At 37.2% G+C, this 144,179-nt stretch overlaps 1 protein-coding gene across 1 annotated transcript; it reads left to right on the top strand.

Moving 5' to 3' along the window:
* The first annotated feature begins 57,164 nt into the window (after nucleotides 1-57,164).
* HNMT (histamine N-methyltransferase) lies at nucleotides 57,165-108,358 on the top strand. Its single transcript, XM_025985559.2, has 6 exons — nucleotides 57,165-57,672; nucleotides 69,529-69,581; nucleotides 89,936-90,043; nucleotides 91,078-91,208; nucleotides 93,611-93,704; nucleotides 102,215-108,358. Exons 1-6 carry the CDS (start codon nucleotides 57,536-57,538, stop codon nucleotides 102,568-102,570), a joined length of 879 nt encoding a protein of 292 aa, XP_025841344.1. The 5' UTR covers nucleotides 57,165-57,535; the 3' UTR covers nucleotides 102,571-108,358.
* Nucleotides 108,359-144,179: the final 35,821 nt, after the last annotated feature.

Consider the following 144,179-nt stretch of genomic DNA (forward strand, 5'->3'; position numbering starts at 1 on the left):
AAATGGCTCCCAGGTGGTTTCAACTAGTGGAGGGGAGAGGCACTAGAATCAAAGGGTGAAAGGAAAGGAGAAGTCAGGATATATATATATATATATATATATATATATATATATATATATATATATTTTTTTTTTTTTTTTAATCTGTGTTGAGGCAGTAGCTCCATTGTAGTCACATCTCCTCTCTGGTTTTAGCTCTTGTAGTGCTGTCTCTGCTGTGCTTCCAATCTGGCAGACTCAACATTTTCTGGGTGGCTCCTTCTCCATGATTCTAAGTACTGCTGGAAATCTGGTAGTGCCAAAGCCTTCCTTTGGGCCCCAATTTGGGCGGGATAGAGACTTCCTGATAATGCCAACCCATGGATGTTTTACACCTCCTTGTTTGCCTTTTCAACTCTTCCAACATAGGAAATTAAAGATGTATGTAACTGGAATGTTAAAAAATGAAGCTATCTCCAGATATAATGAGAACCAGAACCTCAAGCAAAGTCATCGTGGATGCATCTCTTTCTCTTCATCTCCAGACTCTTCTGTATTCTCTCTGCATTGTTTTCATTGTCAGGCCGATCCATATTATAACTAAATAATATAATATAATTAATATAATATAAATAATATAAATATAATACAATATAAATATAATAGACTCTATAGTCAGAAAGATAATTGTTGATTGGCATAAGTCTATATCCTTGAGGTTTATAATGCAGATGAAAAAGAGACTCTCTGTTTCAGAAACTGTATTAAAGCCCCAGGTTTAGACTGATTGATTTACTAGAGTTCAAGAGAATGAAATTCTCTGATTGGTCCTGGTCATGTGGGGTAGGGAATTATTATTCCATCCTAATTGTTGAGTGAACCTCAACAATTTATTGAGTGCAGAGTAGTGCTTCCTCAAAAGAACGGATACTGGACAAACAAGCTTCTAATATCAGGAGAGGCTGAAAACTCTCCATTTGCCCCTCCACATCCACTCTTCATCACTTTTTTTTCTTCCCTTCATCATCTTGTGACCAGAGTTTGTGTCAAGGAACCTGATCTCTTTGACCTCTACTCCTTGTCTTTTTCTGTCTTCTGACTTTTTGTTGAATGCAGCTAAGGGAGCATACTGACAGGTGATTGATCAGAGGCAGAAGGAAAAAGCCTTAGGGGCATAGAATCCACCCCCACCATGCAGTGATTTGGCAGTGGAAGCATCCCTCACTAATGGCTCTTTACTGGGCAGTCTCCTATTTACAAGTTCTCCAATGTTCTGATGAGAGCTGTCACCTCCCCTGCCTTCACAGGCCTGAGGAGTAATAGCTTTACCGCTGCAAATGCCTGGGTGCCTCACTACTCCTGGTGGGTTCCTTTAACTCTGTCTACACCCTAAATGAACTCTTCTTTAAATTCTCTTCAATTGTTCTTAAAAAAAAAAAAAAGCTTTAATTTTTTTTGGAGCATGTTTAGATTTTTAGCAAAATAAAAAGGATGGTACAGAGATTTCCCATAATACCCCCTGCTCCCACACATGCATAGCCTTCCTCATCAACATCCCCTCGATTGGTACATTTGTTTTAAGTGATGAACCTACACTGACATAGTATCATTACCTAAAATATACAGTTTACATTAGGGTTCATTCTTCGTGTTATATAGTCTATGGGTTTCAAGAAATGTATAATGACATGTATCCATCATTATGGTATTATACAGAGTTTTTTTCACTGCCCCCAAATCCTATGTGCCTTACCTATTCATCCCTCACTCACCCTGGCCACTGCTGATTTTTTTTTTACTGTCTTTACAGTTTAGCCTTTACCAGAATGTCATATAGTTGCAATCAAACAATATGTAGCCAATTTACACTGGCCTTTTCCACTTAGTAATATGCATTCAAGTTTCCTCCATGTCTTTTCACAGCTTGATAGCTCATTTCTTTTTAACACTGAATAATATTCCATTGTCTGTGCCACAGTTTATCCATTTGCCCAGTGAAGGACATCTAATCATTTCCAAGTTTTAGCAATTATGAATAAGCTGCTGTGAATATCTATGTGCAGGTTTTTGGGTAGACACGCATTTTCAACTTTTTTCAGTAAATCCCAGGGAATGTGGCTGCTGGCCTATATGGTGAGAAGATGTTTACTTTTGTATGAAACCGCCAAACTGCCTTCCAAAGTGGCTGTACCATTTTGCATTTCCACTAGCAATGAATGAGTTTCTTTGCTCCACATCCACACTGGCGTTGTCAGTGTTTCAGGTTTTGGCCATTCTAATAGGCGTGTAGTGGTATCTCATTGTTTTAATTTCAATTTCCCTGATGACATGTGGTGTAGAACATCTTTTCATATGTTTATTTACTATCTATTTATCTTCTCTGGCAAAGTATCTATTAAGCCCATTTTTAAATCAGGCTGTTTGTTTTCTTACTGCTTTTTTTTAAGTAGTTACTCTTTTTAGCATGCTAACTATCCCCAGTAGGGGACAGTTTCACTTGCTGATGAAATGATTATTCCTACTTTGTAGCTTACCAAGCCAAAGCTCCAGTATTTTCAGAAACTTCTTGAAAATCATATAGGTATAGGGGGCTGGGATTGAATTTAAAGCTTTCATCTGCCTTCAAAGTCTGGATTCTGAAGTGACAATTTCTCTCCTTCTGACAGATACATAAACACTAGAGGACATATTCCATTGTCATTGGCCTTGTCTGGTGTCCATACTCTACCAAATGTGGTAGACCAGGAGATAAAGCTTTTGGCTCCTATAGTCAAAATGGCTTTATGTTACAAAGCAAACAGGAATAAAACTGAGAATTCAATCCCATCCAATTCTCAAATTGGTGGGTCAATCCAGTTTTTTGTTAATAGTATATATACTCAATTTCTCATAGTTGTGAGGAAATGGGCCCTTGATAAGTCCACCCAAAAAGTAATTTTACAGTTGTAATCTTCACCCCTTTCCTTATACCATTCTTAGAGTGAATAGCATTAATACATGAGAGAGTAAATTCCTGGTCTTATTTTTTTGGAAATATGTATTTTTTGTGTGGAAGAAAATAGTGGTCTAATGGAAACTTGAATAAATTTTAATCTTCTGAGAAGGTCAGTAACAGGGTCAGGATATATGAGAGGAAACCTCAATGATCCTCAGTTATAACTGTAAACAGGTTTTCTTAAGTGGCCTAATTACTGTTACCTTACCATACTGTTCCTTACCATAGACCTTGCTTTAGTATCAGGTTCATGAAAATGTAATTCATCAATGTAAGTAAATAATAGCTTATTGTTCAGGGCTCATGAGTACAAAAATATAAAGTTTGAAAGGCACAAAAACAAATGTGTAATGGTAAACAAACTAGGCCTGATCCAGAGTGCTAAAGTTCATTTGCTTCTCACTTCATTTCCATGATATCTCCTTACCCAAATGATGTCCAAAAATACATTATGAAACTAAGAATCCTAAGAAGTTAAATGGAAAGTAATAGCTGGAATATACACAATTAAAGTCATAGGCAGGAAAGACAAATCCTCTGATGCATCTGAGATTTGACACATTGAAATCCAATTCAACAAAACAAGAAGAAAAATTAGACCAGGCAAGTCCTGCTAAGAGAGAAGGCTCTCTTTACTGCAGTGTCTTTTTATGTGGAGTTTCATAGAAGGTTCAATATGCAAGAGAAATGAGCACTGTGGTTTGTAGGAAGAATCCAACAAAAGGAACCATTTGCCTGCAGACGAAGCACTGTTTTGAAGGCCAAGGAAAACAGAAGCTTTATTTAATGATAAGATAACAAAAATGAAAGATACATACAAAATTATAAAAACCTTGTTTCTTACACTTGACATGGCCCCAAATTGGGGAGACTTCTCTCCAAAAGCACAGATTCACAAAGGGTGAAATTTATTGTGAGGGAAGTTTAGAGCAGAGGATAGACAAAGACTCTTTGTGCTCAGAGTCTGCTCTGAGAGGGGACCCTTGTTTCCTGTGGTTCTGGGCAGACATGATGACACACCAGTGTGACAGCAATGACCTCTTGCATTTTCTTCTACAAAATTCCAATTACCCCAGAGCCTTCACAATTGGTGAAGATAAAAGAGCTCTGCAGAGTGAAACATTCCCATAGCTTATTTTTATTTGTTTTACTGCAAGGTTGTAGGCTCCTTTGTAGCCTATGAGTGCCTTAAGAGCAGAAACAGTCTTTGCTCATTATTCTTATTTGTTAGCTCCATGCCTGGACAAATAATAGGTATTTACTAAAGTCAGTTTTGTTGACCTAACCTTTAAATTTTGATATTTTTTTTCTCCCTAGGAAAAAATGTATGCACACACACACACATACAAACCAGTGGGTGCAAAAATAATAATGGTAAGGCAAAGGCAAAAAACCCCATTAACTTGCACTAAAAGTAAAAATGAAGATATGAAAAAAGCTCAAAATGAAAGATCAAAATATAAAGAAGCTACAGGAAAACATAGACACACAAGGCATATTACATGTCTTCTTTTTTTTCTAACATGGGGAGTGAAATAGGACTTCTATTGGTCTGTGCTTTCTGTTAGCTGCTGGTGGCCATATTTCCTTTTCCAATAAGAAACTTAGCAGTAAGTTATAGCTGCTCTTGTTCCTAAATAGACCTGAGGCATCATTGATCAAATAGAAATTAGTTAAAAGGGAAGGAAGTGTAGTGCGTTGAATAGCATCCCCCCCCCAAAAAAAAACCACACCAAAATTCATGTGCACCCTGAACATCAAAATGTGACTTTATTTGAAAATGGAATCTTTATGGATATAATTAAGATGTAAAAGAGAATCTTGAGGTAAAATCATCCTGGATTTAGAGTGGGCCCTAAATCCAATGACTGATGCTCTCATAAGAAGAGAGAAGGGCACTGAATAAAACAAGAGAAGGCCTTGTGCAAACAGAGGCAGAGATTGGAGTTATGCTGTCATGAGCCCAGGAACCCAAAGAAGCACAAGAGACTAGAAAAGACAAGGGAGGATTCTCTCAGACAGCCTCCCAGGGCAGGGTGGCCCTGCCAGCTCCTTTCTGTTGTTCTGACTATGACTTCTGGCCACAACTGTGAGAGAAGAAAATTCTGTTGTTTTATGCCACCTAAATTCTGCAGTACTTCATTAGAGTACCCCGAAGAAACTAATAAGGGGGCTTTATACTTGGCATTGATTGGAGTAGGAAGGCAGATTCCAAAGAGAGACAGTTAGGTAAACTGCTCATATTAACACCGTATTGAATATAAATTCTACGAGTGAAATCAGCACTCCCAACAAAAGCAAATATCACATTCCAACTGTATTTTTGGTAGTTGAGTCAGGGCCCCTTATTCTAAAAGCTTATTCTTAAAACTACCATGGCTATAGACTATGGATAACTCCTTGCCTCTTTGATTCAGATTTTATATAAACCATATAAATGTTAATTTAATAATTAATACAAACTATATTGAAGCAATTTCTAAAAATATATATAACTAATCACTTCCTTTAAGTCCTTAATAAAATAATACTATGTATTAAAGAGTTTCCACGAAAGACAAAAACTAAAGGAAATTTTGAACACCACACCACCCCTGCAGGAAATATTAAAGGGGATCCTTTGAGCAAAAAGAGAGCCCCAAAGTAACAAAGACCAGAAAGGAACAGAAAAAAATCTACCGAAACAGTGATCTTACAGGTAATACAATGGCACTAAATTAATATCTTTCAATAATTATTCTAAATGTAAATGGACTAAATGCTCCAATCAAAAGACATCAGGTATCAGAATGGATTTAAAAAAGAAAAAAAAAGGAAAAAAAGAAAAACAAAATCCACGAATATGCTATTTACAAGAGACTCATTTTTGATCCAAGGACACCTCCAGATTGAAAGTGAGGACACTTCCAGATTGAAAGTGAGGGGGTGGAGAACAATTTGTCATGCTAATGGACATCAAATGAAAGCTAGAGCAGCAATGCTTATGTCAGGCAAACTAGAATTTAAACCAAAAAGACTGAAGAAGGGCACTATATTGTAGTAAAAGGGTCTGTCCAACGAGATCTAACAACTGTAAATATTTATGCCTCTAAATTGGGAGCAGGTAAATATATAAATAAATTAATAACAAAATTAAAGAAATCCATTGATAATAATACAGTAATAGTAGGGGACTTTAACACCCCACTCGCAGCAATGGACAAATCATCAAAGCAGAAGATCTACAAGTAAACAAAGGCTTTAAATGACACACTAAATGAGATGGACTTAACAGATATATTCAGGGCTTTTCATCCTAAAGCAGCAGAATGCACATTCTTCTTGAGAGCACATGGAACATTCTCCAGAATAGATCACATATAAGGTCTCAAATCAGGTCTCAAAAGGTCCAAAAATATTGAGATGATATCATGCATAATTTCAGACCACAGTGTTTTAAAACTTGAAATCAGGGATCCCTGGGTGGCGCAGCGGTTTGGCGCCTGCCTTTGGCCCAGGGTGCAATCCTGGGGACCCGGGATCAAGTCCCACGTCGGGCTCCTGGTGCATGGAGCCTGCTTCTCCCTCTGCTTGTGTCTCTGCCTCTGTGTGTGTGTGTGTGACTATCATTAAAAAAAAAAAAAAAACTTGAAATCAACCACAAGAAAAATTTGGAAGGAACACAAATACATGGAGGATAAAGAGCATCCTGCTAAAGGAATGAATGGGTCAGCCAGGAAATTAAAGAAGAATTTAAAAAAAATACATGGAAACAAATGAAAATGAAAACACAATAGTTCAGAATCTTTGGGATACAGCAAAGGCAGTCCTAAGAGGGAAATATATAGCAATACAGAACTTTCTCAAAATCAAGAAAAGTCTGAAATATGTAACCTAAACCTATCCTTACATCTAAAGAAGCTGGAAAAAGAATAGCCAATAAAGCCTAAATCCAGAAGGAGAAGAGAAATAGTAAAGATTAGAGCAGAAATCAATGAAAAGGAAATTAAACAAAAAAAACACAGTAGAATAGATCAATGAAATTAGAAGCTGGTTCTTTGAAAGAATTAATAAAATTGAGGGACACATGGGTGCCACATTCAGTTAAGTGTCTGACTCTTGTTTTTGGCTCAGGTCGTGATCACAGGGTTGTGAGATGGAGCCCTGCATTGGATTTCACACACTCAGTGTGGGTCTGTTGGAGATTCTCTCTTCTTCTGCTCTTCCCACTGATCCTCTCTCTCTCTCTCCCAAATAAATAAATTAATTAAAAAAAAGAATGAATAAGATTAATAAACCCCTGGCCAGACTTATCAAAAGAAAAAAAGAAAAGATACAAACAAATAAAATCATGAATAAAAGAGGAGAGATTACAACAAACACCAAAGAAATAAAAATAATTATGAGCAATTATATGCCAATAAATTAGGCAATCTAGAAGAAATGGATACATCCCTAGAAACATATAAACTACCAAAACTTAAACAGAAAGAAATAGAAAGCCTGAACAGACCCATAACCAGCAAAGAAATTGAATCAATAATCAAAAATCTACCTACAAACAAGAGTCCAGGGCTACATGGCCTCCCAGCAGAATTCTAACAAACATTTAAAGAAAAATTAAGACCTATTCCTCTGAAATTATTTCAAAAAATAGAAATGAAAGGAAAACTTCCAAACTCAGTCTAAGAGGCCAGCATTACCTTGATCCCCAAATCAGGCAGGACTCACTAAAAAGGAAAATTACAGACCAATATCCTTAATGAACATGGGTGCAAAAATTCTCACCATGATACTAGCTAATAGGATCCAATAGTACATCAAAAGGATTATTCATCATGATGTGGGATTTATTCCTGAGTTGCAAGGGTGGTTTGACATCTGCAAATCAATCAGTGTGATACACTACATTAACAATAATTTTTAAAAAGGACAATAACCATATGATCCTCTTAATAGATGCAGAAAAAGCATTTGACAAAATATAGCTTTCTTTCTTGACAAAAACTCTCCACTATAGGGATAGAGGGAACATACCTCAATATCATAAAAGCCATATATGAAAAACCCATAGAAAATATCATTCTCAACAGTTTTTTTCTCAGTTTTCTCAGGAAAACTGAGAGCTTTTCCTCTAAGGTCAGGAACACAACAGGGATGTCCACTCCCACCACTGCTGTTCAACATAGTACTGGAAGGAGGATACAAAATCAGTGAACAGAAGTCAATTGCATTTCTATACACTAACAATGAGGCAGAAGAAAGAGAAATCAAGGAGTCAATCCCATTTAAAATTGCACCAAAAAACATAAGATACCTATGAATAAACCTAACCAAAGTGATAAAAGATCTGTAATCTGAAAACTAAAGAACAATTATGAATGAAATTGAGGAAGACACAAAGAAATGGAAAAACATTCCAGGCTCATAGATTGAAAAAACAAATATTGTTAAAATGTCTACATTTCCCAAAGCAATCTACACATTCGATGCAATCCACATCGAAATACCATCAACATTTTTCACAGAGCTGGAACAAATAATTCTAAAATTTGTATGAAATCAGAAAAGACCTTTGATAGCCAAAAGAATGTTAAAAAAGAAAACCAAAGCTGGAGGCATCACAATTTCGAACTTCAAGCTGTATTACGAAGCTGTAATCATCTAGAGAGTATGGTACTGACACAAAACAGACACAGAGATCTATAGAACAAAATAGAGAATCTACAAATGGACCATTAACTCTATTGCCAACTACTTTTAAGCAAAGCAGAAAAGAATATCCAAAGGAAAAAAAATTAGGTAGTCACACAGAGAAGAATGAAACTGGACCACTTTCTTTCACCTTACACAAAAATAAACTCAAAATGGATGAAGGACCTAAATGTGAGACAGAAATCCACCTAAATCCTAGAGAACACAAGCAGCAACTTTTTGACCTTGGCCACAGCAACTTCTTACTAGACACATCTCCAAATGCAAGAGAAATAAAGTAAAAATGAACTATTGGGACTGCATCAGGATAAAAACCTTTTGCACAGCAAACAGTAAACAAAACTATAAGACAACCTATGGAATGAGAGAAGATATTTGCAATGTCTTATCAGATAAAGGGCTAGTATCCAAAATCTATAAGAATTTATCAAACTCAACACTCAAAAGACCAAAAAATGCAGTCAAGAAATGGGAAGAAGATATAACATGAAAAAATGCTCAATATCACTCAGCATCATGGAAATACAAATCTGAATCATAAGAGATACCACCTCACACTGATCAGAATAGCTAAAATTAACAACTCAGGAAACAACAGATGTTGGCAAGGATGTAGGGAAAGACAAACCCTCTTATCCTGTTAGTAGGAATTCAAACTGATGTAGCCCCTCTGGAAAACAGAATGGAAATTCCTCAAAAAGTTAAAAATAGAGCTACCATAGGACTCAGCAATTACAATAGCAGGTATTTATCCAAAGGACACAAACATAGTGATTTGAAGGGGCACATACACTCCAATTTTTATAGCAGCAATATCCATAATAGCCAAAATATGGAAAGAGCCCAGATGTCCATTGACATATGGATAAAGAAAATGTGATATATATATATATATATATATATATATATATATATATATATATATAAAATATATACACAGTAGGATATTAGCCATCAAATTAATGAAATCTTGTCATTTGCAATGACATGGATAGAAGTAGAGGGTACTATGCTAAGCAAAATAAGTCAGAGAAAGACAAATACTGTATCATTTCACTCATATGTGGAATTTGAGAAACAAAATAGATGAACATAGGGAAAGGGAAGGAAAAATGAAATAAGATGAAAATTGAGAGGGAGGCAAACCATAAGAGATGCTGAACTCTAGGAAACAAACTGAGGGTTGCTAGAGAGGAGAGGAGTGCGGGGGAAGGGGTAATTGGGTGGTGGGCATTAAGGAGAGCACTTGATGTAATTAGCAGTGGGTATTATATGCAACTGATGAGTCACTAAAATTCTACCTCTGAAAACTAATTTTAAAAATGCACATAAAATTTGCGATCTTAACCACCTCTAAATGTACCATTCAGTAGTATTAAGTATGTTCACATGATTATACAACCCATCTCCAGAACTTTTTAAAAAGATTTATTTATTTATTTGAGAAAGAAAGCATGTGCAAGTGCGGGGAGTGGCAAAGGGAGAGAATCTTCAAGCAGACTCCGTGCTGAGCCCATGACCCATGAGATCACAACCTGAGCTGTAATCAGGAGTCAGGCATTCAACCTACTGAGCCACCCATGAGCCCCTGTTTCCAGAAGTTTTTAACTTTCAAATATGAAACTTTATATCCATTAAACTCTTCCCCTTTTCCTGCTCTCCTTAGCCCTTGGAAACCACCATTCTTCTTTCTGTTTCTATGAATCTGACTACTTTAAGATACCTCACATGAGTAGAATTATGCACTCCTTCCCTTTTTCGGACTAGTCTATTTCATTTAGTATAATGATGACTTCAAGTTTCATCCATGTTGTAGCATGTATCATTTCATTCCTTTTAGTGGCTGAATAATATTCCATTTTACATAAATACCACATTTTCTGGGATCCCTGGGTGGCGCAGCGGTTTGGCGCCTGCCTTTGGCCCAGGGCACGATCCTGGAGACCCGGGATCGAATCCCACATCGGGCTCCTGGTGCATGGAGCCTGCTTCTCCCTCTGCCTGTGTCTCTGCCTCTCTCTCTCTCTCTTTGACTATCATAAATAAATAAAAAAGTTAAAAAAAAAATAAATACCACATTTTCTTTATTCATTCATGGATGGACACTTGGGTTGCTTCTACTTCTTGACTGCACTGCTATGAACATGAATGTACACTCTTGACTACCATTTTTCATCACAATTTAAGCCCTTCTATTTTTTTAAGTTTTAAATTAATAGAATATGTTGTTTTCTTAACACAACAACAACAACAAAAAACTATTTCTTCTTTACAATTCAGAAAGTTCAATTGCATGATTTATCCCTATGTAAAAATGTTTCCTGCCCAAGGAATTCTCCATCACCCTCCCCAACTACCACCAATATCTTTTCTTTATTTCTTCAGATTGTTCAACCCTTTAGAAGTGTTGCATAAAATTTCAGAGTATATTACTACTTTTGCTGGAGTTGTGAACTGGGCAGCATCAGTTTCCCAGGAAGGGAATGAAGAGCTGGTGTAGTATGAACACTTCCAAATTTCTATCACCCAGAGATTAATGCTCTGGATTTTTCTGACATGCATCTTGATGTTAAATGTGCCTCATAGGGTCATTTCCATTTCTAAATTAACCCACCTCATTATGTTTCAGGGATTGAAATTTCTAAGTAAGTCTTGTTTGCTATTGTTGAATTATGACAACGTTAGATTGTGTGCCCCTCCTCAGGATGACTTAATGATCTAATTCCCATTGTGGTGTGGGAGGCTTTAGTTTTGGAGTACTACGTATCTATGTTGTGTTTTACCCTTCTAGAAGATAAAATCAATGTTCAGAAAATGTGGCCTTTCCAGGGATAGGACTGTCAGATATAGTTAATTGTACTAACTGACTCATCTTTTTTTTTTCTTTTTATTGAAAAGCAAATATAAAAAGTGTTTCCAGTGTTTTTGACACAAAAGATCTATGCTTTGGAAACTGGAGACAATATTGAATTAAGACCAGAATTACCTGGTAAGATGAACTAATTGTCATGAAAATAAAATGTTTCACTTTTTTAAAAAAATTATAATTGTTCCACAACTAAGAAAACTTGATTTTTGTAAAGGTAAATTCACATTTCTCATAAACCACACATATGTACATATCTTATGCATAAACTATTTCAATACATATATATTTTCATTTTACAGCTAAGCAAACCCAGGCCCAGGCAGGTTATGGGACTTACACAAGGCCACATAGTCTATTAATGTCAGTGGAGGAATACCTTAAGTTCTTGTTTCTTAGGCTGTTTGACTCAACCCTCCCCCCTTTTTATAAAGATTTTATTTATTTACTTATGAGAGGCAGAGAGAGAGAGAGAGAGAGAGGCAGAGACACAGGCAGAGGGAGAAGCAGGCTCCATGCAGGGAGCCTGATGTGGGACTGGATCCCGGGTCTCCGGGATCACACCCTGGACTGAAGGTGGCAGTAAACCGCTGAGCCACCCGGGCTGCCCAAACTCTCTTTTAATAAAGTTTTTGTGAAGTTGCAAGGAGTTTCTGAGAGATAACCTCCCCATAGGTTCCCCAAAATTCAGCCCCTTTAAAAGCACTGGGATGCCTAAAAGACGGTTTATTTTCTATATGCTTCTACACACTGATTAGGTTGAGTGTTTATTTTCCTGTGGTCAAATAATTTTTTTTTTCAAATTCATATATTCTCCCATGAGCCTTCTTCCATTACCCTCCAAACACTGGTTGAAAACCATATCATTTTAATTAGAGTGCTCTTTGGCTACATTTAAAACATGATTTTTATTTATAAATATTGAGCTGATGGCCCCAACTTGTACAGACCATCTCTGAAGAATGTAACAAATGTATGAACTTTATAAATATCCCAGTTGCACTTTTTATCTCTTCATTTATATTTATCCCTAAGTCAGCCTTGTGCTGAAAGTCTCTTCAGATTAAGAAAAGTTAACATTAGGTTTTATGTCTATTGTTCAGGAGCCTGTTCTTTAATTTCCACCTATTTTTTAATTTCCCAATTTTCTTTGTAGTTTTATACCGTTATGGTGAGAAAAGACATTTAATATGATTTCAATCTTCTTAAATTGGGTAAGACTTGTTTTGTGGCTCATAATATGATCTAATACTGGAAAATGTTCTGTGTGACTTGAGAAGAAGGCATACTCTGTTGTTATTGAATAGAATGTTCTATACATGTCTGTAAGGTCCATTTGGTCTATAGTGTTATTCAAGAACACTATTTCCTTATTGATTTTCTGTCTGAATGATCTATTCATTGTTGAAACCGTGGTATTGAAGTCCTTTACTATTATTGTACTGCTGTCTATGTCCCCCTTCCATTCTGCTAGCATTTGCTTTACATATTTAGATGTTCCAATGTTGGGTGCATATATATTTATTACTGTTATATTCTCTTGATGAACTGACTCCTTCATCATTATATAGTGATCTTCTTTGTCTCTTGATTTCCTGATTTCAAATTATACTATGAAACTATAATAATCAAAACATTATGATACTGCATTAAAATATACATATACACCAATGGAAAGATTAGAGAGCCCAGAAATAAACCCTCATATAATAATATTTGACAAGGGCATCAAGAATATACAATGAAGGGCAGCCCGGTGGCTCAGCAGTTTAGCGCCACCTTCAGCCCAGGGCATGATCCTGGGGTCCCAGGATCGAGTCCCACGTTGGGCTCCCTGCATGGAGCCTGCTTCTCCCTCTGCCTGTGTCTCTGCCTCTCTCTCTCTCTCTCTCTCTCTCTCTCTGTGTCTCTCATGAAAAAAATAAATAAAATCTTAAAAAAAAAGAATACACAACGAGGAAAAGAAAGTCTTCAATAAATTGTATTGGGGCAACTGGATATCTACATGCAAAAATAATGAAATTGGATCGTTACACTATACACAATATTTAACTCAAAATGGAATAAACACAAGACCTAAAACTGTAAAACCCGTAGAATAAAATACAGGAAAAGCTCCTTGACATTGGTCTTGGCAATAATTTTTTGGATATGACACCAATAGTACATGCAAGAAAAGCAAAAATAAACATGTGGGACTACATTAACCCAAAAAGCTTCCGTACAACACAGAAAATAATCAACAAGATGAAAAGTCAGCTTATGGAATGGCAGAAAATACATGTAAACCATCTACTTGATAAAGTGTTAATATTTTGTCTTTCTAAAGAAGGCATACAAATAGCCTTCTTTGTAAGAAAGTCTATTTCTTTGTAAGAAGTACCCTTTGTGTAAGAAAATGTGCTCAAAAAAAAAAAAAGAAAAGAAAATGTGCTCAACATCACTAATCATCAGAGAAATAAAAGTCAAACCACAATGAGATATTACCTCACACCTATTTGGTTGGCTACTGTCAAAAAGAGAAGAGATAAAAAGTGTTGGCAAAGGTGAGGAGAAAAGAGAACCTTTGTACACTACTGCTGTGAATGTAAATTGGTACAGCCATTATAGAAAACAGGATGGAGGTTGCTCAAAAAAATTAACATAAAACTACCATAGGATCCCCAAATCCTACCTCTGGTTATATATCCAAAGGAAGTAAAATCAGTGTCTCAAAGTGACATTTGTCCTCCCATGTCTACTGCAACACTATTCACAGTAGGCAAGATAGAGAAACAACCTGAGTATCTGTCAACAACTGAATGGATAAAGAAAATGTACGTGTACACACATACATACATACATATACATACATATGATGGAATGTTATTCAGCCTTTAAAAAAAAGAAGGAAATCCAGCTATTTATGCCAATCTGTATGAACCTGGAGGACATTATACTAAGTAAAATAAGCCAGACGTGGAAATATAAATTCTGTATGAGTTCATTTCTATGTGGAATCTAAAAAAGTCAAATTCATAGAACCATAGGGTAGGATGGTCATGGTTAGGGGGTGAAGAATGGGAGATGTTGACCAAAAGAAACAAACTCTCGGTTATAAAATGAAATCTTCTGGGGTTCTAATGTACAGCATGGTGGCTATAGTTAATAATACTGTGTTGTATACTTGAAATTTGCTAAGACAGTAGATCTTAAGTGTTCTCACCAGCCCCCCCCCAAAAAAAATAGTAACTATGAGGTAATATATGTGTTAATTGCAGTAATCATTTCACAATTTGTATATATTAAATCATCATGTTGTACACTGCAAACAAAACAAAAATAAAGAGGTGTTATACTTGTTTTTCTTTCTTCTTTCTTTCTTTCTTTCTTTCTTTCTTTCTTTCTTTCTTTCTTCTTTCTTTCTTTCTTTCTTTCTTTCTTCTTCCTTCCTTCCTTCCTTTCTTTCTTTCTTTCTTTCTTTCTTTCTTTCCTTTCTTTCTTTCTTCTTTCTTATTTCTTCTTTCTATCTTAGTAATCTGTGGAGCTGACCCCAAGGAACTTTTTGCACTGAGGTAAAGTTTACATAAATTCCAGCCTTTGCACTTTGAAAAATGGAATATCAGAAACTTGATTAGCTCTGGTTGGTTTTTGCATCAGGAAGTAAACACTAGCTGTTGTTGAGAGATAAAGCTGAAATCTCAGTGCCTTAACTTACTGGTTTCATTATGTAAAACCAATTGGTTTTACAGTAGGGACAGAGATGAGAGTGGGATCTATGTTTGTATTTGTCAGCTTGACTTACCATAACAAACACCACAGATTGGGTGGCATAAACAACAGAAATTGATTTGCTTAAAGTTCTGGAGGCTGGAAGTCCACAATGAAGGTGCCAGCAGATTGGTTTCTGGTGTGGCCTCTCTCTTTGTTTTGTAAAAGGTGGACTTCTTGCTGAATCCTCATATGACCTTTTCTCTATGCATGCTCAAAGAGAGAGAGAACAAGCAAGCTCTGGTGTCTTTTCCTATTCTTATAAGGACACCAATTCTATCAACTTCATTTAACCCTAATTATCTCCTTAAAGGCCCTATTTCCAAATACAGTCACATTGGGCAAAATATGTGAAAATATGAATTTTCAGAGAAGGACACAATTTAGTCCACAACAATGGCATACACAGTCTTTCAGAGATCTAGGCTGAAAGAAGATCCTCCTCCCACCCCAGGTCTCCCTGAGTGTCAACATTCATCAGCAACAAGGGAAGAGAAAGAGTACTGTGCACAGAAGAGTAAGGGGCCAAGGAGAGTCATCACTTCTGCAGAGGTCCCATTGGTGATGCACTCATATGCCACCTAATCACAAGGGAGATTGGGAAATGTTGTCTAGAGTGTGCCCACTGTAAAAGAGATGGGTTTGGTGAATATCTCTCCAATCTGTACTGTAGTCCTGTGTGCTCCTAGACATGATTTTTTAAAAAGTGCACCTTTTCTTATGTTCTCCAGAATGCTGTCTAGCTCATGTTAATTTCAAATTCTTCCCAAAATTTTCCTACTTGCTTTCACCTATGGAGCTATGTAACTCAAGAAGTGTATGGACAGTGTGTTCATACAAAGAAGAGGAGAGGGGGGAAAAAAAGGAAGAGGGGGTGTGAGACCACATTCATTTTACGTTTTAAATCTAGAGAATGAAGGAGGAGCCAGTGCATGTTATTTTGAGGATGTACATGCAGTGAATGGTGAAGAGCTTCAACCACTTTAAATCTGAGAAGTCTTGAAGCCCTCACATTGCACATGCAATACACATCAGATTTGTGTACAGTATCTCTGTGTATACAAGAAAAGAGAAGTCCTGTGCGTGTTTCATGTTTCCTGTCATGGTAAGAATGCATGGCAAGAGGGATGTCTGGGTGGCTCAGTCGGTTAAGCATCTGTCTTCAGCTCAGGTCATGATTCTGCATCGGACTCCCTACTCAACAGGGAATCTGCATCTCCCTCTCCCTCCACTCCTTCTCACTGCTCGTGCTTTCTCTCTTGTTTTTCTCTGTCTCTAGTTTTCTCCCTCTTAAACAAATCAAGTCTTAAAAAAAAAATAGCAAGAAATCTAGAATTGTACCCTAGATAAAGAGGCAGTGCAAAGCACAGATATCTTCCTTTCACTCTCTCCACTATCTTTCCAAGAAATCCCAAGTAAGCACACTTCAGAACCATGGTTTAGATAGGTTTATCTCCCAAGCACCAAAGCCCCATGCCACTGGGATCCTCTCAGGGCACCATTCTCAAGATAGGCTACTGTGTGGATCAAGTATATAGGGGACCCCCCAGGGCCACTCTCATGAGGAGACAATCCTGGTCTCCTATACAAGAAAGCAGGCTAGTCCAGTGTGGAGGCAGGGTGGATAGGGTGTGCCATTCATTCCTTGGTGAGAAATTCCTAAGAACACACTCCTTCCCCTCCCAGTTAACTATCCTAGTAGAATTCAACTCAGTATTTTTTTTCCTCTTCCCTAAAGGGTACAAATTATTTTTTAAGCAATCTGGGTTTAATAGACTAAAAACTACTTTTATTTCCTGAAAACAGTAAAATTCCACTGCCATTCTTTTTTTCCCCCCATATACTCCTCTTTCCTGTACTTTCAAAGTAAGCCTTTTTCATAACCCTGAAGTGCTTTTGTCTTTAGGTTGTCAGTTAAAACAAGTTGGTCTCTTTGACTCGGTCCATTGAGATATGCATGCACTGAAATGTGTCCAATGGGCCATTGCCAAAGTTGCTGTTTTTCAATTTATGTCTGAGTCAGAGAAGTCCGAGGAGAATTCTACTTGTATAGGTTGCATAAGAGCTGGCAAACAAAGCTGAACTGGATAAGAGTTTAAAGAAAATAAGAGAAGCATAATATGCGATCGAGGCCACAGATACTGTAGTATACAGAGTGAGATCGTGACAAGGTGAAAAGAGGCTGCAAATTTATTAAGTGACTCAATCCTTCCTGAGAGCTCCCTGCCATATCTCCTTCGCACAGGTGCAGATTTTGCCTTTAGTTTTACAAAGATTAGAGCAAGAAAGAAGATGCTTTGAAAATAGGGCGGGGGAGTGAGTTTCAGTGCACAGGCTTGTAGCATAGTCTATTGTACTCTGTTACGTCTATGTGTCCTCTTGTTCTTACCTCATGCCACGTATATAGCAGAAGCTTAATAAATGTCTATGTCATGGAATTGTTAAGCTCTGTTCTCTCCTCTTTTAAGTAACCAAAACCACATGCTACTTGCTACCTCTTGAGTAATCAGTATTTTTGTGATTTTTTTCATTTCTCCAACAAATAACTCCACCAAAATAGCCCCACCTTTAACTCATTCGTGGGAACACTGCCTGCACTCATCTCCTGGTTATGCCATGGTAACCTTCAGACCTACTAGAAGGCAATTCCTCTTCCTTTATCCCTGGAGATAAAAGGAACATGGCATCTCCACCATTTTTTTTTTTTTTTTTTTTTGCATTTACTTTCCTTCAAGTACAAAGCATCAGATGTTTCTACAGTCATAAAAGGAAAAAGAAAACCATGAGTCATCATGAGAAGACCATGGATTTTTAATTCAGGCTGATCCATATTCTAATCCACACTGCACTTGCAGCTGTGAAACCAGGGTGACGTGGCGTGATCTTTCCCGGCCTGTTTCATCACCTGCACAATAGTGATGCCTACTTACAGGATAATCCAGGAATTCAGTGAGAAAACACACATGCAGTAGGGTTGAAAATGTATTCAGAGCCAAATTCAGGTAAAGAAATTGCAGTTTCTTGGTATTCTGTAGCTGCCCTAGTCTTTATGAGTTCACACTCTAGTTGGTAGTGGAGGCAATTGTGTGACCTTTGTGTGATCCAGGAACTGAAAGTCATTTAGGTAATGCAATCTGTTCTAGATGCTGCTCAGACTTTTAGATTCCCTCCCCTTTCCCTGATCTTCCCTCAGAAGTCACCAGGTATATGAGGGGGTTACTCTGTCCTTTGGGTAGAGGGGAGGGAAGGCTCAGATCATACAGGGTCGCCTACACTCTTTATTGCTTACTGTGGACACAGTGGTCTACGTCCTCCAATATTGGTAATTGCTGAGCTGTGACTATTCGCCTTCTTCTTTCTGGAATGAAGCGTTGACACCCATCATAGGAGTCCATGGCTCCAGGCATTCACGTGTGCTCCCCAATTCTATTCTCACCTTCTCCTGTTTGCTTTGACCCCAAGCCTTTGAAAAGTTGCCCCACTCCTTTCTTAACACTTCCTCCTCCCCTCTAGTGCACACGGGGACTTCTGGATTCCTATCATAACAAATGCAGACAAAGAGGAGTCAGGCCTATACTATATCTCAGGCCCATGCATCTTAGCTCTTACCCTGGGGGATTGCTTTGGTGCCATATTGGATTTGACTTCAGCTGAAGTACAAGCCATTTTAGGGGCCTGCAACCTCCCGTACAATCTATTCTAGAAAATAAACTATTCCCTTGATATTTATATGTTGCCTCATACTCATTTCTATGTTCCTAAAGGACCTCTGCAATTTGATGTATGATTCTTAGGTGGGGAAGTAGAAATAAGAATGTTTTTGCTCTAATGCTATCTTTTATTTTTTTCTATGATCCTTTAAGGCAAGAAGAGATATGCTTTTTCCTCCCCCCCCCCTTTTTTTTCTTTTCCTTTCCTTTCTGTCTGAAAGGAACTTGTCCCATATCACTTGCTCCTTGTTCCTAACTTCCTTTAAGACTCCAGTGTCATGGTTGAGTCCAAATGGTGAGAGGTGGGTATAAGAAATCGATCTGCCCATAAAAGAACCTCAGTAAGAAAGGATCTCCAAAGCCCTATAATTGTTACAGATGAAAATCATTTGGAGCAAAGCCTAGACTCTTCTTTGGATTTACAATAGGTTAATAACCCATACTGTATTGTCGCTTCTGTGCACAATTCAAGAATTATGCCTTGAATTGGTGAATCGAAAACATTTTATAAGACAAACAGCAGACTTGATGTGCACACTCCACCATCTCTAAGCAAAATTCTGCCAAATTTATTGTGATTAAGAACATTTGTAAAGGTCTTTACAGTGGTTACACCACCAAGCTGAGTAAGTAAACCCAGGATTAACCAGGAGTTACTCTTAGGAAAGTTCTCCAAATTAATTGGACTCCAAATTAACTAATGCAAAAGACAAAGTGTGTGCTTCTCTCTTCCTGTTTATTTGTGGATAGTGGATTTATTTTCGGTGATTAGGAAGAGAACCAAACTGTAAATGCAGCTTGTCAACCACAACAATGTGGCTTTTCAACTTTTGGCTAATCAAGACATGAAAAGGTAACAATTCGACTACTTTTTATATAAATATAAATGCATATTTTCACAGCTTTGCTTCAAGACTTTAGCTCCTCCAGCTGATTATTAATTGCCAGGAAATGTCTGCCCAGTCTATCACAAAGTCTTAATTAAGCAAATGCATAGAAATAATAAGGGGGCAGAGGCCCACAGCATTCACCAGGTGTAATGAATTCTAAAGAAGCAGTAGTTATAGATTTCCTGGAGTGTGCTAATAATACACACAAGCTAGAGGACAATAGAATTAAGAATTATTTTTTCTCCTTTCTACCAACCTCCTCCCTTTTTAAAAGATACTAACTATTCAGTCTTTACCTCTCAATTTACGTGCCTCTTCTTTCCAGAGAATTTTTTGGTCTCCCTTTACCATACTCCATTAGACTGCATTAAGTGACCCTCCTCCACACTCCATCTGGTAAACAGCATTACTATTGCTCTAACCACACTCTGCTTTAATTATCTGTACATGTTTGTCTCCCCCGAAATGTCTATGGCCTTGCCTGCTTCATGCCTTATTCATCAAAATATCACCAGAATAATATAAAATGTCCAGTCCACAGTTATTTGTGAAAAAAATTTGTTTGGTTAAATAAAATGCACAAAACCACCATTTTGAGCTATCCAGAGCACTTTGAAAACCATGAGAGCAGAAGGAATTATTTATTTTTACATTTTAAATATTATGCTTATGAACAGAGCACACAGTGAGCAAACCTTTAGTTAATTTACTACTCATTTTTGCCAAGCTGGGAACTAAAACATTTTTGGATCATATTCCCTGCGAGCTGCTGCGCTTTCCATAATTCATTCCTCAGAGGGCTTTACCAGGGGGCTGGGGCAGGGAGGGCCTCACTGGTAAACAGCAGATGCCCAGCAGGCCTAAGGCATGTCTGACACATGGATGATGGAGGGGATGAGAGAAAGGGAGCAGCAGCTCCTGGGATGACATATTTAAGAGCCTGAGGAGGTGTATTGCTTTAAAATTACTGATCATAAGAAATAGTTCCTGCAAATGGTGTATGGTATGTGCCCTTCTGTCCACACTAATTCAGTTGGTAAGCACAGAGAAACAGAATTCTTCTTGTTGAAGCCCATAGAAATGTCAGGAGTGAAAAGGATGGTGCAGTTAGGAATCCTCTGCAACCTGAAGCTCTCGCTTGAAGATGAGACAGGGGGAAGGAGCTAAGAGTGAACAAACTGGGGCAGCAAGAGGGAATAATATGTGATTCAATACTTGCCCACAGTAAGGCAGATGAAATATTCACCACCTCAGAGAAAGTCAAGTGCTCACTTTTCTGAGGTCATAGCCTTCCAAGAAGAGATATTTCAGGGCAGTAGATGACCACTTTCTCCAAGAAGCTGAGGTTTCCTGCAAAAGAAGAAAAATTAAAATCAGCTACTGATGTCTAAGGAGAGAGAGAGACATCCAAAGTCACCACATCCCTGAAGGCAGAGTTGGTCATTACAATGAGGTATGTGAGATTTACACCCTAAAGAGAGGCACTGACCCTATCCAAGGAGGATCCATTCAGATAGTAATTATAGAATTTCCATTTGCTTTGGAATTAAAACAGCAAAGTCTATTAATCATGCATTATAAGGAAGGTAATAAGGGAGGACGAGAAGCAAGAGACATTCTCTGTCTCAGATGACCTTAAAGGCTTGTTGTGAGAATTGCAGAAATACACAAAAGTGACCAAACAATGGCATATATGCTTGGCATAGAGTGGGCAACAGGTTCATGCTAACATGGATTCCTGCTTAGTGATGAAGTTTGTGGTCTATGCAGTAGATATTACTAGGTTTTAAGTACACAGTATCACCTGAGCTATGCTCATCCTAGACACATAGTGAGGCCTGACCTTGGCACTGCCCCCTCCTTAGCCTGCACACTCGTCCTTGTGTTTGCTGTCCTCAGGGACTGCTGCCCTTTGGTCTCACAAGGCCTCTTTCAGGCCTGATCCCCTCCCCTTCTCTGCTAGCCTGTGTGATTATGAAAGTACATACTAATACACTAGGTGGATCAATGTAATGATTTTTGTATTTAGATAAGAGGTGAATTGGCCCTTACACAAAAGATACTGTATTTGGCGTCAGAAGTACAAAATATGACCTGAGTCTGTCATAAGCCTTCGGGTAACTTCCTGACATACATAGCCCAAATGTCTTCACCTTCCCAGAAAAGGGATCCCAACTGTAGAGGAGGCCAAGGTGTGGGCCTAACAGGAGTGGACCACACTGAGTCCATTTTGCATGAATGATGGTTTATGCCATGGAATAAATACACATATACATGTGTTCCTGGAAGTTCTTCATTGGTGAGTATAGGCAAAAGTAAGTAAAACATAGATTATAGCCATTTTTTTAACCTCACTGTGTTTCTCATGAAAGCTTGGGAAATGCAGGTTACCCATAATTGGAAAGTACATAATTTTCCTCATAAGGTTATTATGAGAGTTAACCACCAACCATAGTATCCAATAGAGCCTAATTGCATTATCCAAACATTTCTTAAGTCTTCTATTTTGCAACTGAAATTATTTAGGAAATAAAAACGTTGATAGTTAAAATAGAAGGCTTAGGTTAAAAGCATGTAATGGGGGTTTGTATTCTTAATGTAAGGTGGTGGTCACATATTGTACATTTCCTCTGGGGGTTGACCCAGCTGCCAGTTTTCAGTACCTTGAGGCATTGACTGTATCTCATTTATCTCCATGTCCTCCACAACAGCTAATAAAGCAGCTTATTGCACTAGAAGTTCAGTATAGATGTGCCAAATGAAAAATGAATAAAATTATAATTAGAAGTCCATAACAGCAAGGACCAGCAATGCTAATGCAGGTGATACTATGTTTACTGAGGAATTGTTTAGGAGCCCACAGTCTGGAAATGCTATGCTCATGGGGTACACTGTTAATTAATGAACAGCCAAGTGCTGAGTTCAGGAACAAGAGAAGACAATTATAGCTCCGCTGCTGGTGAGGCAGCTCTTTCATTGACATGTAAGCTTTGCATAAAGCCTTGGAAATTTCCATTTTAATAAAAACAACCTTGGAGAATCAGAGGAGACAGGAGAATCTGTTCTTTATCCCTGACAGTTTGGTTGTCTCCTAAAATGAGGTTTTGCCAGCTTGATGCAAAATCCCAGTTGCAAATTTTGTTTACATTTGCAGGCCACCTCTTAGTGCTCTGTAAAAGAGATCAGAGAGAGATTGTGGATATTAAACTCCCACCAGGCCTCCTCTCATGCTGAGTATAATTAGATTTTAGTCTTAGGTCAGAGGGAAATGGGTAATTGGGGCAAATTGCTATCAAGGCAAGCACTTTCTCATATGACTTAGACTTTGAACTCAAATGAACTTGACCTCTCTTGCGGAGTCCTGCCTCTGCAGGGTCTCTCCTGCCACTCCTGGAGTTTCCCTCATTACTAACAGCCCTTTGCCCTCCCAACAGTCCTCTTTGGGATCTTTCAGTCATTATTTATGTTCTTGATAGACCCTCTTACCCTTTCCCCCTTGTATCTCTGGCTACAGATCCCTGTTTTCAGCAGTCCTCAATACTTTGCAATTCTAAGAGAAGCACCCTTACTTAATAATTATTTGTGGATTGGCAAAACTTGGATTCCAGCTGGATAGTTTTTCTGGCTGATATCAAGGACTCAGTCAGAGATGAGGTAGGTAATTGAAAGCATTTTTGTTTAAAAACTGTGTATGGAGAGTTCAATCAAGATAACTATAATTCATCCATGTGCTGAAAACAGTCATATAAGTGTATTTGAGACCTGAAGGAGGAAAAGAAGGCACAGTGCACAACCCTCTTTGTCCATATGATGATGTCAAAGATTCTTAGGAGGTTTGGTGTCCTTCTAGGGGCCAAAGGTTAGTGTGAAGGAGGACAGAGCCAGAGCCAACTCAGTGACATTCTGCAGTCCTGGGACTCAAAGCTAATAAGTAGTCAGGACTGGTCCACATGCAGTGAGTAGAGGTGACTGGGGTTCTAGCAAAGCAGAGAACATATCCTGTGAGAAGGGTAGACTGCTGGGAATCAGGGATTAGGGACAAGGGCAGTAAGACCTAAGTAAATGTCCTAAACTAAAACAACCAAGTAGGGGAATAATAATAAATGCAAGGTAGTCTTTTCTTAGTTTTCTATTACTGCTATAACACATTACTACAGTCTCAGGAGCTTAAAACAACATGGATTTATTATCTTATAGTTCTGGATGCCAGATGTACAAAACACATTTTGCAGGGGTAAAATAAAAATGTTGTCAGGGTTGCTTTCCTTCCTGGAGGGTCTAGGGGATAATCTATGTTCCTGCCTTTTCCAGCTTCTAAAAGCTGTCCACATTCTTTGACTCATGGCCCCCTTCAATCAAACCTTTCTCATGATGTCATGATGTCTCTGGTTCTACCTCTTTTGCTTTCTTTTCCCACTGTTTTCCATATTCTGTACATCTTCTCTTGCCTTCTTTCCAGAACACTCTCTCTGGCAGTCAGGAGCTATACCCTTTAGCAAGGTGAAGTCCTCTCTAGAAAAATGGAAGATTCACAGAAGCTATGTCTACATACTGTCAGTAATGGAAATCTCAATGAAAAAGCCAAACTTTTGGTCACTCTCTGTGATAAAACTCTCTTGTTGGCAAACTCTACCTCTGTCCCCTGAGTGAGACCCTAAGATACCATTTGGAAGCTCGGAATCCCTGGATGTGACAAGCATGCAGACGTTTATATAAACTCTTCTCTTTGTTCTGTAACCCTCAAAGAACCTGGTGTCTAGATCTATTGCACTCTTATTCAGTTTCTCCCAGAGTTATCCTTTTGGGACGTGAGAGAGAGGCATTATGTATTCTAGCAACTGTCAACCAAAAAGATATCTGGAATACAGAATTGAAAGACGAAGTGTCTGATCTTTGTCTGAGAAGACCAAAGTATGGTAAAAATCATATGAGTTTAAACACATAGTATGATGCACATTGTTTTGATAGGAGTATAATGAGGAGTTGATGAGAACATAGTTATGATGAACACAGAACACAATGAGTAGTGGCATGGAGGAGAGAAATGTCTCTTGGGAGAGTTTTAGAAGGCTTTCCAGAATGAGGAAATTTGGAATAAGGAGTTTCTGAAAGAAACGTGTAGATAGCTGGTGGAATTTCCAAATAGCAAGAGGCATTAACAAAGATATCAGGAAATCTTAAAATGGCCTGTTCTTGGGAAATGTAAAGAAGTTATGACTGATGGACTGTTGACCCTGAAAAGAAATATTTACTCACTCTCAGAATCAAGATACTCAGCAGCTATGTGCCCATACCATGATGTCACTTCAGAAAAATACAAATATTTACTTACTCCTTGAAATGTTCTGAGCTGCCTATTTTCGTCTTTTTCACTGTCAGTCTGTCTGCCCACCTATCATTTCCTCTTTCCTTAACTTCCATGGATTCTATGTCTTCCATTATTCAGTAATTCAGGAGAGCTATGAGGCTTACTCAATCAAAAGGGGACAGAAAGGAGTAATTTAAACATAACATGATGGGAACTGCAGTTTTAATCCATATCTGCTATCAGAAGTCTTGCTGGATTTCGACTTTGTGAGTTTCGTAAGAAATCATTAAAGTACAGATATTTATAGTTAGACAAGCTTCACAGACTAGACATGTTATAATATTTCAGGAGGTCACATGGCCTTTAACCCCTGTGCTCCACAAACTTAGATCTCTGGTATAGCAAGTCAGTGTTCTTTCAATTCTGCTTCAGCCCTGCTTCTGTCGGCCCCATCAAAAATCAACAGGGTTTCTCCCTTCAATGGAAAAAGGGTCATAAGCCACCAGGTGGCAGTGGTTGTTAAAGTGGATGTAAGTCAAGAATATTCTGTACTCATGGTTCCTCTTTTCACCCTGGCCATATTTGAAGAACTTTCACATGTTCTAAAGGTTTATCTAAAACACTCGGCCAGAACTTTCTTTTCTATAGGCAATGCCATTCTCTCAATTTCCCAAGTTAGGAATTTTAAATTATATTTCACCTTTCTAATTACTTAATTATTATTATCCAAGTAATCTTTATTTCTCGATAACTATTATCATAAATCCTCTCAAATACTCCCAATGGCTTCCTAACTACTAAACAGAATCTAAACATTTCAGGCTAATAATCAGGACTCTAACAATTCATGCCCGTTCAACTTTATATAGCCATGGAATCACATGGTGTTGTGCTTAGAAGATGCTTAATAAAATTTGTTCTTTGACTAATATTTGTATATAATTATAAATATACAAATGTATACAGATGAAAATATAAGGGATATTGTCCTTCATCCATTTTTACTGCAGTCAGATCTCTCTGCAAATAAAACGCCCAAAGTAGGTCTTTCAAAGCCTACAAGTTGCTGAAGTATAAAAGATTATTTGAGATTTCAGTATCACCTCAGAATTTAACCACAGACCTGTGGCAGAAGACTATACAACCCCCTGTGACAATAACTAGCTTTTTCAAAAAAAAAAAAAATAATAACTAGCTTTTTCTTCTATCAGATAAACTAGTTTAGTTCATTCATATCCAGGAAGCAAACTCACCAACTGATTTAAGATTTCATGCTGACAGTATGGTAATAAGAATTTCATCTTGCATGCATTGGATGATTTATAAGTGCATAACATAATTTTACTTATTATACCACTTGAATCTATTATATTATTTGAGCCTTACAGGTGTCACATGTGGTTGACAGAAAAGTATTAGTTGTTCTATTTTATAGAAAAAAGAATTCAGTTTTAGTGGAAATAACGTATTTGCCCATGGTGACAAGGACAAGAAGTGGCAGAAATAATGACTTATACTGTGTTTCCAGACCCCTGGAATGAACTTAGAAATATGAACTGGACAAACTTATAATGGAGAAGAAGCAGGCAGGCACTTTGGCTCACTTTATTACTAGAATTTACCCATGTCTAGCTCTGTCTTGGTATCTAGGGGAAGTCCAGACAAAATTAATGGAATTTGATAGACTAAAGAACTTCTCTACCATGCAAATGTAATTTCTAAACTTTTTTTTTTCTAGAAACGCTTTTTTTTAATAAAAAAAATATTAAATTGAGCTTCTCTGGTTGAAGGGGACAGAGAACCCAGAAAACTGTAAGCTTGGCTTATTCTGTTTTCTCTGTGTTGCTCCTAAGGTACCTGTAGAACCAGAAGATTCCACGAAACACAGAAAAAAAAAAAAAAAAAAAGCCTTTGCAATATTGAGGCTCTTTCTTGACAAGCAATAGAAACTAGGCCTAGTTGATCTAGGGGAAAAAAAGACCTATCTTTAACCCTTTTAAGGACATTGCTTCTCTTTCAGGGGGGCCTGGAGAAGTGCTGCTGCCCAGGTGCTCACCAGAACCAAACCTGGGGTAATGCCCTGGGATTGATGTGCAGAGGGTGTCACTGCTGCCATGGAAGCATACTGCAGTGGATCTGATTCCCCTGCTGCCCAAAAAGTCATCCTTGGGGTGATGGCCAGTGTCAGCTAAGAGAAGTCTCTGTGACTCTTGCATCCTGGAGAGTCTCCAGTTCTCATTCAAAGTCCAGGAGTGTGTGTGATGGAAGGCCCTGGTATCCTTGCTCTAGCTGCCAGAGAAGCTGGTGAACCCAAGGGAAAGTGTGGTCCTCTGGGTACCTCTTGGGCTGGGGACATCCCTGAACTCAGAGCCCAGGGTTCACATGTGGGGTCGAAACAGGTGACCTTTGGTTTATATTTGTTGTTCTTAAATTTAGCCACCCAGACAAATCACCTGGAAGCTTCAAGGATAAATTAAGAATACCAGAGACTGATTGGACCCAATCCTTAGACATAGAGCCCAGGTATCTAAACATTTCTATCAGTCTCTACTGGGGATTCTCACACACATTGAATGTTGAAAACCACTGGCAGTGGTTTCTAAAATAGTTCTAGCTCTGTTTTTAGGTTTTCATTACAACAAGCCCAGTGCTCTTTCCACAATGTTTTGCACATTTTACTGCTTAGAAAACTGAATTCCTCACATCAAAATGGAGCAAACCTCAGGAATAATCATTCTAATTTTTTGCCTCCCAGCCTGTCCCAACTCCACAAGAGAAAACCTTTTCTCCTTGTTCTTAAGTCAGAAAGATGATTTTATAGTATCCCATTGCTACATACACCCCTGGTGGGCTACGCATGTATCATGTCTGACATGAGGTACATTCTTCCTATGGAGCCAATTGAGGAATGGAAAGGGGGAAAAGAAAAGTCTTTCTCTGGCTTATGAAGGGAAGGCAGCACATCTTATCTGGAACATAGTTATGTCCACTCTATAGCAGATCAGTCCATCTATTAATTTCACTTGTATCATGTGCCAGGAACCGTGAGAGGCACTGGGGATCCAATCATGGCTCAAACACACACTTCCTTGCTCCCTTGACATTTCAGCCTAATGAAGGGTACTTTCACAAATGCTTCGAAGGAAAAGATCTAAGTTATATCAGAGAACAAGTGGCCAGAGGAAGTCAGGAGGGGACTGGATTCTGGGGATCAAGAACCACACCTCTGATGAAATGACTGGTGATGTTTGACAAGTTAATATGGCCAGATCAGATCTAGAATGGAGCCAACACTCTTCCATATTTTTTCCTCAAGTCAAAGGCAATTTCTTTTCCTATACTTAAAAAGAGATCAGACAACCAGATGGGCATTTGCTCAACGGGTTTGCTATTTATACTTTGAAACATATTGAGAAGTACTGAATCCACTATAGAAAGCAAAACATAGAACATTTGGCAAAACCAGTCTCTTGAGGAAATTTCTCAGGAAGGGCTGGGGCCCATCTTTCTTGAACCATGTCTGGTTAATAGGACTAGATTTATGCTTTCCTAGTTAGTTCTCTCAAACCATTTGTGGAACAAGACACAGACTAAATTGATATTAATTTCTAGTTAACCACCTCCTGCCTCATAAAAGAAAACCTCTCTGATGTGTTCATCCTTGAGTTTGTCAAATTTCTCTCCTTCAGCACATGAGAGGTGAGATCTCAGGCACTATTTCCTGCATTTAGATTTTCAGTTTGATACTGCCTGTTGTGGAGGTGGTCTTCAGCTTAAGAACACTGTCCCATCTGAGCTACCTATTTCTGTGGCTTTTCTAGACCAAACTGAAAGAGTAAGAGTGAGCCCATCAACCCAGAATTAGCAATGGCATCCCTAAAAGATAAGCCCAAAGTGGAGATTATTGATTCACTTCCCATCCACACCCTTTGGGCAGCCAACCTCAAGGACCTCAAGGATTTCACTGGGTGTGACACTGGTGTCAGTAGTTCTGGACCCATAGCGATTTTGCACAGGCTACATGTGGTTAGATGTAGACTGATGCCAATGCTTACAATGAGGAATCCTAGCACAAGTACAAGCTTTTTCATGTTCTAGGCCTGTGACCCCGGGCAATAGTCTTCTCATCTATAAAATGGGGGCAATAACCCTTACCTATATTAGCAAAAAATATAGAATATTAAGGGAACTAGTTTAAGACTATTATAAGCCATAATGCACTTTACAAATAGAAGGTAGGATTATTGTGGTATCTTTCTATTTATTCCTTCTCTATTCCTAAATTTTTCCTCTTTTTTTTTTTTTTCCAAGACACCCCTTTCAGGCCAATCTGCTGAGACCCCTGCCCCTGGCAACTTTATCTTTTCCACCAGCACATTTTCTCTATTATCAGATTGGCCTTGCCCAGGTCTGAATTCTTTTCATCATAATTAATTTTAGGGCTTAGTTCTCAAAGGTTTTTATGTTTTTGTTTTATTTGTTTTGCAAAAGAAGAACAATCAGGGAATCATAGCAAACGCTGGCAAAGAGGAGAAACTAAGGAAAGGTAGGAGGGAAGGGGGTTTTGAAATAGTAATTAGGGAGGTGGAGAAGTACTAGTTAGATGTCAAGTCTACTGGTGGACATATATAACATAAAATCAAATTGACACATTTTTTAAAAATCCAAAGTTGATAATGTTTGCTTATTTATTTTTAAATTTACATACAGTAAGTTTCCCTCATTTTGGCATTCAGTTCCAGGAATTTTGATACCTACCACCACTACCATACTCAGACCACAGAGTCCATCACTCTGAAAGAACCTCTTGTTGCTCCCTAGAGTCTACTCCTCCCTTGACCTTTAACCCCTACCAACAACTGAGCTGTTTGCTGTTGCTACCAGAATTGTAAAATGGGAAATGAAAATTTCCAAACCGGCTGGTAAATGTGGTTTCCCTCCTGTGTAAGCATTGCCTTTGGTCTGGCTTTTTGTTGTGTAGTAGCTTAGAGTAATAAAGTTCAAAAAAGAGCTATTGTTTTCTAACCATCCTTATCATTGTTTTGGCAAATGCTCTTCTGTCTGGGTGCCAGAGGAAGGTCCTGGGGGTGGGGATATATTGTGTTTGCAAAAATGAACAAGATCACATAGAAAGGCCATTTTCAGCACAGCATTGCAACCCTGGTATAAAATTAGAATTGCTTCTCAAGGAGAAACAGCTTTTATTAAAGTAAGTACAAATTCTTTCAGGAGAGTCCCAGGTTTGATATAACTTTTAATTAAGTTTCTCAAAAGCTAGAGCTCATTTATTCTTCCCTCTGTCTGCCATCTAGCAACAGTGCACAGGGCCCTGCATTCACTGAGACTTTGCTTTGAATTCTAATTCCAATTTGAGTTTTTATACCTAATTTTGGTTCATTCCATAAGTTTTCTAAAATTGTTTGAATATCATCAATATCTACCTCTCCCTCTCCCTCCACTTTCGCTACGGAAATCTCTGTGGATATGGCTATTAAGGAGTTTGAGCTATCTCGTCTAAATACTGGATTGCAGTTAGTATTTTAGAACCAAATTAAACAAAATGAATTCCCTAAACAAATTAAATTCCAATATGCATTCATTTCTTATCCTGACTGGAGATAAAAAGGTGATAAAATGAACCTTAGAAAAATGATTCTAACAGTAATATTAACAATATTAGCCAAGACAGGTGAGCTTTTGCTGTGAATCTGAGCAATGAAAGGCCAAATACTGTGAGGTTTTAACCAACTTTAAAATTCCAACCAGTGTTTCCTTTGGCATCCAAATTAAAAGCAGACTATATAATATAAAGCAAGCATTTGTGGAAGGAAAAAATCACTCTTTTTTTTTTCTTATTGGTGACATGACATTCTAGAGGCAAGAGAGCTCACGTGAGTGTTCAGAATTCCTAAAAGCAAATTCTCAAAAGTTAATAAGTTAATTCCACATACCTTCACCATTTTTGACCCAATGTCTGTTTTGTTTCTGCTAGAACTGAACCAATGGAAGTATTTATTTGGACTAGCTGAATCGAGAGGTTTTGTACTCACTTTGTATACATTTATGCCTCCTTCTTTAACCGTATCTTTATTGGTTGCAAATTTCACTTGACTGCACAAAATGCATTCACAATTGATAACTCTGAAATGTAACAGCAATTGTGTTTATGGGAGGCCATCTTCAGCTACTTAAACTGGCTGACACCCCATGTATAATGTCTGATTATAGAACATCCTGGGAAAAGAGCTAGCTCTTCAGGTCCTATAGGTATAAACAACAACTCTTAGAGGCCTATATAGGAAATAATAAAAACTTTGATATACATGCATTTTGTTTTTAATTAGTCATATTGATAAACAGATCTTAATTATTTTGTACTGCCTGAAAGTATATGGGTAATTAATATTATCTCCTTATGTTTTCCAAATAGTGCAGAATCGTAGTATAATCTATGCTTAACAATGGAAAATAGTTTTGAATTCAGGAAAGGAGGGGTACCAGAGTCAGAGAATGAGGTACACAGCGTGCCAAATATCTGAGAAGTGGCATCCTGCTTCCAACCTGAAATATTAACCACATTCTTAAATAATGGGTTTAAACTCAAATAGTCTTAGAATTTTAGAACTGGAAGTGAGATGGTGGGATCTAGTTGTTCACATCTGAAGAAACTGAACCCCCACTGATTTAAGTACTTGTTCCAAGTCACGCAAAGAGCTAGTGAATAGTTGCAAGAAGAACCAGGGGGTCACTCACATACTACTTAATAACTTCCTTAGACTGTCTGAGTAGAGACAGACCTCCTGACGCTGCTCATGGCCAACTCTAGGACTTTCAGAAGGGAATCCCATGTGCCCTTGATGGTTCTTCCTTATACGTTTAATGAACCCTGTTGGATTCCACAGAGATAATTTCCAAGAAAATACCCTCTTCATATACAAAGCCAATCTTCCCAATGACCTGAGGGAGTTAATGATCACAGCCATTCACTCCAGCTCTTTAAGATTTCATGTATACCAGCCTTCCTTTGACCCCATAGCTATCATATTAACTATAATAATATCATATAATATGTACTATATAATATGATCATAATAGCTATAATAATATCATAATACAGCAAAAGTACCTTTATTTTCACTATTTTACCATGATGACCTGGCACTCGATGAGCACTCATTGGCACCATATATTGGTGTTCAATATGTTCTAAGTATTTTGCTTTATACTTTTTTTTAATTTAACTCTCACAACAAATTAAGATACTAAGTACTTGTGGTGGTCATTGACTTCTATCAGATCCATTTCTGGTCCTTCTGCTCTGTTCAGTATTACAGGGAGCTAAATCCTACGAGTTACATCACTCATGCTTTCTTGCCATCTGGTTTTCACTCAGCTTTAGTAAAGGGGGAAACTGACAAAGATGAGAAGATAGGAAAGAGGGAAGATGCCGGGTATTTCTGTCCATTCCCTTTGGTTTCAGGCGGCATCTCCAGAGCAGCTGTGTCTCCCCCATTGTTCTAGTTCTTACTGGGTAGGGCAGGCTCCTGAGCTTTGGTAACAAATGTCTTCCCTTTATCCTACCAGCCGTACAGGTGGGGGAGCTTCCTGATGGGTTGCCTCACCATCTTTGCCCTTTCGGCCTTTCTAGGACCTTTCCAATTGGTTGCCAGTATTAAAAATTCCCTCTGAATCACCTGACATGGACTCTGCCATTTGGACTGAAACCTGGCTAAAAGAGCATTGTTGCCCTTATCCTATAAATGAAGAAACTGAAGGTTAGAGAAATCTGTCTCATACCAGAGACATTACTATGGACTAGATACTATGCTAAACATTTTATACACATTATTTCATTTGGTTCTCACAAAACTATTATGAGGGAGATATTATTCCTATTTCACAGATTGAAAAATGAGGCTCAGGGCACATAAAGAACCTGCCCAATGTCATACTAGTTAGTGACAGACCCACTGCTGAGATCACTCTCCAGATCATCATAATAAGAGAATAACCAATTAAGAGATGCTAGAAGAGGGTGCCACCTCTTCCAGAGTTTGATTGGTCAAACTCTTCAGGAACTTCATGCCAGAGACCTCGACCACATTACCACAGCTTAGCTGGTCTACCAGAAGGCTCAAGGCCACTATAGCTGCTTTGCAAATAATCACAGGGCTAAAAGCTATGGTGTATTGCTAACTGGTTAACAATCTACCCTCTGGGAAAAATTTAAAAGTCCTGATTCATAGTTTTTGTCCATTTGCATAGTGTAAATATCCCCACCAAAACTGATTTCCAGCTGTCAACCAGCTCTCAGAATTATAGAAACTCCACCACATGACTGGCAAAGGTTTAAAAGGCACATGGTTAGTTTTTGTTGACTCGATTATATTAAATGAGTATATTTTCAGATTAAGTAAGAATTTTAAAATATAAGTTGATGAGTTTCTGTTTTTCAAAAGACATCATCCAAAAAAATGAACAGCATCCCACTGACGGGAAAAATTATATATATGTGTGTATGTGTGTATATGCATATAACATATACTTACATATATATATGCACACACACATATACATATATATGACAAGACTCATCTAGAATATATAAATAAATCTCATATAAATCAATAAGAAGCAAACAATACAGTTTTTATAATGGATGAAAGACTTTAACAGGCCCTTCATAAAAGACTATATGCTTTTTATGGCCCACAGTGTTTTTTATTTGTTTGTTTGTTTGTTTCTTAGAGACAGAAAGAGAGAGAGAGAGAGAGAGAGAGAGAGAGGCAGAGGGAGAAGCAGGCTCCACACAGGGAGCCTGATGTGGGACTCCATCCCGGGTCTCCAGGATCATACCCTGGGCTGAAGGCGGCGCTAAACTGCGGAGCCACTGGGGCTGCCCTGGCCCACAGTGTTTGAAAAATATCCTCAAAGTCATTAATCAGAGGAAAATTAAAATTAAAACTACAAAGAGATACTGCCATATATCCCCAGAAGGCATAAAATAGAAGTGACTGGCAGTATCAAGAACTGATGAGAATGTGAGACAATTAATATCTTTATATTTTTCTGGTGATAATGGATATTTGCAAATCTTTTTTTGCAATATCTTCTAAAGCTAAACATTTGCTTTTCCTACAACTGGAATTTCACTCACGGTAACAAAAATGAGTGTATCAAATGACATGCATAAGAATGTTTCCACCAGGTCTCTCTGTAATAGCCCTAAACAGGAATAGCCCAGATATCCATTAAGAGAAAAATAAACAATTATACCTTAGGGGCACCTGGGTGGCTCAGTCAGTTGAGCATCCAACTCTTGGTTTTTGCCTCTGGTCATGATCTCATGAGTCATTGGATGGAGCCCCAAGTTGGGCTCTAGACTCAATGGGGAATCTGCTTGAGATTCTCTCCTTTTGATTCTTCCCCCCTTTCTCATATACATTCACACACATGCAAGTGCATACAGTCCCTCTCTCTCTCTCTCTCTAAAATAAATAAATAAAATTTAAAATCTATATACATTATAATAATATCCAGCAATAAAAAAGAATTAACTGCTGATTCCCCTTCCCTCCAAAAAATCATGGGCAAATTTCAAAAGTGGTATGAAGAGAAAAGAAGCCAGACACAAAATAATACATTTTGTATTACCCCTTTTTTTTATATGAAGTTTAAGAACAAGAAAAACTAGTCTATGGGGATAAAAATCAGAATGGTGGTTTTCTGAGTTGGAGAGGCAGTATTATTGATTGCAGGCATGAGATAGTCTTCTAGGATGTTTGCATATACAAAGCTTCCTCAGGCTATGCATTTGAGATTTAATACTTTATTATGGGTAAATTCTGCTTTGATTTTTTTAAAGTAATATTAGGACTCATGAACATGTATATCATTTTAGTCTCTGGATCATGCACAAGCAAGGCTTCCCAGATGGGAGAATATTCTAACTCACCATATACTTGAACACATGCCTCTGTACCAAATGCCAGAGTAGTCTACTTACCATTACCACTCTCTTTATAAAAAATTCTCTTACATGAATCCTTCACCTTCACAGATCCCTAATTCAACATTAGATCTCCTCATAGAGTCACTGAGGCAGTAATTGAGATGACCTGTATTATGGATTCAGGCAAGGCTTGTTTGATGAATTGTATTCTTTTATGTTTGTTTTTGTTCTCATAACTGCCCAGTTCTTGATAATATATCAGGTTCCAAATATTTACCAACTTCTGTTTTTGCAAGAAGATCTAGACCTTTCCAGGTGACTTTTTAAATATTTGGGTTATTAAATAGGAACTCTCTATTTCTTCTTTGTCTTGCCTCATTACTTATTTCTCCCATAAACATTTCTTATAAGCTGTAATCCCTAGAAAATCATAAGTTGCTCTTCTATAGTTCTTAACATTATTTGTCTACCCATCCATCCTCTTACCTCTCAACTAATGAGTCCCCAATATTTCTTCTACATTATTTCATTTGGTTTGTCTCCTCTCTTACTGGGTATTTTGGACATTTATTATTTTTTTGTTCTAATTAAAACAAAATCATTTTAAACTCCATGCTAATAAAGTGCAGTTGAAACTACTATGCCATTAAAAATAAGACATATACCATTATTACCAGTTGTATGAACTTAAGCAACTTACTTTGATAAAATGTGGCCAGGAATATTTCATGTACAGCCAAGGGGCTGCTTATGCAGAGACTATCTTCAGGTTATCATTTATGATTTATTGATAGTCTTTGGATACAGTGGCTCTGCTAGTTATGAATTTATCTATTTTTAATTTCACAGGCCCCCAATAATTTATCTTTTTTAAAAGATGAAGATTTATTAGAACTTCAAGGAACTGGCAGCCCCAATGGCCCAGCAATTTGGTGCTGCCTGCAGCCCGGGGTATGATCCTGGAGACCCGGATCAAGTCCCACATCAGCCTCCCTGCATGGAGCCTGCTTCTCCCTCTGCCTGTGTCTGTGTCTCTGCCTCTCTCTCTCTTTCTCTTTCTGTCATGAATAAATAAATAAAAGCTCTCTTAAAAGAAAAAAGAAAAAAAAAAGAACTTCAAGGATCCTTAAAGATCATCTAGGCTACCTTCTTTCCCCATATTTATATATGGTAGGGACAGTAGGGTGTGGAGCAGGAAGTTTAACGCAGTTACATCATTTACCTAATGTCATTTATCTACTAAGAGGATAAGCTTGTATAGTACTCAAGTCTCTCCCTTCTTGGCTTATTTCTACGCTTATGAGAAACTTAGCCAAATATCAAATATATTAAGAGTAAGATTCTAATAGTATCTATCATATTTGCCTGACATTACCAATCTAATTGAGCTCTAATTTTTAATGTACTGTAATTTCAAACTTTCCTTCAAGACCACAATTGGGTCAAACTTCCTGCTATATTTCAAACAAATCAGCATATCAAATAACTCAATCAATTTGTATAAAATACCTTCCTCCTCATTTGTCACGAGAAAATAAAATGGACTCTTCTAACTACTTAAGATAATTGAACAATATTGACATTATCATCTACACATATGTTACACGATGGGCCATATGACTAAGGATAAGAAGCCAGGCCAATAAGAACAGTGTTCTTATTGAGTGAGTGGATAAGCTGAAGAATGTAATATACAATAAAATGGGTTCTTAGTGATGTGGAGAACAAAGGCAAAAGAAAAATATATCCTTTTTGCAGCTCATTGACATGTACTTAAGACAGGCATAATGACCTTCCTCGAGGAGTGTAGTGTCCTTCAGGTTCATATTTTCCTAAATGCAAAAGCCCAACCTCCAAGATCCTATAAAAAATCTCTTTGATGGGCACCTGGGTGGCTGAGTCAGGTAAGTGTCCAACTCTTGATCTCAGCTCAGGTCTTGATCTCAGAGTCGTGAGTTCAAACACTGGTTGGGCTCCATGCTGGACTCAATGTGGAGCCTACTTAAAAATACTACTACTACTACTAATAATAATAATCCCTTTGGAAACTTCCTTTATTTCTACCCCACCCCCAAGATGTATGTTAGCCATCATCTCCCAAGCATATGGCCCACTGATATATATCTGAAGGGTTTCATGACTAAGGTTTTACTAGACAATAGTAATAAATGACCTTAACCTAACAATAACTAGCTCCTCAAGGTCCTCGAAACCTTGCTTCCAAATTCCTTAAAAACTATGCTATTCTTAACTCCCTCCCAACTTAAAAGCATATAATCAGCCACTCCTCATGACCCTAGTGTGGGTCCTATCCCTGAGCTTTAATAAAACCACCCTTTTGGTACCAAAGACATCTCAAGACTTCTTTCTTGACCTGAAGAAATTTTGCTCCTGAACCCCAACATTTTCACATCATTTTGACATCCAAATGTCTGGCCTAAGTCTTCTCATCTGAACTCTGAGCTTTGGTGTAAACTTGGGGTTTTCTCTCCTCTCCCTTTACTTTCATTCTACGGGCTTTTCAAGGAGTACAGTCTTATTGGAACACTTTCATATCAGTTGCTCAGGCTGTAATCCTCTGGCCCATGGCTGCTCTACAGGGAGAAGGCCTACCTCTCCTAGCTGGAAGTCAGTTCGCTGGTCAGAATGGTAATCAGACCCAGAAACTTGCTGCCCTCTCTTTATTCCTGTCCTTATACAAAGTTGTCTGCCTTGGGCATGGGAGAGCCACCTAAGTCACCAGGACAGCTGCCAATCTTAAGGCTCCCATGTGAGGGTTCCTCCTCATAGGTCTAATGTGACCCCCTCCTCATCTCTGGTCTAGCCACTTCTGTCCACAAAACCTCCACTCAGAGCCAGCCGAAACCAATACCCAAGTGAATCACAACCCAACTGGAAACTATTTCTGACAGAATTTAGCTGTAAAAGACTACATGTGTTGGAATGTCATGTAGACCATTATGGATTTCTATCTTTATTCTTTTCCATCAATGCCCCCTACTAACTACTTAAATTACAAAATTGGGTCATTTCCCCTTATAAAACTTTCCTAATATTTTCCATAGGCTAACAATGGTGGGTTCTTGGCAGCCTGACCTTTACAGCACCACAAGGCTAGTTAAAGGCCCAGCAAGGCAAGGCCCTCAGAATGCCCTTTAACTTAACCACTGGAAATAATTCAGATTGCACAATTTAGGAAAGGGTTGATCTTCTGTCCCGTGGCATGGCCTCAATGATCTACCATGTCTCTGCTGCAGGAAATATGCCAATGGACGGAGGTATCACAGGTCCAGGCCTTCAGGCTCTAAATCAGGACCCAGACCTAAGGGCCTCTTGTGGAATGTGTTTGGTCACTAACTGGGCCGGTAAACTCTCTTCTGATATATCGGATGATAATTGTCTAAATAGGCCTCCTCCTCATAGAACTCACGTTGCTGGAGGAAACACAGGCCATTCCTAACAAAGGGGATGCTGACCCTCTCTTGCTGTTCCTCCTCCTAATAGATATGGGCGCTTCTTCCTCGTTCATTTCCTGGGTCAATGCCTACGATAATCGGAGCCAACTGTGGTTACTCAACCTTGGGATGGGGACGGGAAGGAATATTCCCAAGCAGCTGCCAAAACTCCTTTTGTTTTGGAAACATTCCCTATCTTCGCTGGCATAGGGACTGCATATTTCAACTTTGTTGGAAAAAAGTGTGGTGTCTGCTCAACTGTCGGAGCTGACCAGCTTTAGAGCCAGGGATCCTCTTTATCTTCTGGCAGCACTTCACCTCTTCTGCCTCCTTCTCCCCCTCCTCTTGTTTCTGAACCACCTTGGGTGTGGCCTGTATAGCTGGTTTCTATACCAGCCTGAGTGCCTCTGGCTCCATAGATGCCTTCTCCTCCTAACCTTGCTATAAAGGAGCAAAGAGCTCCTTGGACTTACACTACCCACTTCGGATTTCCCCACCGGTGCCCCCAGGTAAACATTAACAATGGAGAACAAACTGATTGACTTATAAGTGGACCCAGGTGGAACACAACTCAGTATTTAAACTAATTTAAGTTTGTTGGTTTAATTAAGATAGACATGTCTTTGGAGTAATCAGCAGTAAATATGAAACTTTTATTCTACCAAGGTTTACTAAAGATCAAAAAAGCCTGCATTATCTTTGTTGCACTTTGTTAACAAAAAGATGACTTAAAATGATGGTTAATTTTCTCTGTCTCAATTTTTTTGCGTGAATTTTAAGAAGCTTTCAAAGCCTTTGGTAACCAGAAACTTTGAAGTTTTACTCGAATGATAGATTCAGATTGAATTTATTGGATGTCCTGGTCTTTTCCAAATAGGATGAAGTGCTAAAGTTTTGATTATAGAACAGAGGTTTGTGCTTTTGACTTCTTATTGCAAAGAAACTTAAGATAATTGGGCCTGTTGGAAAATAGGCTTAGTGCTTAAGTGATGCATAAAATTGCCATCTAAAGAATTCTGGTGTAACAGTTCATAATTGGTTATTACTTAGTTTTTACTGGAGATTAAGGTTCCTAAGAGTTAAGACTGATGGAAATAAGGGAAGCAAGTCTGTATGTAGGAAAGTAGGAGAAGTATGAGAAAGATGTAAGGAACAGGAATACATTTTTTGCTGAAGGTAAAAAAAAGTAATTTTGTACTAAAATGAGACTGATTGTGTAGAGAGAAATGGCTTGAGACAAAATCTGAGTGCAAAAGAAAGTTGTAGAAGGTTGGTGAAGGGAAATATTTGGAAAGATATTTTATGTGTGGTCAGGATGGACTAAGGTTAAAATGAATGCATTTTAAAATGCCCTGGTTATATAACTGGAATTCTGCTTTCTTTCTATTAAAAAGACAAAGTTTTCTTGGATTGTTGGTCTGCTCTTGATAAAAAAACAAAAATAAAGTTTTTTCTTTTCTTTGTCAGCCCAGAAAAAACAGTTTCTTTGTTTTGTCTTTATCAGGTCTTTAATGATCTATAATCTTATCTAGGCATGTGCTTTAAAATATTCTAAGGTTTCAACAAACTTCCCTGAGATTTCAATCCTAAATGAGTTTTCTAACTAATTAGGCTTGTTTACTAGATAATTTACATTCTGGTATAAGGTCATCTGTCGATATCCTGATTATTGAAGTGCTACTTGTCACAAAAATAACCGAATTTCCTGTCAGCTACGTCATAATGAACTCTCAGATCATTAACAGTGTCTATTTCTGAGTTTTTGTCATTTATAACTGTTCTGATGCTCTTGCAAAATGTTGTTTCATCTTTAAGGAGATTCATAAAAAGGACTTTTAGGACAAATACAGGTATTTGGTATCTTTAAGATTCTAAAACTGAAATGAGTAAGGATTTCAGAACTAACAAGAAAGCTACATTCAAACTGAATAAGAATTAGTAGCATGGAATTAAGTGAACCAAAGATGATGATTATAGTTTTGTGACTCTTCTTTGAAACACTACTGGTTCTCTCATGTTTGCTTTTCCAGATTAAGGAAACTTTCTCCTAAGATACCTATGAAATTATATCACATTATAGAAATGTGATAAAATATTTCTTGAACAAATTGAAGCATTTAACTTTTCTCCCTACCTGAACCCTCTGAAATTCAGAAAGTCTCAGTAAGTATTCTTTCTTTCATGGCAATCATAGTTGTTTGCATAAATCCAATAAGAATTTGTTCTTCTTATAACAGGACATCATTTAAAACATTGGTTATTTTACCAAGGCTTTGACTGGAATATCATATTTGAGAAAAATATCCATAGACTCAGATATGACCAGACTGCTCTAAATAATTGAGGTTGACTTTATAAAACATGGAGCCATAAAGTCCCTCAGAAATGTTGGCCTGATACTTTGCTTACAGAGTTCCCAGCAGCTTTTCCAGATAAGTAAAGAATGTCACTAGCTGGCAGGTTCAGGGACCTCAGGATACTTTGGGGACCTTGGGAAGATGAATTTACCCAAATCTATAAGTATTACAGTTATGTTTCTGTCCTAGAGAGGCTACTAAAAGTTCAATCTAGATTCCTTATGAATAGTTCCAGCAAAGCAAATTTTGAAAAATCTATATGGTCAATTACTATTCTTGCTGAGCTTATGTAAGTAATTAAGCCAACTGTGTTGAGGATTGAACTTGTTTTACAAACAATTTAGTCTCCATTTGGCTATCGCTGGAAATAAGGGTGATTCTAGGGAGAAAAATTATGTTTCACCACTGTATCTTTGAAGATGTTAAATTCTAGTTCTGGTTGACTTTGAATGTTTGTTTTTGCTTAAGCTAAACAGCTTGAGGTAAACTTTAGAGAAATTGCCATAATAGCTCACATTTAGACAACCTTCATCCTTGTTATTCTGTGAGGATAATAACAGGATCCCATGGGCATATGACTATTTGAACAACTGGAAAAATGGGAGACTCCCCAAAAATTATATAACTAGCACCTTGAGCAATTCTTTTGGCTAAAATGACAAAATCACTCCTTAAAAGCCAGAGCCTACCCCACTCTGTGGGATTAACTATGGATTTGTGGAAGTAATGGACAGCCCCGCTTTCCTTATGATCATATTATTACACTTGAGGATGCCCATACACCCAGACAAATCTTGTTCCACTTGCCAGTGAGTCCTCATAATTAGGATATTGTTAAGGCTAAACATCAAAAGAAGAGGTCTTCTTGGTGGTTTTATCCTTTAACCATATTTGTCCCAGAATCTGCCTCTAATGATATAAAGTTGCAAATGGAAGCCTTAGCCAAGCATACAGTGACCATCTTTGAGCTAGACATGCAGTCACCCACAAATTCAAACGGTGGTCCTCCAAAACCAAATGGCCCTTCACATCCTGACTGCAGCTCAAGGGGGAATCTTTGCTCTATTAAAACTGAGCGCTATGTATATATTCCAGATTACCACAAAAACATGCCAGGGTTATATGGATACCCAAAGGTAGGTGCTTTAAAAAATCCCTCTCTTTCATTTAATGATTGGTTAAAATCATGGATCAGAGGAGGATTTTTGTCAACTATCAAAGGACTCTGATTGTGCTTCTTTTTCTTTTTGTTATTCTAATCATGTTTTGCTGTTTTCTCCTATGTCTCTTCAGCTGGTGCCCAGACTCTTTCACTGCCCTATCTTTAAGCCAACAGAAGATCCTTTCTGCTCAGGGAAATTCATACATGTGGTCTCCTTTGGATTCAGCTGCCTCTGCCTTTCATAATTCCTATACATATAAGTCCCCAAGTGATCAATGGTGACCAGTAGGTAGGGAAATCTCTATGTCTCTATTCAGCAGGAAAAAGTTATAGAAGATGAGCCCTTCTACCCTCAGCAACCTTAAATATTTAGGGGTCAGAATTGTTCAGGGGGAATGATGTGGAGAAAGCTAAAAGGAAAAAAAATTCCGTTGCAGTCCATTGACAAATACTTGAGACAGGCAGAGTGATCTTCCTCAAGGAGCTTAGCTGCTTTGATATTAATAATTTGCTAAAAGCAAAAGGCAACCTCAGCTTGATATTAGCCCAACCTTCAGGATCCTATAAAAAAAAAAATCTCCTTGGAAACTTCCTTTATCTCTACTCCTACCAAGATATGTGTTAGCAATCATCCCCCAAGCACATGGCCCATTGATATATATCTGAAGGGTCTCATGACTTAATGTCTTACTAGATATTAGTAAATGACCTTATACTAACAACAGCTAGCCCCTCAAGGTCCTGTAGACCTTCCTTCCAAGTTCCTTAGAGACTATGCTTTCCCTAATCCAATCCCCGCAACCTCAGTGCAGCTTTTTCTGCCCAGGGGTCTGGTCCTCATGCTTTAATAAAACCACTCTATTTGCACCAAAGACACCTCAAGAATTCTTTCTTGACCATTTGCTCCTAAACCTCAACATTTTCACATTATTAGGATTTTGCTATTGTTTCTTCTTCTTTTTGTTTATTTGTTTTTTGGTATAGCACATACAAGGCAATAAGAATAAAGAGAAAGAAACAAAAAGCAGAATCATACCTACAAATACAGAAAACTAACTGATGATTGCCAAAAGGGAGGGGCATGGAAGTTGAAAAAATGAGTGAAGGGGAAGGGGAGATATAGGTTTCCAGTTATGGCAAGAATAAGTCACAGGAATAAAATGTACAGCAGAAGGAATATAGTCAATGATATTGTAGTAGTGTTGCAGGATTTCTTTTCCTTTGGTACCTGCAGTTATTGGTCACACCCCTTGGAAGAACAAAGAGGTAGACCAGATGACTAGTGGTGGACAGCAAAACAAAGTTTATTGAGGGGTAGTACAAATCTCCTGAAAAGGGAGGAGGCCTGAGAGGGTTGCCTTTAAGTTTTCTAAGTCTAGGGGTTTTTATGGGAATGTTGGCCAGCTGCCTTATTCTCATTAACCCTCCATGCACCTATCACCCAACCAGGTTTTTGTTCTTATGCTCATCTACCTATCTTGTAGTTGTTCACATGGGAAAGGGTGGAGGGCTCCTTCTAGTGTGGTGTAAAGTAACAGGATGGGGTTGTTTTAGCGGTTGTTTCCTCTTAGGATGGGGGCCCCTTGCCCCTGTCTGCCTTTCTTGAACTATCCTCCATTAATAGTGGTATATTAGGACAGATGGCAGCTACACTCATGGTGAACATAGCATAATGTATAAACTTGTCAAATCACTATGTTATACACCTAAAATTAAAGTAACATTGTGTGTCAGCTATATTCAAATTAAAAAGAAATTAAAGAGGATAAAGGAAACGTTTTGTTTTTTGACCTAGCATGGATGGTATTATATTAATAGATGACAGGAAGAATACCGAATTACTCTACTTTTTGTTTGTTTTGGAGTTCTCTGGCATGGAAAATAATCAAGTTGAAAAGGTACAGAGTAGTAAGAAGTAGTATGAAATATTTTTTTTATTTATTTAAATACTTTACTTAAATTCAATTTGCCAACATATAGTATAACACCCAGTGCTCATCCCATCAAGTGCCCTCCTTGGTGCCCATCACCCAGTCATCCATCCTCCCACCCACCTCCCCTTCTGCAACCCTTTGTTTGTTTCCCAGAGTTAGGAGTCTTTCATGGTTTGTATGATATAATTTTGTAAATGGCCCTTGGAGTTAAAAAACATTTGGAATTTGAATCCAGATTCTTCTCTCGTGAGCTATGGTCTCATACAACTTATTTGTTCTGAGTCTTGCTTGATAATATCAATTGTTCCGCTCCCGGAGGATTGAGTATTATGAAATAATGTATGAAAAGCACTTTGACACAGTAACAGCATAATATATGGTAGGTAATAGAGGACAGAAATCCCAAAGAAGAGGACATCTAAGAATTCTAATTAAGACAATCTTTCAAAGCCTAGAAGAATCACATCCCAATGTACTAAAATAATTTATAAGAGTAATTAATGATGTTATTGCCAGTAACCTTTCAGAAGTCATGGCAAATGATAGATGTGTTAGACTGTTGTCCCAATTTTTAAGAAAGGAGAGAAGAGAGGATTCTTAAAATTTAGTAATTCTAACCAACCTGTTAGATGTTTTAATCCCCTGTACCTTCCAGATTCATTATGGATTATGAAACAGATATTCTATTTGCAATTTTAAAAGAAAGTTGTAATTGCTGAAACAAGCATTTAGCCAAGTGCAAGTCATGCTGAAGGTAACCAGATTTTCCTTTTTTTGGAGGGGCTGAAAGACTAATCAGAGAAACGTCAAAATGCCATAGAGATGGTGTATCTGCATTTCAACAGAGCATGTGACAAAGATTTTATGAACCTTTAATATGTTAATGTGCATTATGACTGTTGGAGGAAATCTATTGACCACCACCCCCCCCTTTTTTTTTTTTTTTTGGTAAAGCAACTAGTAACATCTGAAAGAACTCTGGTTGAACAAAACATCATTGGGAAATATTTGTCTTGGCCTAACCTGGACAGTAACACTCTGTACTGGTTAGGCAACTTTTGGGATATTGGGTTTACATTTTTTTTAAAGATTTTATTTATTTATTCATGAGAGACACAGAGAGAGAGAGAGAGAGAGAGAGAGAGAGAGAGAGGCAGAGACACAGGCAGAGGGAGAAGCAGGCTCCATGCAGGGAGCCTAATGTGGGACTTGATCCTGGGACTCCAGGATCATGTCCTGAGCCAAAGGCAGGAGCTAAACCACTGAGCCACCCAGGGATCCCCGAGACAGCAATTTTTTAAAGAAATCCTGACAAACTAGTTTGTCCAAAGGAGGGATCTGGCATAACAGATTATATAAAGCTATATTGGAAAGGAAATAATTAGTAACTGTTATGTGTACTCACCAAAGTACGTGTACTCACCAAATCCTACCTTGAAATCTTAACCCCCGAAGTTATGGTATTAGGAGGTGGGGGGCTTTGAAAAGTGATTAGGTCATGAGTATAGAGCCTCCATGAATAGGATCAGTGCTCTTAAAAAAGAGATTGCAAAGAGCGTTCTTGTCCCTTCTGACATGTGAAGAGGCGGTGCGAAAGCACTAATTAAGAACCAAGAAATGGGCTCTCACCAGACTCCAGATCTGCCAGTGCTCAGATCTTGGACTTCCCAGCCTGCAGAATTCTGAGAAATCAATGCTTGCTGTTGAAGCCACTTGGTATATGGCATTGTTGTGATAGCAGTCCAAATAGACTAAGAATTATGGAGCAATGAAAGATACCTCTGGGAGTAGGGCTGTCCTATGAGCCAATTTCAGTTTTCAATATGTGTTATATGGGAGAAGAAATTAGGATCATTCCATTTAGCTTAAGCAGCCAGAGACAGGAGTACCTTGTACAAGGAGGTGGATTTGGGCTGGAGGTAGAGTTTGTGAGAGCACTGGTCTGGGCACCTGCCAGATGAGAATTACATGCCCAGTCAGCCCCTTCCTTGCTAGGCAGCCTGCAGCAAAGGACCTAACCTCTTGGGAACTCGGTTTTCTCATCTGTCATAGAGGCAAGCCCACAGAGACACTGCAAAGGGAAAAGTCCTTTCCGGAGTTATAAAAGATCCACACAATTCCTGGCACATAATAAGAACTCAGTAAGTGGTATTACAGTTTTATTATTAACAGAGTTGCCCAGTAATGCAAAGGATGAAGAATATCTGATATCAATATATCAGATATCAATATCAATAGTGAAAATGATCAAGCACAATTTTAATCATTTAAAACAAGCCTACTGTGGGCAGCACACATCAGAGAGAGTTGTGACTCAGGCCCTCTCTTTGTCTGCTAGCAATCGTAGGGACTAGCAGGGACTAGCAGGGCAGATGGGCAAGTGTATTTTTTTCTTTTTTTTCTTTTTTTTTTGGAATATTTTTTTATTGGAGTTCGATTTTCCAACATACAGCATAACACCCAGTGCTCATCCCATCAAGTGCCTCCCTCAGTGCCTGTCATCCAGTCACCCCAGCCCCCCACCCACCTCCCCTTCCACCACCCCTTGTTCATTTCCCAGAGTTAGGAGTCTTTCATGTCTGTCACCCTTACTGATATTTCCCACTCATTTTCTCTCCTTTCCCCTATAATCACTTTCACTATTATATTCCCTGAAAGAATGAGACCATATAATGTTTGTCCTTCTCTGATTGACTTATTTCACACAGCATAATACCCTCCAGTTCCATCCACAAGGAGCAAATGGTGGGTATTTGTCGTTTCTAATTGCTGAGTAATATTCCATTGTATACATAAACCACATCTTCTTTATCCATTCATCTTTCGATGGACACCGAGGCTCCTTCCACAGTTTGGCTATTGTGGACATTGCTGCTAGAAACATCGGGGTGCAGGTGTCCCGGCATTTCATTGCATCTGCATCTTTGGGGTAAATCCCCAACAGTGCAATTGCTGGGTCGTAGGGGGCAGGTCTATTTTTAACTCTTTGAGGAAACTCCACGCGGTTTTCTGGAGTGCTGCACCAGTTTACATTCCCACCAACAGTGTGAGAGGATCCCCCTTTCTCCACATCCTCTCCAACATTTTTTGTTTCCTGTCTTGTTAATTTTTGCCATTCTCACTGGTGTGAAGTGGTATCTCATTGTGGTTTGATTTGTATTTCCCAGATGGCAAGGGATGCGGAGTATTTTCTCCTGTGCATGTTGGGCATATCTATGTCTTCTTTGGTGAAATTTCTGTTCTTTTGCCCATTTCATGATTGGATTGTTTGTTTCTTGGGTGTTGACTTTGGTAAGTTCTTTATAGATCTTGGATACTAGCCCTTGATCTGATATGTCATCTGCAAATATCTTCTCCCATTCTGTAGGTTGTCTTTTAGTTTTGTTGACTGTTTATTTTGCTGTGCAGAAGATTTTTATCATGATGAAGTCCCAATAGTTCATTTTTGCTTTTGTTTCCCTTGCCTTCATAGATGGATCTTGCAAGAAGTTGTTGTGGCCAAGTTCAAAAAGGGCGTTGTCTGTGTTCTCCTCTAGGATTTTGATGGATTCTTGTCTCACATTTAGATCTTTCATCCATTTTGAGTTTAACTTTGTGTAAGGTGTAAGAAAATGGTCTAGTTTCATTCTTCTGCACGTGGCTGTCCAATTTTCCCAACACCATTTATTGAAGAGACTGTCTTTTTTCCAGTGGATAGACTGTCCTGCTTTGTCAAATATTAGTTGACCATACAGTTGAGGGCCCATTTCTGGGTTCTTTATTCTGTTCCATTGATCTATGTGTCTGCTTTTGTGCCAGTACCACACTGTCTTGATGATCACAGCTTTGTAGTACAACTTGAAATCGGGCATTGTGATGCCCCTGGCTCTGGTTTTCTTTTTCAATATTCCTCTGGCTACTTGGGGTCTTTTCTTTCTTTCTTTTCTTTTTTTTTTCTGATTCCACACAAATCTTAAGATTATTTGTTCTAACTCTCTAAATACCAAGTCCATGGTATTTTGATTAAATGTAAATTGCCCTGGGTAGCACTGACATTTTCACAATATTAATTCTTCCAATCCATGACCATGGAATATTTTTCCATCTCTTTGTGTCTTCCTCAATTTCTTTCACAAGTGTTCTGCAGTTTTTAGGGTATAGATCTTTTACCTCTTTGGTTAGGTTTATTCCTAGGTATCTTATGCTTTTGGGTGTAATTGTAAATGGGATTGACTCCTTAATTTCTCTTTCTTCAGTCTCATTGTTAGTGTATAGAAATGCCACTGATTTCTGGGCATTGATTTTGTATCCCGCCACACTGCCGAATTGCTGTATGAGTTCTGGCAATCTTGGGGTAGAGTCTTTTGGATTTTCTATGTACAGTATCATGTCATCTGCGAAAAGGGAGAGTTTGACTTCTTCCTTGCCAATTTGAATGCCTTTTATTTCTTTCTGTTGCCTGATTGCTGAGGCGAGGACTTCTAGTACTATGTTGAATAGCAGTGGTGAGAGTGGACATCCTTGTCATGTTCCTGATCTTAGGGGAAAGGCTCCCAGTGTTTCCCCATTGAGAATATTTGCTCAGATTGAGAATATTTGGGCCTTTTTTAGATGGCTTTTAAGATGCAAAGGAATGTTCCCTCTATCCCTACACTCTGAAGAGTTTTGATCAGGAATGGATGCTGTATTTTGTCAAATGCTTTCTCTGCATCTATTGAAAGGAGCATATGGTTCTTGTTTTTTCTCTTGTTGATATAATCTGTCACGTTATTGCTATACGAGTGTTGAACCAGCCTTGCATCCCAGGGATGAATCCCACTTGGTCATGGTGAATAATCTTCTTAATGTACTGTTGGATCCTATTGGCTAGTATCTTGTTGAGAATTTTTGCATCTGTGTTCATCAGGGATATTGTCTATAATTATCCTTTTTGGTGGGGTCTTTGTCTAGCTTTGGAATCAAGGTGATGCTGGCCTCATAGAACAAGTTTGGAAGTATTCCATCCGTTTCTATCTTTTGGAACAGCTTTACTAGAATAGGGATTGTTTCTTCTTTAAACGTTTGATAGAAATTCCCCTGGGAAGCCATCTGGCCCTGGATTTTTGTGTCTTGGGATTTTTTGATGTCTGCTTCAATTCCCTCCCCGGTTATTGCCCTGATCAGGTTTTCTATTCCTTTGTGTTCCAGTTTTGGTAATTTGTGGTTTTCCAGAAATGCATCCATTTCTTCTAGATTGTCTAATTTATTGGTATATAGCTGCTCATAATAAGGTTCTAAAATCATTCATATTTCCTTAGTATTGGTTGTGATCTCTCCTTTTTCATTCGTGATTTTATTGAGTCTGTTTTCTTTTTAATAAGGCTGGCTAGTGGTTTATCTATTGTATTTTATTAATTCTTCAAAGAACCAATTCCTGGTTTTGTTGATCTGTTCTATAGTTTTTCTGGTCTCTATTTCATTGAGTTCTGCTTGAATCTGTATTGACTCTCTTCTGATGGGTGTAGGTTTTATTTGCTATTCTTTCTCCAGTTACTTTAGGTGCAAGGTTAGCTTGTGTATGTGAGTTTTTTTTCCAACTTTTTGAGGGATGCTTGTATTGCAGCGTATTTCCCTCTTAGGATGGCTTTTGCTGTATCCCAAATATTTTGAACGGTCATATTTTCATTTTCATTAGTTTCCATGAATCTTTTAAATTCTTCTCTAATTTCCTGATTGACCCATTCATCTTTTAGCAGGATGCTCTTTAACCTCCACGTGTTTGAGTTTCCTCCAAATTTCTTCTTGTGATTGAGTTCTAGTTTCAAAGCATTGTGGTCTAAAAATACACAGAGGACAATCCCAATCTTTTGGTATCAGTTGAGAACCGATTTGTGACCCAGTATGTGGTCTATTCTGGAGAAAGTTCCATGTGCACTTGAGAAGAATGTGTATTCAGTTGCATTTGGATATAAAGTTCTGTAAATATCTGTGAAATCCATCTGGTCCAGTGTATCATTTAAAGCTCTTGTTTCTTTGGAGATGTTGTGCTTAGAAGATATGTCATTTGCAGAAAATGCCGGGTTGAAGTCTCCCAGTATTAATGCATTATTATCTAAGTATGTCTTTACTTTGGTTATTGACTGATATGCTTGGCATCTCCCACATTAGGGGTGTAAATATTCATGATTGTCAGATCCTTTTGTTGGATAGACCCTTTAAGTATGATATAGTGTCCCTCTTCATCTCTTACTACAGTCTTTGGGATAAACTTTAATTTATCTGATATGAGGATTGCTACCCCTGCTTTCTTTTGAGGACCTTTTGAATGGTAAATGGTTCTTCAACCTTTTATTTTGAGGCTGTAGGCATCCTTAGGTCTCAAATGAGTCTCTTGTAGACAGCAAGAGGATGAGTCTTGCTTTTTTATCCAGTCAGAAACCCTGCGTCTTTTGATAGGATCATTTAGCTCATTCACGTTTAGAGTTACTATTGAAAGATATGAATTTAGTGTCATTGTAGTACCTATTCAGTCCCCATTTTTGTGGATTATTTTTTGTCCATCCTCTTTCCTTTACAGAGTCCCTCTTAATATTTCTTGCAGAGCTTGTTCGGTGGCCACATATTCTTTCAGTCTCTGCCTATCTTGGAAGCTCTTTATCTCTCCTTCTATTCTTAATGAGAGCCTTGCTGGATAAAGTATTCTTGGCTGCATGTTCTTCTCATTTAGTACCTTGAATATATCCTGCCAGCCCTTTCTGGCCTGCCAGGTCTCTGTGGAGACGTCTGCTGTTAATCTAATATTTTGCCCCATATAAGTTAGGGATCTCTTGTCTCTTGCTGCTTTAGGGATTTTTCTCTTTATCTTTAGAATTTGCAAGTTTCACTATTAAATGTCGAGGTATTTAATGGTTTTTATTGATTTTTTGGGGGCTCCTCTCTATCTCCTGGGTCTGAATGCCTGTTTCCCTCCCCCAAATTAGCGAAGTTCTCAGCTATCATTTGTTCAAATATGCTTTCTGGACCTCTGGCCTTCACGGTGCCCTCTGGAACCCCAATTATACATAGACTTTTTTCCTTCTGAGGCTGTTATTTATTTCCCTTAACCTTTCCTCATGGTATTTTCATTGTTTTTCTTTTTAACTCAGCTTCCTTCCTTGCCATCAACTTATCTTCTATGTCACTCACTCTTTCTTCTCCCTCATTAACCCTCATCGTTAGGACCTCCAGTTTGGATTGCATCTCATTTATTTGATTTTTAATTTCAGCCTAATTAGATCTAAATTCTGCAGTCATGAAGTGTCTTGATTCCTTTATGCTTTTTTCTAGAGCCACCAATAGCTTTATAATTGTGCTTCTGCATTGGCTTTCTGATATAGAATTGTAATCCAAATTCTGTAACTCTGTGGCAGAAACAGTACTGTTTCTGATTCTTTGTTTTGTGGGGAGTTATTCTTTCTAGTCATTTTGCTCAGTGCAGTATGAGTGGGCTGAGTCAAGAATATCAACCACGACCTAAGTAAATTTCACCCTAGATGATTCTGCCGAGGTCAGAGACCAGAAATTGAAAACAAAGATCAGAGCAAAATAAAACAAAAGGTCCACTAAAGTGAAAACCAAATTTTAAAACAAAGTAGTAAAAAATAAAAGGCCAAGAATCCTAAAGAATAAGAGAAAAAGAAAAAGGAGAAGTATAAAAAGTACTGGGAGATGGTGGTGGTGATAATGTTGTAGTGGAGGGACAATGTAGTCTACCTGAGGGGTCCTAGAGAGTGATCCTCTTGGTTCTGGGTTATTAAGTTCTGTGTGTTAGAAGATGCTTAGTCCCAAATTTATATAAACCAATACTTGTAGAGAAATACTTGTAGAGGGCCCCAAGATTGACCACCAAAACATAAATGAGATAAAAGAGGGGGACAGAATGGGAATGAGGAATCTCACAGAATGAACCAGCATGGCATAGCAGTTGGTTCTGGGTACATGCTGGTCATGGTTTAGAAGGTATTAACTTCTGCCATTATAGAACAAAATGAGGCAGAGAAAACAAAAAACACAAAACAAACAAACAAAAAAAACCCCCATATCTTATATATCTCCCAAAACTGAGTATGTTGAAGGGAATCCAGAAGTGGAAAATATGTCTAAGATTTGTAGTTGTAGAAATATGAAAGTCAAAAAGGAAGAAACTTAAAAATGAAGAGGTGGTGAATTATTGTAGTTAAGGTTGGAAAAGAGAAAAAAACCTGGAAATTTACAGTCTGATATAAAAACACTTTGTACTGGAAAAAGGAAGAAAAAAAAAAAAAAAGGAGGAGTATCCTCTGGTTCTGTATACTGTAAGTCCGTCGACTTCCCCTGGAGCTTCCCAGCCTGCTGGGTCCGGAGCTCGCCCTTCCCCCATCCTTCCAGCTGGTCTCCCGGGGGCGGGGCCTGCGGTGCTGCATCTCAGGTGTGCGCCCCTGGGGGATGCCCCGCCCCCGCCAGGTGCCCCCCAGGCCCGTGTCCCCCTGGGATCGCTCCTGGGAGCCCCCGAAGACAGCAGGGCGCAGCCCCCTCCCCGGGGCCCCCGCCCGACCCCCGGCTTCCCCCGAGGCCCCGGGGTGCGCTCCAGCCCTGCCCCGAGATGGGCCCCGGTGGGGGTGCGCTCTCCCCCGGCGCCCTCCTCTGCTCGTGACCCCGGGACCTGGGGGCTCCCCCGCCCTCCTGCCGGCCTGCCCGACCCCTGCCGACGCCCTGGAGGCCTTTCCCTCCGGGGAGAGGAGGGCGGGGTGGAAAGTTCCCGCTTCCCGGGGGGCTGGGCCTGCCTGTCCCCAGGCTCTCCCCGCCCCCTTAGCCCAGCTCCCCTCGGGGCCCTCCCCCTCTTGTGTCTTTTTTTTTTTTTTTCCCCCACCTTCCTGCCTTGTTAGAAGCAAAAACCCTTCCCTCTGGAGCGTTCCAGCTGTGCTCTCTTTACATGTCAGGTAGAGTTCAAGGTTTTTAGGATGGTTTGAAAGTTATCCAGGTGGCAGCCCAGGTGGCTCAGCGTGATCCTGGAGCCCCCGGATCAAGTCCCGCATCGGGCTCCCTGCATGGGGCCTGCTTCTCCTTCTGTCTGTGTCTCTGCCTCTCTCTTTCTCTCTCTCTCTCTCATGAATAAATAAATAAAATCTTAAGAAAGAAAGAAAGAAAGAAAGAAAGAAAGAAAGAAAGAAAGAAAGAAAGAAAGAAAGAAGAGAAAGAAAGAAATCCAGGTAAGTTGGTGGGGCCAGGTGAGCTGAGGACCCCCACTCCTCCACCGTCTTACCCTCCTCTCCTGTGATGGGGCAAGTGTATTAACCGTAACACAAGGACAAATGCCATCAATGCTGTAAGAGGCTCAGAAACTAAGCACAAATGCTAAGCCTTTTGAGGGAAATGTGGAAGGCTTCATGGTTTTCACTGGGGCGGGGAGAGAAGCAGAGCATCACTCCCGGGGGGCTACCACGTGGAGAAGCTGTAGGCAGGAAAGCACAGGAATATATCCAGAGAAGCAGCGCAGTTGGAAGGGATGCACTGCCCAGACTTAACGGACAATGAAACCGAAGTCTGGATGATATGGGGTAGGAGAGTCAGAGAATGAGTCTTGGGTTTAACCTGGGGAGGGATAGTACACATCTGAAGGGAGAGGAGTGACTTCATCATTACTGTGCTCTAGAAAACTGAATCTGGTGGTGGCAACACAATTGGCTCTCCTAAAACAGGGAGGCCAGTATGAATATAGCTTAGAAGGAAAAAAAAAAAAGTTTTTAAAGGAGAAGTTCAAGTAGGATAAGAGGCAATGAGAACACGGAGGAAATCCCTAATGAGACATAAATGAAGAGTGGCCTGTTATAAATAAGATTTGACAACGGAGCATGTGCTGGTCTCACGTGAGAGTGAGTTTTAGTTAAGTAGGTTTTAGTAGGAACTTTTGAAGAGCAGGTCAATGCCAAGTCTTCACACCGTGTACACTTACTAAATGGATGAGGGCGGATGAATACATGAATGATTTGGATTGAGTTCTAAAGGGAGGAGCGGGAGATGATAATGAAGCTTGTGAGAGTCAGTTTGAGAAGACAACGCTGGTTGGATAGACACAGGAGTTAAGTAGCCTGTGTCTGTCTGTCTGTCTGTCTGTATGTATGTATGTATGTAGATCTAGGGGCTGAGTTAGGACCTGTGGGCCAAATCCAGCCCAGCACCTTGTTTTTGTGCAGCCCCTGCGCTAAGAATAATTGTTACATCTTTCAATGACTGGAGAAAATCCAAAGATTAACATTTCATGACCTGTGAAAATGAAGTGAAACTCAATTTTCAGTGTCTGTAAATAAAACTGATAACCTTTTTATTATTTTTTATTACAGAGGGAACCAGCCTGCCCATTACAGGAGCGGTAACAACGTGCTAAGCATCACATCCATGTTATCTACGGAATTCTCACTACAACCCTATGAGATTTAATTCATTGTTGCCATTTTACTGATGAGCAAAAAGAAGGTCATGTTTCAGCCAAGGTCACACAGTGTCACACTTACACCCACATCAATCTGCTTTGCCAGATTTCCCACATTCTCCTATGGTAAAAGCGCAGATCTTAAGAGTAGTGGGATCATGATGTACTTAAAAAAGAGGGTTTGGTAGAAACATCGGGGTGCAGGTGTCCCGACGTTTCATTGCATCTGAATCTTTGGGGTAAATCCCCAACAGTGCAATTGCTGGGTCGTTGGGCAGGTCTATTTTTAACTCTTTGAGGAACCTCCACACAGTTTTCCAGAGTGGCTGCACCAGTTCACATTCCCACCAACAGTGTAAGAGGGTTCCCTTTTCTCCGCATCCTCTCCAACATTTGTTGTTTCCTGCCTTGTTAATTTTCCCCATTCTCACTGGTGTGAGGTGGTATCTCATTGTGGTTTTGATTTGTATTTCCCTGATGGCAAGTGATGCAGAGCATTTTCTCATGTGCATGTTGGCCATGTCTATGTCTTCCTCTGTGAGATTTCTCTTCATGTCTTTTGCCCATTTCATGATTGGATTGTTTGTTTCTTTGCTGTTGAGTTTAATAAGTTCTTTATAGATTTTGGAAACTAGCCCTTTATCTGATATGTCATTTGCAAATATCTTCTCCCATTCTGTAGGTTGTCTTTTAGTTTTGTTGACTGTATCCTTTGCTGTGCAAAAGCTTCTTATCTTGATGAAGTCCCAATCAGCAATGGCTACAATAGCCAAACTGTGGAAGGAGCCTCGGTGTCCATCGAAAGATGAACGGATAAAGAAGATGTGGTTTATGTATACAATGGAATATTACTCAGCAATTAGAAACGACAAATACCCACCATTTGCTTCAACGTGGATGGAACTGGAAGGTATTATGCTGAGTGAATCGGAGAAGGACAAACAGTGTATGTTCTCATTCATTTGGGGAATATGAATAATAATGAAAGGGAATATAAAGGAAGGGAAAAGAAATGTTGGGAAATATCAGGAAGGGAGACAGAACATAAAGACTCCTAACTCGGGGAAATGAACTAGGGGTGGTGGAAGGGGAGGAGGGCGGGTGTTGGAGGGGAATGGGTGACGGGCACTGAGGTGGACACTTGACGGGATGAACACTGGGTGTTTTTCTGTATGTTGGTAAATTGAACACCAATAAAAGTTAATTAAAAAAAAAAAAAAGAAAACAAAACCAGAAAATAAATGTTGACGAGGTGGTAGAGAAATTAGAACTTTTGTACAGTGCTGGTGGGAATGTAAAAAGATGCAGCTATTATGGAAAAGCAGTATGATGGTTTCTCAAACAATGAGACTGAACTGCACATGATCCAGCAATTCGGCTTCTAGGTATACACCCCAAGAACTGGAAGCGGAGACTTGAACCAATACTTGTACACCCATATTTATAGCAGCTTTAGTTACAATAGTCCAAAGGTGGAAACAACCCAAGTGCCCATTAATGGATGAATGGATCAACAAAATGCCGTATATCCATACAATGGAATATCGTTCAGCCTTCAAAGGGATGGGACTATAACACATGTCATAACATGGGTGACCCGTGAAGACATTATGGCAAGTGACATTAAGTCACACACAAGAAGACAAATATTGTATGAATATTACAGTATGAATTATGAATGTTACAATATTTGTTAATATTTGTTAAATGAGGTCCCTAGAGTAGTCAAGGTCATAGAGGACAGAAGGAGTAGTTTCCAGGGCCTGGGGGAGGAGGAAGTGGGAGTCAGTGCTTCGTGGGCACAGATTTTCAGTTGAGGACGGTATAAAAATCCTGGAAATAGATGGTGATGGTTATGTAGCTGTGCAAATGTACTTAATGCCATAGAACTGCTCACTTTAAAATTGCTAAACAATCTTAAAAAAAAAAAAAAAGAGGGTTTGGGAGTATGTTGAATGTTTGGAGGGCAGTTTAGGAACTGAATCAGCGGAAGGGAATGGCTTGGGCAGACACACCTCTTAGAGACGTGTATGAATAACTCACTAATTCTTAAACTCTTCCAGGAGTTGGATATGGTTATTAACACCCTATGCAAAAAACAAAAACAACAAAAACAAAACAAACAAACAAAAAAACAAAAAACAAAAACAAACAAAAACACCCTATGCTGGAGGAGTGGTCTTGTTTAACAGCAATTCCCAGGTAAAAGGTCCAGCAGGTGGATATTCTAACATTTTGGGTCTTTGACAGGTGACAATACTAGGCCACCTCAGGCTCATCCAACCCTAAGTATCTAAGATCCCCTGTTCAGAAGCAATTAGGGATGATTGCTACAGATTCGGCTTTTACCCTTTCTCCTGCAATTGTGCCTTAATATGCTAAAGAGACTTCCTGAATCACAGCAAACCAATGAGCATTTGAAGAGATGCAGTGGATGAGTGTAAAGTTCAGGTAGAGAAGGGTGAAGGCCAGGAATTCTCCTGTAGAAAGCCTGGAGGCAGAGGACAGTCTAAAGGTTTCTGCAGGGGTGGGCTTCTGACAGTGGTTTGTAGCCTTTTACTTGGGTGTTTATCCCCGTGATTGTCCCCTTCGGCTCTTAAAGCAGCCACTGTCCCACACGGAATTTACTTCTGGCTGCTGCTGACAAAACAGGAAGTGATTAGAATCCAATCTGTTTTTTTTTTTTTTTTTTTTTCCGGCTTTCTGAACTTCAGGCGTTTAAAAAACAAGTTTTAGCAGTGGATTTACGGCTTTACTTTTCCACCTCTGGTTTTTACAAAACAACACCGTAGGGGTTAAAGTAGCAGCGCAAAGTCCTGTACAAATGACTGACGTAATAATGAGATTTGCACACCAGCCTTGAGTGACTGATAAATTCAAAGCAGGGTTTTTGTTTCTTTTTCTTTCTTTCTTTCTTTCTTTCTTTCTTTCTTTCTTTCTTTCTTTCTTTCTGTGTGTGCAAGGGGAGGGAGGATAGGAATTGGTGGAAGTCAGGAGAAAAAAAAAAAGGGAACTGGGAAGAAAAGGAGGGGAAGTTAAAACTTCCTTCCTTCTCTGTCTTCCATCAGAAAACCAAACATGGCATCTTCCATGAGGAGCTTGTTTTCTGACCACAACAGATACGTTGAATCTTTTCGGAGGTTTCTCAGCAGTTCCACGGAACACCAGTGCATGCAGGAATTCGTGGACAAGAAGCTGCCAGGCATAACAGCAAGGTAACAAAAAAGGACGTTTTTGTCCAAGAGACAAGCCTCCGGCCGCTTGTGCTCAGTGATAGATGGGGGAGCCCAACCCTGCAGGCTGGGCCCAGGCTAAGGAGCTTCAGACAGCAGCCCCCCCCCCCCCCGCCCCCTGCTCGCCCCCCTGCTCGCCCCCCTGCACCCCTTCTCCCGGGTGCTTTAGTGAGCCGCCAGCTTCCCACGTTCAAAGGCGCAGATTTGTGCAGCGTCTCCAGCTGCGCGGAGATAAGCGTTAACCCTTTGAAGGCACACATCCATGTTCATTTGGGAAAAGATCCCAATCTTTGAGCTCAGAGTTTTCAGCCCTCCAGAATGTACGCCTCAAAAAAGCCCCAAACGCGGAGTCTAGTAGCCTTGTCATTAGAATAAAATATAAATAAGTGCCAACTACTGTTTGTTCCTGAGGATGGAGGGGTGGGTGCTTCTCAGTTTTCCTAATATCCATTTAAATTCGTTTCCTTATCCATCCTTATAGTTATCGCTTTCAAAAAAAAAAATAGTCTTTTCCTTTCAACTTAATATTAGCAATGTGGTTCTTTAAAAAAAAAAAAAGCAGCATTTTCCCATTATCAGTGAAACTCACTAGTTCCTATCCTTCTTGCAGACTTTTTTTTTTTTTTTAGTGATTAATGTGTTCAATTTGTGCCAGAGCTGATAAGCATTATGAGAGTAAAAGATTCCACATGCTAAAGATAATCAAATCACCTATCTAGGGGTGGATTGCTGTAACTTACTCTGCTTCAGGAAATAATGATAGAAAACTGGGAAGAAATGACTGACTGTGGATCCAATTTACAACAGCAAAGAAAACTGATGTTTTATCTTTTGCTGGATTTCTCTATTGTAGGCCTAAAATTCTTTCACCAGTACAGTACCTCTGACTGATGGAAGCAGGCATTGTTGGATGTGTATGGAATTCTATTTCCTTTTCTATTTTTCATGGCTTCTTAATTTTTTAAAAATAGAGTGTTACATAATTTATTAATAATTAGTAAGTAATGAAACAATGATGCCAAAAATCAAAGCATACAGCAAATATAGATAACTCCTTATCTAGGAACTAGTAATTTACTTCTTTGGGTCTTTTGCAGTACTAAAGGTCTGTGTTCATGTCTGTAGCTTATCCGGACCCTTGGTTTTCTTCAGTCATCAGTGGTTCAAAGGGGCATCATAGATGCATATAGCATAATGATTGATGACCCCTCCTTCATGGTGTACACAATCTGGTTGGAAATATCAATTGTAGAATTTGTGAAAGACTGAAGAACTTTCAAAGGCATAACCAAATTTGCATTGCCCTGCAAATGCCCTGGGCTCCTAGCCCAACTCAATCCCATCACTGACTCCTACTCTTTAGAAGCAACCAGTTTCAACATTCTGAAATATTTTTGTTGCTTCTTATGAAATTTTCTTTCCTAATTCTAAATAACATGTTATTCTTCTCTTTCTTAATTTACTGTATTAAAATAGCTAAATAAGCATGTACATTTCTTCCCCCTATCATGTCAGCATATTTATGTCAAAATTTTGGGTTCAATAATTTGAATGTTTTTATCATTTTGCCTGTGTACATAATATACATAATTGAATGATGTGTTATATTCTACATTCACATTTCCTTTCAGGTACTTTTTGTTTTTCCTAGAGTTAACTATTGTTTTGATTTTAGTTTCTTTTCTTAGTTTTCCTTATACCTATCACTACTTGTACCCCAAGCAGGAGTATTAATCTCCTCTCAACATAGTCCAACAGATCAAGTCATCTGTCAATTTCTTCCCATGGGTACATCTTTTCTGGAGCTCTCTGTCCATCTTTTCTAGTCTGTGGTGATTTGTTGGTGGTCTGCTACACAATTATTATTATTATTATTATTATTTTGCTATACAATTATTGATAAGAGAATTTATTTCAACTCCTAGAAATTCTATTCCCTCTCTGCAGTATTGGATTCCCTGATTCTGGATCTCATGTTATTGCTTTCTCGGTTTCTTTAGACTTTTCTTCCTCTTCTTTTGTCTTTCCTCTCTTTCTTCTCTTTCTTCTACTTCTACTTCTCCTTTTTATTCTCCTTCCCCTTAAAGAACTCCTCAAGAGGGAGCCTGCGAGGCTCAGCAGTTGAGCATCTGCCTTTGTGTCGGGCTCCCCATGGGGAGCCTGCTTCTCTCCCTGCCTATGTCTCTGCCCTTCTTTCTGTGTCTCTCATGAATAAATAAATAAATAATATTTTTAAAAGAGCTTCCCAAGAAAGAGTGCATGAAAAGTAAACTTTTTTGAGATTTTGTATGTTTAAGAGTGCCTTCAATCTATGGTCCTTTTTATTAGGTAGTAATTTCTATCCTGAATAATATCAGAAATTTAAAGGTATTTTTCCATTGTCTTTTAGCAATTAGAGTTTCTATTGAGAAATCCAGTGTCCTTCAAATTGCTCATGTTTCATTTGTGATCTTTTTTTTTGTTTTTGTTTTTGTGGTTTTGTTTTTGCTTTCCCTATTTAGAAGCTTTAAGAATATTCTATCTAGTATTCTGAAATTTAAGATGAGTTGTGGTAAGGGACTTTTTCACATATTTTTGTGTGTAGTCCCCTGGGCCATTTCAATCAAGATTCAGATCTTTCAGTTCAGGAAAACTTTGGTATTATTTTATCATCCCTTCCTTCTGTTTTTCTCTTTCTGGAATTTCTATTCATTAAACACCAGACCTTTCGAATTAATTCTCTAATTTTCATATATATCTAAGTTCTACAATTTTATCTTATGGCCTTTATATTATTTTTTTACTATTATATTTTTAATTTTTAGGAATTTTTCTATAGCATCTTGTTCATCTTTCACAGATGTGATACCTTTTTTTTATCTATTGTAAAATTTTCCTCTGCTCTCTGCATGTTTCTTCTGAGTGTTCTTTTTCTGTTTCTTTTGGTCTTTCTCAGGTTAGGGAAGCACCCTAGCTACCTGATATGATTTGATTGTCCATCCAATCAATAATGAAACACAAAAAAGGTGTTCAGATCCTCTTTGTGTATATAAGTGAAGGGTGCTGAGTGTGTGGGTCACTGTAGCAATTGGATATGGGTTTAGCTGTTTGTTAGGAGATTCTCAGATGTCAAAATTATAAGTTTATTCACCAAGATGGTTTGTTTCCCTGGGGGAAACAATCCCCATCTGGAAGTGAAGGGTGGGATGGAGAGAGTTCCAGTATATAGCTATACATAATAAAGTTTGTTGTTATATGTAACACATTTAGATCGTTGACTAGAAAATAGTAAATTTTCAATAATTCTTAATCATAATATATGAATGGGATCATAACAGTGTCTAATTCATAGAAGAATTGTGAAGATTCAAAGAGTCAAATCACTTAGCTGTGGCTGACATAATAATAATTGCTAACATATGTTGAGTGCTTGTCATATGCAGACACATTTCTAAGAGATATACATGAATTAAATAATTTGATCCCCATAACTCCTCCTTAAACTAGATACTATTTTTACAATTCTATCTAGTCGGTGATATTATTATCCTATTTCATAGGTAATAAAGATACAGAGAAATTAAATAACTTGCTTAAGGTAATATATTGGTAGGCTGGGATTTCAATCTTGGTGCTGCGCTCCATAGCTTCACTATACTATCTACAAATATAAAAGCAGTTTTAAGAATTAACCAAGAGCATAGACAGGGATGGGTGTATGATTATGAGTGGGAAGAAAATTAGAACTACGGAAGGCAACTCATTTATATGTTTCCTTGACTCTATCCTTTCCAGTTTCTGTAAGAACTTTGCTTCTATCTCTGTCTTTGTTCTGCTACTCTGTACAGGCTTTTTCATTTCAAAAGAAAAAAAAAAAGCTAAAATTCAAATAAACAAACATCACTCTTTCAGTTCCTGTTTCTGCTTTCCCTTCTCTTTCATTTATTCCAACAATCTCTAGATCTTCTTCCTCTTTATTCAGTTTTAATCCCCCTGCCATCTGACTTCTGCCCTCAGCTATCCTTTAAAACTATTATCAAAGATATTCATATTCAAATTCAATGAAGATGATTCCTCCTTTATTTTTTGGTAGTGCACTCTGCTACTAATGGCTTTCTCTTTCTCTAATTCTGTCTCTCTGAGCTCTGCTGTTTTCCTCTTTGTCCCCTTTGCGTGTTCCTCATAATCCAGTGACTTTTAAAACGTGGCATTGCATCATCTTCCCACTGCTCATCTAACTCTTTGCAATATGCTTGGGTGATAGAATCTAGTCTCCTAGTTTTGATCATAACTTTATGATACTAATTCTCCAGAATACATCATTGGCCCTGATCTATCTCCCACTCGACTTAAATCTTGCATATCCAAATGTCTGTAGAATTCAGATTTATTAAAAAAAAAAAAAGACAAAACAAAACACACCCTGACAAAACACACACCTGCCATCAAACTATATTATCCAGCTTCCTTTTTCTCTCCATACTTTATGCAGTCATCAAAGTTGGAAGTTAGTCACTCATTGTGCACTCCTTTTTCTAATACTCTCCCCCCTTTTATTAACATCAATCAGAAGCAAGTCCTACTGTTACCTCCCAGTCATCAATCCCATTCCATTTCTAGTGCTAGAACCATAATACTGGGCTCTATTTTTTAAAATTTTTTTGATAAATTTGATATACAATATAGTTTCAGGTATAAAACATAGTGATTCCACAATCATATACACTACAAAATGCTCACCACAATAAGTGTAGTTATTGTTTATCACCATACAATATTACAGCATTATTCACTATATTCCTTATCTTGTATATATATCCCCATAGCTTATTTATTTTATAACTGGATGTTTGTACCCTTTAAACTCCTATGCTTATTTCACCCATCGCCTCACCCTCCTCCCTCTGGCAGCCACCAGTTTTCTGTATTTATGAGTCTGTCTCTGTTTTTGTTGTTGTTGTTGATGATAGTTTTGTTTTTTACATCTGACATATTTGTGAAATCATATGGCATTTATCTTACTCTGACTTATTTCACTTAAAATAATGTTCTCTAACTCCATCCATGTTGTCACAAGTGGCAAGATCTCATTTTTTTGTGAGAGTAATATTCCATTGTGTATGTATATCACATCTTTCTCCATTCATCCATTCACACTTAGGTTGCTTCTATATCTTGGCTATCATAAATAATGGTTCAATAAACATAGGGGAGCATGTATCTTTTTTGGAGGGGCATGTATCTTCTTGTTTAAGCATATATCTTATGTTTTTATTCTCTTTGGGTAAATATTCAAAAGTGGAATTGCTGGATTGTGTGGTATTTCCATTCTTAATTTTTTAGGAACCTGTTTTCCATACTGTTTCCACTGTTTTCCATATGGGCTGCACCAATTTACATTCTCACCAAAAGGGCACCAGAGACCCCCTTTCTCTGCACCATCACCAACACTTGCTATTTTTTATCTTCTTAATACTACCCATCATGACTGGTGTGAAGTAATATCTCATTGTGGTTTTCATTTGCATTGCCTTTTTAGTGATGTTGACTATCTTTTCATGTGTCTGTTGGTCATCTGTATGTTCTCTTGGGGAAAATGTCTATTCAGGTCCTCTGCCCATTTTTAATTGGATTTTATTTTCTTTTTTACTGTGTGTGTGTGTGTGTTGAGTTGTAGGAGTTCTTTATATATCTTAGATGTTAACCCTTTATTGGATATATCATTTGCACATATCTATTCCCATTTATTAGGTTGTCTTTTGTTTTGTTGTGGTTTCCTTTGCCATGAAAAAGCCTTTTTAGTTTCATGTAGTCTCAGCTGTTTATTTTTGTCTTTGTTTCCCTTGCTTGAGGAGACAGATCCAAAAAGATCTTGCTAAGGCTCATGTCCAAGAGTTTATTATCTATGTTTCCTTTTAGGATTTTTATGGTTTCCTGTCTCACATTCAGGTCTTATTTATGGTTTGAGAATATGGGCCAGTTTCATTCTTTTGCATGTAGTTTCCAGTTTTGCCAGCACCATTTATTGAAGAGACTGTCTTTTTCTCATTTTGTATTCTATTTTTGCTTGTTTTAAGATTTGTTTTCGAGAGAAAGAGAGAGAGAGAATGAGTAAGTAGAGAGAGGGGCAGAGGGAGAGAATATTTCAAGCAGGCTCTTTGCTGACAGTGGAACCCAACATGGGGCTCAATATCACAACCCATGAGATTATGACCAAAGCTGAAACCAAGAGTCAAATGCTTAACTGTAAGCCACCCGGCACCCCCTCATTAAATATTCTTGACTCCTTTGTCATAGATTAATTGACAGTATAAGCTTGGGTTTATTTTGGGGCTTACTATTCTGTTCATTGATCTATGTGTCTGTTTTTGTGCCAGTACCTTACGTTTTTGATTACTCCCACTTTGTAATATAGTTTGAAATCTGGGATTGAGATAACTCTAGCTTTGTTCTTTTTGTCTCAAGATTGCTTGGGCTATTTGAAGTCTTCTGTGGTTCCATAAAAGATTTTAGGATAATTTGTTCTAGTTCTGTGACAAACACTATTGGTATTTTGATATAAATTACATTAAATCTATTGATTGCTTTGGGTTGTATGGAAATTTTAACAGTATTAATTCTTCCAATTCATAAGCATGGTATAGATTTTCATTTATTTTTGTTCCTTTAATTTCATCAGTTTTATAGTTTTCAGAGGATAGGCCTTTCACCGCCTTATTTTTATTTATTCCAAGGTATTTTATTTTTCTTAATGCAGTTGTAAATGAGATTGCTTTCTTGATTTCTCTGTTAGATTTTTATTAGTGTATAGAAATGGAACAGATTTTTGTATATTAATTTTGGATCCGGCAACTTTACTGAATAGATTTTATACATCTAACAGTTTTTTAGTGAGTCTTTAGGGTTTTATACATATAGAATCATGTCTTCTATGAATAGTGACAGTTTCCTTACCAATTTGGACGCCTTTTTTTTTTTTTTCTTTTTCTTACCTGATTGCTTTGGCTAGGATTTCAGTACTATGTTGAACAAAAGTGGTAAGAGTGGACATCCTTGTCTTGTTCCTGACCTTAAAGGAAAAGCTTTTCACAGGAGTATGATACAAGCTGTGAGTTTGGCTTTTCCTATTTGGCCTTTGTTATGTTAAAGTATATTCCCTCTAAGCCCATTCTGTAGACGTTCAATTTTGTCAAATGCTTTTTTACATCTAATGACATGATCATATGATTTTTGTCCTTCATTTTGTTAATGTGGTATATCACATTGATTGATTAGCAGATATTGAATCATCCTTGTATCCCAGAATAAATCCTACCTGATTATGGTGGATGATCCTTTTAATGTGTTGTTGAATTTGGTTTCTAATATTTCATTGAGAATTTATGCATCTATGTTGGATATTGGTCTGTAATATTTTTAAACGATTTTGTTTATTTATTCACGAGAGACAGAGACATAGACAGAGGAAGAGCAGGCTCCTCGGAGGGAGCCCGATGTGGGACTTGACCCCAGGACCAGGATCACGCCCTGAGCCAAAGGCAGATGCTCAACTGCTGAGCCACCCAGGTGTCCCTGTAATTTTTTTTTTTTTTGTATCTTTATCTGGTTTTGATATCAGAGTGGTGCTGGCACCATAGAATGAATTTGGAAGTGTTACTTCCTCTTCCATTTTTTGGAATAGTTTGGGAAGAATAGGTATTAACTCTTTTTTAAATGTTTGGTAGAGTTCTCCTGTGAATCCATCTGGTCCTGGAATTTTGTTTATTGGAAGTTTTTTGATTATTGATTCAATTTTATCAATAGTAATCTGCCTATTCAGATTTTTCTATTTATTCCTGATTCAGTTGTAGGAGAATGTATTTTTCTAGGAATTTATCCATTTCTTCTATTTCTCAGTATATAATTTGTTGGTATATAATTTTTCATAGTAGTTTCTTATAAGCCTTTGTATTTCTATGGTGTCAGTTTTAACTTCTCTTTCATTTCCAATTTTGAGTCCTCTCTCTGCTTTTCTTAATGAATATGACTAAAGGCTTATGAATTGTTTCTTTTCAAAGAACCAGCTCTTCATTTCACTGATCTTTCCTATTGTTTTTTAAGTCTTTATTTCATCTAGTTATTTTCTCTCTGATCTGACTTCCTTCTCTTAACTTTGAATTTCATTTATTCTTTTTTTCCAGTCTTTTAGGTGTATAATTAGATTATTTGAGATTTTTGTTGTTTCATAGGTAGACCTATATATCACTATAAATTTCCCTCTTAAAATTGCATTTATTGCAACCGAAACATTTTTACTCGTGGTTTCCATTTTTGTTTCCTGTTTTTTATTTTTGTTGTTGTTGTTGTTTCCTCTTTGATTTTTTAGTTGACCCATTGGATTTTTAGTAGCATGCTGTTTAGCCTCCATGTTTTTTTCCCCCATTTTTTTCTTGTAATTGATATCTAGTTTCATATTGTTGCGATCAAAAAAGATGTTTGGTATAATTTCAGTTCTCTTAAGTTTATTGATACAAATTTTACAGCCTAACATGATCCTTCTTAGAGAATGTCCATGTGCACTGGAAAAAAATGTGCATTCTACTGATTTTGAATAGAATGTTCTGTGTATATCTGTTAAGTCCATCTGATCTAACGTGTTTTTCAAAGCCACTATTTGCTTATTAATTTTCTGCCAGGATGGTCTATCTGTTGGTGTAAATGGGATGTAAAGTTCCCTACTATTATTGTATTACTGTTAACTTCTTTATGTCTGAAAACAGACATATTTGCTTTATATATTTAGGTGCCTATATATTGGGTGAATATTTACAATTATTATTATTTTTTAATATTTACAATTATTTTTTTAAAAGATTTATTTTTATTTATTTATGATAGTCACAGAGAGAGAGAGGCAGAGACACAGGCAGAGGAAGAAGTAGGCTCCATGCACTGGGAGCCGGACGTGGGATTCAATCCCGGGTCTCCAGGATCGTGCCCTGGGCCAAAGGCAGGCGCCAAACTGCTGCGCCACCCAGGGATCCCAATATTTACAATTATTAATAATTGTTTTTGTAGTTCTTCTCTCTTTTCTTTTCCTCTAGCTTTATTGTGATGTGATTTAATTACTTTCTTCAGTGTAATGCTTGGATTCCTTTCTCTTTATTTTTTGTGTATCTATTATAGGTTTTTGGTTTGTGGTTACTATGAGGTTCCTATATAGTATCCTATGTATATAGCAGTCTATATTAAGTTTATAGTTGCTCAAGTTCAAACACATTGTAAAATAAAAACATTTTTACCTCCCCCTCTATGTTTTATGTATATGATGTCACTTTTTTTCCCTTTCCTAATTTTCCTACTTTTACTTATGACTTTGTCTTTTCCATGTACATAAGTCCCTTTAACTTTTCTTGTGAGTCTAGTTTAGTGGTGATGAACTCCTTTAATTTCTGTTTTTCTGGGAAACTCTTTATCTCTCCTTTCTATTCTAAATGTTAATATTGTAGGTAGAATACTCTTGATTGTAGGTTTTTTTTTTTTCCTTCAGCACTTTGAATATATAATTTCACTACTTTCTGGCCTAGAAAGTTTCTGGTGACAAATCAGTTTTATAGCCTTTGGATTTCCTCTTACATAACTGTTTTCTTTTCTCTTGCTGCTTTTAGGATTTTCATATTATCTTTAATTTTTGGCATTTTAATTATTATGCATCTTGGTATAGATCGCCTCTGATTCATCTTGTTTGGGGCTCTCTGTGACTCCTGGAACTGTTTCCTCCTACAGGTTGGTGAAATTTTCAGCAATTATTTCTTCAAGTAACTTTTCTGTCCCTTCTTTTCCTTCTGGCACTCCTGTAATACAAATGTTAGTACACTTGATATATATTAGTCCCTTAACTTATCCTCATTTTTTGAAAATTCTTTTTGCTTTTCAGCTTGGGTGCTTTTCACTATCCTGACTTCAGATTGCTGATCTTTTCTTCTGCATCCTCTAACGTGCTGTTGATTTCCTCTACTATATTTTTCATTTTAGTTATTGTATTCATCAGCTCTGATATTTTTTATTTTACATTTTATGTCTCTTCATTGAAGTTCTCATGGAGTTCATCCACTCTTCTTCCAAATCTGGTGAGCATCTTTATAAACATTACTCTCATTTTTTTCATCAGGTACCTTGCTTATCTGTTTTATTTAGTTCTTTTTCTGATGTTCTGTCTTGTTCTTTTGTTTGGACCATATTCCTGTGTCTTTTAATTTTATCTGACTCTGTTTATTTCTTTGCATTAGTTGGTCTTATAGTCTTGAAAGTAGTGGTCTTATGTAGAAGGCATCCTGTGGAGCCCAGTAATGCAATGTCTCCATTTACCAGGACCAAGTGCTCCAGGAGTGTCCCCTGTATGGGCCATATGTGCCCTCCTGGTGTGACCAGGCTGCAACTGCTATGGACACTATGGGTGGAGATGGCCCACAGCCTGGCTAGCTGAAAGAACAAGCTATAGCCTCTGTGAGCTTGCTGGTCAGTGGTGTGAGCTCCTAACACAGCTGGCAGAAAGGCCCAGCCAGAATTACTGCAGGTATACTGATGGCTAGGGCTGCCCTTCAGTATCCTCAGTGTAGAAATCACTTTAAAGGGGCACTGGTTCCAGATAGCACTGTATTCTGGGTGTGACGGTATAGGAGCTGCTTTGGAGCACTGCCTGATGGGGTATGTCTGCAGGGGCATGCTGAGAAGAGCAAGTGGTAGATGGAGAGTGTCGACATTGGCTCCTACCAGCATCCAGCTAGCTGGACTGAAAAAGGGCAAGGAAAATGATGTCTTCCAGGATTTCCATTCCTGTAGAAAGTTTCTTAGATCCCTGCCCCTCCAGTGCAAAAAGTCAATAAATTTCCTCCCTATATGTCCAGGTACTTTTCAAACTTTTGTTTCTGTACTGGGTCTCTGACGGAGTGATATTGTGTGCTGGCCTTTTAAGAGCAGAGTCTCAGTTTCCTGTGGCTTGGCTCTCCCAGAGTTTGTTCCTGCTGATTTTCAAAGCCAGATGTTATGAAGTCTTGTCTTCCTGGTACAGGTTCCTATGACAGAGGGTGCCTCAGATGGGGCTTCATCCCCTCACCTCTTAGGCAGGATCTTCATGCCTCTAATATCCTTCCAGCCTATAGTTGCCATGCTGGGGCTTTGGTTCCTGCTACATCTCTATCTTTCCTACTCTTCTTGATATGGCTCTGTCTTTAGCTGTGGAAAATATGTTCTGCTAGTCTTCAGGTTGTTTTCAGGTGAGTTGCATTATATGTCATTGTGGTCTCAGTGTGTCTGTGGGAGATGAGCTCAGGGTTCTTCTACTCTGCCACCTTTCCCTTCTCTTAATACTGGGGTGTATTATCTCGCATTTTAACTTGAGAGCAAAGTAGTGTTTTATTCATTTTTATATCCCCAATGCTAAATATAGATGAATAATAAATGTTTAATAAACATTTATTCATTGAAAGGAAGTTAGCAAGAAAGAAGGAAGGCAGATATATAGCATGAATCACCTTAACCTTTCTCCCATCTTTAATGAATGGCTTATTAGATCACTAGACTCAAAGGCCCACTTTTTGTGTTCTTGTTTTCTAATCATGAAACAAATGGCATTTCCTATCTCTGAACTGTTTATAATGCTGTTTCTAAAAGTCTCCCAGTTCAAAACCATTAATGAGTGGAACTATTTTCTAAAGATTTCTAAACACAGCAGTGTAACCACTAACATGAGTGTGACCTTTCATGTTGGCCTGGTTTTTGTTCACTAAAATTTTAGTTTGTTCTCTTTAACTAGACTTGATAATCAGATTTTACAAAGCACATAGCACAATTTTCTTAAACTACATAATTTTTTTTCAGGATTGGTGATAGAAAATCAGAAATTAAGATTCTAAGCATTGGCGGAGGTGCAGGTATGAATAATACATTTTTAAAATTTGTATTTCATTTGAAACATCATGCTGTTTGATGGCAATATTGTTCATTCTTTAAGAAAACTATTTTTCTTTGCTCTTGGAAGAGATTAGCTTATTAAAACTAGTAAGAGTAGTAACATTTCAACTAAGATTAAGGGCCCCCATACTTTTATAACATTTAGGACTTAAGCCTTTATTTGTATCTGAAATATGGATAAGAAGTGGCTTTTTAAAACTTTTTCATAAATGGAAAAATATATGGTAATTTTGAGGGTAACTTTTATCCAAAATGATTCAAGTTTTCACAGTAAAGGAAAATTTCATATGACATTCCTTAAGCATGTGCCACTGAAGTGTGGTCTATGGACTGCTTGCTGGTTTGCAAACTGTCATTGTCCAGGAGGAGGGAAGAAGCATGTACCAGAATGTAAATCAGTGTACAGCTCCTTCATTGAGAAACTATCGCTATGGGGGAAAAATATGTTTAATGACATAGTTAATTTATATCCTTGTGGCTCCACTCTTTGAGTTACGCTGACCCAAACCATTCCCTTCCTCTGATTCAGTTTCCAAACTGCCCTCCAAACATTCAACACACTCCCAAGCCCACTCTAATAAGCACTTCATTGATCTCACTACTCTTAGAGCTGTGTTTTTACCCTAGAAGAAAATGGGAAATCTGAAAAGGCAGATTGATGTGGGCGTAGTTTCTGACTCTACCATTAGAGTGTGAAAATTTGTGACCGTGGCTAGAACATAAACTTCTGTTTGCTCATCAGTAAAATGGAAACAATGAATTATATCTCATAGAGTTGTAGTGAGAACTACATAGATAACATTTATATCATGCTTAGCACATTGTTACTGCTCCTGTAAGGTAAAGGCTGGTCCCTTCTTCAAAAATAAAACAAAAAATTTAATCTGCAGATTTCACCTGGTATCAAACTCCTGAGTACTGTTTGTTTTATTTTTAAATTGCTAGTCATCTGAAGATCTGAGTTAGAATATTAATATGTAAAATATAGTCAATATATTACTTATATATTTGTATCTTTCTTTCATTATTTTCTTTTGACTGAGTGATGGCTTAGTTATAAGGCCAAGTGGTAATGCCTTGGGTTTCTCAAGTATAAGAATCTAATGACATATGAACAAGTTAAATTGTGACCCATGTGAACACAAAGCTAAGAGCTCTCTAATGGAATAGAATCACTTGTTTTTAATGTAATCATTTGTTCTTTTTTTTTTTTCATACAATATACTGTGACATGATGTAATGAGGGCTAACTCTTTAAAATAACTTTTACTTATTATCATCTTCCACCAAGAAAACAGAAACCAGAAAGGACAAATAATGAAGGATACTGTCATGAATAATATAGAGATTGTTTAAGCTAAAATATCCTATCATTGCTTACTGATATTCCAAGTCCTAAGAATTATAAAAGTAAATTCATTCAACCAAGACTGTCCTTTCCAGTGAGTTTTACATATGAGTTTCAGGCACCCAACAGGCTACGAGACCATCATTTGATAGTGTCATTTGTGCTTGGACAAGAAGAGAAGCCCTACAAGGAAAAGTAATTAAAAACAATCTCTATCATGGCCAAGTTAATTGACCTTTTAATATAAAGTTAATTGAATTTCTAATGTAAATTTATCCAGATGCTTATAAGCTATCTAGAGAAAGGAACATTTGGCCTGCACAGTGATTCCTTACATAAAGGTGCACATAGTAACTAATATAGAGAACTTATCAAAACAAAGGAAGCAACACTTGGAATTTTTCTGACTGAGCCCCAACATTGTATTAATGACAGGCTCTGCCTTGGAGAGAATATGGGTGCCCTTTAAGGTTACTCTGCATGAGAAATTAACCAAAAATATAAGAAGAACTCCAAGGGAAATTCAAGCTATAGATACTTAGCATTCTCTGCTCAAATAAGTAAGCTACATGAAATCAAAATTGATTTATTTGAAATTCATAGGTCTACATATTCCTGGCATGAAAGAGCAGTGCTTTATAATAGGACCCCATTTAGCCAGTTTGGGTGCTCACATACAAACTGGGACTTGCTTATCTGATAACCTGTTATTGCCTAACAGCAAGCACTGTAAAGAAGAACAATATATTACTATACAATGAGGAACTCCCTATCTTTGCCTTATGGTCTCCCAACATGTTCTATAATCTATAGCATGCCTGAGAGTTATTGCATTATCCTGTGACTTCAGTATCCTTTCCAGTCAGTCACTGAACTCTAATCTATGGCAAATTAGGTCATTGGCCCTATCTAGTACTTGCACTTAGCTCCCATAATATATTTTACAAAGTTCTACTTCCTTCTTAGCTTATGGACCTCTCTGGTTTCACCTTGTAAATGCTCTCCTCCTGGTTGTCCACACCTGCAGATCATTATCTGCACATCTTTGGTGCAAATATTTTCTCCATTCATAATGGTGCTGCCTACCACTTCTCCCCATTACAACAAAAACAACAACAAAAAATCAAAAGCAAACAAACTAAAAACTTCTCTAAATGAAATTGCTGCTTTTATCCCTTAGTGTTCATGTTCTTTGTCAGCCTATTTGAATTTCTTCTCAGAAACATGAGCAGGGGGTTACCAATGCACCCTTTATGTTTTCTGCTTCTTTTCTGTTGAGGTTGGTGTTTGTGTGGAGAGAGATTCCACCATTTAAAAAACAATTATTAGGGCTCTGAGCAGTTCAAAAAGAAAGGAAACTCATGGCAAACTTTTTAATGCGATCTTTAATCTAACACATCAATAAAATACAATTGATAAACAGCACTGCTATCCATATATTATATGTTTAATGTTAGGAAAATGTATGAAATAAATATGTGAACCCAAAAATGAAGGAGAGGACATCAAATGAAAAACATCATGTAGCTTTTATACAGCTCAAACTGGTAAGTGTAAAGTTGTGTCGTGTTGCATGAGTATGTGCTTTAATGAAACACGAAACAACTGGAATTGTTTTATTCAAGGTCTTGAAGTACTTATACCATATTCATTTTAGCGTTGCTTTCAGATAATGAGAACAATTACATTGTCTTCTAAGTCTCATAGAATATGCTTTTTGGTTCATCCTCAGTACTGACTGATACTTCCTAAAATTAAACCACCCAATGGGGTTTCATTATTACTTGATGTTTAATGAATATTGTCTTTATGCTACATAGTACATAAATAAAAAGAAATCTGTGGGATCCCTGGGTGGCTCAGCAGTTTGGCGCCTGCCTTTAGCCCATGGCACGATCCTGGAGTCCTGGGATCGAGTCCCGCATCGGGCTCCCGGCATGGAGCCTGCTTCTCCCTCCTCCTGTGTCTCTACCTCTCTCTCTCTCTATCATAAATAAATAAATAAATCTTTAAAAAATAAATCCATACTCTTTTTGGTAAAGGAGAATGGTAGTAATTTACAGTGCATGCATTTATGCCCAGAAAAATGTTCCAGGAGGCAGTAATGGGTAATGTGCTCTCCTTGCTCTCTGCTTAAAGGAATCTGCTATACTGTTCAGTTCATGTGTTCAAATGCCAGAAAGTTTTATAAGGATTAGACAAGATAACTCAATCTCATTTTATCCAGCTTTCTATGTCTATTTTTATTAACCTTTTGTGTACTGACTCAATTGCCATAACATATATAATAGTATATAGGTTTACAGATAATTTTTTAAAATGTATTGATTTATTTCAGGGAGAAGGGATAGAAGGAGAGGGAGAGAAAATCCTCAGGTAGACTCTCTGCTAAGCACAGAACCTGATGCAGGGCTCAATTCCAGGACCCTGAGATCATGAGTTGAGGTGAAATCAAGAGTCAGACACATAATCAGTTGAGCCACCCAGGAACCCCCATAGATAATTCCTAATCAACTGAAGCAACTCACATATGAAATACAGGTAATATGAAACCTCTCATGACATCTTTTTGGGAATAATTTTGCTCACATATAGTGAGAACAATTAGGTGATTTTCTTGCTCTGCAACATATAGACATCAGTGTTCCTACTAAGATTAGAAAACAGAAAAGAGTTTAGAAACTATCAACATCTCATTTTACAGAAAAGAAGCCTGAGAACCACCAAGGCAGAACAAAAGCCAGGTCTCTTGACTTTAGTCCAGTTCAACAGATTGTATGAAGCAAATATAAAAGTTAATAAGTGACTTGGAAAAGGAGATATTAAATACTAAGTAATAACTGGCTATTTGAAAATCTAATCTTTTAGATTATTCATTCTGTCTCTGTTCATAATGACATGCTAAGGTGACACAGAAGTTTAATTTTCTAAACTAATTGGGTAGAAGTGAAGCAAATATAATTAGGGCAGGAACTGAAAGAGCCAGTGTGTCAAATTTAAAAGCCAGGAGGTGGTAGGAAGCAAAGGTTAATGTTTTTCAGTGGTCCAGAGTAAGCTAACAGCTTATATCAGCAAATTGGGAATGACTAGGAAAATTCAGAGAATTAGGGGACATATATATGTTCCCCTCATTAGGGGACATGTATATATACATATCAACATGAAATATCTGATGATAGAAATAAGCACATTCAATATTTTTTCTGGACCAAAAAAGGAAATATATATAAGTGCTTATTCCTAACATCATATATTTCATGTTGATCTAACTACAGAATATTTACCCTTAAAGAACCAATGGTTGTAAGAGAGAAAGATTTTTTGAGTCAATATTACAACTCACTGATCAAACTTGTCCAGAAATGAAAGCACACATCTTGAGAGATAAGGCTCTAGGAATCAGCATAGACTAGAAAAATGCTTTTCAGATATGCTATGGAAAGGACTTAGACATTTTTTTTTTGGATGTTGGGGCCAATAAAGGTGTTTTACTCCAGAAAATCTATGGCTTCATGATTAACCTTCTAGAAAGAGGTAGCCATTTCTCCAGAGTGGTATGACTAACACCATGTTTGCCTATACTGAGGAAGTGGAATTTAAATGGGACTTCTAGACATGTACGTAAATTTTAGTCTGTATTCTAATTGCTTATAACTTGAAATGAGTAAATACTATTTTACTCATGTACAGCATACTAGCAGGTACTCTATTATTAGAGGAATATGGACTCTACGGATTCATGTGTGGCATGCTAGCAGCTACTCTATTATTAGAGACTGATTCACTAATTTATAGAATTCAGGACTGTCTAGTTTGGGTAATCATAGTTTGGGGTCTCAGAAAGTTTTGTTAAAGGCATTCATAGCGATATTAAAATACATATAATTTTAACAAAATAGTTTACTCCATTGTATTTAAAACTTTCAAGTGAAGTGGAAGTATTATTAACAACAAATATATTACCAATTTGAGAGAAGCAAGCATAATGCTACAACATTGAAATCATTGTCATTAAAACCAGAGTAAACAAGACTGTTTTGGCTAATTCAATAAGGATTGAAACAGGAAAACAGGATAATGAGCAGAGTGAAGAAGAAACTACCATTATTTATAGATTAAATGACTGTATACACAGAAAAGCAAATAAACTCAGTTGCACAGCCTTAGAATTCATAAGAATGCAGTAATGGCTTGATACAGGTAAAACAGATAAAAAGCAATATGACATATGCACTTTTTTTGGTTAACATACGAGTTTTTCATTCACAGTTTTGAGTGTCTACAAGGTATTTGGAAACCTTAGCATGTGGTTATCTGCAATTCTGCTGAAGGAAAAATTTGTATCTTGTCAGTTCTTATGACAGTTTGGGACAAACTCAATTAGTGAATAAGGTTCCACTTGACATTTACTATTAAATAAAACTGTGATTTAATAGACATCCTCAGGCAACTTTGGTGTAAGGGGTCTGTTGTCATCTTCATTTTACAGATGATGAACCTATTTGTTTGGTTAATAATTTAATACAAAAATAAGCAACCTATTTGAAGAAAAGTTCAAATTTTTACTGAGAACAATTTGAGAAGATTTAAAAAGCCAATATGTAATACTAATGAAATAACAGTGATACGGAGGCTTTCATATACAAAAGATAAAGGCATGAAATGAAATGAAATGTTCCTGAAAGTAATGTATCAGAAAAAGTTCTGATATTCATCTAATTCACAAAGGTCTGTTCATACTGGCTCTAAAAATACTGATATACTTAATAAATAAATATGTCAATAAAAATACTGACATACTTAGCCACTCTCCTGTTGTCCCACCACAGCCCCAGCTTCTGCTTCAGCCCCTCCTCATGGACCCCTGGACATCCCTGCTCCCACCCCTGTACCTCTGCTCCCCATCTGCAAGTGCTTCAGCAATTAGACTGGTCTTGCCCAATGAGGAGGCCTCTAAAAATGTACTATAATTCTTCAGCCTACATCTTTTCTCAGCATCTGGCACCCTTATTCTTAAGCTTTGTCTTTTGTTTTGTTTTGTTTTGTTTTCAATACCACCAAAGATCAAGGGGCTCATTCTAACATTAGTTCTGTTCTTGGAATTAATCTGAAAACAACATTTTTGCTCAGAAAGTCATGGCTTGTTATCAGGTTCTTCATGATAGGAAAAAAATAACTATATACCAACTGACTATATATAAATATGTTTTTATATATAAATACATATTCATATAAATTTCCACATATAAATGTATGCACTTATATAAATTTACATTACATTTACATTATATTATCAAAGATAATAATTAAAACAATTATTCCATTTTAGAGAATTGCCACCATAAATAACACATTTAAGTGAATTTTGATATATTCGTGGTTTAACCCTCAAGTAAGCAAATCAAAATAATTCATACACAAGATGATTTCACCTGGATAGACTAAAGGAAATTATTTGTTTGAAAGTAAAAAAGGATGAGTTTAGAAAGAAATAAGCCAAAATGTTAACTTTGGTTTTCTCTGGTAGTAAACTGTTAATTTCATTTTGTACATTATATCTTTATTTCTCAGGTTTCCTACAGTTTTTATTTTATAACTAGGGACAGGAAAAGTAAACCTAGTGAAAACTATAATCTTATAGTTGATGAGAGATGATGGTAAAGAGTAGACTCACTGACTTCTCACAGCAACTTTAGCTATGTGGCTGATGCCCATAGCACTGCTCCCACATATATGTTTTTGGGACAATTTTACTTTGGCCATTTTTGCGTCACTGGTAACAGCATTATACCTGTACAAATATTTTAAGAGCCATGCCATCTGTGTTATAGCTTAGCAGAGCTTTTTTTCAGAGCACACAGATTCTCTCATGGCTGATCCAAGTACATGTTAGCCATAATGATGAGGGTGAGGGTGGTCAAAAGGATGTTGGTTGTTCACTGTGTTTTCCTTGGGATACTTATTATTTATTGCTTTTTATTCCATGAGGACAGCAGGTCTTCAGACTCTATTCATGCAAGGGTTTAAATAACTGATAGTTTTCCTCAATAGCATTTGTGTTTTAACAGTTATTAATATTGTAGGCTCAGATGAGAGCCTGTGAAGGAAGAGACAGAATAGGCATGAGAGAGCATGTATGCCAATGTTGATAAAATCCATCATCTACATGATTATTTTGGACTACCTTTGCCAATTCAAGGAGTTTCATCCTATAAATCCTGTCCTTGGGTATAAGGAAAAAAGGTAGGAAAAAGCACCTCATTAAGGGTAACTCAATATAACTTTTAAACATTACAATCTTGTATGGATAGAATTTACTTCCTTCTATGTATATGCTGAAGTAGAAATCAAGTATCTATATGTTAAAAATCTATAAATTAAAAGTTAAGCCAAAATTCTGTATTTCATGTGAATCATCTATCAAATATATCTACATTTCAGTGTTTAGCACTTTTTGGAACATTTTCTCTAAGTTTATATTTCATACAACATTTTGGTAGCATGGTTTTTCTTAGGATTCCTGCAGTTGCAAAGTATTCAGGCAGTTTTGTTCCTGGGCAAATAGCCAGAAGACACACGAAAGCAAATGGCAATGTGCTTTTGGCTCAGAATTTATAATTCCTTTCCTGAGATCCTATAGCTATGTTAATATTCCACTCTCATATTTCTATACTGACAGAATTGCCTCAATACTGAGCCACCCGGGGAGGGGGGGTGGGTGGAGAAGGAGGGAGGGAGAGAGAGAGAGAGAGAGAGAGAGAGAGAGAGAGAGACTGAGATGATCTTGTCAGGAATCTTCTATCTTTCCCCCTGCAGCTCAACATCAGATTATTCTTACTTTGGTTGCAAACCCATAGCTGAAATTATTTTTCATCACTAAGCGCAGAGTTTTCTGGGCAATTTTTCTCTTTACAAACATTTTTTTTTTGTGCCTGATGTTCTAGTAGAGAGAGCAAGGAAGATAATAATCTTAATGCAACATGTAATAGAATAAAATTTTTCCTGCTGATAATATAAAGAATTCACATATATTTTGATATGAGAAATGAAGCAAGAATAGATGGATATCAAATGGCAAGAGATATCTCTAGTCTGTAATCCTCCATTTTCTTGACCTACAGGTTTTCTTATTTTGGGAAGCCCCAGGGTTCTTAAGCTGGGGTTTGTGTTTTATTTGATGGAAGCTAAATCAGAAGAACAACCCAGACAATACGAATACATGATGAGCACTCTTCTAAGTTTTTATTTTATTATGGGACTGCCCATTTAGAAGGGCAAAACTTCATTCCCTCATTCCCAGTCTCCTTAAACTTTCTCTTAAATGTCACTTTTTCCATGAAGCCTACTTGACTATCCAATTGAAAATCACAAACTCCCCTTTATGGCTTCACCTTGCTCCTTTTGCCTGGGTTTTGTCTGTGAGACTTATCACCATCTGTAACACTTAAATGTTTTAGTCTGTGTTATTCATTGCTATATCTCCAGTGACTAGAACATAGCATTTAGTAGGTGCCCAGAAATATTCATTGAATTAATGTATAATAGCTTCAATTTATTGAGCAATTATTATATAATCATGAATTGAAGTACAAGATCTCCATATGGTGCCGCTGACCTTTACAATAGCATAGACCACATTATCCTTAATTTATAGACATGCACTTTAAAGGGCAGAGATATTAATAAATTTGTATAATTCTGGCAAATACTAAATTTGAGCTCAGTTTTATCTATCCATAACCTTTAAATTTTCCTTTTCATGTTTTTTTTTTCCCATTTTTAATCAGCTGACCTTGAATTTCAAGCAAGAATGCAACATTTCTCTGCTATCTCATTAAATATACCACTGAAGTTCAGGGAATAGAGAAAAGTTGTCTAGAGAATGAAATCCTCTCTTTCCTTGTTTTTGAACTTTTTGTTAAGTTCCATTGTCAGGGATTTCAAATACATATCCCTCAAATATAGGCATGATGCATTTAAAATATGGCTCCTATGAAATCAAGATATTACAACCACAAAATTATCTGGCTGCAAAGTTAAATAAAGATTCAACATAACCCCCCCCCCCCCCCAAAAAAAAAGACATGGAAATCATTTTATAGTTGTGGCTGATTTGAGGGATGAGGTGGTACAAAGGAAGGAGATTTGCAATGAGGGGGATTTTAAAAAATTAGTTTTAATTTAACTTTCTAAATCAAGGTCAGCATATTTTGTGTGACAAAAAAATAACGAGAAGAAGAAAGAGAGAAGGGGGCAGAAAATTTATGCAAAGAAATAATAGCTGAAAATATCCCTAATCGGGAAAGGAAACATATTCGGATCCAAGAACACAGAGAACTTCCACCAAAATCAACAAAGGCAGATCCATACCAAGATCTGTTGTAATTAAATTGGCAAAATATAGTGATAAGGAGATAATTTTTAAAGCAGCAAGACAAAAAATACAATAACATGTAAGGGAAAACCCATAGAGCTAGCAGGAGATTTTTCAGTAGAAACTTTCCAAGCTAGAAGGGAGTGGCAAGTCACAGTGCTGAATGGTATGCAGCCAAGAATACCTATCCAGAAAGGCTATCATTCAGAATACAAGGAGAGATAAAGATGTTCCCAGACAAACAAACACTAAAGGAGTTCATGACCACTAAACCAGCTCTGCAATGTTTTAAAAGGGAATTTTGAATAGAAAGAGGAGACCAAAGTTGACAGTATAAAGGTAGGAAACACAAAAGCAGTAAAAAAGAGCATTTCTGTAAAAAATCAGACAAAGAACTCAAAGTAAAAAAAATGCAAAATATGGCAACATATACCTAAAACATTAGGAGGAGTAAAGAATGGGTTCAAACTTAAATGACCATCAACTTAATATATCCACACTACTATATCAACACTACTATATGCTGAAGAAGGTTATATACAAACTTAATGGTAACCATATATTCAAAACCTCTAATAAATATGTAAAGAACAAAGAGAAAGAAATCCAAATATATCACTAAAGAAAATCAGCACACCACAAAAGAGAGAAAAACAAGAAAGGATCAGAGGAAATAGAAACAATGACAAAACAAATAAAATGACAATAGTTACATACCTATCGACATTACATTATTTTGGATGTAAATGGACTGAGTGCTCCAATCAAAAGATGTAGGATGACAAAATGGATAAGAAAAACAAGACTCATCTATATGCTGCCTACAAGAAACTCATTTTAGATGTAGAGAAACCTGCAGATTGAAAATGAGGGGATTTGTAATACAAATGGATGTCAAAAGAAAGTTGGAATAACAATACTTATATTGAATAAAATAGACTTTAGAACAAAGACTCTAACAAGAGACAAAGACAGTATATAATAATAAAGGGGATAATCCAACAAGAAGATATAACAATTATAACTACTTATGCACCTGTATACATAAAACAGTTAATAATAAATATAAAAGAACTAATCAATAATAAGACAATAATAGTAGAAGACTTTATTTTTTTATTTTTTTTAAGGATTTATTTTTTTTTATTTTTATTTATTTATGATAGAGAGAGAGAGAGAGAGAGGCAGAGATACAGGCAGAGGGAGAAGCAGGCTCCATGCACCAGGAGCCCGACCTGGGATTCGATCCCGGGTCTCCAGGATCGCGCCCTGGGCCAAAGGCAGGCGCCAAACCGCTGCGCCACCCAGGATCCCAGTAGAAGACTTTAATACCACACTTACATCAGGGGATACGATACATAATGTAAACAGAAGATCAACAAGGAAAGGATGGCTTTGAATGACATACTGAAACAGATGGATTTAACAGATATAATCAGGATGTTCCATCCTAAAACAGCATAATACATATTCCTTTCCAGTGCACATGGAGTATTCTCCAGAATAGATCACATATTAGGCTACAAGATAAGCTTCAAAAAATTCAAGAAAATCAGTTGTTTCTATTCACCTTTTCTGACCACAACTCTATGAAATTAGAAGTCAACCACAGGAAAAATTTAGAAAGACCACAAATACATGGAGGTTAAATACACACTACTAAATGATGAATTGGTTAACCAGGAAATCAAAAAAGAAATGAAAATCACATGGAAACAAATGAAAATGAAAACATATCAGTCCAAAGCCTGCAGCAAAAGCTGTTCTTAGAGGGAAGTTTATGACAATACAGGCTGACCTAAAGAAGCAAGAAAAATCTCAAACAACCTAACCTTATGCCAAAAAGATCAAGAAAAAGAACAAACAAAACCTAAAACCAGCAGTCTTGTTTTTCTTATTGATTTCCTTCTCCCAGCAGAAGGAAATAATAAAGATCAGACAGAAGTAAATGATACAGAAACTAAAAACACAATAGAACAGATCAATGAAACCAGGACCTGATTCTTTGAAAAAACTCAATAAAATTAATAATCCCCTAGCCAAACTTAATAAAAGGGAGAAATGACTCAAATGGATAAAATCATAAATGACAGAGGAGAAATAACAACAAACACTCAGAAATACAATTATATGAGAATAATATAAAAAAATTATATGCTAACAAATTGTACAACCTACAAGAAATGCATAAATTCCTAAAAACATTAAACTACCAAAACCCCCCAAAAGAATAGAAAATTCAAATAGATGAAAAAGTAGCAAAGGAATGCAATCAGTAATAAATAAATCTTCCAATAAACAAATGTCCAGGACAGATGGTTTCACAGGTGAAGTCTACCAAACATTTAAAGAAGAGTTAATACCTATTCTTCTCAAACTATTAAAAAAAATAAAAAGAAAGGAAAAATTCCAAATTTGTTCTATGAGGCCAGCATTATCCTGATACCAAAACGAGAGAAAGACACCACTTAGGGATGCCTGGGTAGCTCAGCAGTTTAGCACCTGCCTTCGGCCAGGGCATGATCCTGGACTCCCGGGATTGAGTCCCACATCAGGCTCCCTGCATGGAGCCTGCTTCTCCCTCTGTCTGTGTCTCTGCCTCTCTCTCTCTCTCTCTCTCACTCTCGGTCTCTCATGAATAAATAAATCTTGAAAGAAAGAAAGAAAGAAAGAAAGAAAGAAAGAAAGAAAGAAAGAAAGAAGAAAGACACCACGAAAAAGAAGAACTATATACAACGATCCCTGATGAATATAGATGCAAGAATCCTCAACAAAATGCTAGGAAACAGAATCCAACAATACATTTAAAAAAAATCATTCATCACTATCAAGTGTGATTTATTCCTGGGATACAAGAGTGGTTCAGTATTTGCAGATCAATCAATGTGATATATCACATCAATAAAAGATAAACCATATGATCATCACTTCAATAGATAGCAAAAAAAAAAAAAAGCATCTGACAAAGTATAACATCCATCTATGATTTAAAAAAAACCCTCCACAAAGTAGGTTTAGAGGGAATACATCTCAACATAATAAAGGTCATGCATGAAAAACCCACAGCTAATATCATCCTCAATGAGGAAAAACAAAGAACTTTTCCCCTACGGTCAGGTATAAGACAAGGATGTCCATTCTCACCATGTTTATTCCACAGAGTACTGGAAGTCCCAGCCATAGCAATCAGACAACAGAGAGAAATGAAAGGCATCTAAATCAGTAAGGAAGAAGTAAACCTTTCACAATTTGTAAATGACATGATACTCTCTATATAAAACTCTAAAGACTCCACTGAAAAACTACTAGAACTGATAAATGAATTCAGTAAAGTTACAGGATACAAAATCAATGTCCAGAAATCTGTTGCATTTCTATATGCTAATAATGAAGCAGAAAAAAGAGAAATTAAGAGAACAATCCCATTTACAATTGTTCCAAATATAATAAGATATCTAGGAATAAACCAAACCAAAGAGGTAAAAGTCCTGTGCTCTGAAAAGTATAAAATACTGATGAAAGAAAATTGAAGGCAACACAAAGAAATGGAATACATTCCATGCTCATGGGTTTGAAGAACAAATATTGTTAAAATGTCCATAGTACCCAAAGCAATCTACACGCTTAATGCAATCCCTTTTAAAATACCAACATTATTTTTCAAACTAGAAAAAACAATTCTGAAATTTGGATGGAATCACAAAAGACCCCAAATAGCCAAAGCAAGCTTTAAAAAGCAAAGCAAAGTTGAAGGCATCACGATTCTAGACTTCAATTTATATTACAAAGCACAGTGATCAAAACAGTATGGTACTGGTACAAAAACAGACTCATAGACCAGTGGAATAGAATAGAGAGCCCAAAAATAAACCTACACGTACATGGCTAATTAATCTACAACAAAGGAGGCAAGAATATGCAATGGGGAAAAGACAGTCTCTCAACTAAATGGTGGCAGACAAACTGGACAATTGAATTCAAAATGGATTAAAAGCCTAAATGTGACATCTGAAATCCTGAAATTCCTAGACCAACACATTGGCAATAATCTCTTTGACATTGGCCTTAGGAACATTTTTCTGGATCTATGTCCTTAGGCAAGGAAAACAAAAGTAAAAATAACCAAAACAAAAAACTTCTGCCCAGTGAAAGAAACAATCAACAAAACAAAAAGGCAACCTACTGAATGGGACAAGATATTTACAAATCCTATATCTGATGAGTAGTTAATATCCAAAATATAAAAAGAACTCCTAATTCAACACCAAAAAACCCCAAATAATCCAATTAAAAATGAGGATCTGAATGAGATATCACCTCACACTTGTCAGAATGGCCAGTATCAAAAAAAAAAAAAAAAAAAAAAAAAAAAAAAAAAAAAAAAAACAAGAAATAACAAGTGTGGGCAAGGATGTAGAGAAAAAGGAACTTCCATGCACTGTTAGTGGAAATGTATACTGGTGTAGCCATTGTGGGAAACAGTATAGAAGTTCCTCAAAAAATTAAAAATAGAAATACTATAAGGTCCAGTAATTACACTTCTGGGTATTTATCCAAAGAAAACAAAAACACTAACTTGAAAAAATATATGCATCTCTGTTTTCATTGCAGCATTATTTACAGTAGTGAAGATCTGGATGCAACCTAACTGTCAAATGATGAGTGAATAAGGAAGATGTGGTGCACATGCGTGTGCACACACACAGGAATATTACTCAACAATAAAAGAGAATGAAATATTGCCATTTGCAATGAGGTGGATGGACTTAGAGTGTATTATGCCAAGTGAAATAAGTCAGTCAGAGAAAGACAAATACTGTATGATTTCACTTATAAGTAGAATCTAAAAAAATAAAACAAATCAGCAGAAACAGACCCCTATAGAGAACAAATTGGTGGTTGCCAGAGAGGAGGTGAATAGATGAAGGTGAGTGGGAGGTACAGGATTCCAATTCTGGAATGAAAAAGTCATAGGAATGAAATATTTAAAAAAGAGTATGTGTCTGAAAAATAACCTATAATTCCAATACCCAAGGAAACCAATGATTGTAAATTGGTGCATATCTTTCTAGACACTATAAATAGAAATGAAATACTCTACAACAGTTTGACACATTTAGATTTTCCCAACTTTGCTCAACTTTCACACATTAACCAACTGAGATAATTAGTTACATCATAAAATGCACAAACACAAAAAGAAGGATAGTATATTGAAATAGAGCTGTTTAATCATTATAATTTTTCCATTTGTCACAGGAAACTGCAGATTTTGTTCCAAAACTTTAAGGGGAAACACATATTAAGGCTCTAGTTAACCCAAAAAACTATTGGCAATTATGTAGCTGAAGGCTTAGGATGTTAAATATAAGTACTCTACAGTTGTCAGAATTATGATCAAGCAATTACTAATGAGAGATCATATGTAAAAGAAGACTGGCTTTGAGATAAACAAGTATTGCCTTCTCCTTAAATGCTATTTTCTTGGATCTCAAAGGTAGAATTCCCAGGGGGCTTTGCAACATACAATAAAAGTCCTGGTTTCCACATTCCTTTTGTTTACCCCCTGAGAATTTGCTGAGAATTTCTGAATTATTTGATTGATTCCTTTCAAGTTTACTTTCTCCCATTCCTTTGGCACATTAGTTTGGTTTATGTGCTCTCTAAAAGCATTTATAGGATGCTTAATGTCTGATACTGGAACGCATTCATAATGTTACGGCTCCTACACAGGAGGATTCAGTTGAAAAAGAACAAATGGCCTCCTTCCTTTTTCTTTTGTTTTCTTTTTTCTTTTTTTCTTTTTTTTTCTTTTTCTTTTTTTTCTCTTTTTTTCTTTTCTTTTCTTTTCTTTTCTTTTCTTTCTTTTCTTTTCTTTTTTTTTTTTGAATTTCTTTACTGCTGGCTCAGGTATTACATGGTATAATAACCCCTCACATGTTTTTCAGTGATTGATGATCAAACTGCTCAGTTGTTCAATCTAGCATTTTAGAGTCCATGATACTTTTTAACAAATTCATTGGAATCAAGCCTTTGCTAGTGAATAAAAGAAGTGAAGTAAAGCAATAATTTAGGTCAGGGAACACAAGGCTTTATCTGTGTTGCCAACTCCAGTCAATTGATGGGTAGTTTCTGTCTGAAGGATTTTGATGCTACTTCCAAGCTCTGTGGGAAACATTACTACCAAGGTAATGTGTGAAAGAGTTCATGATGCGTGGGAATTAGGTGATATAAGGAAGTGAGGGGAGAGGATTCCTGGCAGAGGACAAAATGCATGGAAGAGCATGGTATACGTGTGGAGGGCAGGGGAGAGAAAGAAGGGTAAAACTGCAAGAAATTCAAGGTTCCTGAAGCCAAAAGTTTCAAAATATGAAGCTGTGAGAGATGAGAATATGAAGCATGTAGGGTTGTCTATGCTCAGTTTAGGAGCTTGGACTTTATCTAGTTGATTAGTCAGAAGGTTTTAAGCAGGGAAGTGATGGGCTTGCTTGGCTTAGAGTTTTGAATGATTGTAGTCATGATGGTTTTGGGGACACAAAGTTCAGATAGAATTTGTAGGGTATTTTCGGGGTATTTTTGCAGTATTCCAAGATATAGATAATATGGGCCTGAACAAGGATTGCTAATAGGAATGGGAAAAAAGCTAAGAAAAATTTAGCAGGAAATTTTACACATGGCTAGAAAAGGAGGAAGAAGCAAGAAGCAAAGCTTGGGAGACTAGATAGGCAGTGAGCAGTATAGATGATGTATTAAAAATATATTTATAACTAAATGCTAAGTGTTTAGGCTATACTATAGGACATAATATTATAGAACATCGAACTACCTCTTCATTACTCTCTTTTAGTAGAGGAAGACATTCGTATAAATCATTTTTTAAATGCATGTCTCCTATTTATGATGGATACTAGAAAGCAAACTATACAGGGTATGAAACCAAGGAATGTATTATATTTTGGGTGATTTCTACATCTCTCTCTCTCTCTCTCTCTCTCATCTATCACAATAAGAAATAATATAGTCCATTGTAAATAAAAAATATAGCACAGAGAATAAGTGTCTCAAGCACATGGTGGCATTATTGTCAAACCCAGAATACTTTTAAGAGTTAGAGTTGTAGGGATCCCTGGGTGGCGCAGCGGTTTGGCGCCTGCCTTTGGCCCAGGGTGCGATCCTGGAGACCCAGGATCGAATCCCACGTCGGGCTCCTGGTGCGTGGAGCCTGCTTCTCCCTCTGCCTGTGTCTCTGCCTCTCTCTCTCTCTCTCTCTCTCTCTCTCTCTGTGACTATCATAAATAAATTTAAAAAAAAAAGAGTTAGAGTTGTAGGGGAAACTAGATGGATCAATGAGTTGAGCATTGGACTGATTTTGGCTCAGGTCATGATCTCAGGGTCCTGGGACCAAGCCCCATGTTGAGCTCTGGACTCAGCGGGGAGTCTGCTTGAGGATTCTCTCTCCCTCTCCCTCTGCCTCTCCTCCTACTCTCTGACTCTAAGATAAATCAATATACATATTTTTTAAATTAGTGAGAGTTGTAGGGAGTGGGTAAAGAATTAAAATTATTAAAAGTTAAAAATTTAAATAAACATTTATTAAACAGGTTTTTATTATATTGATCAATGTATAAAATATTTTAAAAACTATTTGCAAAAATAAAATTCTAATAATATTTGGTTAAAAATTTTTAAAAACTTAGGATAAGAATGAAACCAGACGGGACACCAGAACAACAAGCATAAAATAGAACTATCTCTAGCAAACAGGAAGCATGGTTACTCAATTTATGAAGTCAGAAATGGATTCTATATGTGAATCCCTGGTGAAATAGTTTCATTATCTTCTTTTTTTTTTCATTCATTTCTGCTAGATTTGCAGCAGAGAATGCACAGACGGTTTATGCCCACACATGCACTCATACTCTAGAGGTTGTTAGGTAAATCTGTGGTTTCCACATCTCAACTGCTATTCTAATATTGTACCCTCCATCATTGCCCTAAAAAGAGTGACTGGCTGGCTCTGACTGTAGTAGAATATTTTGCTGGTTGGGAAAGTAACAATATAGGAATATACCCTGGGGCTGTGCTGGATACATTTGACATTTGGGAAGATACAAAATGTTGGGGATCTTTTTCCCCCAGGGGGAAAATTACTGCAACCTTCTGAATTTCAGATTGTTGGATCTGGGACCCTCAGATTTGATGAATATTTTTGTTTATAATATATGAAGAGTTAGGTTGCCTGGGTGACTCAGGGGTTTAGTGTCTGACTCTTGATTTTAGCTTAGGTCATGATCTCAGGGTGAGGAGTTCCAGCTTCACACTGGGCTCTGAGCTGGACATGGAGCCTACTTAAGATTCACTCCTTCTCTCTCTTCCTGTCTCTCCCCTCCCTGCTTATGCATCATGCACTCTACGAATAAGTTAAATAAATAAATAAATAAATAAATAAATAAATAAATAAATAAATAAATAAAAAAGCAAGCAAGCAAGCAAGCTAGGTTGAAAGAGGCAAGAATAGAATTATTGACCTCTGGTCCTTTTGGGCAATCTGGAATCTATTTCTCATTAGTCCACAGCTTTTCTTATCAGCCTTTGGCCTAGTAATTATTATTTTTTATCTTTCAAAAATAGTTACTGCAGAAAAGGAAAAAAATACTCCTTATGCCCTTTTAGTATTCGGTTTCTAGAAGAACAAACACTTTAGAATCAGAAAAATGTGCTTTAAACTTTAGGCATATTAATATCTCCTGAGTGTCAAATTACTCGAATCACCTTATCCAGTTAGAAAAATATTGTAGAGTTTGTGATAACATTGTGGTCTGGATTAAGTGAGACAATCTAAGTAAAGTGCCTAGCACAGTGTTTGACAAACAGTAGATGACCAATAAGTGGCAGCTATAATTGTTACAGAAGGTATAAAGGGTTTCCTGTTGGTGAGGCCAGATTATTGTCACATAATCTCCTTTATCCTCCATTTCAGCCTCCTTCCCACTCCTTCCTCTCCCTACCCTTACCAGTTCTACTCCAGTACTTGGGACTCTCATGATGCTGTTTGCCCTTTTTTCTAGTTTAACATTTTTTGTTTCCGAGTTATCTTCCTTATTTCCTTTCTTCCAGACCTTCTAGTCTTATGACTTATACTTTGGTTGCCTGCCATATCTAACCTTGTAGAGGCTCTGTTAATGTCATTTATGCCAAAATGTTAAAGACTAACATCATTTTCATAGGCTAGTTTTGCCAGCAGCACATACATCTATTTTAGTAAAGATCAACATCATAACCTTAGAGAATAAAAATGTGGAACTTACATTGGAGGCATCAGCAATAGACACAGAGGAGATATTTTCAAAGAGAGGCACTCAGTCATAACAACAACAAAAACTAATGAACAGTTTCCATTTAATGGGTGTCTATTTTACACTGAGTTTTATATGCATTGCTTCACTGAACCCTCACAATTAATAAATTAAGTACAATCATTATTGCTATTTTTCTGATGAGAGAAATATAGTGTGGAGAGGTAAAATGAATTGTTGAAAGTTATATACACCTAGTAAGTGGGAAAGACAGTGGACTTGGAATGCAAGTCCATCAAGCTTATTACCATCTCTCTCATACAATCACTTACAGGCTAAATTTTCATCAGGGTAGGTATCTCCGTGCTCTTCCTATCATTACTTGCTAGAGCCTAGTGCATGCAATTAATAGTTGGTGCATGAATTAATGAATAAATATCTATTCTGTCACAACCCCCTCTCCATTTTATCTCACTGGAATCAACTTTTGCTTGGAGACCTTACCTTATCAAATATTCCAAAATTCTGAACTGCCAGTAGTCCATGTATACCATTGTTTCCTGACTTTGTCTCTATCTTGCTGTCTTATCTATAGACCTTGCAATTCCTCATTTTCCCAAAAGTCTCTGAGCTAAGTTCCACTTTCCTCAAGAATTCAGGAGTGGTCTCCCTCCATAAGGCTTTCCATTTCTCTCACTTCTTCTCCTACCCTCTTTCTCACTGTCTCCGTTCCTCTTCCCACTATGGCCCAACCCAACAGGGTTCTTTCCATGCCTGTGTCTCCCACTAGATCATGATGTATTTAAAGGTCGATGTCTGGCATATTTTTTTATCTTTTATTTTGTACCTAACACATTTTCTTTATATGCTTCTGGCCTAGCCTAGTTTATCAATTTGAAGGTACTTTTTGTCATATTTTAACATCTTCAGCTGATGGAATCTTAAAATTATAATTGACAGTGTTTTCTCTGACCTAGTGATATAAAAAGAAGAGTTGATTGAGTCCTATAACCAATGGCATCTTAGATTTAACATAATATAGTAATAGATAATAAATAAAGGTTATATAAATGAAGAAAGGAATAGCAACACAGCCCTGCTCAATTCATATTATTATTCCTATTTATAATCTAGCTGTTCTGCATCATAGACAATGTGACAGGGCAACAGTTGAGCATTATTCTTTATCTACATTGGGTTTTCCTAGTACAAGTAAGACATAATACACTACCTCAAATTATTCTTAATCATTTCTTTCTGGGTTTACAATATATGTTCCATATGCTTGTCTTCTAGGTGAAATTGATCTTCAAATTCTTTCCAAACTGCAGACTCAATATCCAGGAATTCATATCAACAATGAAGTTGTTGAGCCAAGTGCTGAGCAAATTGCCAAGTACAAAGGTACCTGTAAGCCATGGTGCTCTATGTCAAATCCTATCCTGAAAGGCTTATCAACCCAAATTTGTCCCCTTAGTCATTAACAACACAGTTACTGTGGTATGTTCTTTGTAAGCTTATTGGGAGAAGAACATATTTAATTTGTTTTCTTGGCAGACATGACTAACACCTCAGAAATACGAACAGTGAATAATTAGATTTCTTTTTTTTACTGACTCCTTCTATTCCCTGGTTATCAACTATTATTTTTGATGTTTATTCTTAGAGACAGTCATTAATTCATTCAGAAATATTTAAACAGAATCCTTGCTCTTAAAGAGTGTGTTTAATGGATTGTAGCAGAAGTCATTAAACTTCTCTGAAAAAACACACACAGTAAATATTTTAGACATAGAAGGCCTCACAATCTCTGTCACAATTAATCAGCTCTATTATTATAGCACCAAGGCAGCCATAGATGATACTGATAAACTGAGTGTTCATATGTTCCAATAAAACTTTATTTATAAACACCAAAGTTTGAATTTTATATCATTTTCACATATCATGAAATATTATTCATTTGATTTTTTTCAATCATTTTAAAGTGTAACAACATGAAACATGAAAGACAGGCATAAAGTCAGGAAGTATAATAGTGTGTTTTTAGTTTGTAGTCTTTTTAGAAATAAGGTGGTGAGCAAGATATAGTCCATGGGCCATGGTCGGCTGACTCCTGGGTTACAGAATCATATCAACTTGTTTTCCAGTGATAAAATTCACCAGTTGATTCCCCATTAATCCTGAGATAATGTAACCTATGTCTGATCAGCATTCTCATAATTATTTCTTATTGATTCTTTCTTTTACCTCTAATTTCATTTAATACTAGAAAAAATCAGGGTGAACTCTCTGGTCTTACAGAGCTACATAAAAAAGAAAAATGTGCTTTATATCTGTTATGTATATAACATTGATTGCATTAAAATTCGAAATGGAAATGGATTCTGCATTTGCAATTAAAATTGATGGTGTGCCATCTCTTTTCTGTATTTTAGAGCTTGTAGCCAAGACATCAAACCTCGAGAACATAAAGTTTGCTTGGCATAAGGAGACATCATCTGAATATCAAAATAGAATCAGAGAGAAAAAAGAATTTCAGAAGTGGGACTTTATTCATATGATTCAGGTAAGAAATATTTATTGTTATATATTCTCAGAAAGGAGGTTTTTTTTTTCAGAAGTATGTATGAAGAATGCCTGATATTCTACCTTTAGGAAGAAAACTGAAAATCTGATTTCTGATTTTACAAGTGAGCATTATCTACAGAAACTGAGGATAAATATGTTGATAGTACTGGGATAGTCTCTGTAAAATTAAAAAAGCCAGTTCTTTATACTCAAACACCTTTAGAATTATTGATATTTTTTCAATATTGGCTTAATCAATTTTTGTAGGATTGGAAGTTTATAGATAGATTTGAGGACAGTTGAGTGTGACATATCCTACCTAGCACAGTGCTCCAGTAGCTCTAATGGTATGGATGTACCAATGTCCTGGAGTTTCTCTGAATCCTCTTGCTTTTCCCTTCTGTTGATGACCTGGCTAGTGTGCATGTGACAGAAGGTCAGGTTAGATAATTTCTTAGGTCAATAAAATTTTACTTATGTCAGTCAGTCACTCAGTAGGAATTTATTTCCATGATCCAGCACTGATAGTGTATTTCTTAGAAATACACTAGAGTATTTCTTAGAAAGGCAGTGACTATTCATTAGGTGTTATAGGGATGGATATCTGAGAATCACTGATATTTCTGGATAGCATATGGGTGTATAGACCTTGGGTACTGGCTACAATTAGAAAATATGCATATTTTAGAAATATCAATATTAACAGTAAGAGACTTCTATAGTCCATAAGCACAGTCATTCCAAAGGAATAAACTTATAAGAAATCAAAGGAAGAAATGACTCTAACATTAGAATATCCAAGTGATCCTATATCTCTGCTCTACTAGTGACAGAATAATTTACTTATAAAGGAGTACTTAAATTGTCCAGCAAGCCTACAGTGTTTCTCTGTTAGACTTGCTCTCCTCTCTCCTCACGTAACTATTCATACCTCTCTCTCTCTCTCCTTACACCTCCTGTAACCCCTCCCCCACCACTCATTTCCAACTGGTAACCTGACTTTATACTGTATAGCAAAGAGGAATCATCAAATAGAAAGTCATCTTTCACCCTCCAAATTTATAAGCACAGCTGTATCCGTAACCACCATCTCTTTTGTCTTGGTACAGAAGCCTCCTTTTATCAAAAACCAATCCCTCCACTCGTGCTCTAGATTCCATTCTTTTTCTCCCTTCTTTCTTAGAGCAATTCTGTTTCCTCTGCTTTATTAGTCTATTCCTCTTTCTTCCTCCCTGTCTATTCTGCATTTTTCCCATATTATGTCTTTGTCTCTTCATTGTTCTTTATAGTCTTAATATTCTCATGACATTCTTTCAACTTAATGTTCACAGTCAACCTCCGAGAATCTGTGTCTATCAGATCAAATTTCAGAGCATCTGTTATGGCCCACCTCCTCTTTTTTAGCCAGATCACAGCACAGATTATTAGCCATCTTATGGATTATGTATCTGGGTATCTATCCCTGTCATGAACAGCAGGGAGTGACATGATACTAAATATGGCCCTGAAGCAGCATAGGCCATATGCAGGTCCATTTTATTTCATTCATTCATGTCAGAGGAGCATAATTTAAGTTGCATTTGCTTTATGCAACAAATTGTATCATGGGCATCTACCTAGAATATTGAATTCTTGCCCAAGAGAGATGGAGATAAGATATAAGAAGTAAGTATCTGTGAGGGTAGATTCCAGGAATGCAAGCCTTTTGGGAAAAATTTCTACTGGCAATGTATAATTCTTAGCTCTACCTGCATTGAGTGGAAATGCCTCCCCCTGAATTCAGAGATGTTCCAGAGTTATTAAAAAGGGGTGGTTTCAAAAAAAAAAGGGGTAAGTTGACCCCTAGAACCTTGTGACCAAGCATGTAACCTCATGCTTTATTCAGTCCATTTTCCTAGAGAATCTGTCAACATCAAAGCCTGACATATTTTCTGTGATTTAAAGAAAGCATCTGTGAGCATATGGTAAAGCTAGTGCAAAGGGCTTAATTTTAAAGCAACGTTCCATGAAATGGGGTCTGTTTTTACGGTGCCAGTACCATCTTCTTCCAGAAGAACTATAATTCACAAAATATAGAGTAAGCATAGAATCAATACCCCAATGTGGACTGGAGACTAAGTATCTCCAGCTATAAATGTCTCTGTTATTGAAGCCAGAAAGAGTAAATTTAAAACTATTTGGCTGTAATTGAGCATATACCGTAGTTTTCCCTTTTCCCAGATATTTTATCACATTATTATTTTCTTTCTCTATATAACATCTTTAATTTTTAAATTCTAAAAATGTTTTGTTGAGTAAAAATCTCAATTTGAAAATCAAACTTTCTAAAAAGTATCTAGCCCAATTAACAAAGACATTGACATAGAAAAGTGTCTAATTTTTCTTTTTCTTCATTTCTAGATGCTGTATTATGTAAAAGATATCCCAGCTACCCTGAAATTCTTCCATAGTCTCTTGGCTACCAATGCTAAGATGCTCATTATTCTTGTGTCAGGTAAATTATTTACATTCACTCTGAATTTTAAAACAGTAATAGTGCGTATGTGCTCAGATACATGTGTTTGAAGGCAGCTGCTATATTTTGTCTTCATTATGAAATTCTTGACTTGGCCTCTGATCGTAGTCAATTAATTAACACAGTATTAGGAAAGTCCTTCACAATGGCTATCAATTTAGGGAGTCTAGTGGAATTAAATGTCTATATACTCCTTTCTCTTGGGAAATTTCACCTTTGTTGTCTATATGTAAATCCTTTTCTCAATAACATAGAGCAAATACCGCTAAATAGGATTTTTTTTTAATGAGACCAAAAATAGTAAATATTTCTATTTACCTCCATTTTGTTTCTGGAATGTCTCTTTCCTTTCTCTGATGTTTATTAATACATAAATAAAGGTATAAATATTTGGGAAGCCTTCATGTTTGATTAATTTGCATTTCTAGAGCCATTATCAATATTGTTCATGATAGATTTTCTCAAATAATTACCAAAAATTATTATTTTGTTTTGTTTTATGTTACTCTCTTTTTTCCAAAGACAGCATTTGATGTCATGTTGCTTCCAGTATATAATAAGTACCACTTAGAGAATGTAAGCAAACATGTTAATCAATGAAACACTGGCATTGTTGAGTTCATTAATTCATCACTTCTTTCATTCAGCAATCTTCATGGATTGTTTACACAGTGCTAGGCAGATTAATTCTAGATATACAACAGCTCTATCTTCCTAAGCTTATAGCACACTCCATACTCAAAACTATAAATCACAAAATTCATCAACTCTTAAGTATGAGGAATGACTTCAAGGATGGCAAACAAGGTTGTTGCCTGTAATCCAAGGTTTGGACTCATGTGGGAGTTTTGCACATGAGAGCTCCTGTATAAAACATTTCCCCCAAGGGACATTTTGATACACTATTTTTATCTCTGGTTAATTAAAAATACTCATTTATGTGGGAAAATTCTGTCTTCCCATTTAGAAGGGCTTATGTAAACTAGACGCTTGCTACTAACCTCTATCTAAATTAAAACACTTAGGTGAAGCCATTGTACTACATTTGGGAATACAAAGGGAAACTTGGTTGTCACCAGTGAGGACACTCTATTCTTGATAATCTGTATCAATAATAAAGAAAAAGTGTTACAGATAGAAAAAATTCATCCAGAAGTCATGTGTGTTTGATTTTAGGATATGTTTCATATCCATAGAAGATCCACTCTATATTTGGTCTATCCTTTTTTTTTTTTTTTAAGATTTTATTTATTTATCCATGAGACACACACGCAGAGAGAGAGAGAGAGGCAGAGATATAGGCAGAGGGAGAAACAGGCTCCATGCCTGGAGCCTGATGTGGGCCTCGATCCCAAGACCCGGGGATCACAACCTGAGCCAAAGGCAGATGCTCAACCACTGAGCCACTCAGGTGCCCCTGTTTGGTCTATTCTTAAATATTTTCAGAAGTTAAGTATTTCAGTGTCAGAAAGCAGTTTTCTATGAGTATATTTCTACCAATAGGAAAAAGTCAGCCCAAGGTTAAGAAAGTGGTGTAAGTAGTTATAAACGACTGATAATCGACTGAGTGCCCTTATGAGTACAGTATTCTGTTGGCTATTTCATGAATACATTAATACAATCCGTGGCTCATTGGCATCAAGAAATGTGCAAACCAAAATAGGTGCAGTGAAATATATGATGATACATGCAGCAGGAATGCTGAGGCACTTCTAGCTTTGTGAACTTGGTCTATAAGTCTTAGCTTATTCAAGGACTATTTCTAGATAATCATACCTACATTTCATCTATGCATATATGTGGTTCTTATGTACTATGTATTCATTCATTAACACAGAAAAATCAAAGAAAGGGAGAAAAGACTCAAATATCAGCTCCTTCTTCAAAAGTATTTTGAGGAGATCCCTGGGTGGCTCAGTGGTTTAACGCCTGCCTTCGGCCTAGGGCGTGATCCTGGAGTCCCAGGATTGAGTCCCACGTCAGGCTCCCTGCATGGAGCCTGCTTCTCCCTCTGCCTGTGTCTCTGCCTCTCTCTCTCTCTCTCTCTGTGTCTTTCATGAATAAATAAATAAAATCTTTTAAAAAAAGTATTTTGAGGCAAAAGTTATTCAGTCAATGTAGTTTGATGGTGGAAAGATTTGCTCACTTTTTCTGTATGCAGTAAACCACTCTTTATTACTGTACCCAGCATGGAAGACAGGTATCCCAAAGAAGAAAACATTGTTCATAAACATAGTTCCTACACATAAGAATGCAACAAATAACAGAAGTACAGTTATTAAAGGGATTCTAATGACCCCCTGCCTTTATCACATGCATTTCTTTCTTAGAAGAGATTTGCACAGCTACAAGAGAAATATCATACATATATTTCTTCTTAAAGAACCACTTAGCAAAAGAGAAGATAAATTTAGGTATTTTATTTTGGACTTTCCAATTCTATCCTGATGTTAAAGTTATAGCTTTATTGCTTCTATCAGAAGAGTTTTAAGTAAATAAATTAAATATATGTAATTAAAAAAATAATCAACCTTGTTCAATATAGTCTCCTTTTCAGTAAAGAAAATATTCTACTTGAAAAGGTAAATAAAATTGTCAAATATGTTGATCTTGTCATCAGTTTAATATAATCTAAATGACTCCAGATTCCCCAGTCTTAAGGGCTCACTCATAATTCTTACAAATCCAGAAAAGAAAAATGATGGGACCCCTTATTCCAAGTGACTTGGATCACCCACTCCTTGCCCCCTGACTCCTGAGGATCCTAGGGGTCATGCTTACATGCTCATGATGGTTGCCAACCACTGTTTGCTCCAAACTTCTGCTCCTGGTTCAAATTTTGATTTCCTATCTCCAAATCTTGCATGTCCTTCACCTGCCTTTTCTTATCCTCTTCTGCTTTGCTCCAAATGTAAACACAGCCCTACTTCCCTCATTCTCCAAAGCACCATTCTTTGATTTGGGGAGATGGCAAGATTGATGGATGGAAGAACAACAGAAACAGAATTTAGCACAAAGGCCCACAGCCACTCTTTTTCAAGCTGTTCTCCTGCTCATTGGTACCCTTCTCCCTTGCACCTACTCATAACTTCTCCCAGACCTCACCCGTATCCTTGTAGCTGACTACTCTTCCTAAGATACCCACTCCTTACTTTCCTCTTGCATCCCTTTTGTTACATGGTGCAGTTTAATGCCCTTTTGCTCTATCTCTCTCACCTGGATAAACCTGTGCACCTATAAGCCTGTCTTAACCATAGAATATATCTCTAGGATAAACTGTATTGCCCTTCAGTGTATGGAAGTGGCTGTAGTATCTTTTTTTAAAAAAAAATAACAATAACTTCTTTGTTGCATGAACCAAGACAATACAAATATATGAGTCAGTTTTTAGAAAAATAGATCATGGCCAGTTTCCAATAGTGAAAGCAAATTTAATCACAAGAAATTTGCAATCAGATTTGCCTTATATTCTTGTCAATTAACATGTATAGGATTGATCCACATTTTTATTGGTGATTTTTTCATTTGATGATATTGCTTCAAATCCCTATCTACTCAGACCAATCTATAGATAGCAACCACATTTGAGAATGCTTGCTGGGTCACATGAGGTGCCTACACAACTTCCCCCTTCACCTCTGTATAAAAGCCATTGCTCTAACCTGCCTTCTTGGCCCAAACTATAATTCTTGAAACCATCTTCTCCATATTTGACTCATGAAAACATTCCTTAAGCTTGAATATTGCCTTAAAATTTGGAACACATATATCAAAATGGTTCACAGTAAGTTATGTTATTATCAAGACTTTTGTAGTCACTTTTTTTCTTTTAAAGATCTCATTTATTTATTTATTCATGAGAGACACAGAGAGAAGGCAGAGACATAGGGAGAGAGAGCAGCAGGCTCCATGCAGGGAGCTCGATGTGGGACTCCATCATGGAACTCCAGGATCACGCCCTGAGCCGAAGGCAGACACACTCAACCCCTGAGCTGCTCAGGCATCCCTGCAGTCACTTTCTGAGTGGAATTTGCTTCATAATTACCTAGAAGTGAAGAAACCTGTTTGAGAAGAAGCCTTTGCTTTAAGGCAGTATTGTCATCCACAGCTACACTTCAATGCAGAAAATTGGGTGCTCATTGTAGACAATTAAGACAAGCCTAGAACTAGTTACTAAATTAAATTACCAAGAACACTTATCTAGCTAATATCTAGGCAGATAATGGTATGTCTTACTCTAAAGAGTCATCTTAAATATGCCACATGAGTAAGACTGTTTCTTGTCCATCTCAGACACTGATCTATTAACAAGTTATTACTCTGAATAGACTGAATTACTGTTACTTGAGTGCCATATGGACACTCACTTTTGCAATTTATTAGTCATAGTATAAGGAAATATGGGATCAGTTTCTAGGATTATGCAGAGACCGAGGTTGGCTATATATTCCATATGTACCATGTGTGTTCAGCTATACTGAAAACAATACACAGCCTGTACTATCAGTCCCATACCAGCTGCACAGGGGATAGCTATTGTGTAGATTTGGTTCATTCAGCTTTTCTTGAGCTTCTACAGTCAGTCACTGCTAGGCTCTGAAGGAGGCAGATGACTACTACTTTTCCTCTGCCTTTGAAGGGCTCTTATGTAATGGAAGACTGAGACAGGTAAACACTTGGAGCAGTGTGCTAAGTTTCTTGTCAGAGGCACATGAGGAGTTTAGGAGAGCTCCTTGAGAGCAGTTCTACTTCTTATCTCTTTGGCAGCTGGAGTACACCTAATAGATATTTGAATTGAACTGAGTAAGTTATTTTTTAATAATTTATTTTATCTGCCTTATAATATTTTACTAGTTCTGAATGTCTGTCTAAAAAAAAGAGACCATGTTTTGGCTAAAATTTACTACATGATGGCATGGAATCATTCTGGAGATTTGAAGGTAGATTTAATAAACAGGAGTAAAAGATTCAATATAGAAGATACACATATACACTAGAGCACACGCTGGAACAGGCAGAGAAGACTGATGAAGGGTGAAACTCATTAGGAAAAGAAAGGCATTGAATTCAGAATTAAATGACAGCATTTACTGTTAGAATACATGTCGCTTGAGGGAAGAGAGACTTTCTCTGTGATCATAAGTATCACTTACAGAACTAGCCCAGCTCAGTAAATATTCATTTAATTAGAACAAGCAGAAGTTCCTGATTATATAAAGAAAAGATTTGGTTTGGGGATGAAAAGGAAGAGAAATAAAGACAAAGAGGTAGATTTTTAAAATGAGTTATTCTCACACTAAAATGATATCAGTAGCAGCATGCTTTTCTAAAAATGCAGTAGCCAGGCATTAGTTTTGAGAGTTGCTAGTTAAAATGCAACTTTTCTAGTTAAGGGGGTTTAGCCAGAGGAGACAATAGTTTTTGTCCTTCCCTCTCCTTACCTAAGGAAGGAGGAAAATCATGGTGTGTGATTTTTAATACAATGAGAGAAAAAGAATCTGGTTTATATCATGTTGGAAACAAAAGTAACACCATATGTTGTGCCCACTGAGAGCCATTATGATAATGCATCAGTTAGAAAGTGTATAATTGCTCAGCTCAGAAATGGCACCAAGTCACACAACACTAACACCAGCAATCAGTGTCTGGTTATTTTTTTCTCTGACAGGTTAAAAATAAAAATAAGAATGATAATACAGCTTCTCCTCAACCATTGAAATATTTATTTTCTTATAAAGTCTTATTTGTAGGCATATCCTTATTTGAGTAGATAATCACTATCTTTGTAATTAAAGATTTTTTTAATACATAGTCATGATCCTAATTTTTTTCCACTGGACTGAGGTTTTGTTTTTTACTGCTTCATTTCAATTTACCTTCTAGAGCACACCCTTCAGTTATTGCTCCCTCTTCTGAAATATTAGTAGAATGTCAATTATCTAAGCTTTTAAATTTTATCATTTTCTGCCTTAGATGGTCTCTTTTGTTGAGTTCAATCATAACATTTTAGCCCAATCCATGGATGAGGGCCAGGGGTCTTTGAGCATCTAATAATTATATGCATAATTGTATGGGTATTTATTGTTTGTGTACTTTCCTGGAAAGTTAATTACTTCATTAGACTGTAAAAGAGGTTTGGGAACAAAAAAAAAAAATTAAAGCTTTGAAATCTTCACTTTTAATCCCTGAAGCTCATAGAAAATATAGGTTCTCTCTTGCATTGTTTTGCCAAGTCCAAATTAATTCCCTAATAATGTCAACAATATTTATTTACTATGTGTGCCAGTCATGGTTTTTTTAGTTCCTTTACTTTTTCTTGCCCCAATCCTATGCATAAATTCTATTGTTATCCCTGTTTTGCTGATGATTAAACTGAGGCAGTTTCATAAAGCTAGTCAGAAGAAAAGGCAGGCTTTGTACTTCCACGGTTGGCTTCAAAGACCCTCTTAATTACTATACTGTATCAATTGTGTATATAACATCCCATTATTATATGCAGGTATTAGAGGATCCACAAGTAGATGCTCATTTGTATTGCTGTATCAGTATTACAGATTTCTGAATAGCAAGTTTTCTTTTCCAGCCTCAAGATTACAACCAATGAAAATACATTATCAAACTAATTCCACAGTATGTTCATTTATTTTTTAAGTACTTTTTACCCATCTGCCATGTGCTTAGCATTGTGCAACAATTCAATTAACAATTAAATTATCTTATTTAATACTTGCAGTTGCATTTGAGGTAAACATGGTTATCCCACTTTATAGATGAGAAAACTGAGGTTCTGAGAAATTTATAACAAACCTCATATTATTCTTGAACTGTCAAAAGTACATTCCAACCTGTGTCTCTCTCACTTAGAGGTTGCATCTCTTAGCTTCTACACTGGGCAGAGTTTTCAATTAAATACAATAGACATTGCTAAAATATCTTCTAAAGCTGGGGACAAAATTTGTAAGAATCAGCCTAGTTATTGGCAGTGCAAGGCAGCATAAGTGGAGACATGAAAGGCTACCCCATTTTTTGTTTGAGAAAATCAGCATTGTATTTATTATGCTCTTTCTATTTCAATTCTTACTCTAAGATCCTCTCCTCTGAACTCAAGACTCATGTAAACAACTGCCTTCTTCCTATCACTGCTGGAATATCCAAGAGATACGTATCAATAGACATCTCACATTTACATTTCCAAAACTTGACACCTCATGACACTCTTAAAACTTCTCTTCCTTATTATTCCCATTTCCTTTTTTAAAAAGATTTTATTTATTTATTCATGAGAGACACAGAGAGAGGCAGAGACAGGCAGAGGGAGCAGTAGACTCCCTGCAGGGACTTGAACCCAGGACCTGAGCCAAAGGCAGACATCTGCTGAACCATGGAGCCACCCAGGTGCCTTTTTTCTTCCCTTTTCCAATAATGACAATTCTCTTTTTTCAGATGGTTGGGTCAAAATCATGGGGGACACTGACTCTGTTTTTACTCACACCCAATATCCAAATTGTTGGCAAATTTCACTAGATCTAGGAACACAATAGATTAAAAAAAAAAAAAATGTAACCACTTCTCACTTCCAAAAGCTAATTGTTCCAATTACCATCACCTGGCACCCAGATTATTGCCATAACCTCTTTACTGTTCTATTTCTGCCCTAATGCCCCATAGTCTATTCTCATCTGTGCGACCAAGTAACTTTATTAAAATGTAAATTAGGTTAAGTCACTTTAATGTTGCGTTGTCTAATATGAAAGCTACATTTGGCTATTGAAATTGATATTTAAATGAGTTGCAATGAAGTAAAACTTATAATTTATTTCCTTGGTCATACTAACTACAGTTCAAATGCTTCTTAGCCACAGATAGTTAGTGGCTATCATCCATATTGGACAATGTGGATATAAAATATGTCCATCAATCCAGAAAGTTCTTTCAGACACCATTACAATGACTTCCCATCTCACCCCACATGATATGGCACCCTATCCACTTCCCCCACCACTCATCAAACTTCATCTTCTACTCTCCCCTTTGCTCATTGAGTTCCAATCTCATTGATTTCCTGGCTAGTTCTTAACACGCCAAAAGCATGTTCCTGCCTCAGGTCCTTTGTAGTTTCTATTCTCTCTACTTAAGGTCATTTTCTCTCTGATACCTACATGGTTTGTCATATCTCTGCTCAAATGTCACATTATTACAGAGACTTTCTGTGACCACACTATATAAAACAGCAACACATCCAGCTCTTGGACCCTCCTTATTCCTTGCTCTGATTTGTTTTTCATTAGGATTTAGCACCATCTGATATGTGATTTATTTACTTCTGTTTTTAACTTTCCCCCTGCTGTACACTCCTTAAACTAAGCTACCCAAAGGCAAGAATATTTCTTTACCGACTGTTTTAATCTAAACATCTAGTATACTTCCTGGCAGAGTAGGAAAATGAAAAGAAGAATAAGTAAAAGCATGAACTTTGTTTTATCTCATAGGAAACAGTGGCTGGGACAAGCTATGGAAAAAGTATGGAACCCGCTTACCTCAGGATGACCTCTGCCAGTATGTCACATCGTCTGACCTCACGCAGATGCTGGACAAATTGGGGATTAAGTATGAGTGTTATGACCTTCTGTCCACCATGGACATATCTGATTGTTTTACTGATGGCAATGAAAATGGAGAACTGCTTTGTGATTTTTTGACAGAAACCTGCAACTTTAACACAACAGCACCACCTGATCTCAAAGCAGAAATTATGAAAGATCTGCAAGAGTCTGAATTCAGTGTAAAGAAAGAGGGAAAGGTTCTTTTTAATAATAATCTGAGTTTCATAGTGGTTGAGGCATAAATATCAATCATGAGAGTGTACTCAAAAAGTTATATTTTGAATAATGTTGATCATTTATTTCTGTATTAAAATTACAAACACATATCGATATAAGTAGAACATTGTCTCTTATATCTAAAATCTAGAAAATTCCAAGACATTCTCAGATTTCCATGCAGAATCATATACGATACTCTTTGTCTTATCCTAACCATTCTCCCTATCAAAAGGCCACATTCAGGTTAAATACCACATAAGCTAGAGAAATGAGACAACTAGTTTCACTGGCTTATTGACAAGAAAATCTTTTCCATTTGTTGATTATACTGGAATTTCCCAAAATATTAATAAAACATGTACCATGGATTCTTTAAATACTAAAAAGTATGTACTTGTTGATATATATGAAAAAGTATATGTTTATTGATTTTTTCTTCTTTTATTAAGAATTATTTGCCTGTGTACTTTCCTCTAGTAGTTTCTATCTTGTTTTTATTGATTACTAGATGTAAGCACCTTAGGATATTAGAAAATTCATTGTCATGTGTTCCATTTGCTTCCATTTTATTTTCTCTTTTCTCTTTATTATCTTTTATCTTTGACTTTATAGATTTTGTTTTTTGATATACTGAATTCTTTTTCTATTTTATTCAGTCACATTTTAAGTTTTTTTTCTTTCTTAATTTCTGGGCTTCTGACACATTTTTAAAGGCCTTTTTAAAACAAGGCTTTAGAATATTTACATATTTTATTATAAAAAGTTATAGTTTCACTTTAAAAAAATAAATCTTTGGTTATGTTTGAAATTTACCTAAGTGTAGAAGTCTGAGAAGATGGCCGAGTAGAAGGGCTCTAAGATCACCTAGTCCCACAGTAACTCATATCAGCATAAAGTAACTCAGAAAATACCCCAAAGACTGGAAGAAAAAACTCCACAACTAAAGGTAAAGGAGAGGCCACGTGTAATTGGATAGGAAGGGTGAATATGAGGTGGGGAGCCAAAAGACCCTTGGCTGTCTGCAGTTGAGAGGGAACCAAGGGCATGGAGAAGGATGAGAAACAGTTACACCAGGGAGCCTCCCTGGGGAAGAAGAATTCCCAAGACTTTGAAAGTGAAAGGGGCTGAATTTCATGAGTTCTTACAATCAGCAATATGTAAAGCCTGGAATTTTAAAAATTAGCAGGCTTAGCTCTGGGTAAGTCCAATGTATTATAAGAAACAGAGTTCCTGCCCTTAAAGAACAGCACAACAAATAGCCCATGTAAATACAGCGAAGAAGTAGTAGTTTGAAAAATACCTGCCAAAACAGAGAGTCCTGTGTGTTTTGGGGGCCTTATTCCAAGCAACAGGTGACCTCCACATACACCTGGTTAAAATTGCAGTCCCTGCCCACGTGGCCTTTGCAGAGCAGCACTGGCCAGCTCTGGTCTTCACAGCAACTTCATGTACCCTATGGAAGAGAACCAGCACCACCTTGTTAAAAGTGTGTGCTCCACCCACTACTTTCAAGAGCAGGAGATGTGGCTGACTTTCCTAACACATAAAAATAGACATGGAAGGTTAGACAAAATAAGGAGACAGAGGAATATGTTCCAAATGAAAGAAGAGGACAAAACCACAGGAAGAGACCTAAGCAATACAAATATAAGTAATATGCCTGATAGAGAATTTAATGATCAAAAGACAGACACTGGACTTGAGAAATGAGTGGAGGCATCAATGAGACCCTTAACAAAGTTATTGGTTCTTAAAAAAGAACCAATCACAGATGAAAAATACAATAAATGAAATTAAAAATACACTAGATGGAATAAATAGGTTAGAGGAAAGAGAAGAAAAAATTAATGACTTGGAAGACAGTAATGGAAAACAAACAAGCTGAGGAGGTAAAAGAAAGCAAATATACAAAATGAGAATTTAGTGATTGCATCAAGGATAATAACATTTGCAATATAGGGATCCCTAAGAAGAGAAAGAAAAGGGAGCAGAAAATTTATTTGAAGGAATAATAACTGAAACTTCCTGAATCTTGGGAAAGAAACAAAAACCCAGATCCAGGAGGCACAGATATCCCCCAATAAAATCAACCCAAGGAGGTCCACACAAAGACAGACAATACTTAAAATGGCAAAAAGAAGTAATAAAGACAAAAAAAATTAAAGCAGAAAGAGAAAAGACAATAATTTACAAGGGAAATTCCATAAGGCTATCAGTGGATTATTTAGCAAAAACTTTTAAGGCCAGAAGGGAATGACATATATGCAAAGTGCTGAATGGGAAAAATGTACAGTCAATAATACTTTATCCAGAAAGGCTAGCAGTCAGAATAGGAGGAAGAATAAGGAATTTCTCAGACAAAAACTAAAGAACTTCATGACCACCAAACCAGCCTTTAACAGTCCCTGTTAAAAGGGGCTACTGCATATGACATGATACTATATATAACCCTAAAGATTCCACAAAAAAAATACTAGAACTGATAAATAAATTCAGTAAAGTTGCAGGATACAAAATCAATGTACAGAAATCTATTGCATTTTTATATGCTAATAATTATGCAGCTAAAGAGAAATTAAGGAAACTATCCCATTTACAACTGCACCAAAACCAATAAAATACCTAGGAATGAACCTAACCAAAGAGGTGAAAGACCTGTACTCTGAAAACTATAAAATATTAATGAAAGAAATTGAAGATGACACAAATAAATGGAAAGACATTCCATGTGCATGAATTGGAAAAACAAATATTAAAATGTCCGTATACCCAAAGCAATCTACGCATTTATGCAATCCCCATCAAAATACCAACAGCATTTTTCAAAGAACTAAAACAAATTATTCTAAAACTTATATGGAACCAGACAAGACCCCAAATAGCCAAAGCAATCTTCAAAAGGAAAAACAAAAATGGAGGCATCACAGTTCTGGACCTTGAGTTATATTACAAAGCATAGACCAAAACAGTATGATACTGACATAAAAACAGACACATAGATCAATGGAACAGAATAGAACACCCAGAAATCAATCCATAAGTATATGGTCAATTAATCTTTGGCAAAGGAGGCAAGACTATGCAATGTGAAAAAGGCAGTTTCTTCAATAAATGGTGTTGGGAAAACCAGACAACATACAAAAGAATGAAACTGGACCATTTTCTTATTCCATAAAAATAAACTCAAAATGCATTAAGAACCTAAGTGTGAGACCTGAAACTATAAATATTCTAAAACATAACACAGCCAGTAATTTCTCTAACATCAGCTTCAGAAACATTTTTCTAGATATGCCTCCTGAGGCAAGGAAAATAAAAGCGAAAACAAACTTGCACTTGATGGGATGAGCACTGGGTGTTATTCTGTATGTTGGTAAATTGAACACCAATAAAAAATAAATTTATTATTAAAAAAAAACTTGGGATTATATTAAAATAAAACACTCTGAACAGCAAAACTGGTTAAAAACAACCAACAAGATTAAAAGACAACCTACTGAATGGGAGAATATATTTGCAGATGATATACCCAATAAGGGGTTAGTATCCAAAATATATAAAAAATTTATACAACCGCACACCAAAAAAATTCACTTAACAAATGAGAAAATATGAACAGATATTTCTCCAAAGAAAACACATATAACCAACACATTAAAAGATGTTCAACAGCCCCCATCATGAGGGAAATGCAAATCAAAACTACAAAAAATATTCCTCACACCTGTCAGAACAGCTAAAATAAAAAATAAAAATAAAAAATAAACATAAAAAACAAGTGTTGACTGGATGTAGAGAAAAAGGAACCCTAGAGCACCCTTGGTGGGAATGCAAACTGCTGTACTCATTGTGGAATACGTTATGGAGATTCCTCAAAAAGTTAAAGAGATATATGTACTACTATGTTTATTGAAGTATTGTTTACAATAGTCGAGATATGACAGCAACCCAAGTGTCCATTGATTAATGAATGGATAAATAAGTGATTTTGTATGTTTATTCCATTATATAATGGAATATTATTGCCATAAAAAAGAATGAAATCTTGCCACTTGCAACAACATGGATGGGGCTAGAGAGTATAATGCTAGTGAAATAAGTCAGAGAAAGACAAATATCAAATGATTTCAATCCTTTGTGGAATTTAAGAAACAAAACAAAGGAACAAAGAAAAAGAAAAAAGAGAGAGATAAACTAAGAAACAGACTTTTAAGTATAGAGAACAAACTGATGAGGATTAAAGAGTACACTTATCATGATGAGCCCTGAGTAATGTATAGAACTGCTGACTTATTATATTGTACACCTGAACTAATGTAACACTGTATGCTAACTATATTGGAATTAAAATTTTAAAACTTAATTTTAAAAAAAGGAAATTTACATAAGTGTAAGGAGTGAAAAAGAGAACAAACTGTTTATCCTCACAAAGATAGGTAGCTATCCACAATTTCCTTGGAGGGAGGGAAACTCCACAGACTTAAAATGCATTCTGTATCACTTATCAAATTTCCAGAAAATCTTGAATCTATTTCAACCCTCTAGAGTCTCTCATATTCCTCTAAGATCTCTTTTAAGAGCAAAAGTCATTCTTGGACAAGATTTCAGAGGATTTTTGAGAGTATTGAATGTGTTTTATCTTTAATGGTGAACATCTATCATTCTTATAAAAGCAGTACATCTCTTTAAATAAGTAAATAATCCAGTAATTTATAATTAATAAGTAAACACATTTTAAAGTAAGTAAACAATTACTACTTTCTGTTGGATACAGAACAACAGTTATATTTTACTGAAGAGCTCATGGACCCTCATTCTCACAGGGATGAAGCCTTCAACATAGTAGAAGGTATTCATAGAAGGTATTCACTCTTTCACATTACAGAGCTACCACTTAATGCCCCAGGATAATCACAGAGTTAACACCTCTCCCTAATCTCCTGCTGAGGCCCAGGAAGTATACGGGAGTGCACAGCCTATTTTTGTTAACAAAAGACCAAACTTTGTTGTTCATTATGAGTAAAACTGGCTTGCATTGCCCTCTTTTCTTGGACAACTTCATCAATGTTTTCTGAATTATCAGTGACAACAAATGAAATGACAGTTAGCCAATCAGTTTCCTGAATATGAACCCTGAACCATTAATCATACTGATATGTACTACTGACAAAGGAAATCTGTGAGGCAGACATAATTGATGGATATGGGCCATGATGACCTTGAACAACGTCCCCAAAAGGATAGAAATCAAGACTCTATAGAGCAAATTATGGCCTTTTCTGAAAAGCACACGTACAAAACAAGAACTGAATAATATGCTACTTACAGATAGAAAAGAATAGCACTCCATAGAGGGATATTTGTAAAAATGGCCTTTCTCATCCCTAAAAACATCACTTACTAAAAAAAAAAAAAAAAAAGATAACTTCTCACCTGCTTCAATTTGTTAAGGTAACAGGAACTCTTGAGCCTTTAAAACAAAAATCCCCATGAGTACTTACCAGGCAGTGATGGAAAGTTACATAGGTACAAGGAATGAAACTATTGACTCTTTGAGTTTGTTCTTTTGATTCAGAAAAAAGCCTGTAACATGAATTTGGAATGTTAGTTTATACAAAATAATACATTTCCCAGTGTTTAATATGGTGCCATTCATATGGGTCCCAAGTAATGGGTGTTTAGTGAATGATTTATTTCTCAAGCATTCATCTTGTAACCATGTGTTTATATTCTTTTTTTTTTCTGCCTGTGTGTTTATATTCTTACTGAAAATATAACTCAAGAACCCAATAAAATTCTTTGTTGCCCTTAGTATTTATATAAACCTTAACTTATTTAAAGTATTTCGGACACTTTTTTGATTTTGTTGTTAGGGAGTATTGCCAAAATCCAGAGAAAACGTTAAGTGGAGTGCACTATTACAGGGTTCTGATATTTGCTTATTATAAAAATTGGCAATTTTCTTAATAAAAAATTCTGCCAATCTGGGCACACGTAAAATAGTAATGATTTCTGGTGTATCTCCATAAAAACATACACAAAGGTCACAAAGAATACTAGATCTTAAGTCTGTGAAACTGCATAGACCTGAATGTATATTTAATGTTTCAAATGTTTGCTTAATAAGAGTAGCTTACACAGAAAATTTTGTTATTTTAAAGGCATATATACATGTGTTTACCCCATCAGAACCTTATTTCTGAGAAAATAAGGACTTCTTGCTAAGCCCTGCAGGGAAATGAATATATATAATCTTGTCAGATGAAAGGCAGACCGGACTTCTGGGTTAACCCTAGTCTGTTAGTTACTTACTAAGTGATCTCAGGTAACTTATTTCTTCTTGATTCTTGCACTTCTTCACCTGCAAAATGAATATAATCATAGTATCTACCTCAGAAGATGGTCATAAGGATTTCAGGAGTTAAGCTGCATAAATACACTCATAAAATGACAGACTCAGGGAATTTCAAAAGTAGTAGCAATGCTTATTATTAATTGCTTATAACAATTCAGTATAAAATGCAGAGCAGATAAAAAAATGAAAATTAAAGAAAATTATGACTGAGGCCAGAGAGCTGGTACCTAGAGAGGTCAACCTAATAATTCATAACCTTGATATTTCTAGCCAAAGACTGGTGGGCTTTCTGTGTCTACTGGAGCCAAGCTGGTGGTTCATGAAACCAAAGGTGCCATCAGGGTTGGGCCACTCTAGCCCCACCTTGAGATACCTGCCCATCTGATGCTGTAAGTGCCTGTGCTCTGTACTGTCTGAAGTGGCCCCATTTCAACCTAGTCTGCAGACCAATGGGTGGGAAGCTAATACAAGGTGGCAACTCACTGGTTGGCCAGAAATTGACTGGAATGATTTCTCTTGAAAAATATCAAATGGATCCTTTTAATTCTTCTCTTAAAAAATTTGAAATTATAGGGGCGCCTGGGTGGCTCAGTCAGTTAAGTGTCTTCCTTAGGTTCAGGTCACGATCTCAGGGTCCTAGGATCGAGCCCCACATAGGATTCCCTGCTCAGTGGGGAGCCTGCTTCTTCCTCTCCTTTTGCCCCTCCCCCCTTTCTCATGCTCTCACTCAGTCTATCTCAAATAAATAAATAAAATCTTTAACAAAATTAGAAATTAGAAATCTAGGGAGATTTGGCATTTGTACTGTCACTCATGAAATATACATTCAATAATATTTATCATGTGAGGCATTGTTCTTAGCAAGAGTGATACTGCAGTAAAGAAAACAAAGTTCCCAATGCTACTGGTGTGATTTCTAGACACAGTGGGAGGGAAGACAGAAAAATAGATATGTCAGATAGTGATAGACACTAATAAGAAAATAAAAGTAGATAAGGAGAAAAGAGTACCAGAGGATATAATATTAGTTAGAATTGTGAAAGGAAGTCCTTTTTAAAGAAGTGAGATTTGAACAGAAGTTTAAATGAAGTGCAAGGGAAAGACATGCAAAAAGATGGGAGAAGAACATATCAGAAAGGACTTATAAGTACAAAGGCCCTGATGTGAGAATGAGCTTGACATATTCAAAGGACTGTCAGGAGGCTAGGTGGCACCCTGTAGTAGATGAGATGAAAGGTCTTAAGACAGAGTCAATCCAGAGTAGCTACTGTAGACCATATGCGGGACCTCAAGATGTTAGTTAGAAAGACAGGAATGGGGCATATACAGGAATGAGAGATACCAGGAGGGTAAAACCACATGGCATTTGAATGGGAGATGAGCTTTGGCTGTCTCAAGTAATGCCCCTTGCCATTTCCAATCTCTGCCTATGTCTATCCTGAAAACAAATACCCTTTACCTTGCAGTATCCTAGGGCATATCTGCCTCTTGCAACTCAGATGTCCTAGATAGAACAGCATATAACATTTCACTTGATTCTTACTTAATTTGAAAGATTGGTTATCATTATCCCATTTTGGAGGTGAGGAGGCTAAGATACTAATAAGTTAAATGATTCAGCCCAATTCTCTAAGCAAGTTTGTAACAGGGTGTAAGCAAGACTCTGTATCTTCTGACTTTACACTATATGTCTGTACAGTGGGAAAATTAAGTTAATGATGCTCTTTCATCTTAGATGTAGCTTGTCTTAAAAGGTAAGACTTCATAGAATGAAATTCCTTTTGCCCCAAAGGTCCATCTGCAAATCAAAGGAAGTTGATCCTATCATAGAAGAGAAGAAGCATCAGAGGGCCAAAGGGTAGTATTAAAAAACTCACTTCCTTGAATGGTAAAATAATACTCTTTCTAAATACTATCCTTCACTAGTAAGTTTGCTTTTTAAAATTATTATTATTATTATTATTATTATTATTATTATTATTATTTAGCTTGTTTTAATCAAGTCCCAAATACCTGGGTTCTCCCAACCATTTGCCTTGATTTTTGCCTTTATTTCTCTACCACTATTCCTACCAGGTCCCAGGCATCACCAATTTCATGTTTAAATTATCTGTCACCCATATCCTAGTTCCCCTATGATTCATATGCCAGGCAACACACACATCCATAGTACACAATCAACTAATGCAGGTTAGTTAAAGCTGCAGGTTGTGTAATCCATTTCTCAACATGATATACACTGTAAAAAGGCACCTGCAGTAAAGGGGTGGAAGTTGATTTAAGAGGCTCCCCGGGCAACAACAGTCACAATTTTCAAATGTGCCAAAAATTCATTAGGGTTCCATGTCAGATTGCCGTAATCTCTGTAGCAATAGATTAATAAATACAGTAATGCGTTGTTCTGGAGGCTGCAATGACACATTGTGGATATTCTGTATAAGCGGTATCTTCCCATGATCATATTCTTCTCTTGAGGAATTATCTGTTTCCTGATTTGTCTTAATGATACTTGAAGGACTTTGCAAACAACCTGCCTAGGGTAGAAAATGTTGAAATAAATCATAGGAGCCATCAACTACAGTCCAAGCTTGGTGAGCTCTCCAAAGACATTTGATACAGAAGATGCAGGAAAATGTCAGTACTTATATTTATATCCTACAGCTAACTAATTTCATGCTAATTTCATTTCTATACTGTGATTCTTCTTTCTACCTGTGCTGATAGATGGATTTCATGAGTTAATTCTCCAGTTTCCGATGCAGGCAGACTGGACATAAATCCCAGGGTTTTGTAGAAGAGACAGTTCTTCCATGCTACTTATTATCAGCACAAGCACACCGCAGCCTTGGCTTATTTATCAAGATATTGCTACCATTCTACATGCTTTCCAAGTTTAACCTACTTCACAATAGCTTTTCATGGGAGGTGCTTTACAATTTTTGTGGTTTATTACTTTTATTAGTTTTTTTTATTATTTTTATTTCTCCAGGTCTGATTGGGAAAAGACTTTGGGCTTCTTCTTCCTTATTTTTTTTTTTTTTACAAAGCATACCTAGAAAACAGGACAAGGAAATTAGCCAGGGCATAAACCTCGTGGGACAGATTTATTTGGGCAAGGTTGGCAACCCATGGGTTTCCCATCTGCGTGTCCTAGGAATGGTGGAGTAAACATTGGCTCCCTGGGTTTTCTCTGGTGTGTCTAATTTATAGATTTCCAGCTTGAAAAAGGGTTGATCATGGAAAAAGATTCTCTGCTTAAAAAAAAAAAACAGACCTTAAAGATAAGGATTCCATAGTAATATTTATCGAGCAGTTATGATGTATTAGACACTGTGTTATATTATTTAATCTAATCCTCCTAACAGGTTTATGGATTAGTAACTATTTTTATCCCAATTTCACAAAGAAGGAAGCTGAGGTTTAAGCTGCTTGTATCACTTCTCCCATATTCTCACAGCTGGTGGAAACAGAATTCCAACCCACACAGATGAACCCCAGAGACCATGTTCTTAACCACCACATCCTGGCTGTCTTTAATGTTAATCCTTGTTAATTCTCTGTTCCTTTCTCTCTCCAAGCTTCATTATAAGAATTACCTCTTAGATGCCGAATTTTCATTCTATTTCCTGGGGACTGATCTCACTTGGTGACTCTGGCACAAAGACAGCACCTGTTTGACTTAGTCAACTTTGATCCTACAATGTACTATCTTAAACAAGCAACTCCTATATAACTGTGGCCTGCCCTTTTGGGCAGGGGAGGACAATTCTAGTGAATTGATCTAGTATTCTGGTCTTCAGTAAGCATATTATCAGTTATTGAGTATCCATAACAAAAGATACTTGGTAATGGCAAATGATAAGGCCTATGTAACTCCAGCTGGCTGGAGAATTATAACAGAATGTGGCAGAGACTATTTCCCAATAGCAATTCTCCCCTTCTTCTCAGGTAACATAATGTCTAATTTTTAATGATATAACTGGTTCCCCAAATGAAGACTGCATTTCTGATACTTCCTTTGAGCTACATATAGTCATATGACTACCCTCTAGCCAAGGGGATGTGAGAAGAAACAACACAGTTTGTGGGTTATGCTGATAAAGCAAGAATTATGTTCTCCTCTTCCCCTTTTTATCCTTCTGGATGACTAGAATGTGAATGTGGGAGTGTGCTATCTCAGACTGTGCAGAAAGAGCAGCAATGCCATAGGAAATTCAGAGCAATGGGTAGAAGAAGTTGCTGAGTCTTGATGTGGTGTGTGTACTGCCTATCCTCAGACTGTTACATGAGAAAGAAGCAACATTCTACCCTCAGTGTACAATGCTAACTTATTTGGAGTAAGATAATGCCCTAACACAAGAAGGTTGATCTAATTCAAGTCTTTCCCATCGTTTTTAGAATCTTTTTTCTAATCTATAAAGTAGACCAAGAAGAACATTGAGAAAAGAGAAATTTTTTTAAAAATACAAGTTATATTGGGTCTAGGAGAGTAGATGGATATTTTTAAGGAAAAAGCATTTTTCCCCAAATAGGCCCAAAATATCAAGATGAGAAGTATACATATTTTATCAATCACTTGGATTCTAGATGTCTAATTAGCATGATGTCAAATCTCAACTAACAGATGATCAAGTCAGTCATCATGGTATTTCAGTTATGTTTCAACAAGTAACAGAAATATGAACACCAACAAATTCTATAAATTGTACCACGGCACTGCTTTTAAAATTTCATTGGGCAGAAGACTCACCTGGGAGTCTTGTTAGATATGCATATTTCTTGGTCCTACCCTAGATTTGTGTGTGAAGCCTAGAAGCCTTTTTATGAATCAACCAGGTGACCCTCTGGATCACAAGAGCCTCAAAAGCTATAAGATATGGAAGCTTGCAAGGAATATTGATAATAATGATAGCAATAATTATAAAAATATTAAATCACTCACTGACATATCTAGACCAGTATTTCACTAAATACTGCAAATAAAAATAATATCTAAAATGAATTATGTGCTCATTATATGTTAGGCACTATGAAAATCTTTGACACTATTTCATTTAATTTTCAAAATAAAAAGGCATTCTTTACTAACTATTCTCATTTTTCAGATGAAAACTGAGATTTGATAGATTTAGATGGACTTACACATAATCTAAGCAAAAAAGTGGCAGAACTGGGTCTCTTCTCCAGAGTTCAAGACCTTAACTCTTGGACACTAAGGTTGCTCATCATTCTTAGCACTGTCATGGGTCAGAGGGAAAAACCACAGTCAAAATTTATTCAAGTAAGTACAGTAGTGAGTACAAATGTTATGTGTGTACCTGCCATTTGCAGGATATCATATAGGACCTATGGAAAAAATGATTTCAGGGATTAAAAGAAAAGGAAGAGCATTAAAAATATGTGTTCTGAGTTTAAAGACCAAGGTTTTTAAAAATTCATCTTTTTAAAAGTCATCTTAGCTTTTACACACACACACACACACACACACACACATTTTAAAGAGGTAAAATATTTTCAGTAGGTTTCCAAGACTGTGCTGGCTCTACACTCAAAATTTTAAATTAATTATCATTTAATTCAAAATCTTTTGGTGAATTGTTTTATTTTTTATAATTTAATTTTATTGCATTTTTTGGGTCTATACTTGGCTAAGTTGGGGTTTGCATTTTTCAGTTTTGTCTGTTTTTGTCTATATATATATGTATATATATATGTGACTGTGTCTGTTTATGCCACACATGTGCACACACACACATACACACAAATAGAAATCATTTATATATGTACTTACACATTTATTATCACAGCTGTCAATCTTCATATTGAGAGGAACCATGATGTGGATTATAAATTCATGTTAACATGAATACTTGTGGGTTTTCTTAATTTAAAATAATACTTACATAAGCAAGACACCAGCATATATCAAATCTTAACTGGGTCCTTAATTACAACAGGAAGTTAAACAAAGAAATTAACATACAAAATGTTACATTTAACTGAAAGACATCAATATATCTCATGCTTTTGTTTTATATCAAGAATTTTTAACCAACAGTACTACTCAGGAGAGAAAAAAGTCTCCATTTCAAAAAAAAAAGCTAAAATTAAATAGATTAATATCTAATTTTATACTTTCATTTATATTATGTGCAAAATTATCTTGAATATTTGTTATGGATGAAGTGGCTTTCTACCAAATTGGGCCTTTTCATAGCAGAAAATGTTAACATAAATTGTAGCATAAATCATTGCCTTGTAGAATACCAGAAGGCGCATATAAAAACCCATATCTTTACTGCACATATTTCCCATTAACCATAATCTATTAGTAATTGAAGTTCATTACAAATTCTTGTAGACTTTATTGCTATCATGCTGCATGACATACCGAACCTGGCTTGCATAACAAGAAGTCCTTGCTGGGAAATATCCTATTAACAATGACAGTGCATTTGTCATTGTGATAATAAACCCAAGAGCTGCCTGTAGACTATAAATTATCAAGGCGCCATTTGTGCTGCCCTGGCTTGAAGGTTTGTCAGTGCTTCCATTTTAAACCCCTGATTTTCAGTGAGTTGTAACTCAACTATCAGAATCTGCAGTGAGCTGCAACTTTGTGTCCAAGGACTCAGCTCAAGACTCTTTTTGGAACAATTCTTAAGTATGATTTACATTTTCCAATCAAAAAAGAACAGAGATCTGCTGGCTTGTGCACAATAGTATTGAAGGGAACTGTAAGACATAATCATTTCCTGCTAAGAATAATACATTCAAATCTGGCCCAGATACCTATGGCTATTTAAAAATCAGAGTTTTTAGCAGTCCCAGTTTTATGCCATAAAAAGACATTATTTAATTTTTAGGAGGGTAACAACTAAACTCAAGTGTCAGGTATTCAAGATAACCATATATGCCAATTGATTTTTTTCCTTTCATGCAAGATGCCTCTCTCCTACCCTTTTCAGATCAGTAATTTGAAAAATAGAAGAATTTACATGGAACAGTGAGAAAACATTATTGAGAAGAGAGAGGAACATTGGAGAAGCAAAAGTAATACTCAAATAAATAACCACAGCTGTGTAAATAGGTGTGCCTTTGGCTTGGAAGTCAGCTTTACCAGTCTATGCCATTTCTCAGCCAAGGAGGTAGAAGGCAGCAGGACCAGAAAGGCCTTTTTGCATTACAGGGTGACTGATTCCACAAGCTTTGATCTTTCTTACCTCAAAATGGGGTTTTATTTAATCACAGTTACCTGAAAAATCTCCCCAATTCCCAAATTAAGCATTTTCATGGATATAATCACAATAACTAAGACTCTCAAGTCTTGGGGTTACTGCAGAGAGGAAGTGATTGTCAGGGGTTGGCTTTGTTTGGATACCTGTGCACAGGTCTAGGGGCTAGGTACAATAGGAAAGTGGCAGGGAATGAGAAGATAGTCTAGCACTCATGGTCGTTACTGACAACTAAGAGAGATTGACCAGAAAACAAATATAATATAGGATAAAATGAGACATAACTGCAAAATTAAGCAGCAGAAATTACTTGAGGGAATATAAAACAATTCTTACCAGACAATTTATTTCTTGAACAGGACACATTTCAGCAGGATTTTCAAGAATCCCATCTATGCTTTTTCTTTTCCTCAGAGACTGCTCTCCCGTCCTACTGTCCAGTGCAATATCCTTTTCTGGGATACATCACAATATGAGGGGAATAATAGATTTCTATTTCAGGAATGACCATTGGCTTGAGTAGGGTGGACTAATTTATACTTGCCCAACTTCTAATAATGACAAATACAAAATCACAAACATAGCAATTGCTTAGAGAGAGAGGCAGCAACCAAAGCATAGACAGAAGGAATAAATCTGCTTTTTATTTAAGAGAAACTCTAATATCCATCTAGCTTTCTTCCCATAGCATACTAGGCTTTAAATTTTGCTTAGTCATTAAGTGGGAAAAAGCAGAGCAAATGGGTTCCTTTATTACATTTATTCCCAAACATCTTTGAAAGAAAAATTGAAAAGTTCACGTGGTGTCAGCATAATCCATTGTAGAGCAAACTTACTGGGAGGAACTAGATGCAAAATCCTGTTTCTGTGTTCCAGACACTATGCTAAGCAACATATGAATTTCACTTCATCCCTGCAAATCACGAAGGAGATTTTGATATTTCCATTTTACAGGAGAAACTGATACTTAGGCAAGTAGTACAGTGGGAATTCAGACTCAGGACTGATTGCACAGGCTGTGCCACACTCTAGCCTTGAGGCACAACTATTGTCTTTGAGTTAATTCCAAGTGATAGAACATTGAGACAGCCACAACCCACTCTCTAAAACTTAGTTCATATTACCAATTAACTATGCAAACTTCAGTATTTTTTCTTTCCTTTTAAGTCCAAATAATTTGATTGATGCTCTTGAGTCATGTCTCAATTAGATTTGCTTTTATTCCACAATACAGTCATTTCAGGTTTACTAAAATATTTTTTTAAAATGTTACTTACTCATAAAGATTATTGGTTCCAACAAAGTTACACAAAATTCTCTTTGGCTTATTAAGAACAAAAGTCATAATTCAAGATCCACTTTTCACTTAAAAATACTCCTGGTCTCTACATCGAGTTTGCCCATGCTAGAGAATAGCTCTGCCACCTAAAGTTTAAATTCCACAATGTACTCAGTCTTTTCTTTCTCTGTTAGCATCTTTGCCATTTGGTGATGGGTATCCGTTCTTTTACTTGCTTTCTTCTCAAGGTTCATCCCAGTGATCTAATAAATCAGAGATTTCTTCCTAGCAAGTTTTATGTCCTTTTATAATGGTGAACATGACTTGCATAGTACACAGAGTACTGAAATATTCTGAACAAATGGAGTAGGGTCATTTTGATTCCGAATATTTGCCAGGCAATAGTTTACCATTTGGAACCAACCTGAAAACCAATGAAAGCATGACGAGCCATCTGCTCATTCTTTCTTTCCTATTCTCAAAATTAAAAAAAAAAAAATAATAATTTCTGTTCCTATAGCACCTTTTTCCCCCAAAGAGTTTAGCAATTGTCATGTGTATTATTTCACTTATCAACCAAGCTTTTCACTAAAATAAAAATAGATAATGCAGGAGAAAGTAGAAACTTACTATATATCTTATCCAATGATATCCTACAAGTTTTCTCCTCATGGGGAACCACACAGTATAAGAGCATCAATGTCTTACCCCAGCCTATGATTCCAATAAGTAATAATTTCCTCTCCCTGTCCTAACCAAGTTCCCATGTCTTTTTTTTTTTTTTTGAGAGAGAGAGAGAGAGAGAGAGAGAGGGAGGGAGGGAGAGAGAGCAGTGGGTAAAGGGGGAGGGGTAGAAAGAGAGAAGGAATTAATCCTAGGCAGCCTCCATGCTCAGTACAGAGCCCGCTCGACCCTGAGATCATGATCTGAGCCAACATCAAGAGTTGGACACTGAACTGACTGAGCACCCCAGCGTCCCATGGAATCCTTTCCTGATCACATCTATCAACTGTACCCAGTTCCTAAAACTCTTCAAATATGACTTATAGAAATCATGGTCCATTATAATGAAAGGCATCTTATGTTCTAGACCAGACTCGAGAATACCACTTCCCCGGTAGCCCTTCCAATAATAGATGTTGGCCCCTCTGTGTTCTCAGACACTGGGCTTATAAAAGAAGGTGTCTTCTTACCCCCTCACTGCCCTTCCTTCCTGTTTTCTCTTCCTTCTCCATAAAAACCCTCAGTTTTGAATCTCAAATAATCAAGTGCTTTTATATACCAGTCCTCCTTGCTATAGTTATCAACTCATACTAAGGCTATGTCTTAATTTTTGAAGATTTTTATCCTCCTTCATTGTTATTTTCTTTTATACCCTATTGCTTCTTGGTGATTTCAATGTCTTTCTAATCTAATATTATCCTTCTGATACCCTGGCTTCTCAGTCTCTAACCTCCTAACTTCCTATGATCTCTTCCCATTCTTATACCATAGATTTTGTTGTTATCTAAACTACATCCCCTCCATATTTTCTATTTCCAGAATCATACTCTTTGACCACCATCTGCCATCTTTCCAGGGCACTCCTTCCATTATCTCTCTTTAATCTCCCTGTGAACCCATCAGCACCTAAAATTCATCCATGATATGTTTCACTTTTTCTGACCCGCCTTGGATTCACTCCCCTTCTTATCCAGTCTTAATTCTGTGACCAATAATCCCTCCCTTGCATATATTAATGAATTCTTTCTTGCTCTCTAGCTTCCTCATAGGCTAAAACACATCTCTGGTTAAATCTGTCTATTCTATGCCTGCAACTGTGCAACTATACCTGAATTAAAAAAGCATAAAACCATGGTGAAGGCCCTCAATTTAAGTTCATGGCCAGTAATTTCAGGTGAGCTTTTAAGACGAACTGGAAATTATATTTCCATATCAATTTCTTTTCTACTTTACTAGTGGACTATTTCATACTTGAAACCTCCAATACCTCCTCCCTATCTTCCTTTCCTAGTTGATGATTTTATTCCTCCTTCTCAGCTTCATATTTTGCTGAAAACCCAAGAGCAACCAGATGAGAACTTCACAAACTCCTTCCACATCTACTTAGCTACTTGCATCTTTGCCCATACACTCTGCCTTCTCTCCTAGTACTATGGATGCACTTTGCATGCTCTTAGCTAACTTGGGGCCTTGGTACCAAGTCCTCCAGTCTGCTCAAAGGTCATGCAGCAGCAATTATCCCCCTTTTCCCCCAGAACTATGATTTTCTCTTCTCTGTTAGATCTTTCATATCAACATAATAACTTAACTGTTTATTTTCCTACCTACAAAAAAATTCCTCCTAACTCAACTTCATCTCTAGCTACCATTTATTTCTGTCTTTCTCTTTGCTGAAACTCTCCTGGCATGTCTATTATACCTCTCCTCTTATTTTCTATTCTGTCATTCATTGCCATGTAATTTCATTCTCCCTTGAGCCTACTCTGTGTTTTATCTCCAATACTCCACTGATACTGCTCCTTTCAGCATCACTAGTGACCTCCAGATGACTAGATCAGATGGGAAGGCCTCATTCCATGCCTTATTCTATTAGCAGCATTTTACATTGTCTTCAAACACTTTCTTAATTTGACTTTCAGGATATCCTCCTCAAAAGCTTTGACTTGTGCCTCATCTGCTACTGCTTCTAATGCTTTTGTTATAGTTTATTTTAGTGTCAACTTGAAAAGGCTAAAAGATGCATAGATAAATGATAAAAAATATTATTTTTGTGTGTGTCTGTGAGGGTGCTTTGGGAACAGATTGGCATTTCAGTTGATAGATTGAGTAAAGAAGATAGCTGTCACTAATGTGGGTAAGTATCATCCAATCTGTTGAGGGCCTGAATGGAATAAAAAGGCCTAGGAAAGGCTAGCTTATTTTTTGCTTGAGTTGGGACATTCATCTTCTTCTCCTCTCAGACATCAGGTCTTCAGACTAGAACTGGGAGTTATGCCATTGGCTCCTCTGATTCTCAGGCCTTTGTGTTTGGACCAGAACTGTATCATTGGTTTTCCTGGGCCTTCAGCTTGCAGACAGCAGACCATGAGACTTCTTAGCTTCCATAATTTCATGAGCCAGCCCCTTATAATAAATCTCTTTCAACATATCTTTATACCTTTATATAAGTCCTATGGATTTTGTTTTTCTGGAGAACCCTAATACAGCTTCTTTTTGAGTTCCTCCTCGTTTTCCTGACCTCTTAATTTTGGAGTGATAAGGACTTGATCTTCAGCCTTTTATTTTTCTATGTTCACTTTCATTTCCTTGGGGCTTGAAATTTAATTTAAGTACTCTTGATATGCTGACAAGTCTGAAATCTCTCCCTGAATTCTAGGTTCAAAGAAGCAACTGCCTATGTGGCATCTCTTCTTAAATGTGCAATAGGCTTATCATATTTAATATGTCTAAATATTAAGCTCCTAATCTCCCAAACCCAACTCAACTTCCTTCAACCCATCTTTGCTCTGTTTCAATTAATAAGAATGCTGTCCTTCCAGAGGCACTGACCAGAAATTGTGTATTCCTCCTTGAGTCCACTCTATTACTCCTACCCCATTTTTTCCTCTCTGCCTGCATATTCTTTACTTACAAGACCCATGACTCTTTCTTTCACCTCTTCAGGTCTCTACTTAAATACTATTCTAAATGAGGCCCTTCATGACCTTCTTATTTAAAATTTCAACCCTCTGTGGCACCTGGGTGGCTCAGAGGTTGAGCATTTTTGCCTTTAGTCTGCCTTCGGCTCATGTTGTGATTCTGGGGTCCTGAGTAGAGTCCCACATCAGGATCCCTGCAGGGAGCCTGCTTCTCCCTTTGCCTATGTCTCTGCCTCTCTCTGTGTATCTCTCATGAATAAACAAAAAAATCTTTTAAAACTTTTTCAGCTCTCTATTATTTATTTCCCTGCATTATTTTACTCTGTAAAATATATTACCATTTTAACACAAATATTACTTATATATTTTGTTTATGGTCTATCTCCTCTGTCCCTCACCCCTATATTATAAATTCCATAAAGACAGAGTATACATGTTGTATATATATAAAATTGATAGATGATAGATAGATAGATAAAGAGAGAGCAAGACAGTGCATGCACTTGCATGAGCTGGGGGTGGGAAGGGGCAGAGGGAGAGGGAGAAAGAATCTTAAGTGGGCTCCATGCTGATGTGGGACTCTATCTCACCACCCTGAGATCATGACCTGAGCTGAAATCAAGAGTCAGATGCTTGGGGATCCCTGGGTGGCGCAGCGGTTTGGCGCCTGCCTTTGGCCCAGGGCGCGATCCTGGAGACCCGGGATCGAATCCCACATCAGGCTCCCAGTGCATGGACCTGCTTCTCCCTCTGCCTATGTCTCTGCCTCTCTCTCTCTCTCTGTGACTATCATAAATAAATAAAAATTAAAAAACAAACAAACAAAGAGTCAGATGCTTAACCAACTGAGCCACCAAGGTGTTCCCAGAGTATTTTTTTTTTAATTTGCTTACTGCTCTCTCCCAGTACCCAAAATAGCATGGAACATAGTAGGCATTCATTAATAGTTATATAATGACTGAAAAAAAAAAAAGCCAGCTATCCTTAATGCTTTATAGGACAAACACTGAACTATATATTACAAACACAAGAATTATGTGTTAGTAATATAACTTTCAAATAGCTGTTTTGAATTTTATACCCTCACCCGCCATCCTGAGTATCACATGGTCTCTTGTCTGCTGCCTTAGTGGCAGGAGTCCATTCCTTCCCTGCTGAGTACAAAGCAATTCTAAGAGGGAAAGCCCAGTACTGTGTGCTTACAAGAAAAAAAAATCTTGTGGTTTTAATGTGTAATGGTCTAAGTATGATTGTTGCCCAGTAGTTTGGTGAGTACAAACCTCTTTCCTTCCTGCATTTAGGAGCCAGCAACATCTTATTTTTAATCTGAATCATTTCCCAAAACATATACATTCCTCTTTCTTCTACATACTATATTTGTGAGTTTGTGCTTGACTCTACCTCACCACAACCACCTTTTGTAAAATTAGTCTCTATCAGTCAGCACCCAACTAGGAAAACAGAAATCAGTCCAAGTACGTAAAACAAACACAGGGAATTGGTTCCAAAATTATACAGAGGACAGGAAGTATGGTGTAAAGCCATTCAGTACAAAGGGAAGCAATCCAGAGATGAGCAAAACTAAGAGGCCCCTAGAATCCCAAGTTTGAAGGAATAAGAGAGAAGTGTTATCACTGAAGCCCTGGGGAAGGAGGCATCCAGTATAAGGTGGAACAAAAGTAGGTCATTGCAAGGTTTGCTGGAGACACAGAGGAGAAGCAGTTGATATTGGAAACCCTACCATAGGCAGAGAAGCGGTGGCTTCTCCCTTCTTCCCACCAATCTCCAATCTTCTTCCATTAGTGCCTTCCTTGCCCAAACCCAACCATAAGTGTGTGCCTGTGAATATAGCATGGACTCTGGAAAACACAGCCTATGGGGATTAGTTAACCTTCCCCTATCACTGTCTCCTTACCCTTTGTGCCAGAGCAGAGCAAGGAGAAAACAAAGAATTAAATTTGAGGGCAAGCAGCTCCCTGAATAGGCACACAAGATGGAATTTCGTTCATTTTGAGCTGTCAGAAGTTAATTTCCCCGAAAGATCTGAAGATGCATATGGGGGGGCAGGATATGATACAGGATACAGCCACGCCTGCTTACTTTTAATAAGTTGGTATGAAGTGGGGGGCTTTTATCAGAGGGGAGCTGTCAGGAACATAGTGAGAAGGAGGAGTGACAGGGGAATTTCCTCTCATGCTCTGCAGCTGTTTCAGGTCCCACAGGGGCTATCTCCTATGTTTCAAAGGGAACATGAAGTAAGAGAGAGGTCTGATCTGGAACATGGGCACCGATTTTCTATACCATCCTAGGGTTCATAGTTATTTGCAAACTTTCTTCCCATAATGAGAGCTTTGCTTTTAATGAATACATATGCTTTCAAAAGGGCATAGTTCTAAAAGATTATATTTTAAAGGCTATAATTACAGTAGGTCCCAAATTAGGTAGTAAACACAGGACATTCTTTACAAGAAGTTAGACAATAGAAAGGAACTGCACACTGAGCAGAACCACATGATTTTCTGGAGAGAAAAATTCATACTTTTTAAATTTAAATGCAAACAATAGAATGTGTATCTATACTATTTCTTGCAGTAACACATTATTACACAGCTACCTTCCATTCAGTTAAATGTCAGTGTTGATCAAGAAAAGCATTGGATGTTTGACAACAGAGCACATCCCTGACCCAAGAATTGTCATGAATCATCAGCAAGAAAATGAACACTGGGTGAGAGAAACCAGACCCAATTCATATCCTAGCTTTTCCTCTTACCATTTGGATATCATTGGGGAAGCTGTCTAATCAAAGTATATTTCTTCATCAGTAATAATGATTATAATTTATATTTTCTGAATGCTTCCTATTTGCCAAGTACCTAAGCACTTTATATGCATTAACTAATTTAATTCCCAGAAACCTATTATTGGCTTCATTTTACAGAAACAGAAAAAGGTTAAATAATTGCACAAGCTCCCATAGATTTAAAAAAAGAGAGAGCAGAACTAAGGTGGTTTTTATATGTTGTATGCCACAAAAGATGTCCCATCTAAGGGTCTTCCATTCCCATTATAATCATGGTAGGGCAGCCCGGGTGGCTCAGTGGCTTAGCGCCGCCTTTGGCCCAGGGCGTGATCCTGGAGACCTGGGATTGAGTCCCAAGTCAGGCTCCCTGCATGGAGCCTGCTTCTCCCTCTGCCTGTGTCTCTGCCTCTCTCTCTCTCTCTCTCTCTGTGTCTCTCATGAATAAATAGTCATGGTAGATTTGTATATTGAATAGGACACTTTTCCAGAAGATACCGGTACAGTGTTTTATTCTAACAAAATCAGTATATTGTGACACTTTTGACAGATGGAGGTAAAGATTTTTTTTAAAGTGCACCTTTTTCAAGTCTGCACATATTTGCCACATGGGCAGCCAGCAAACACATTGAGTGGTACCAGGATACAGATCTGGGCAGTCAGGCTCCAGGGAAACACCTAAGTATGTTAGAAGGGTGTGGCTTCAAGTTAAATTGCAAAAACAAAATAAGGTACCATACATAAAGCATAAACATTGTTGTTACCACATATTTTCAGTGCAGAAGAAACTATCTCTGTATTAATGCAGAACTACTGTGCTCCTCTGTTTCTGGATAATTTACCAGAACTCAAGAACTTCATTTTTACAGCCTGGGTACTTCATTTGTTATAGAAGAGCTGTGATTTCCTACCCTTATTTCAGATCTTGCCAGTCTCCAAAAAAGGCCCCAAATTCACTTACTTTAATAATAAACCTGACAATCTCCACAGATGTCTTTTGAAATAACTTTCCCTTCATTCTTCTTTGGAATAATTCTCTCCTCATTTCTCTTTTTCTTTCCCCTAGTTTTGGAGAAATTTGGAGAAAAAATTCAGAGCTGGGCTTTGCCCCCGTCTTATTCAAATACTTGTGCGTGTGTGTTTTAAATTTATTAAATTGCCTACACACATTTTCCTTCGACCTTTTTCCAAGCATCCAATCCCAGCATTTTCACCTATACTGACTCTGGCAAAATCATTGCTGACACACATATGAAACCCCTCAGAGAAGCTAGATGTCTTCTTACCAGGTGACTGAGCTTCCACAGTAGAATCCTCAGTTCTTCTGGACACACACTGTTCCTTTGGTTTTGTTTTTTTTCCAAAATTTATTGTTCACTCTGGTCATGAAAATACACACTAGTTTGTTTAATTAGTTGAAGAAACAATAAATGTTGACAAAGGAAAGTGAGATGAGAAGAAGTTTACTACTTTCACTACACAGAAGATTCTGACAGGATGGCCTGTTAACATATCAAAAATATAGTGATAAGTCTTATAATAAGTAGGATGTGCTGGCCACCCAATAACAGAGAAACTTTTCCAGGTATTTCTCATTTTTCTGCTTCATGTAAAGACAGAGCTATTATTGTGGCTCTCTGAATTCCCAGGAGGAGGCAAGAGTAGCTGAAGCAGAACGATGTTGGTAAGACTCATACCTGCCTGGTGAGTGCAAGGGCCTCTTACCTTGTAGAACTACATAGACCATTTTATTTTATTTTTATTTTTTTTACATAGACCATTTTATGTTGAACGGCTCCTCTAGGGAGAGCAGGTGAGGAGATGAATGATTTGGGAAGAATTTACCAAAAATTGGGGTAAAAAAAAAAGTACTCAACAGTTAAATACTACATTTTAAACAAAAGATTCATGGGGTAAGAGTGGGAGGTTGTAAATCCCTGATACTGACTAGTTTCTGAGACCCTTCAAGTCCTAAATAAAGGTTATAATCTAAATATCAGTTCCCTACTCTTTCCTATGTGTGCTGTATATTTTTTTTTCTCTTGTCACTCTCACTCTGAAAGTTGGGTTTTAAACAAGTTTTATGGATAAAGGAACTAAGGAAAAGAAGTGTGTATACATAGCAAAGTTTAGTTTGCAGCAAATACTTACTAAGCACAGACTATGGGCCAGAAACTTGGCGAAGAGCTGGGGATTCATCAAAGAACCAGACGAACAAATCCCAGATCTCATTGTATATATATTCTAGTAGGACTTACAGTAAAAGGGGGGGGGGAGATAAAAGGGTATTAAATGGGGCTCTTACCATCTTAGAGTTTTAAGTGAGGGTCTAAAGCTGAGAACAACAGGTATAATATACTCCAAATTCTAAATAGAAATGTTAGATCTTTGAGGTTTCCTGTACAAAAGGATTGGATAAGATTGGTTCTGCCATCTATTGCCAATACTCACTTCCTGGCTGTAAAGAGCAGAAAATACAAGAGGCCTGGAAATAAAGAGTGATGCACAATGTAATGTCAGCAAGCAGCTCAGGGTATAAGAGAGCACATTATTTCATCCTTAGAAAATTTAATCCTCAGAAAGCAGAAGTCTGGGAGACATAGAGTCTGACATCTTACTACTCGTGGTTGAAAGCCTCCAGTGGACCTTGAATAACCTTTGGTAGCAGGTTTCATGGGAGAGTATTTGCTATGGTCTAAATGTGCCCATTCCCTCAAATTTCATATATTAAAACCTAATCCACAATGTCATGGTATTTGGAGGTGGAACACTTGGCAGGTGACTAGGTAATAAGGGTGGAGCCCTCATGAATGGGATTAATGCCCTTGTAAAAGAGTTCCCAGAGAGCTCCCTTGCCCCTTCCATCTTGTGAGAATTCACTGAGTAGGTGGCCATCAATGAGAAAAAGGGCCCTAATCAGACACCAAATTGGCCAGCACCGTGATCTTGGACTTTCCATCTTCCGAATCTGTGAAAAATAAAAGTTTGATGTTTGTAAGCCACCCAATTTATGATATTTTTGTTATATCATTCTGAATGGACTGAGAATGTCCTGTATCCCCTTGCTTTGGCAGCACAAAGCTGAATTATTGTCCCTGCCCCAGGTACATTCTCTGCCAAAGGGATCTGTATCTCATGTTATCTCAAAAGGGGATTGCTCAAAGGAGTGAGGTGACCCCAGCATGATTGTTTAGAGGAGCAGGCTGAAAGAACCCAGGAGTTGAAGGATGTATAATTAGCTAGTATCCAAGGTTTTAACTGTGTCAGAAAACTGAAGATTTGGAGTTCCCAACTTGAGAAAGAATTAGCAGTCAGGCCTACAACACACAAAGGCCTGATGCCAAGTTAACAATGACTCAAGTAAATTAAGTGCTTTTATATATCACCTAGATCTACCTTTGTCCCAGTTTCAAAGGCTCAGGGAGCCTACACAGTCGGGTGGAAAGACGAAGGGAGTGCAAGCTAAAGGAATAGTGAAGAAGTTCATCTTGCCCTCTTTGTCCAATGCAGTCTTTCTAGCCTGAGGCAAGCCCAAGCTGGAAGAGCTAAAAATCTTCAAGTAGTTAAAGTCAAAGAAACTAAAGTCTAGATGTTTTACTGGATTGGAATTTTAATATCTGAGAGGAATAGAAGAAGATATGGGATTATCCACTGTAGAGGATAATGAGTCAAGGGATTGAGGTTAATAGAAAGTTGTTTTCTGCTTTCATATACCCAAATCCAGCTCATTCAATAGTCAGGATTTTAGAGAACAGATTGTAATCAGTGCTGTCAATGAGCTAAGCAGGTCAGGAGAGGCCTCTCTTAGACCAGTGTCCCTGAATCTGAGACCTGAATGATGAGAAGGAACCAACCAAAGAGATCTGGATGATCATTCTCACTTGAAGAAATAATAAGAATGAAGGTCAAGACAGAAACTTTTAACAAACTAGGCATAGACCAAAGGTCAGCATCAGAAACATCAGAGAGAAGAGGTGTCTGATAAGGTTGGCATCGGAGGCAGAAGCCTAATTCTGAAGTGTGTTTTAGATCTTGGTCTTGAGTTTGAAATTAATTATAGGCAATAAGAAGCTATTAAAAAATTTGTATTAAAGGTGATCAGAGTTGTATTAAAAACAAGATGAAAATAACTTAGTGTACAACTTGCACTCCAGAGCTTCCCAGGGGGAACATGCTAGAGCTAGTCTCACTGAGCTCTTTCCCCAATTCTCTCCTGATTTTCTTCCCCTTTCCCTAAGGGCACTCACTAAATAATAGTCACTTGAATATCACTAAATCAATATGAACACAATAAACCTCTTGAGAATCCCTGTCTGAGGCTCTGTTTCTAGGGAACCCAACCTGAGAGAGGATTTAATTTTGAACATGTTACTTTTAATATGAATTTGAGGCATTCGAGGTAATGTTAAGTGGGCAGGTTGATACATGACTCAACCTTAGAGAGATGGAGTATTTGAACATCAGTAGCATAAGAATGGCATTAACAGCCAGAGAAATGGATGAAGTTGGGCAGCCCGGGTGGGTCAGTGGTTTAGCGCCGCCTTCAGCCCAGAGTGTGAGCCTAGAGAACTGGGATCGAGTCCCACGCTGGGCTCCCTGCATGGAGCCTGCTTCTCCCTCTGCCTGTGTCTGTGCCTTTCTGTGTGTGCCTTTCATGAATAAATAAATAAAATCTTTAATAAAAAAATAAATGGATGGAGTCTAGGACTGATCTCTGAGATTGACAACATTTAGAGGTAGAAGATGAAGATCCTGCAAAAGATGAAGTATAATCTGAAGAAACCGAACTTTTATACCTAGATTTGGGAGTTACAATAGGGGTCTACTATATGATATTATGGAAAGTCTGAGACTCTCTAGTGACCATTGACTATCTCCTTTACTATATACAACATGAAGAAAATTCAAGAACTGCTATTTTCAGTTATAGATCTTTTAATCATTGATACCTGCAAACTGATGCTTTTAGAGTCTTCAAAATGCTAGGTAAGGTTATTTCATGTTAACTGCACAATTAACTCATGTCATCAATGAACTTTTTTTCATTTGAATTAAGTCCCCAGTCCCTATAAAATTAGAATTTTCCTCATTTACTGAAGACTTCCAATTACTTTCTAAGTTGAATTAGTATTGCACTAAACTTTTATTTCCAGAGAAATGAGTTCAAGTAGAGGTCATCCATGCAAATGAGTTGAGTGATCTCAAACTAGCATTTAAGTGTGTCAAAAAGTTCTATCTATATGGGTTTATTTTTAAAGGCAAATGAAAGATAAGAATATGGATTTTGTGTATTTATTTAAAGAGAGATTTCTGAAAATGACAGTATTTTAATCTAAATCTTCAGCACCCATCAAGTAACTTAGCAAGGAGCAAAGTTTATGGCAGGCCAGAGAATCACAAGATGAAAAGATAACAAGCCAAAGAAGTAGGTCTAGTAACAAAGATGCTCTGAGTTAAAGATGCCACGGACAATTAATCTATAAATTATTAAAGTTTAAACTAAGTTTTAAGGTAATTAATTCTTATTATGAGAAAGCTTAAGCTCTCAATTCTCATTTAATCTTTCCTGCCATGCTTTCAGTTAAGTGGTATTTCTTTCAACTTAATGATGATCCAAATTAAAAAAAAAAATCTAAGAAAGATGTTTAAAAAAGCAAAGCTAGTAAATGGTAGATTAGGATTCTAATGTAAGTTGCTCTGATTCCAAGGTTCATACTTTTTCTCCCATACCAAGATCAACCATGAAGACCCAGCTTATCATCCTTTGGTGTCCCAAGTCTCTTCAGTGTTGCAACAGAAATGAACTCCAGAAGATTCAGGGGAGAAGTAAATTCAGTATGCCTAGTCTTTGACTCACTCCCCATGGGAACACCTCCCAGTAGGTCATCACTCATTGATCATTGTACTTCTTTCTGTCCCTATCATGTAAAGATTGCACTCCTCTTTGTCTTTAAGTACAGTTTACTTAGACATAATATTTTTTTAAGATTTTATTTTTTTATTCGTGAGAGACACAGAAAGAGAGAGGCATAGACATAGGCAGAGGGAGAAGCAGGCTCTATGCATGGAGCCTGGTGTGGGACTCGATCCCAGTACTCCAGGATCACGTCCTGAGCTGAAGGCAGATGCACCCAACTGCTGAGCCACCCAGGCATCCCTAGACAGAATATTTTTCCAAGGAATTTACAAAAGGTGTTGAGTATGTGAGTAGGGAATGACACCAAGTAAAGGTATAAAATATGTGACTTTTCTATGTCTACTTGGATCCCTTGTTTGCATAAGAGTTGAAACAGATTTGGACAAAAGGGAATGGAATTCTGACCTCCAGAGTTCTAAATCCAGATATATAACAGATCACCTGAAAAATAGTCAGGAATTGTGTCGGGAAGAGATTGCAGAAAAGGAAAACTGAGAGCAGGGAGGCTGGACATCTGCATGAGATTCCTCACCAAGACTGAAATTGTTGGAGGCCATTAGTGAGTCTGGAAAAAAGTGTTAGTTGATACCAGAACCTTATTATCAACATCTGTTCTGGTAAGCACCAAAGAGTTGCAACCACTGGGAGCTTTGGTTATATAACTGAGGACCCAGCTATGGATAACACAGGTGATGCAATATTCTTCTGCATTATTCAAATACAGCAATGCTTTCTTCCTTTCACTACAAAGGGGCAAGGTTGAGAAGCCCTAGACCTAAGATGCAGGGCAAAACAGTTGGCATTCTTCAGTACTATAACACTCACAAATATTAGATGCAGTAGTGGGTTTCCCAAGGAACTAAAGTGGAGGCTAATTTTTTAAAAATCTGTGCTAGTTGCCTTGGAATATCTCTATTAAAATTAGTCTCAAGGGGGTTCTGATTTCGTGCTTAACTAGCAAGTCTTTAAAATGTCTAAGACTGACTCACTGTGTTAGTTAACTCACTGTCATGTTCTCACTCCTACTTGGGGATTTAAAGAAATATTTGAGCCAGAGTTGTTCTAGGAAGATTGTGCTCATTGCAGATAAGCAGGGTAAAAGCTCAGAGCTAGTCAGACTTGTATGTTAATATTAAAACAATCATATCTGTACTTAGGACATGGAATATTTTACATAGTTGTTACAATCAATGTCCAGTAAGTCTTTTCACTCAAGCTTATTATGAACTAGGACAATCTTACATAAATTCATTCTCTCCTATTTTCCTGCCTAACTTTTCATTATTATCTCAGTGAATCCATTAACTTTTATGTATCTATTCATGTCCTATTTTACTTAAAGTTTTTAACTTATCATTAGTTTACTATAGTTTCAAATATATACTAGTAGTGGGCTGAAGGGTGGTCCCCACAAAGATATATCCATGCCTTAATCTCCAGAACCTGCAAATATGACTTTATCAAGACAAAGGGTCTTGGTATATGTAAGTAGGTTAAGGGTCTCAAGATGATCTCATTTGGATTATCTAGGTGTACGTTAAATCTGATGGCAAATGTCTTTATAATGCCTTATAGCAGGACGAAACAAAGAAGAAGGCCACATGAAGACAGAGACTGGAACTATGCAGACACTAGCCAAGGAACATAGGAGTCAATGGAAACTGGAAAAGGCAAGGAAAGATTATCTTTTAGAGCCTTCAAAGAACATCAAGTGCTGCCAACATCTTGATTTTAGACTCTGTTCTCTAGAACTATGGGACAATAAATTCTTACTGTCGAAAGCCACCAAGTTTGTGAAAATTTGTCACAGTGGCCACAGGAAACAAATACAATGAGTAGCAGCATCGAAACTATACAATAACTATAACACAAATATTATAAAAAGTGGAATACATACTCCAAGAATATGGTTACTGAATAAGAGGTAAGGTTATTGAACACCTACTAATATTGAACACCTCTGAGCATTTTGTGCCCAGAACTATCCCCAATTTCTCTGTAATTTCAAACTTATAGAACCATACAAAATGTGTGAGGCCATCCTGACTTTACAGCTAATGAAACTGGAGCTCAAAAAGGTTAAGACTTTTTCCAGAAGACCACTATGAGGAAGTAAGAGAGTAGGGATTTGTGTCCAAGTCCGTCTAACTTCTAACTTTGCTCTTTCTATTATATCATTCAGCCTGTTCCACATGGGGCTCATTGATTTTAGACTATCTCGAAATTACAATAAACTGGTGGTATATCTGAAGATAGAATGACACAAATATTGGCTAACAGAGACTTAGCATCATTAAAAGCACTATAAGTATCATCTTCCGATTTTAAAATATTTCTTTGGGTGTCTTCATTCTCTTCCTAGAAAAAGCCATTTGGTGAATCAGATTTACATCCTTCTTTGTTTAATGTCTTCAGTAAGATTTTTAGAAAGCTAAATACTACTCATGAGACTGACAGGTTGTTCCTAAGTGATTATCCAAAAAATTGCAAAAGTATATTTGTTGAATATGAACTATGAGTATAGATGGGCTAGATAAAGTTAGGCAAAGTCTGACCTAAATCCTTAGCAAATTTTGAGGATTCCAAAAGTTTAAATGCTTCTCATGGTCAGAAGAAGGTTATGTCTGCATGAGCAATTATGTCCCACAAAGCTTCATAGAATGACAACTTTAAGAAAAGAAAATCATATTGTAACCATCCCCTAGAAGTTATTCTTAAATTGCTAATTCACTCCTAGTTCTTTCCTTCTACAAAGTGAACAAACTGCTGAGATTGTGAACATTTGTTATTGTCATAGCAGAAGGTAAACTATTTTCATAAATATGCAAATATCTCCTACTGGGCTTCTGTAATATTTCTAGCAACTCTGCTGCAACGTATGTCTATTTCAAATCTGATGATATTAAAAAGGAGGAGAAAGTGCAGAGCGTGCAGCTTAGAAATATTTTTGCCCAGAAAGCTAGCAATTAGAGCAAGGGATAGGTGAGCAGCCTGAGATAATGAACAGTACCAAGATAACCTGCTTAATTTGATCTTCCTCCAAGTCTGAGGATGTTGTAAAGGAATGAGCTTTGTTTCCATAGGGAGATATAGTTAAACAAGGGCAATCTCTTTATGATCTCACTGCTTATGTACTCAGAGGTATTCTTTTTTTTTTTTTAAGAGGTTTGTATTCTGTCAAAGAAAAGTAATACTTAATCTAAGACAAGAGCCCTTATCATATTGTGTTTGTGTTTGCTTTTTGCAGTTTGGGGGATTTTCTCTCCACCATTCTGTGAGCTTAGGGAATTCTGGGACCTTGAGAATAGCCCCTTGATATGTCTACATAGCTTGCCATGCATTGCTCCTTTTGAAGCAAAGGAGGCTATCCTTAAGCATGGGTTAAATGAATGGGTGAATGAAGAAGAGGGAAAGATAAATATTATAAGAGCAGATTTTGCCATCACACAAGACTAGGATTAAATCCTTGCTCCACCAGCTACTTGATCTCAGAAAGGTTCATAATGTCTCTGAGCCTCAATTTTCTCATCTGAAACTACCAGGCACTGGGCCTAGTTTATGTTAGGCATTCAATTCATGGAGGCTGTTATTAAGTTCTCAAGATGGTAAGCTCCATAACTGACCTTGGGAGAGTAGGCCTAGTAAGGGATTTATTTTTTTTTTCACAGAAAAGGTATTTTTAAGCCCCCATGATATGACAGATGCTGTGCCTGACTCTTCAGATACATAGATAAAAACTATGGTTTCTACTTTCACCTCGAAGTTGGAGAGATACATACTTGAAATGATAAATATAAAATGTATTATCTATTGTTATTAAAATGTTGTTAGTATCAAAATACGATAAACATTTTAACAGCCATGCACAAGAATCAGTGGGAACATACTAAAAAGAGTATCAGAGAAGACAAGACAGGGAGACGGGAATAATTTTACAGGGAGGTAGTTAAACTTATTAGTGATATCTGAAGTTACATAATAATAATAATAGAAATTTTTGGAAATGGGCTGAGTTGAAGGTCACAGAGTATTTCATGGATAATAACTAACCATTGCCAAGACACAGAAGCAATTAATAGTGTTCCTAGAAGGGCTGTAAAAATTTCCTTGACCCCAAATCTTTCCCAAACAGTTGGTTCCTTCTTTTGAACACTGTCTTGTCCTCTATAAATAGCCTTGGGAAGACAGAACACCAAGTGTATGAGGCTGCAGTGTGCACGGGTGATTTAGACAGTTTTCTGTAGAAAAGATAATTCCCCTCAGGCAAGGCTAGGTGAGCATGCAGCAAGGCAAGCTAGGATCCATGACACATTCTAATTTTTCATAAATTTGTCTAAAGTAGCTTTACTGAATTTGTAACATGTAGAGCAATCCATATTTGTTTAAGGGGAATATTTGTAGCTTCCTATACCATTTCCAGGCCCAAAAGTTTTGCGTCTGGAGTTTTTTTTTTTTTTTTTTAAGAGCTGCTGCTTTTCCTTCCTTATATCCACGTGTGAATTCTTCCAGCAGGAACTGGGACCTCCATTACCTTGCACTCCCTAATCCCAACTTCCTGTTCTGACTCTGTTAATATTCAAAAGACTCATTTTATGTAGAGATTTGTGAAAATCTCACCCTAAAACAAAACTTCAGGGACTATAGAAAATTTGAGTGTAAATATTAGTAGAAAAGTATTTAATATGATATGAATTGGGGCAGGTGCTCATTAGCATAGCATGTCACCAATCTTTATCCAAATTGTATCTCATGGAGTCCTAGAGTGTCCCTAGAAATGTTCTCAGGTGCTGCCGTATGTTTTCAGGAACAAGTAGATTTCTAGGCTCCTTATCTCCATTTCAAGCAAAATGACTTACACTTACCTTTATTTATATTGGACTTTTAGGCAATATTCTATTTAAGGAAAATGTTTCTGCTACTTCAAGAATTTAAAAAACATTGATCTAGACATATGGTCCTCAAACTTGAGCAGGTATCTGAGTCACCTGAAGGACTTTTTAAAACACACATTTCTCTGTCCTATCCTCAGTTTCTGATTCAGTAAATGTGGAATGGGGCTGGAGAATCTGCATTTTTAACAAGTTCCAGATGATGCTGATGCTACTGATCAGGTAATCACACTTCAAGAAAGAATGACCTAGGGAGACAAATACAGGCCACAGGGATGGAAAGTAGGGGAAAGCCAATTCTACGAAGTTGCACTAAGATGTTGCACTCAGAAGAGATAGGAGTGGTGACACAAGCTCAAAACATAACTCAGGGATGAATAAATCAGATCAATGTTTCTCAACATCTTTTTTTTTTTAACCTATGGACCAGAAACAAAGACGATTTTGTACAATGTTCTTTAAAGGGGTTTGAAATCGTTGCAAGATTTGAAAGTCGTTGAAAGATTTTTTCCACTATTTTGTAATATAAAATTGTGTTGACTATTTTATGTCAACTATGTTGACAATTTTATGTGCTTTTCAAATATCACTCCCTCTTCCAGGGTTGTAATTCCCTAGATGGACTCGAGGTAGGTATTATCAGTGAAGAAGTGGAGGTTTTGAAGTTAGCCGACCTGAATTTGAATACCAGCAACACCACAAACTATTTCCCTTGTCCTTCCCATCTCTGTGGATACCTATCTTCTAGGGTGATGGTGGGCATCCAATTAGGTGATATCTGGAATGCACCTGCCTTACCCAGGAGACTCAACAGATACAACTATTTTTATTATTACTGCCCAGCTTGAGGGGCCTTCTTGGTCAAAAATGGTCTAGATACCAGCTAAAAGCTTTAGTCTATGGTCAATCAGACCCAGATAGTCAATTAAAGTCATCAATTTGCAAGACTCATGTTTGGTTTTCTTCCCCAACTCTCAACAAGTCTTGACATCTTTTTAATAAGGATTTTAGAACATTTCTGGGAGTTTATAAAATAAGGTAGAAAGTAGCCTGGATGAGATGTACGTAAAAAATGGAAAACAAAGAGAACCTGGAATCAGTGGGAAACTTAATTTTCTTTAATTAGCATATTTAAGTGAAGTTTAGAAGCTGCTCCTTCCCTGAAACATTGCATTTTATTAAAAGCTGTTTAGAGCTCATAACCATTCTGCTGATTTTCTCAAAACACGTTCTCCTTATAGGCCGGTGCTAAACTGTGCATATGAAATGAGCTCAGCTTAATGTTGTGTTAAAAGAATTTGGTCTCCAGAGCTGTCTCTCTTCTTAATAATATGTAATCATACTCCATCTATTTAGTTTTCATTTAACTTGCCCCATGCAGGCTATGAATCCAGTTTAATTAAATGTGCCTTTAAATAGTTGAACGGCACTCATTTGCACCTAGCAAGCCTCCCTTTTATCCTATTAAGACCCCCCCTCAAGATATAAAACCCAATAAAGAAGTCATGTAAGACGTGTGTCTGATAATGCAAAGGAAGTCTGACATTTCCTCTGTACTTTAGTGAAACCTGTAGTAGCTTTTGGGCACATTGTCACAGCTGAATGGAGCCAGTTTGGGGCCTCTTGGGTTGTGGAGTGGTTATTTGGATCACTTCTCATAAGCAGTACATTTGGAAATAAGCTAGTGATCCTCTTCATTAGAGTCAGCCATGCCCAAAGTGAGGCCCACTGAGATACCAGACAGTTGCTTATGGCAACTCTTAGAAGAGGGCATGGCCCATCCCTTTGGTCATATTCCCCAGGCACACTAGGTAGGTGAGGTGGCAGTTTCTCCCATTATAAGATTTGGAAAAGGGCAGGGAAGTAGGTCCTCAAAATTGAGAGAGGAAACTTAGGTGGTACTTTATAGTCAAGAAAGGATAATATGAGAGAGCTTTTAAGTAATCAACCTAATCAGAGTCCCTCAGTTAAAGAATGGATTCTATTCAACCTAGTGCTTCATTTTTCATGTTTTTAACATATTATTTATATAGCCCCTTATTGACCAGGGACATGACAACAAACAAAGCAAAGTCCATATTCTTTTCAAAATTACATTCTAGTTGAGCAAGACAGAAAACAAAAACAAGGAAACAACAACAAATAAATACATGAATGTTGGGTAGTGAGAAGAAAGAAAAAATCATATTAAAGACTAGTGAGATAAAAGCGATGAGGTGTTGCAGGGTAATGTGGACATAGTGTCAGAGAAGACCTCTCTTATTAGACACTTTTGTAGGTTCAGATTTCATATGCTTTTGTGAGCTAAGTCCAGTACTAGGGGCTTTTGCATAGGATACTGGAAATCTGGCTATAATTTATAATGATGGCCTATTGGTTGACTTGATCAGATTGATTGGATAAGTCTCCCTTTCTTTATTTGTACTCTTCCTCAACAGAATACAAAAGAGGGAGGACTTTCCCCAATTATTTTCCCCAGCATTTATAAGTGTGATATTATATTGTTTACAGTGAGTTCTAGTATACATAAACCTTGCCTGCCTAGTGAGAAGATAAGCCACTTAATGGTGGAAACTCAGTCTTTTAGTTATTTATTCCCCCCCGGCATATGTATCTTTATAATACAGGGTAACAGAAACTTCCAAAATGTACTATGATTTTTTAAATTTACATTTTAATACTTTATGCTTTTCAAAAAAAATATCGCATGTGTATAATCCCAAGGACCTTGTATGGTAGAAAAGCTCTACAATGTCTAAATATATGTGATCTTGGACAAATTCATTCACTCATTCAATAAATATGATTTCAGTGACATGATTAATTTCTAGGAATTCAGCATCCTTATCTAAAATTTAGTGACACTGGTGCTCATTTTGCATGAAAATTAAAAAGTGGCATGAAAACAAAGTTTACATAACTACCACAATGCAAATAATAGATGCCTGAATAAAAGCCATTTATAACTACAGATACGTGTAGGCATAGGATTACTGAGGGAAAAATATGAGTTATCACGCAAAAGAATAGTTATGGGCCAGATCATGATGGACACTATAACCTGATTGTGATGAGGGTTGCTTCAAGTGCTTTAAGCAAGGAAGTGACATGATCATATGGACCTTTAGATACTGTGTAGAGAAAAGATTGAAAGGAGACAAGTAGAGGTAGAAAGACTATGTAAATGATTGTTGTGATGTTCTAGGTAGAAATGATGATGTTGTAGGTACAACAAAGGAGATGAGGAGAAGGCAAAAGACACAAGATATGGTATGACAGCTGAATGAATAGGACTTGGTCATGAATTAGATATAGGAAATGGGGAAAAGGGAAGGGCTTCCCATTTTTGTGAGTTAAGCAATGGTATCATTTTCAGAATAATACTCAAGGATAAGTAAGTCTGACATGTAGTTTTTCATATATCATGTTGAGACTTTTAGTGGAAACACAGGCCTGAATATCAGAAGAAAATTCTTGGCAAGAGAATAAGTTTGGGACCATTAGCAAAAGGTGAAATTTATTTTTTAAAAGATTTTATTTATTTATTCATGAAAGACACAGAGAGAGAGGCAGAGACACAGGCAGAGGGAGAAGCAGTCTCCCTGTGGGGAGCCTGATACTGGACTCAATCACAGGACCCTGGGATCACCACCTGAGTCAAAGGCAGAAGTTCAACCACTGAGCTACCCAGGTGCCCTAATAGGTGACATTTTTAAAGTCATGGGAGAAAGTTAGATGACCTGGAGAGAAGGTGAAGCTTAAGAAGAGAGGCCCCTGAAGAGCTCCACAATTTAATGGCTATAAAAAGGAAAAATTAATGAGACTATGAACCAGGAATGCAGGAGGATATCACAAAAGCCATGAAGAGTGAATTGAGAGGGAGGTGGTTACCTATTCTGTTAAAACCTGCTCTGTGCAACAAAAATTAGATGAGGATTTGGCAAAAAAAGGTCATTGAAGACCTTAAGAAGAGCAAATTTAGAAGGGAGGGAGGCAAACCGGTTTGGAATGAATATGAGAATAAAGCGATATAACAAGATGGAGACATTTTTTTAGGAGGTAGTTATTGAGACCTACTACATGCCAGATACTGTTCTACATGCTGGGGGTAATGTAGTAAATTGAAAATCAAAATCAAACAAACATGCCTTAAGGAACTTCTGCTATAGAGGAGAAACAGACAATAAGCATATAAATAAATATGCAATATGTCTGGTGGAAAAAAATAAAGCATTAAAGGAAATAGGAACTACTGAGTAGGGGTGGTTGCTGTTTTATTTAGGGAAGTCCTCTTTTATAAGGTAATGTTGGATCACAGACCTATAGGAAATAAGAGAGAGTGTGTACATCATGAGAATATCTATGGGAGCACACTCCGGGCAGAAGCAGCACATACAAAAGACCTGAGGCAGCTGCACTATTATTGAGAAATAACAGTGAAGCCAGTTTGGCTGGATAAAGTGAAAAGGGATAGAGGTGAGATCAGAGTGGTGAGGGAAGTAGGAAGGAACAGGTCCTGTCAGGCTTTGAAAATCTTTTTTCAAGACTTAGGCCTTTTCTCTGAGATGAGAAACCATCAGAGGGTTCTCAGCAGAGGCTGCTGCAGGGAGGCAGAGTAGAAGCAGCAGGAGGAACAATTGTTGCTCTCAGGTAATGGATGACAGCAGCTTGTACCAGGTAGTTTTGGTTTATATGGTGAGAAAGGTCACATTCTGGAAATTTTTGAAGCTACTGTTGATGTAATTTGCTGTTATATTGGATGCTAATTATAAGTGAAACAGAGAAGCTAAGGATGCCTAGATAGATGATTCTGGAAATTAACTGTGAAAAGTCTTTAAAAATAGGGAGCATTGGTTGGATGGAGATGGGGATCAAGGTGGTGGATTCAAGAACATGTTTGGATGCTAATTAAAAGAATTCACTAAGGAAGACTAATTTAAACATAAGAGGAAGAACTATAACTGATATATATATATATATATATATAGTTTTTAAAAACTATATATATATATATTGTTTTTTAAATATTTTATTTACTTATTCATCACACACACACACACACACACACACACACACACACAGAGGCAGAGACACAGGCAGAGGGAGAAGAAGGCTCCATGCAGGGACCCTGACATGGGACTTGATCCCAGGTCTCCAGGATCAGGCCCTGGGCTGAAGGCAGTGCTGAACCGCTGAGCCACCCAGGCTACCCAGAACTATAACTGACATAGAGGGGACCATGGGAAGGTGAGACAGGAACTAGAGACCTAGGAAGCTGAATATTGGTAAAGGATTCTTCTTCTTCTGCTTCTTCTTCTTCTTCTTCTTTTTCTTCTTCTTCTTCTTCTTCTTCTTCTTTTTTAAGCAGGAGAGAAGAAGAGAATGGGCTTTTATGTAGAAAACTTGATACATTTGGTAGCAGGAAGGTGGGGTTTCCATTTCATGGAAATGATTTCTGCTTTTCAAAGGTTTTCAAAGATTAGTGAAATTGAGTATAGGGGAGGGTTAAGTGTTATGAAGAGAGTGGAATATATGAATGATATTTTAAAGCAAATATAAGAATTTTCTTAGTAGCACAGCCAAGTTAGAATGTTAAGCACTTATGAAATCTCAGCTGAAATCTGGGATCATAAATTTATAATCTCACTAATCTGCCTGGCTTTGTGATTTTTCTGCACAATACTCATCTGTTTGGATGCAAGCATGGAAAATACAGATACTAAGATCTACCCAGGAGCATAGTTTTGCCAGACAGATTGGATGAGAAAGGGAGGTGCAAGCGAGTTTTTGCAAGAGCATTATTGTTAGAATGTGGCACGGAACATATACTGGATAAGGATAGACTTGAAGACAGGGAGGTGTGATAGATCAAATTTGGATGTGACAAAGACTACTGTATCAGTGACATCAATTATGTACTGTGGTGGACATATGCCTGGGTATGGGAACTGGAAAGAAGTAAAGAGCTCTAGCAGAAGAAAGCAATCTATGCTTTTGTGACTTCTGAGTGGATTATCTATTGGAGATCATACAGACATGAAAAGAATTGTGGAAATGGGTGGTTTAAGTGCAATGAGAGGGAAGCTCATTTGAAATGAGATAACTCAAGGAAGTAAGAGATCAATTAACTGTAGAAATCATAGATATTGTTTTGGATGATTTCTGGAATAGGGTCAAAGTTGAGGTGGAAAGTGAACAAGCACATAAAATATGTACTAAGGGGCACCTGAATGGTTCAGTTCGTTAAATACCTGCTTTCAGCTTAGGTCATGACCCCAGGGTCTTAGGATCAACCCCCTGTCTGGCTCTCTGCTCAGCAGAGTCTGCTTCTCCTTCTCCCTCTGCCCCTCCCCCTCCCATGTTCTCTCTCATGCTCCCTATCTCTCAAATAAATAGATGGATAGATATCTTTTAAAAAATAAAAATAAAATATTTAATGCATGAGAGATTATGTCTTAACATTGGTAAAGGAACAGTAGAATGGTATAGAAGGATTCTGTCCTAAAAGAAAAATAGAATGGTCTGGAATTACCCCTGAGGAGAAAGGGAGATAATAATTCTACCTCCCATTCCTATTAAGGGATAAAGCCACCCTCTTCTTCAATAAGCTACAGAAAATGAAGTTCATATGAAACATGCTAAGGGTGAGAGTATTTTACCTTTCAGGGTCATGTATTCCAGAGGAATGGTAGAAGGGTTTGGGAAAAGGGAGTGTGGAAGTTTAGCCTCAGTGTTGGGGAGTAGGTGGTATTGAAAGATCAGAATGTGTTCTGTGGCTTGTGATGCATATATTTCAACATCAAAGTATGATGGTGTGATGTGATAGTAGGAGCCTCCTACTGATGGAGGATAGTGACTATTAGAATAGTAATTGTCAATGGTCTGGAGGAAAGGCCCAGTGTGTTGTAAGGGGTCATCTCCTCTTTAACTTCCCAACCTGCTGATATTAGAAGCTTCACTGAATATAATCATGGTGTGCAGCAATGGGAGAGCTCAAAATAAATGGTTCTTCTCTGGGGAGGGGAGACAGTTGATTCTTGGTTACAGGGCTAGAGCTTCCTCTTCCTGGTCCAGCTGGGCTGCTGTAAGTAGAAAATGAACCCCTCAGATAAAAACTACCATTAAATTACTCTAACTTCAAGAAATAGTCAGGCTAATAGCACAGAGGCCAGTACAAGTTGTAAAATGGCAAAAATGATCTTCTCTTTGGAAATACTTTTAACCAGAGAGGACACAGCCTGGTCACACTCAATGATTATGAATGTTCTGGTAACTTGGGTGTATAGAAAGTCATTTATCCTTCTCTGCAGTCTGTTGCCACTGCCAAATTCCCTCTCCTTGTTAATCAGGAGCATCTTCTTAAGGAAAACTCATGTGGAACAGAAGATAGATCCATAGAAAAATCTGTTTTCCTGAAAAAAGGTTGCATTCTGTACTTCTCAGATCAAACATCATAACAGAATAAAGATGAAATTTTGTAGCTCACTGGGAGAGGCAGACTAACGTACGCATTCTACTAAGAGTTGCCCATTCAGTTATTGCAAGGGGGAAAGCATCTCCCCTCACTCTTTCCATCCTGGACAGTGAAGTGCTAACAGTACAACAGCCACTAAGCAGAACAGAAAACTCTCATCGTAAGAGCTACACATTCTCTACTTTAGTTGCCAACTCCTTATAGGTTCATACTGGAACTCTATTGAATGTGTAACATTTTCGTTTAGACTTAGTTGTGGGGAAAGATGAAGAAAGTGAACTTTTCTACTTGCATTCATAGAATCATCTAAGCTCTGATTTGGAATGACTGATGTGGCAATCAGGGGAAAGTGTGCACCTTGGAGGAGGATCTCTGGATTGTTCTTGCAGTTAAAGCATAAATGGAATGGAGGAGAATAGTTTTTGGACCTATCTGCAGAACTGGTATGAAGATCATGTATACTTTCTTGGAATCAGGTTCTAGAAATTGAGTTCTACGGATTTTGAACTTACTACCTGTACTGCATATAGTTTTCTAAACTGAATCTCAGAGAAAGAAGGAATGATCAGGAAATAGAAATAATTAAGTGAATTAAAGTGCAATTTTGACTCAAGGACCTTAAGCAGAACAATGGGTTATTCAAATATTTCTTACTCTTAAAAAAATCAAGCAGGAGAAGGCAGGTGATTATTGGTCTATTATCACCTCATCAATGCCTCATTAAGATGTATTTTAGTAGACCATAAACTTACTGTAAAATAGTACTATATGGAGGGTATTTTTAAGTCAAAATAAATCAATAAAAGGTCACAGACAACTGAGGAAATAATGGAGTAGATTAATAAGAATATATAGATCACATTCTTGGACTGATCATTTTCTTAGATATTTCTCACTTACATTCATGATTCTGGAGTCTTTCAGCATTCAAATTCTGACTCCAACACTTACTATGTGACTTTGGATAAAGTCACTTAACTTACATTTCAATTTCATCATCTGTAAAATGGGAATAATGAAAACAGTGAACCCAGAGAGACACCATGGTGATTACATGTATAATACAGATTAGTACTTGGTACAATGTCTGGCACAGAATGTGTTTAACAAACAGTTTAAATAACTGTTGGTATTAGTGAGAGAAAGTGAACCTTAGTCATTGAGGTGATGTGTGAGTAGCATATAACCAGGACAGAAGGTTATAGAGCCATCTATAAATATGAGTGGCCAAGATGAAGTAGGGACTTGGCAATATATACCATCGTTACTCAGAACAGCAATGAAACAATGAGATCCCTTGCTCAAAAAGCAGAAAAGCAGTTTCATTAAAAGTACTAAAATATGAAGTTTCTACCTTTCTTCCACCTATGTTCCTTGCTCAAGTATATGCTCCATTGTCCCATAGGACTTCACTTACAAAACACACAAAGATTAAATTATTAAGTTTCAAGACAGCAACAGTAGAGCATTAAACCAAGTGTGGGGATCTTCTGAGGACCTGCTCTCACTGTTCCATGGTAATCAATAAATGGAATTGGACACCATTAAGAGGAATTAATTAGGACTTTTTAAGTGTAATGGAAATAGGTCAGAATCTGAGGCATTTTTCCTCTGGACAGACCATCTGCGGTGTGTTTTCTACTTAGTTGAATACAGCTGAATTATCAACCAGTCTCACTTACTGTGGTACACAAAGCCTACTTACACACAGAGGTATCCAGAGAAAGCTACATGCTAAGTTATTTAGTATATTTTGCCCCAAATAAGCTGCCAAATACAACTTTAAAACTAGATATAGACTCTGAAGAAGAACCCCAAGCCTAAGGTGTCCCCTCAAAATTGGATTAATAGAGTTAACTCAGAATTTGCTTGCCTAAGCCATATGGAGTCCTGGTTTCTAATTTGGGAACTTTACTAAATAATGGATTAGGATTCAAAGGGAATGTTTCAGGGAGTGGCTAGTGATAGTTTGGTCAAATAAGACAATTAATACTGCACAGGGTTATCTGTTAGGTCTGAGTGGGATTGCTATCCCACTGCCC

This window comes from Vulpes vulpes, chromosome 5, assembly GCF_048418805.1.
Source record: "Vulpes vulpes isolate BD-2025 chromosome 5, VulVul3, whole genome shotgun sequence".
NCBI lineage: Eukaryota > Metazoa > Chordata > Mammalia > Carnivora > Canidae > Vulpes > Vulpes vulpes.

Coding starts and splice junctions, on each gene's coding strand:
- HNMT (XM_025985559.2), top strand. CDS start 57,536: ATGGCATCTTCCATGAGGAGCTTGTTTTCTGACCACAACAGATACGTT. Junction 57,673..69,528: donor CTGCCAGGCATAACAGCAAG/GTAACAAAAAAG, acceptor ATTTTTTTTCAG/GATTGGTGATAGAAAATCAG. Junction 93,705..102,214: donor GCTCATTATTCTTGTGTCAG/GTAAATTATTTA, acceptor TTTATCTCATAG/GAAACAGTGGCTGGGACAAG.